This window comes from Malania oleifera, chromosome 2 (genome assembly GCF_029873635.1).
Source record: "Malania oleifera isolate guangnan ecotype guangnan chromosome 2, ASM2987363v1, whole genome shotgun sequence".
Lineage (NCBI taxonomy): Eukaryota > Viridiplantae > Streptophyta > Magnoliopsida > Santalales > Ximeniaceae > Malania > Malania oleifera.
Window position 1 is genome coordinate 30,145,866 of NC_080418.1, and position 144,179 is coordinate 30,290,044.

General features: G+C 36.4%; 1 protein-coding gene across 7 annotated transcripts; it reads right to left on the minus strand.

The window, feature by feature from the left end:
- Positions 1 to 20,503: 20,503 nt before the first annotated feature.
- On the minus strand, positions 20,504 to 88,556 carry LOC131149236 (uncharacterized). Of its 7 annotated transcripts, none has more exons than XM_058099504.1 (9): positions 88,358 to 88,556; positions 84,844 to 84,937; positions 82,926 to 83,121; positions 73,188 to 73,237; positions 24,377 to 24,464; positions 23,428 to 24,263; positions 22,168 to 22,446; positions 22,036 to 22,092; positions 20,504 to 20,870 (listed from the first exon to the last, which is right to left on the minus strand). In XM_058099504.1, the coding sequence occupies exons 2-9, from the start codon at positions 84,916 to 84,918 to the stop codon at positions 20,682 to 20,684; spliced, it is 1,770 nt and encodes a 589-aa protein (XP_057955487.1). In that variant the 5' UTR covers positions 84,919 to 84,937; positions 88,358 to 88,556; the 3' UTR covers positions 20,504 to 20,681. The 7 variants fall into 7 exon arrangements, with proteins under 7 accessions (XP_057955487.1, XP_057955486.1, XP_057955485.1 ...); XM_058099503.1 differs by having other exon boundaries at positions 84,844 to 84,949; positions 88,312 to 88,556; XM_058099502.1 differs by having other exon boundaries at positions 88,312 to 88,553.
- Between the last annotated feature and the right edge of the window lie 55,623 nt (positions 88,557 to 144,179).

Sequence of the window (144,179 nt, forward strand, 5' to 3'; positions counted from 1 at the left end):
CTATCCATATGTTATAACTATAAAAATCATAAATAGAGTGGTGGCAGTCATCTATCCCTTGATTGGCAGTCGTCTGTCACTAGAATAATGTTGTTATAATACAACTCAGTATGGTGGTAATCGTCTGTCCATATGATGACAGTCATCTTTCCATAAACAAATCAAAATTTTCAATATACACAGAGGGTGGACAATTGTCTAGCAGAACACTCACAAACTTCTCACTTGGCACTGGCAATCGTCTCTCAAAACTTTGACAGTCGTCTGTCAGGCTTCTTTCTTCAGTTAAACTACACTAAATTGGCCAGTCATCTGTCAACTAACATTTTTTTTCATTTCAAACATATTTTTAAATTCTCTCTTCTTTGCTCAATTAATCTTGGAATATGAACTTGTTTGACTTTGAAAATTTTGTTCCAAGTTTTTATATAAAGGTCTCTAAGTCTTTTTGCCTAATGAGCTTCAAAATGAAAACTTCATATTTGAATAAACTTAGAAGTACTTACAAAGACTTTTGACCTAAGGTCTTTTGACATTTTCTTGGCTTTGATTCCTTTCAATGCTGCTCTTCAATCTCTTAGACTTCTTTTTGAGCTTTCATTTATAAATCTTTGGTATTCTCATGAACCTCTCCTTGTTCCTTGATCCTTGTAAGCTTTTATGTCAGGGTATATGTATTTTGAGCAATTCATCTTTACCTGTAATCATATCACTTGAAAATATATTAAATAACTTTTACTTTGTTATCATCAAAACCAAGATTTTGTAAGCCTAACTAGGCCAACAATCTCCCCCTATTTGATGATGACAAAGAATGAGTAGAGATACAAAACTTAAACTTAATGCTCCCTTTGTCAATAAGCATAGGTTTAAAAATAATCTTATTAAGACACAATAAGGCATAAGTTCAGAAGATAAGTTCCAGGATTAAGACTATATATTTCCCTTCATAGATCTCGAAATACAAACACATGTTTAAATTTCAGAACAAAAAATACATAAGAACAATAGGAAATACATAAACAAATACATACATAAGTTCATAGACTTTGCTCACACATCATACTCCCCCTTTTGACATCAACAAAAAGGCAAGATACAACTAGAAACGAAATATGTGGAGCATACAAAAACAACATCAAAAGTCTATGTTTCAGAATCAGTGTCACTATTTGCAGCAATGCCTTTGCTTTTGGATTGCTGTGAGCCTTCTTCTTCTTCTTCTTCTTCTCCTTCTTTTTCTTCTTCTTCTTCTTCATCATCATTTTTCAGCTGCTTCTTCTTCTTCTTCTCGTCCTTCTTCATTTTCAGCTTCGCCCTCATCAGTATTTTCATTACCCTCGTTATCTGAGTCAATGTAATTTTTAGTGACATGATGCTCTATTTTAGCAATGCGATTATCTAACAAGGTGTATTTGTCATCAATGTTTGAGATCTTATTCTAAAGAGAAGCAAAATTTTCCCGCATTTCAGAACAAAAACTGGTATAATTCTGATAAAACGGAGCAAACCAAGGTGGCATATCAGCTTCTTCAGGAATTGGATCCCTTTCTTCTTAAGCAGGTCTTGCCGGTCTATTGCCCCTAAACATCCATCCCTCGGTATACTTTTTGTAAGCCATTCGTTTCAGTGTAGTAGAGGAGAAGACATGGTAATGGGTTCACTTCACTATTTTTGAAGATGGAGAGAGGACTTGAAAATGAGCGAAGATCAAGGAAAGAACGCCGCCATACGAAAGCCCAATTCTAGGAGATTCGAGCTTCATACCCATCTATTTCAGTATAATGTTGGCTAAGTCTAATTTCTTCCCATTTAGTAAGTACGAAATTATGAAACAATTGAAGAATGACACATGATCAAAGGATCCATACCTCGGAATTATATTGTATGCAATGATCTTATGCAGTATTTGTGCTTGAAGATTGAGCTGTTTATATGGTGGAGGATGTCCAAAATAAACAGGTGCATCGTTCATTACAAGAGGCAGAAATTCTTGTGGTGAAAAACCTTGTTCCATAGTCCATTGTTTTTCAAATGGAGTACACTCAAAATTTCCATGCTTGATGTGAAGAATTTTCCGTAAAGAGTGTGGGGTAAGAGTCATCTTCTGACCATAAATTTCAGTAGCCATTCCAACTTCTTTATTTACCAAGTTTGAATAAAAAATCTTAATCTGATTTGGGTAATACCCCTTAACTTGGTGAAGAATGAACTTATCCCATCCTATAGTTTTGAACATTTCGAGAATTTCAGGAAAATTTTCTTCAAAGAAAGTGACATCTAATACCTAGCAAAACATTGGATCGATTGCCAAGATATGATTTTGATATAATGTTTTCGCATGCAAAGAAACCAGCTAATTCTCTATGTCATCGTTGTTTGTAGGCTTTGAAGAAGACGAGGAAGCTTTGTCCTTTTTCCCCACTGTTTTGGTACGTGTTGGCTTTACCGTGAACCGAAGAGGGGGGGTGAATTGGTATTTTTAAATTTTATCTTCTAGGTATTCCTCCTAGCAGCAGTATGTTCACAAGCCTAGGGTCAATCTAGTAAAAATAAGGTAAATATACCAGAAATTAAATAAAGCAGTTTAAACACTCATTCAAGCACCAGAAAGCAGTAAAGAGAAGATGACACGCAGATATGTTATCGAGGTTCGGCCAACTGCCTACGTCCCCGCCTTGACTAACCAGCACAAGGATTATTACAATACCTTGCTCACTTAAACGGGTGGAGTAGCACCTATACAAACCAGGTCAAATTATCATAGGGCTGACCTCAACCTTTACACCAATCCTTACCAGGCTGGATTACCGCCCCCTCAGGCCACGCCTGGAATCACTCAGATATACAATCAAAGGTACAATACAAGAGTGCTTTCACGTAAAGCAGATATGTACCACAAATGCGCACACACACAAACACCACAGATGATTTAAATAATGTAAGCTCAGTGTGGTCTAGATGGTTCAACTCTCAAACAATTTTTCTATCAGTGAAGTACGCACGTGAGAGTGTCAATAATAATCTGTGTACTTCAAAATATTCAATTAAGCGTGTTCATACAGAGTATCAAACAATCCTCAACATAATCAATCAATAGAATATGTCAATCATACAAATGTGTATATGCTTGGATTGCAAAATATATATAATCTTTGTTTTCAGCAGATGATATATATATACTTATATAAATGATATCACAAAGATTAGTGTAACAAGCACAAATATCTTTTCACAAATAGTTCAATAAATTCCACAAGATATTTGAGTAAGCTTGAAATATGTTTTTGTAAATCAAAACAAATACACACTTCCAAAGATATTGCAATGATAATGCAATACTTGGGAAGTCACCACAAGTCTTTCTTAGGGTAGGCTTATTGGCAAGGCCTCCTAAGAACACTTAGGTTATGCTCTCAAAAATCGATTCAAATATGCAACAATATGGAGAGCTAACCTCTAAGCAATAATACTCAATACACTTACAAATGATTTAGATAGATGAAGAAGGTAAGCTTGAGTAAGTTTCAAAAGAAGTGTGAGTAATGAGAGGCAAAAATGAGTATTTTGGCTTGAGAGAAATTTTCTTAATCTTTTTGCTAATCCGTGCTTAAACCACCAAATGAAGGAGTATATATAGACATACTAAAAATTTTGACCATTGGGGACTTATTAGGGATTTTTGGAAAAGATTAATGACACTTAAGATAATTTAACCCCGTTAAAAAATTATTAACTGCGGTAAAAAATGGGAGCAACCCGAGAGGTCCGGTCGACCAGAAATGGTTCGGTCGACCAGGACTCAAGTAGCTCGGTCGACCAGGGCAATTTTGAACTGAGTGGCTCGGTCGACCGAAGAGGGTGATTTGCCAAATTTCCGAGGTTCGGTCGACCGGGGCCTTTTTGAACTACAGGGCTCAGTCGACCAGGCCGTTGGGAATTCTCCCAAGACCCCTTGGTCGACCAGGTCATTGGAGTACAAATCTGGTCGGTCGACCGGGAGGTCAAAAAGTTGACTCCTAGGAGGTTCGGTCGACCGAGGTCAAATGACCTATAAGGGCTCGGTCGACCGGGCCTGGGTCAAACAGTTAACCCAGACCGGTTCCGGTTGACCAGGCCAGATTGAACTGAGTTGGCCGGTCGATCGAAAGTGCACCAAGTGTGCATTTCGGTCCCGAATTGACCCAAATAAGTCTATTTCAAGTGCCTAATAAACATATGTATGTGTGTCCTAAGGTCACTTGGGGTCCAATTTGGAAACACCGAGAAAGTCCGATTCGATTTGAGCTTACAAATTAAATCATGCATGTGATGTGTGTGCTTATTACAAACCGAAAACCCTAATTACTATTACAGACAAATTTCATTTAACAACTATTACAATTAAGAGTATGAAATTGTCTTCAAGTCTTTGAGCTTTTCACATGCCACTGAAGATATGCTAATATGAACCTGCACATGAACTAGATATTTATTAAATACAATTGTATTTGTCATTATCAAAACCAGGGTGTGACCTATAAGGTCAACAGTACGAACCATTCTAATGAAGCTGAATGTTAGGAAACCCTAGGTGTGGATGGATTAGGGTTATGATGGATGGTTGTTGGGAGGAGTTTAGAAGAGAAGGAACTTTGAAGAGAATGAAGAGGAGTTGATTTGGAGACGGGTAGATGAATGGACAGATGTTTGGGGGGTTTTAAAATAATGTTTTTATGTGAAATAAACATGACCTGCCGCAAGACAGTCGTCTGCCACTAAGTTGACAGTCGTCTATCCACTGTCTTTTACACAGACAGTAACCTGCCAGTTGCCTGCCAGCTCTCTGGCAGTTGTCTACCCTGACCAACTGTTCTTCTTCTCTTTTAGTTAACTTCTCTTATATGTAACATACCTAATTCCCATCGGATAAATACAAATTGATCATCAGCTAATGGTTTAGTAAATATATCAGCTAATTGATCATGAGTATTAACAAATTCAAGTATCATTTCTTTCTTGTCTACATTATCTCTTAAGAAATGATGACGTATATCAATATGTTTAGTTCTTAAATGTGATACCGGATTCTTTGAAATATTTATCGCGCTTGTATTATCACACTTTATGGGGATTGTTTGGTATTGAATTTTGAACTCCCTTAATTGTTGTTTCATACATAAAGTTTGAGGACAACAGCTCCCAGCTGCTATGTATTCTGCTTCAGCTATAAATAATGCTATGGAATTTTGTTTCTTTGAAAGCCAAGAAACTAGTGAGTGTCCTAGGAACTGACAAGTCCCACTAGTGCTTTTTCTATCTATTTTGCATCCCATATAATTTGCATCTGAATAACTATTCATTTCAAAATCAGTTCCTTTTAGATACCATAATCCTAAATCTAGTGTGCCTAGCAAATATCTAAGGATTCGTTTCACTACTTTTTGATGTGATTCCTTAGGATCCGATTAGAACCTAGCACACATACACACACTGAACATGATATCTAGTCTACTTGCTGTTAAGTAAAGTAAGCTTCCTATCATGCCTTGGTAATGCTTGGTATCTACTTGTTTCCCTTTTTCATCTTTGTCTAGACTAGTTGAGGTGCTCATGGGAGTTCCTATAGGTTTACTTTCTTCCATATCAAACTTCTTTAACATGTCTTTAATATACTTAGTTTGATTTATGAAAGTTCCATTTTTAACTTGTTTGATTTGTAATCCTAGAAAGTAATTTAACTCTCCCATCATGCTTATTTCAAACTCTCTTTGCATAGTTGTAGCAAATTCATTACACAAGTCTTCATGAGTTGCTCCAAATATAATATCATCAACATAAATTTGTACTATAAGCATATCATTATCTTTGGTTTTTATAAATAAAGTGTTATCTATCTTTCCTCTAGAAAAATTATTTTGGAGTAGGAATTTGCTTAGTCTATCATACCAAGCTCTAGGAGCTTGTTTCAATCCATATAAGGCTTTAGTTAGCTTGAATACATGATTTGGATTTTTAGAGTCTTCAAAACTTGGAGGTTGTTTAATGAAAAATTATTCATTAGCTTGAATACATGATTTGGATTTTTAGAGTCTTCAAAACTTGGAGGTTGTTTAACGAAAACTTATTCATTAATATAGCCATTTAGGAATGTACTTTTTACATCCATTTGGTATAATTTGAAGTCTTTATAGGCTGCATAGGCAAGAAGCATCCTTATTGCTTCCATCCTCGCTACATGAGTAAAGGTTTCTTCATAATCAATGTCTTCTTCTTGATTGTAACCTTGTGCTACAAGCCTAACTTTATTTCTTACAACTACCCCAGTTTCATCCTTTTTATTTCTAAACACCCATTTAGTTCCTATGATTGACTTATTTTTGTATTTAGGTAGAAGTTCCCATACTTGACTTCTTTCAAATTGATTTAGTTCCTCCTGCATAGCTATAATCCAAGAATCATCTTTTAAGACTTCTTATATATTCTTGGGTTCATCTTGCGACAAGAAAGCATAATGGTTACAAATGTTTTTTAATAAGGCTCTAGTGGTTATTCCTTTTGATGGTTTTCCAAGAATTTGGTCTTTTGGGTGACTTTTAGCATATCTCCATTCTTTAGGAAGTTCTAGATTTTCAATGGTGTTTTCTTTTGAAGATTCATTATTATTTTCTTCTTTTATTTCAATATCTTCTTTTTTGTCAATCTTAATTTTGTTGACATGATCATTTGATTCATCAAACGTTATGTGTATTGATTCAATAATTGTAAGAGTTATTTTATTGTAAACCCTATAAGCTTTACTATTTGTTAAGTAACCTAAGAAAGTTCCTTCATCAGATTTTGCATCGAATTTTCCTAGATCATCTTTAGTATTAAGGATAAAGCATTTGCATCCGAATACATGAAAGTAGGAAATATTAGGTTTTCTTCCTTTCCATAATTCATATGGTGTTTTTTCTATACTCGATCTTATGGATACTCTATTTATGATGTAACAAGTTGTATTCACAACTTCTACCCAAAAATATTTAGCTAGACTATTTTCATTTAACATAGTTCTTGCCATTTCTTGTAAGGTTCTATTTTTTCTTTCTACTACTCCATTTTATTGTGGAGTTCTAGGTGCTGAAAAATTATGGTTTATTCCATGTTCATTACAGAATTTTTCAACATTTTTGTTTTTAAACTCCCTATCTTGATCACTTCCAAAGTTTGTTATATTATAGCCCTTTTCATTTTGTAATTTCTTACATAAAGTGATTAGCATGTCACGGGCTTCATTTTGTTTGCTAAAAATAATACCCAAGTGAATCTTGAATACTCATCCACTATTACAAAAGCATATTGTTTACCTCCTAGGCTTAAGGTTCCAGTTGGACCAAATAAGTCTAGGTGCAATAGTTCTAGGGGTCTTTTAGTAGATATGTATTTTTTCTTTTGGAAACTTGTTTTAATTTGCTTTCCCTTTTGGCATGCATCGCACATCTTGTCTTTTATGAATTTAGTATTTGGAAATCCTTTTGTAAGATTTTTCTTAGATAATTTGAATAAAAGGTCCATGCTAGCATGTCTTAATTTCCTATGCCATAGCCAACTTATTTCATTTATTGCTACCAAACAAGTTACGTTTTGATTCACTAGATTCTCAAGGTTTATACAATAAACATTGTTTATTCTATGAGCTATAAACAAGGTTTTATTTTTCTTTGGATTTTGGATAACACATTTTTCTTTCTTAAAAGTTATTTCGAACCCTTTGTCGCTTAATTGGCTTATGCTTAAAAGGTTGTGTTTTAATCCTTCTACTAATAACACATTATCAATGGTAAGAGAAGGTTTTTTACCTATTTTCCTGATGCCAATAATTTTACCTTTGGCATTGTCGCCAAAGGTGACATATCCCCCATCCTTATGTTTCAAAGTAGTGAACTTGGTCCTATCATCGGTCATGTGCCTTGAACACCCGCTGTCCAAGTACCATTTATCCGTTGACGGTGTAGTCCTAAAGCATACCTACAATAAGGGATTCATTGTGTTAGTCTTTGGAACCCAAATTCTTTTAACTTTCTTTGTTTTATTTTTAGTTCCATTATTGACTTTCCATTCTCCTTGAACTTTAACATACTTTCTTTTTAGAGGGCAGTTGAACATCACATGACCTTTAGCCTTGCACATGTAGCAAGTGGTGTGTTCATGTTTGTTGTTTGAAGAAGTACTAGCATAGTGTTTGGCTTCTTTGAAAAAGTTATCCCATGTATAATCTTTTACTCCTTTTGTTTGTTTTTTCATTATAACCTATCCCTTCTTTATTTCCATATAGTCTTTGTTGTCCAATCATTTTTTCAAAATTATCTTTTCCTTTGGTGAAGTTATATATGATTTTCTCCTTATCCTCTACTGATTTCTTAAGTTCATTTATCTCTAAATTCTTTTTATTCAAATCATCTACATGAATTTTGCCTAGCTCTTGAGTTATTTCTTTTACTTCCTCTTCTAACTTATTAATACAAGAGTCCTTTTCCTCTTCAATAGTTTTGAAGGATTCAAGTTTCTTCATTAATTCTTTGTTTTGGTCTTTTAGAGTTATATTTCTTTTAGAAATTTTTATGAATCTCTTATGTAAAGAAAACAACTCAGCTTGCAATTCCTTATAGGAAGGCATGCTATCACATGACTCATGGTAAGATTCTATAGAAGAATAGTAGGAATTTACCTCTTCGTCATTAGCCATGAAACATATGTTTGCCATCTCTTGTCCACTTGATTCATTTTCCATCTCACTGGAGCTTGAATCATCCCACGTAACTTTCATAGCTTCCTTCTTTTTCTTCTTGTCTTTCTTAGGCAACAGGCAGTCCGGCTTGATATGCCCTGGTTTCTTGTAGTGATAGCATATAGGAGGTTCATTCTTACCTTTATTTTCTTTTCTACTTATCTCTCTTTTTTCAGATTTCTTTTTGTTAAATTTTCTAGGAAACCTCTTATTTTTCTTATACAACTTGCCTAGTCACTTAGTGATGAATGATCTAAGTCGCTTGATTCGCTATCCTCTTCACTCGAGCTGTTACTAGAGGCTTTTAATGCAATGGAACTTTTATGTTTGGGTTCAGGATTCCTTTCCTTTAGAGCCATCTCATATGTGAGTAGTGAACCAATGAGTTCATCTAGAGAGGTGTTCTTGAGGTTTCTACCTTCTATGATAGTTGTAGCCTTTGGTTCCCATATGGAGGGAAGGCCTCTTAGAATTTTTCTAATCATTTCGTAGGTAGTATAAGTTTTTCCTAAGGCAATTAAGGAATTGATTATGTGGGTAAATCTAGTGTACATGCTTGATGTTGTTTCATCTGAATTCATCTTGAATGCTTCATATTCACTTGTCAACATATTTATCCTATTGTCCCTAACATCTATAGTTCCTTCATATGTCACTTCTAATTTGTCCCATATTTCTTTAGCCGTCTTGCATGCCATAACCCTATTAAATTTGTTAGCATCTAAGGCACAATATAAAGCATTTATAGCACTTGAATTGATTTGAAGCATTTTATAATCTGAATTGGTCATATCCTTTTTCTCTTTTAGAATCTATTTTCCATCTACTATTTTAGTAGGAATAAAGTCTCCATCCATAACTATTTCTCATGCTTTCCAATTCATGTGTTGGAGATAGATTTGCATTCTCTTTTTCCAAAATGTATAATAATATCCACAAAAAATTGGCGGACGAGTTGAGGATTAGCCTTCACCGAAGGGTGCTACTCCTATATTTATCATTTGATCTTTTTATAGTTTCTTGTTAGGAATTACTATAACTAGGCTCTGATACCAATTGAAATTGGAATAGCTCCCCAAGAGGGGGGGGGGGGGAATTGGGTTTTAAAAATTTTATTCCCTTTAGTCTTAGTTCTTTTGAGTTGTGATAACAATCAAAACTTAAATACAATTACAATCAACACAACAAGATCAATCACTCAATCTTTGTAACAATAACCTTGTATATATGTGAAAACTTGTTGAACTTGTTATAAGCCATGTATCACAATTATTCTTCTTCCTGATGTTCATCTTTTAAATAAACTTTCAGATTAATAGGTCAAGGATAATAGACCAAAGTAGTCTCTTTCGATTTCCTCAATCAATGCTGATCAATCCAAAACGAATTACCTTCCGGTCTATTGAACAACCAAACATTCCAAATTGAATTTTAAAGCAACCACACAAATTATATCTTTTACTAAAAATAAATAAAGAGTAGAGTAGAGAAAGAAGAACACAGGGTTTTTACGAGGTTCGGCTTCAACACAGCCTACGTCCTCGCCCTTGGCAAAACCACCAAAGGATTCACTATTACTGTTCCTTTACCAGGTGGAACAAGACCAGTTACAAACACTCCTTGGGTAAGGCTAGAGCCCGCCTTCTCCAAACAATATCCCCTTCTTTGGTTCAACGATTCAGCACTTGAACCGTCAATTAACCTGTTACAAAGATATAAAACAAGGCGTTCAAGAACTTGCTCCTTAAAAAGCTGATTAGTACAAATTGAAACACTATGTACTTCAGTAAATTCAGAACATGAATTTTCAGAATGAAACTCTTAGAAACTTGTCACCGTAGGTATCTTTCAATGGATGAAAGAATCAACAACTTGATGCACAAACTCAGTGAGAAACTCAGCAAAGCTTTCAGAGAATTTCGTGAGTGATGAGAACAATAGCATACTTTCAGAATTTCAATAGGCTATGAGAGAGAATGAGAGCTGAATTGATTTCTTGGTGCATAAAACAATGATCCTTTAGGGTATTTATAGAGATAGAAAACCTCCTTGCTTGTTCCCCAAGAATACTTAGAGTTGTTTCCAAATATTAAAATTATTTAAGCTTCCAATAATTTGAATTTCAAAAATTATATCTATTGGAAATTTTAAAAATGCTACGAGCCAGACAACTGTGAAGTCCTGGCAGTCGTCTGTCCATATGTTATAACTATAAAAATCATAGGCAGAGAGGTGGCAGTCGTCTGTACCTTGATTGGCAGTCATCTATCACCAGAATAATGTAGTTATAATACAACTTAGTAGGGTGGCAGTCGTCTGTCCATGAACAAATCAAATTTTTCAATATACATAGAGGGTGGACAGTCATCTGGAAAAAAACTCACAGACTTCTCACTTGGCACTGGCAGTCATCTGTCAAAACCTTGACAGTCATCTGTCAAGCTTTTGTCTTCAGTTAAACTACACTAAATTGGACAGTCGTCTATCCATAGACAAACAGTCGTCTATCAACTGACATTTTTTTCATTTCAAACATATTTTTAAATTCTCCCTTCTTTGCTCAATTAATCTTGGAATATGAACTTGTTTGACTTTGAAAATTTTGTTCCAAGTTTTTATATTAAGGTCTCTAAGTCTCTTTGTCTAATGAACTTCAAAATGAAAACTTCATATTTGAATTAACTTAGAAGTACTTACAAAGACTTTTGACCTAAGTTGTTTTGACATTTTCTTGGCTTTGAGTCCTTTCAATGCTGCTCTTTAATCTCTTAGACTTCTTTTTGAGCTTTCATTTATAGATCTTTGGCATTCTCATGAACCTCTCCTTGTTCCTTGATCCTTTTAAGCTTTCATGTCAGGGTATATGTATTTTGAGCAATTCATCTTTACCTATAATCATATCACTTGAAAATATATTAAATAACTTTTACTTTGTTATCATCAAAACCAAGAGTTTGTAAGCCTAACTAGGCCAATAGTTATGCTCCTTTTTGAGACTTTGATAAACTTATTATGAAGAGAGAATATTTCAACTTGAAGTTCCTTATAGGAGGGCATACTCTCACATGAATCATTACATGATTCATTACTAGAACCTTCCAAGGAGAAGTAGTAAGAGTTTACCTCTTCGTTGTGTGCTATGAAGCACAAGTTGGTCATTTCTTTTTCGCTGGATTCGCTTTCCAATTCACTTGAACTTGTGTCGTCCCATGTAGCTTTCATTGCTAACTTTTTCTTCTTCTTTTCCTTCTTGAGCTGAGGGCAGTCCAGCTTGATGTGTCTGACCTTTTTGTAGTGGTAGCAAGTGGGTGGATCATTCTTGTTCTTGTTTTCCTCTTTACTATTTTCACCTTTTTCAATTTTTGACCCTTTGAATTATCCAGTGAATTTATTATTAATTTTGAAGAATTTTCCAAGTCTTTTAGTTATGAAAGCTAATTCTTCATCATCTAATTCACTGGAGTCATTTTCTTCTTCACTTGAACATTCTTTTGAGGCTTCAAGAGTTATGGATTTTTTATTTTTATTTTCAATGTTTCTTTCTTTCATAGTCATTTGATAGGTTAGAAGTGATCCTATGAGTTCATCTAGTGAGGTTGTTTTAAGGGTTTCTACCTTCTATTATGGTTGTAGCTTTTGGTTCCCAAATGGGTGGAAGTCCTATAAGGATTTTGCGAATCATCTCATATGTGGAATATGTTTTCCCTAAAGCATTTAGTGAGTTTATAATATGTATGAACCTAGTGTACATGTTTGTGATGGTTTCATCAGAATTCATCCTAAAGGCTTCGTATTCACTAGTCAACATATCAATCCTATTATTTCTAACATTTACGGTACCTTCGTAGGTTACTTCTAGTTTATCCTAAATTTCCTTTGCTATTTTACATGGCATAACTCTATTGAATCCATTAATATCAAATGCACAATATAAAGCGTTTATTGCACTAGAGTTAACTTGGAGCATTTTATGATCTGAATCATTCATCTCTTTTTCATCTTTAGGGACTTATTTTCCATCCACAAGTTTGGTAGGGATTAGCTTACCACGTGTAACAACCTTCCAAGCCTTCCAATCCATTGTTTGAAGAGAGATTCTCATGCGTTGTTTCCAAAAGGTATAGTTGAGACCACAAAATATGGGTGGTCTAGTTGAGGATTGATCCTCACCAAAGGGAGCTACTCCTATTTGTGTCATCTAGATCTTTATATAGCTTCTAATTAAGATTTACTATAACGTGGCTCTAATACCAATTGAAAGTGAAGTAGTTATCCTAAGAGGGGGGTGAATTGGGTTATTAAAAATTTTAGTTCTATTTAAGGACTCTTAACTTACTTGTTCAATACACAGCAAAACTTTTAATAATCAATCAATTCTCAACCAACACTAAACACACCACAAGTTTTAAAAAAAAATACTTAACCAAACAAACAATCAATCAATCAATAACTCAAAATAACCAATCACAAATACCCAATCAACCACAATTTGCAGCACTTTGTGGAATTTCAGCTTTTGAATATATTTGCCTTAATAGCAACCCTGTGAGTAATTGCAAGCCCGGTATTTGGATGATATTATTTGCTTTCTCTTAGTTAATTTTTCCACAAATAATTAACCAACGTACTCCCTTGGGGGTTTCCGCAAAAGGTTAATTAAAACGTACTTTCTTTTTATTAAAAGTCTTCTTTTTAATTTAGTTTTGATCCCTATAGCCTGCACTTAGCATACACACAATAATATATAACGTGCTAAAATTTAAAAGAGTGAGAAAAGAAGAATATCAAGATTTTTATGAGGTTCAACTTATCCCCAGCCTATGTCCTCGCCTTTGGCCAATACCACCAAAGGATTCCACTATTTGCACTCCTTTCCGGGCAGAGTAAACATTTTACAAATCCTTCCTTTTTAGGTAGAGATACCTCTCCAAGCGATATCCCACGCTTGGTCTAACGATCAAAATCAACCTTGAACCGTCAAAGAACTACAAAATAAGAACAAGAATGGGTGTACAAAGACATTCTCACAACAGAGCAAATTAGTACAAATCAAAGCACTAATATACTTCAAATCAAATACTAAATAGGCAATATGAAACTCAAGATTAGATATCACCGGAGTTTCTTTCTTAGGATTTGAGAAAACTCAATAGCAAACTTAGAACTGTAGGCTTTTGATCAGCAGGAAATCAGTGGTATTCTTCCAGCAAGAATTTGAGTAAGAGTGAGCTTTAGAAGAGTTTGAAAGTAGTGTGCTTGAATGTTGATTGTTTGCTTGGTCCTCTAATTCATTGGGTTAAAGGAGTATTTATAGAGTTTTTAGAGTGAGTTTCCTTATTGCCCTATTTGCTTGGAGTGTCCCCCAACATTAAAATTTGAAAACCTATTTGTTCAAAATTTTCCCGTTGAAGTTCAAATTTTAAAATCTTCGTGGATCAGTCGGCTAAGTCACTTGACTGTACCTATTTTTGTATAGGTCAGTCGGCTGAGACCATTCTGTCTGTCCAAGAATTTTAGGAATTAATTGTTAGTCAGCTGAGTGGACAAAGTTCAAATTGGTCAGTCGGCTGAACAGTCCAATTTGTTAGTCGGCTGAGTGAACATAGTTCATTCAGGTCAGTTGACTGGACAATTTAATTAACAGTTTGAATTGTTAGTCAACTGAGCAAGTACAGTTCATTTAGGTCAATTGGCTGAACTGTTTCAACTTTTCAAAAACTTTCATTTTTAAGACTTTGATCCCTTGTTGTTTGAAAAATTCAAATGTGACTTTTAAAAGCATTTTTCAGGGTTTTCAGAAATTTGGCCTCTAAGTCTATATGGCATCCTAAAGAGTTTCATATATCTAAATAATATTGAATTGAAATACTTACATATGACTTTCTAATTATGAACACCTTAAGCACTAAGTCTTCAAGCTTTTTCCAACTCTTAAGGTCTAGCTTGACTTCAAATCCCAATGAGTTTTAAGCTTTTACTTGTCTTCTTCCATTCAATGCTTATATTCCGGTAAGCTTTCATTTGATTGGCTTTAATTGTAAACTTTCTCCCATAATAACCAAGTTAGCATTTTGATCCTGAAACATTATCACTTAACAACACATGTTAAGGTATCATTCATTTGTTATCATCAAAACAAGATTGAAAAGTCATGTTTGGCCAATACATACTAGTAATGGTTTCATCTAGGTTCATCTTAAATGCCTCATACTCGCTAGTAAGCATGTCAATTCTACTATCCCTTACATCAACCGTTCCTTTATAGGTTACTTCAAGTTTAACCCATATTTCTTTGGCTAATTTGCATCCCATAATTCTATTGAACTCATTCACATCCAGAGCACAATATAGTGCATTCATAACACTTGAATTTACTTGCAGCATCTTTAGATCGTTATCGATCATCTCTTTTTCTTCCTTAGGTATTTATTTATTATCCACGATTTTAATGGGGATGAGGTCACCATATCTGACTACTTTCCAAGCTTTCCAATCCATAGTTTGTAAGTATATTCTCATCCATTGTTTCCAAAAGGTGGAGTTAACACCGCAAAAGATAGGTTGTCTAGATGAGGATTGGCCCTCAACAAAGGGAGATACACCTAAGTGTGCCATAAGGATCTTTATGTAGCTTCTAGATTAGGATTTACTACAACTTAGGGCTCTAATACCAATTGAGAATTTAGGTATACTCCCAAGAGGGGGGGTGAATTGGGATTTAAAAAAAAATTCTTTGTTTGCTTTGTTTTACAAATTCCTTGATTGAATTTCAATTTCAGCAATATTTTCTTTCAGTAATCAATCAACCTTACGCTATTGATAACCAATTCAAATTTAATTCTTTAATGTTGAAACTTGGTTGGTAAATTCAAGAATCAAGTTAGAATAGTTTAGAAACAAATATCAGGTTTTAAACTCAAACTTAGAATTTTTTCCATCACTTTAATCAATGAAATATAATTTTTAGAGATTTGGTTTTGTAATACTTTCAATTCAAAATACCTCTCAGCTGTTGATATTTAAAAATCAGAACTTTATATAATATATCAAACCAATCAATAATTTATAGTATGCTGATTTTAAATATGGATCAAAAACCAAGAATCTAGCAATCCCCAAAATTTAGCAAGATGTAAAGATCATACATGCATATAATATTCTTGCAAAAAATTAAAGAGACTAGAGAGAAGAGCTAAGGACCGGATTTTTATAAGGTTCGGCTAGCAGTATACGTCCTTGCCCTAAGCAACCGTTGTGAGGATTTTCCTTTCCAGCCTTTTCATTAAGCAAAGTTACAACCTCTTGCCTTCTTAGGTGGAGATCTCTCTCTAACGAGAATACCCCTTCTTGCTAGGTAACGATCCAATACCCTTGAATAATCAAAAACAATAACAAAGAAACAAATTTTGTGTCATACAAGAAAAACTCTCTGTTAGAGCAGATTTGTACAAATAAAGAGCAATATACTTCATCAAAATAACAATATAACGATTGAAGCTCAAGTAAATATCACTGTGGTTCTATCTTAAGTTGAAAATCTTAGTGAAAGAGCAAGAACTGTGAGCTTTTATGCAGCAAAAACTTTTCAGCAAAAGTATCCAGCAAGATAGCTTTGAATGTATAAGAATTTGATTAATTGCTGATTATTGGTGTATTTAATTCTTGGATTTAACATGTATTTATAGATAGAAAAAGTAAATTTTCGTATTGCCCAAGTTACTTGGAGTATTTCCCAAGTTTTCTCAAAGATTGGGGACCAAGCAATCAAATTTTGAAACTTTCCCTCGTTGTTTTAAATTTGAAAATATGTTCTTTTGTCGAATGACATATCAAGGTTAGTCGTATGTGCCTTTTGAGTTCAGCGTATTATTCAAACACAGAATGGGGTCAGTCGCCTGTCTCTATTCTATCTGTTCATATTTTTAAATAATATAAAAGTATTCATCACCTGATGAGGTTTCCTCAGTCGCCTGATCTTGTTCTATGTGTTCAATTTATTTAGCATACATATGTCAGTCGCCTAATGGTAACACATCAATAGTCGCCTATCCTTACAAAACATATGCTTTCAAAAACTCTTTAGCTTTTATATTTGGCATATTGAATTGAGATTTTTGAAAATATTTTCTGAGATTTTCAAAAACAGCTCTCTAAGTCAATAATAATTCTTAAAAATTTCAAACATTTATATTGAAATTTGTGAAGTACTTACATGACACTTCTTAAGAACTATGACTTTTTAATCACTAAATCTTCATGCTTTGCTTCCATTCTTTATGTTTGATTTGACTTCCTGCTTCAATAGTATTTAAGTTCATTATGTCTTCTAGTTTTAAGTTCGAGCTTTCAAAGTCTTGTCAAGCACTTGATCTTGATCTAAAATACTTGAGTTCATTTGATTGGTTATCATCAAAACCAGATTCTAAACCTTATTAGGCCAACACTTGGCTCAGACAATGACACGTGTCAACGTACGGACGCGAAACGTGTCCCACTACCCTTATATTTTTTATATATATATATATATTTTTTTTTTCTTCCCTCTCTTATTTCCCCGCATTTTTTCTCTCTCCTCTCCTACTTTCCCTTGTTTTCTGTTCCTCTCTTTTCTCTTTCTACTTCTCGTAGCTCTCAATACTCTCTCCTTCTCTCACTTCTCTTCTCCTCATAGCCCTCTGTACTCTCACTTCTCTTTCCTTCACCTCTCCTATTTCCCCTTCTTCTCTCATGTTTTTCTCCTCTTACCCTCGTAGATTCTCTCTCAACCCTCTGCCTTCTCTTTCTTTCTCTCACCTATCTTCTTCTTCTCTCACCTCTCTTCTCCTTTATTTTGCTTAGAGTTTCATTTTCATTCCTATTTTTGTTTGGCAGGTCAAATGCACATACAGGAAACGAAAGGCACCTAATGTGACTACTTAGTCGTACCGCATGGTTGATCAGGGTCATGCTACTGTAGTTGAATCCAAACCTTGGAGACCTAGTCAAGTACTTAGTCGAGCCTTGTGCTTCCACATTATTGCATTGACTCCTTACACTGCTTAACTCCTTGATTTAAAATCTAATTTCCTGAAACATGAAACATACCATGTGTAACTCCGAACAATGATAAGAAGTGATAATCACAGAGTAAGTAAAGATATCACATAGGTAAATAGGGGTCTAAATAAGCATATTTTAGGAACACATCATGTACCAATTTTTTTTTTTTTAAATCCTGAATTTTCAATTATTCTAACTTTTTCTCCTACAAATTTCGACTCTTGCAAGCAGATTAAGTTAATTTTCCTCGCAAACATGATTTCCATGACTTTCTCTCATAATAGTGCCTATATTCCAACTTGCTAATGTAATCTTAGTTTCTTGTGCTAACTTATTTATCCTCTCCCTTTTATACTGACACGGTATATTCCCTTGACTTAGGTGAATTTGGTAATATTTCATGACAATAAAATCTGACAAAGTTTTAAGTTGGTTGTCAACTACTTAACACAACCCTGCTCCTTTATCTCAGATTGGGACCAATTATGTGTACAAAAAATTTGTGTTACGCAAGCGAAGTAAACGTTTGCATTTTTTTTAGTTTTTTTTCACATAGGCAAATTTCTAAATCACACTCTACAACTAATATAAACTATGCACACTGTTGTTTAATACATATGCATTAAAGAATTTTAAAGCAAGCAATTTTGAGTAATAGTACTTTTTGAAAAAAATTTGTATATTCCAAAAGTTGCAAATGAAAATTACAAAAAACACAAAAATACATATACTAAGCCTACAATCATAAACACAGAATCTCCATTACTAATCAACTATTAAAATTTTTTTAATAATAGTAATAAGAAAAGAAATAACAAGAAAGGAATATATCTCATCAGTGATTAAAACTATGAAGCTAAAAAAGAAATGACAACCACTTGAAAAATACTACAGTCTGTATTCTTTGCCACAAAAAATTTTGATACCATTAATGGAAATCAATCGAAAAATATTTAAGTAATGAAAGCTTGCAAGAATTCTTCAATCTAAATTCAAGATTCAAAACTCAAGAATATTGAAGAAACAAGATTTCTCAATCGATAAAATCATTATTGCTTCTTCATGACTTTAGGGCTAAAGAAAAAAGAATCCTTGAATTTGTTTTGGGTCTTTAGGAGAAAAGAAAGAAAACGAAGTTCAGTTAAGGGATCTGTTTGGTTGGTGAGAAACAAAACCAAAGAGGAAATAACAAAATAAAGAAAATGAAAGGAAAGGAGAAGATGGGAGGTTGGAAGAATTGCTGGATAGAAACTGCCAAAAGACAACAACAGAATTCAGAAATTATAAAAAGAGTTGAGAGAGTTATGCAAGAGAATTAAAGAGAAGAAGAAGAGGAGAAGAGAAACAGAAAAGACACAATAGGGCAGATGGCTGCTGGGCAGCAAAGGACTAGGGACAAAACAGGAGATTAGAACAGTGAAGAGACGAGAAGAAGAGAGAGGAATGAAATGAGAAGAAAAAACAGCAGGTGTCAACAATAATAAATGATTAATAATATTTATTACTAATGACAACAAAAATAATAATAATAAAAAACGCAAAAATAATAATAATAATAATAATAATTACTATTTTAAGGACAATAATTATTACAAAAATTATAAAAATAATAATAACTAATAATAAATACTATGGCAATAATAATAATAATAATAATAATAATAATAATAATAATAAACAATAAATTGGAAGCTAGTATAAAAATAAAAAAAATTATAATACTAACAAAAAAGTAATATTAAAACTAATATGAATCACTCTTATAAAAAATGTAATCATAAAAAATTAAATAATTATGTATTAAAAAATTTTAATAAAAAAATTACTTAGTTTTCATTCCATTATAAAAGTCACCAAAGAAAACCAAATGTTGGAAAGAAATTAAAATTGAATTCATTACTAACCAAAAACAATAATTGAATTTTGAAAGCAGTTCCATCCCTACCTTGATTCTCATTGCTCATTCGATATGCGTTCCTATTCCAATTTCATTCCACAAACCAATCAGAGATTTAATGTAATACTTAGTGCTGCTCCAAGCCTCCCAAAAAATTTATTATTAAAACTTGAAAAATAATTGTAGTTAAGTTTTACTTTTACGTCCTTTTGATTATTTAAAAAAATATGTACTTCAAGCATTCAAAAAGCCACTACAAATTTACTGTCAAATAGGGATGGCAGGCTTAATCATACCCTCACAATTTACGAAACAATTTTGCTCAGATCCAAACTCTGGTGTTCATAAAACATGATGCGCGTTTGCCTCAATTCAGTCGCACCATATTCCGTTTGACATTTCATTCTCATCCTCTTCAATTGCACTAAGCCAAACCAAGCACAACAATGCAACTTCCATAAATTCAAAGTTACAGATTCATATAAAAATGGAAATCCATGTGTGCCCCCACCCTGGCTACTGTACTGATTCTTAAACGCAAATTAAGGAAGCAACGTCCCAACCCTTCACCTGCAAGAATTATGCGACGCAAAATCGCTGATTTCTTTCTATTTAGGAAATTAGACGGACAAACTAAAACTAATTGCAAGACTGCAAGCGTTAGGGTCTTTCTTTTTTTTTTTTTTCCCCTTCCCCTGCCTGAGCCCTACCAAGAAAAGTGCTCGATATCCACCAAACAAAGGTAGAAATGCAAATTTCTAATTTGCAAAGCACGGGATAGGGGAGAAGAATGACATGCAAGATGGCACAATACATTACACTCAACCACTTACCGGACATTCAACCAACTGCAATTTAAAAGATTCAGGAATACCAATAATGTCTGTACACCAGCATTCTCTTTTCCCCTGGCACAAGAGGTAAAGCCAAACATTGAATTTAAAACTTGGGGAGGTCCATGTAGTACCTATGGCTACTAATTTATGCTGTATGCTACACTCTGACGGCAGCTGACAACGGCACCAAATTGGCAGTGGAGGGGGCAGCTGACGGAACAGGGGCAGTGCAAGACACCTTGGATCTCCGCTCTCTTGGGTATGGATAGATGACAGCCAGCTCCCTCACGCGGTGGAGAACAGGCTGTGGAATATGATGCGATGGATGCTTTCTTCCCTGCTCAACCTGCGGCAGCCATTCTCTCAGAATATTATCTTCTTGTTTATGGTATCAGCAAATTAACAGGCAATCAACTCTCCTAACAAGATTGGTAAAATGGCTTTTGAGTGCAGAATTGTAATGAACAGAACAATAGAAGTGGCACCCCTTCAAGTCATTTCAATTTTGATTGTTGTCGTTATTAGAAGACCAGTAGTCGACCACCCATTAAATGATAAAACACACTCAGGGTTTGTGGGACAAGTGAATGAAGGACACAGGAAAAATACTGGACATTCAACTTGTGTTTATATCCATGTTGGATTGATTCATGGTTGCACTGCTTTTATCATTACCAGTTCATGACTAGATTTAATTTTTTTGTCTACACCTCTTCGTTTTGCTTTAACAGAGATTACTTTCCATTAATAATTGCAACGATTTTACCAAAACTATCATTGTTTATCTTCACAGACTTGCGTTAAATTCCCAGGTAAAATTTGCTTTCATTTATGTCCTCAGAACAAAGACCAGCCAGGTACTGTTGAGAACTGACTTCAATGAGGTGCAGAACGCTACTTGGCGTGAAGGTTGGCAGATGAACATAAGATACAGTTAAAAAGATTAAATAAAATTTGACTCAGCAGAAAGAACAGCCAAGGCCTGAAGTCAGTAGAAAAAAACATCCATGTACCCAATATATAAATTGTTGGAATAAAACCTGAGCTGTTGCAGTACTAATTTTCCACTTAAAATAATCTACTTTATTTGCCTACTCAGAATATTTTGATACTTCCATCTTATGATACTTCTCTTTCTAGATTAACGTACTTAAAAAAAAATGAAAATACCAAACCAAACACACAATTTAGAAAAAAATAGAGGCCAGCTTTTGGTTAGGATGTGTTGGTCACTGATTCTTGATTTCTTCAATTCATATGCACACGAGCAAAGACAAACAACATGCCTTTATGCATAATTGAGCCTAATCTCAAGACATTCTCTTTTCCAAAAACCCATGCAGGTTTACATAAATTGCACACTAAATATACAGACATCAATGTTCCAGCGATTAAGCAAATCATATTTAACCAAGGTCAGCTCAAACTGAACACATGAATCCATAAACTGTTCAAGTTTCAGATTTCGGCATAAAAATTTGTTTATAGTTTCAATAGCAAAACAAGCTAACCTCTCTCTTGCTCTGCAACTTCGTACAACTAGCCCTTAGAAGATTTCGCCATTTGTCCTGAAAGCACGGGAAGGATAAAGAATTTCATGAACTAAAGAAGGAAAAGGTTCATATAATAAAACAGTGAACTACCTTAAGATCAACAGATGTGCGATGTGCAGATGAGGAGAACAGCAGCCTCTTTATTTCAGTCCATCTCCCAACTCCGTATTGAGAAACACCTTCAATCAATTTCATCACCTCAGAAAGTGTCCACAACCTATGGTGCTTTCTCCTTCGGCCATCCTTTTTAGTGTTAATCTTTGTGATACTTTCATCATCAGATCTCTCATCTTCTGACTCGGCACAAAAATTCTCCATATCAGAAATTTCATCTAAGATTCTGTCCTCACAATTCTCATGTTCATGACCCTGCAAATATTAAATGTTCCACATTGAGCAACGAAGCATAATGACTGGCAAATACATTGGATAGCTAAAAAACAAATTAAAAACCGTACCGTGAGACCACATTGGAAATCAAGAAGAGTGGTTAAGCAACTTTAATGACAAAGAAAACAGATGTTTTAAATTATGAAAATAACCAATCTGTACTCTAGACAACACCAAACTACAAGACATAATGCCAACAAGAGCATGAAAACAACACTGGCTGAAAAAGAATCTCTAGAAATCAGCATTGCCCAGCAAGAAACAGCTGTCTGCCTGCAAGTTCAACTTTTTTACTATTGAATACAAGCAGTTCTGTTCGACAATTTGGTAGTCATGCTTCCCAAGAAATGCCTTAGATTAAAAAGATATCATCATGTCCTAAATTTGATCTTCCTTTTCAATCTCCTTTTCTTAAACTTCATATACCTGCTTGCATTGGAACCAGACCATGGGTTCGGGAACATCTCTAGAGAATATTCACCATTGGAGGGAATCAAGCTTCTCTACCAGTATACTGACCCCCCATGCCACGCTAAAAAACAATAAAAATCTCCAGAAAGTATTTAAAATTTATCATAAGTTTCAACAATTTGATCAATTTTTCACCATCACTTGGAACAGAACCATCAATCGCCAAAAGGCCATTCAGAGTATTATGTCAGGCAACTCAAAACTACCAAGTGATCCAAAAAACTAGCTTGTGTTAGGGAGCACCACTTTTCAGACCTATATTTGGATTTGTGTGGATTGGGACAGTAATCAAGTATCTTTTTTTCTACATTTTGTCAAAACTCACAAAAATCCAAATCCAAAGTCCAAACTCAAAGCTCTCAGACATAGGGTAAGTGAATCCCACTGAACCATCTATATCAATGGACAGATATTGGATCTTCAGGCTCAAAGGAATAAAGCACATATGCATGCGTATGAAAAAAACATAATGCAATCCATTTTCCTTACCAGAAATGATGAATGTCGCTTTGGGCTCCCTTTCTCCACTGGTGGACCAAAAGGAACCTGAATGCAACCTCCTGTAAAAGATTCATTCTGACAGACCAATGGTGTTTCCCCAGATCCCTTTGGGCAATGCTGCTTACGAAATCTAACACGGAGAAACTTATCCCCTGAGCATTTATAAGACCTTCCACATTTTTTATATCTACCTTTCTGCTCCAAAGATTCTTCAATGTACCTCCGCGTAGGCTTACGCAATCTCTTTTGTGTAAGTACACCTTTTCCCCCTGAATCTAAGGCACCATATTCAACTTTTCTAACATCAGAAGATGAGTTTTTAAGAGAATCACAGCAAGCAAGTCTCTCCCTTTTCATATGTAGATCTATTGGCAAATCATTGCTACTAGACACACCTGTAAAGAGGCTGGATGGTCTTCTGGAGAACTCATTACTACATGAGAAGAATGTTTTTCCTTCATTTTCAGCAGAAGTTGAACCAGATTCCAAAAGGCTCATGCCATTGTCCAACTCACCAAGATTCCCTAATCCAAATGTTGAATGGTACTTCAGCCACTGTTTTTCTGTAACTGATGATTCCTGATCAAACTTGTTCCTAAAATTCTCATTAAGCTCATGAATTGCCTTCTTGTCAAGCAGAGGCAAATTCTGACTGCATGTGGATTCAAGCCAAGGAATATTACCCATAGACAATTCTGAAGCTTCAGCACCACATTCTCCCCTTTTGAAAGCTGGGAAGTGGCCTCTTGAACCCAAGTTTCCCAAGCAAGATTCTTCATATGGACTGTAATCTAAACTGTTGACCCTATCAGAAGTTTCAGCATCTAGATAATAAGAGGAAAATGCGAGGGAAAAGTGAGGGCGTAGAAAGAAAAGAATCAGCAATCTGATTGGTAAAAATGATCATAAAACTAGGCAAACTATCTTAAAAGCTTACCCAAAAGGAAATCTTCACAAGTATTTGAAAGACCATTTGTTCCTTGAAAAGCCCCATCACCAGTTCCTTGCAACACTCCATCAAGATACTACATAAACAGAAAAGTCTTTGATTATTTTTAAAAACATCAAATGTCAAGCTAAAACATGGTCAATGAAAATTATAAGATTTAAGGATGACAACTAAGAATGAAATGAGGATAAAAGGTAGCAGTTTAGTACTATGGGCAAAAATCAGGTATACAATATGGTAAAATATGAAGCATTTACCATTACCAAGACAACTTCTATGTTTTAGAGAACAACTCATGGACTTTGTCAACTAGTATGAGAAGAAGACTCTTAAAGGAAATGGACGTAGTGATACCCTAGTTCCCTGTCCCACGTTGGTTATTACCCAACAATGTGTCTTAAGCATCTTGGGCTAGCTTGTCAGGCCCAAAGGCTTTTGGGCCAGCAGCAGCCTGGACCTTGCATACAACTGCAACAACCTAAATGTTTATAGTAAAGATTTGTTTCAAGGATTTGGACTTGAAATGTCCTGTCATCCTATTGAGTTCAAATTTTGACAATTACGCCAATCAGCATCACACAAATCTCAGTCCAGCATGGTTGCACAGGCACATAGCATACCAACATTTCATCCAGGAGAAGCACAAGTCAAGACATAGCAGATAAGAACATTTATGCAACTTGTTAGATTCGATTGTTTATTCCTCAATGCATTGAATAAAGGATGAGTCGATAATAAATAGTGCAACAACCCAAGCCTTGTGAAAGACAGTTATCCAAATACGTCGCATGATTATGTTCAAACTTTTCCATTACCACCAAGACAAGGGGGAGTGGTGAAAGAAAGACTAATAAGGAGAAGTAAATCCTCTTTTACCCTTTTTTTGTGAACTAAATTCTGTTGCACCAAACCAGTCTTTGTATCAGTGGGATCCAGAGCACGTGGCACTTAAATGGGTTTCACCATACAAGCCAAGGGTGATTCAGTAAGGGAAGCAATAGACAACATGTTTGTTTGTGTGTGTTTGTAGAACATCGGATAACCAGGCCCAGAGGCAAATTAATGGAGTAGGTGTAGCCTACCAGATAATCAAGTTGTACCAAATCTGAACCAAAAATGCAGGACACCCCATGGAATGGGCAAACAACTAGGCTATGGTAGGCTTTTTTATTTCATGTAAAAAAAATAGGATTCAAAGAGTTAAGCTCTTAGGAAATAGACCAGCAATGTATGTCAAGCTAACACAACCCTCATCCCTAAGGAGAAAAGACAACTTGTTGCACAAGGAGAGGCAAACAATAGAAAATAATAAAATAATATTAGGGAAAAAGACAAACAGAGGCAGCAAGGTTTGGACCTAAGACCTATAGAAAACCAAAAGAATTTGATACTATGTTAGACAAGGATCCTTGTCCAGACCATGGATGCCTCAAATAGAATTTTACTCCTAGCATCAAATCTTAAATTTCAAGTAATTGTTGCGCAATCAACAACATAAGAATGAGAAAACAAGAAAATGTTTATAAATTCTACAAGAAAATAAATTTCAAGAATCAGTTTGAGCCTTGTGGAGTTCAAAGTTACATATAACATCATCACAAATTCCCACCGACAATCCACAACCATAACAAGATCACTTCAAGATCCAAAAGCCTAAAGTCATCTTTGGTTCATGAGAATGAGAATAGTGATACCCATTCCCATGTTTGGTTTGTACATTGGTATGGAATAACTCAATCCCACATTGGATGGGCAGGAGTATGTGGTGCAGTCTAATAACAAGTTTCCATGTTACAAGCTATTACAAGGTCTAAGTTCATATAGCATGTCTCCACCAAGTCTCACTTGGTTAAGCCAATGTCTCACAATCTGAACTAGTTGGTTAATCCTGCTAGTGTAAAGAAGTATGCTATTCACAAGCAACAAATGACATACAAAAGGCAACAATTTAAAACAGCAGCACCTCATAACCTTATTCTTATCCAAAGACAAGGATTACACACTCATTAGATGTGCGGGAAAACAATGCACGAATTCCCTCTAGTGTCCCATGCCACCCACATCTGTCTAGGGTTTGTAGTTGACAACTCCATTGCCTAGTTAGTGTTGGACACAACAAGAATTTGCCACCAAGGCATAACCAACTATGTCAACAATTTAGTGGCTAGAAACTATTAGATAGCACTTCACCTAAAAGCTTAAGCTATTAGGTTGAGGGCCAACAATGTATATCTATCTTTAACACTCCCCTGCACGTGCAGCCCAACAACACATGGAAAGATAAACAAACGAGAAATAACACCCATTATAGGGAATGCAGTAATTTTTAAACATCACACAATAAATGCACGCAACAAGACTAGAATCAAGGACCTCTTAGTAACCAACTCTGGTACCATGTTAGACTACCACTTTACCTAAAAGCTTAAGCTATTAGGCTGTGACAAACAGTGTATATCAAGCTTTAATAGAAACAATGCCATATGTCAACCCACAAGTTGTCCCTTTAAAGTTTAGACAGCTTGCATGTAAGCCCCTACAACAAAACCGTCAAGTAACCGCCCTGCCTGGTCAACATGTCAACACTGCAGCATTTGACACTGACATTGACATTGCACATAGCCTATGGGTCAGCACCTTGTGCCATGCATTTTTTCCTCTTAACCATGACTTATCCCACACACAAGCAAGCATCATATGTCAAAGAGGCACTTGAACTATACCCAAGTAAACTGTCCAGCCATGTCAGCCAAAACCACCCACAGTAGCAACCTTGTCAAAAACCATGGCCCTAACCATGTCCATCTTTGACCATCTCAACTTGTCGAGTAAGCAACTTAGCATCTATGTGCTGCCTCCTTAGAAACATAGATCATCAATTCAGCAAATGTAAAGATAACATATGGCAGGCCATCTAGTGCTATTGCCTTAGCACATGAGTTGACAACACCGTGTGCCTAAGCAATGTCAAGGTAATCAAGGGTTTGACAATAGTCATCATGCCTTTATCTTTCTATGTTCATGTCAACGGTGAATGAAAATGACGTCACCAATTACATGAAATGACATGGCAGAATTGGGCATATAGGGCAAGATAGGATGGTTAGTTTGGCAGGCAAATGCATCTTAAGGTCTCTCACTAGACAAAGCTTGCAAGTGAGTAGGCACCACATGGCAAGGAAAGCCATAAGAAAACCTTTTGGTAGGATCATTAGGGCACTAAGTCCCTAAGAGCTAGCCCATTCTAATAAATGCAGCCCATGAATAAGCAAACTTACCATGGTGCCACCAACCTTATATTTTTCTTACCTTTATAGATGATGTCTTCACATGGTTAGAAGCATTGAATTGCTTTACACATTTTTCAATAGAGATTGAAAATCAACAAGAGAGCCTAAAGGCTCTTGAGACTAACCATGGTAATAGTTGCCTATTGAACTAGCTTATTTAGATAATATGAAAAAGAGACACAAATTAATAATTCCAAGAATGCCACAGCATAATGGTGTTGCAAAGTGCAGGATTTGTGCTTTGTTCGACATCATTAGGTCCATGATTGGGCGCAAACCTTCAAATAACATTTTTCATGCAATTGCCGCAACCACCATTTAAAACTATGGTATGTAATAGTAAGGTAGGACAACTTTGTTTTTGTCAAGGACACTAAAATTTTCAATTCCTCATCCTTTCTTTTTATGTCAAAGACATTTAAATGGCAAAAACTGACATGGAGTTGACTAATTCCAACATTAGGAAGACCATATGATAGGACCTAGGAGTTAATATCTCGAGAAACCACCCCAATAGACCGCTAGGATTGTCTTATGAAACCCAAGGAAAGTCCTTGAAAGGCCTTAAATCACAAGTCAAAGCCCATCGATTCTCCATTGGAAAAGAAAAAAAGCCACTCCATCGGTCTTAGAACTCTTGACCAATGCCCAGAGTCTAATGAGGGAAAAGAAGATCCTAGAAAAGGTACACTATGCAACTACATTTGTAAGTCTTACATTTGCATTGACATCTACTCAAACACGTTTTGCATTGTAGTTATGTTAGTAAGCCAATACCAAAGCCCTTAAGAAGACTTTGCAATACCTCCATAAAAACAACTACTAATGCAAATGACACGGATGAGCAATATTTTGAAAAGAAAAGGCATAAGGCAAGGCATTTTTTTTTTTTTTTAATATCAAAAGAAGTGATTTTATTAGAAAGAGAAGAACTTACAAAGAGGAGAGCGAGACATCCCCTATCAAAATTTCAGAAAAGTCCAAAAAAAGGAAACTAAAACACAAAAAATACTTACAAGGTGAAGTGTAAGCCGCATTAAGGAATAGAACTTTTGGGAATTTTATAGATAAAATTAATCAATTAAAATTAAGAAAATGACAAATAAAATTTAAAATTCAAATTTAATTCCTAAACTACATTCTAAGAATACTAACTTGAATTCATTTAGTAATCAAGCCAAGGAATGGATAACATTACAAAGTTCAAATTATTTTCATGACCTCATTGAGGTTCAAGAGTTTTAGCGATCATCTCATATTAGGATATTACTTTAATATAAACATGTGATTATAATTCCCTAGCCAAGAGATAGTCATGACATTACATCATGATCTAAGGTGAAACTCTAAATTACTTTGAAAGGTTGAGGTTCAAGAGTTTCAATGATCAACTTGTATTCGGACATTACTTTCGCATAAGCGTGTGTTTAAAATTTTTAACCAAGTATAACTTGAAATTTTGATGGGGAAGTTCAAGAGACTATGTATGAGCAAGAGGCATTTGGAGATCTTTGCATTTACCATATGAGTTGGCATAATTTAGGATAATTGGACTTAAATCATATGATTATCAGCATTCAGGGTTTTGCAATTATATCTCATTTGGATCACTTTTCCTTATTTATTGTTAGGAGAAAACCATGATCATAAAATTCCATGAAATTCACAAAATTTCTATTAAAATTTCCACTTTCCATCACCATCAAAATCAAAATGGCACAGTGCGCCACTTCTGGTTAGAGGATAGCTTGTTGTTGGCACATGGTATTTGACTCTATTCCTTGAGTTGGAGACATGAGAAAGACACTATTGCAATCATGGCACTATGTGGGTAGACCACCTAGGATGACATCGGGCTTTGGCATTATTGAAATAGAGATATTACAAACCAAACATGCGAGATGAGATAGTTGAGTATATACTTTGTCCTATCTCCCCTGCTAACAAGACAAGGTGGAGCAAAAGAAAAATGTAGGACTCTTGGTACCTTTTCAAATGGGAGTCTCTTGACTTTATTACCAACCTAGCTAGAGGCCAGGACTTAAATTTCAATTTCAGTTTCAATTTCAATTTCGATTTAAAGAAACTATGGAAATTTATAGTAAATGATGTAAATTTAAAATAAAACTTTAGGAAATATTAAAATAGATGATTATGCTTAATATGGTATCAAAATACATTTGAAAAAATGCGTATATGACAATTTTTTAGTGTGTAAGGTATTAAACAACATATCGTGAAACAAGCTATGAAGTGAAGAACATTCAAATGATTATAAAGTTTTGAAGCTATTACTTTGATGATTTAAGCGAACAAATTTATTATTTTAAACTACATTTTCAATAAATATCATACATTTAATGATCTAATACCACATGGAATTTCTTAGTGGCTCAAAGTCATCTCTCCTATCCCTATCTTTAGGATTTCAAGATGGCAAATATTGTTTACAATAATCACTCCATGTCACTTAATTTCCAAAATATTGAGTAGAGGTGTGCATGTGTTGCTAATACTCCTCCATAGCCATCTTATTCATGGCAATTTCTACTCGGCAAGATGATCTTCTTGTATTAGGATGTCTTCTTGCAGCTTCTACTTGTTGTGTATGTCCATAGGATTATTTTGCATTTGTATACTAGTCATACCCATATTCTTGGCCTGTTTGTCCATACCCATAGGTATGTGGTTTCCAATTTTCATATTGTTGTGTCTACTCATGCATATAGAAATGGTTGGCCATATGTTGATTGTGAGAAACTGTTTTGCGTAAATTCATAATCACTATAACTATTAGAGTCATACTCTCATAAATTCCAAACTAAGGGAAAAGGTCTCCTCTTCTACTTGATGCATCTTCCCTTTTCCCTTTCTACGACTGTACTACCTATCAACTGGACTAGTTTCTCTCTATAGACCCTCATCTTCTAGTTGGGGAGGACGTGTATATTCCACTTTTGTTCTATAATCATGTCATCCCTCATTTCCTCCATAGTCCCCACCATCACCACCTTGCCCACTACTACTAGGGGTTAGATCCGTCACCACCAGAATCGTTGTCGTCATTATCATCATCACCATCAGAGGGCATAGCGGATGAAGTTCCATATTTAGACCCAATATTCATTAGTTAATCATCGCTGCTAGATATTACTTCTTCTATCATTACCTGATTAATATCAATGTCAAAATCATCTCGTGCATGCTTGGCCATTTGTGGATAGGGACTTCCGTCTCATTCATCAAGATGGGATGGTCTAATCCACTAGAAAAGTGGATACCCATCCTTGTCACCCAATTCAACTAATATGTCAAGAAGGTCCAAGGGATCTTGTTCAGCTACTTTGTCCATTTCGACTTCCATGTCTCTTATTGAAGCTTCATGTTCTAATAACAAAAACAAGTTGCTGAAGTCTGGTGTAGGCTAGTCTATTTCTTTGCTTCATGAATGAGTGCAAATGTGCTCCAATTTCGTTTACAAGCTCATGAAGATACAGTTTGTGACAAGATGCACAATGCTTACTTCCTTAGGATTGGAGCACTTAATCCATATATCATCCACCAATCAGCTCTGCAAGACATTTTAAGAACATAAGTTAGTAAACTTTGTATTGTACATTTATATATAAATACTTACCATGTGTCATGGTTGCCCTAGATGCTTTAGCAATTGCTTTTCTGAAGCTTCTTTTTGCACATCTAAATAAAAAAAAAAATCTAAAAACAAAAAAAACTTGTTATTAAATAATTAAACATGGATTAAGACTTCTTTCATATAATTTTTATTTTGAAAATATAGCAAATTTGCAATTTGATCCAAGCCAAAGGAATGTGGCTCAAGGGTGTTAAAAACTTTATGCACTGTATCAAACAAATAAGAATTTTCCCCAACACCTTTGTATTGACATTTTGGATTTAAAAAATAAGTTGTCAATCAATTAAAGTAAAATATAAATATGTAATAAGTAATTTGATATACGAATTTCTTGAAATTTATAAATATTTTATATCTGCTGCATGATAAGGATGTTCAAGGGTTCTCTCCCACTGGTCATTGATTACTTTGAGAACCCATCTTGCACCTCTCGCACCTACTTCAATGGCCTCTTTCATCACCCTTATTGCTTCAAACTTGATATATAAGCTCATAAATGTTACAAACTTTTGCCACTCTATCCCAAAATTGATGGTTAAGAATTGTGCTTTCAATTTCTCTACCCAATTTAGTTTGACTAAGAGCATGCTCAGCCCTTTTTTTTTTTATCAATGGCAACATAGTTTGTAGCAAATCGTGTGGCCCCTGAACACATAATATCCCCTTGACAATGCTCCCTCATTTTAGCAAGCAACCATTCATGGTTATATATTAAATTAGTGATCTATCTCCCTTGCAAGATCACTGTGCTTATTGCCTCTATTTTTCCGATTTTCTCAAAAATGAGCTCAATACAATGGGCAACGCAAAGAGTCCAATAAAAGTTGAATTTTTTCATTAATTTTACACTCGCTTTCTTGTAGAAGCTGCCACTATTGATCACCACCTGGACAACATGTTGCTTTCCTACCTCTTGCACAACATGTTTTAATAGGGAATATATGTGTTCATGGTCTTTTGTTTTGTCAGAAGAATCTACTGACATTAGAAAAATTAAGCTCCCTTTTAAGTAAACCATGAATTTTATGATGGATAATTTTGTAGGGCCTATCCATCCATCATACATTACAGTGCAGCCATACATGGCCTACTTTTTCTTCATTTCTTTTATGTCACCTTCCACTTCTTTTACCTCTAAATTAAGGTATTTTTTTCTAATTTCATAAGGTATCGGTGGATCAACTCCAGTTCCAGCTGCTTGGCAATCCAACACCATGTTTTTAAAATGAGGTGATTTTGCTTTCTCAAGGGGAACATTATCATATATAAAAAAAAGTTTGAAATCAACTTATTCATTATATTTTACCTCCTTCGAATAAATTTTTCAAGTTTTTTTGTTTTGCTATGTATGACTTGTAATATTGACAAGGCTTCGAAATATATGACTCTATTTCTGGTTCTCTCACACTTTGAGATCGCCTCATCGGAGGTCACCTTCCACTACTACCACCAGCCCTAGAACTACATCCTCGTTGGCTACAAGCAAACCTACAAGATTGGTCTCTTTCTCATTCCGTATGTTTTGAAGCATAGAATGTTCGACGATATGTAGACCTCTCATAGGGAGAAATGTCATACGGGTATGCAATATCATCAGCGTCATCCTCTTCATCAATTTCCTGTGGTTGCATTAAGTCCCCACGCAATTCATTTTTTATTTCCTCCATTCTTTCTACTTTCTTTGCCTTAGTTGTTGTTTTTCTTTCTAAAACAATTTTCATTTCCTGTTTAACTTCTAGAGGTACTCTGTCGCAGAATTTTATATTATGTTGAGGGTCCTAATTTGCTAAGTGCATTTTTAATCTTCATTTGTATTCCGCAGTATTTCCAAATAAATCCATTCTTTACATTGGGCATCGGGTACTCATGTTCCCATGTTGGATCTTGTTTTCTCCCTTCAGACATTTTTGCAAATAAATTTACTTTCCTACAAGGTTACAATGAATCCATAATTAGGTGTTAAATTAGTCAACAATTTTAAAAGAAAATATTTTAAGATGTTTCATCAATATAAAATTAATAAATAAGACAAACATTAAAATATTAAATTAAATTTACAAAATTTAATGATAACTTTTAAAATTACTAATAAATTATGGGAATTAAATTATTCAAATAAATGAAATAATTTAAACTATAATAAGCTTTTAATTTATTTAATTACTAGACTATAATGACTAGGTGTTCAATTACTCTAAAATTTTAAAATAAAATTATTTAGATGTTACTCTACAATTTTAAAAGAAAATTATTTAGATGCTAAATCAAGATAAATTAATAACTAAGAGAAATATTAAATTATTAAATTAAAATTACAAAATTAATTATAATTTACAAAATTACTATTAAGTAATAAATTTTGGAAATTAAATTATTCAAAAAAATGAAATAATTTATACTATAATAAGCTAATAAATAGTAAATTACTTTAATTTTTATTCAGTTACTAAACTTAATATATACTATTTCCTAGCAATCTAGGATTAAGGGAGTAAATGGGAGAGGTTAATAGAGAATAGGGATTTAAGGAGGGGCAATCTCGTAAATATATTGGGGAGGAGGAAGATTTTAAGTAAATAAAAAAAAATAACTTAAACGTGGACTTGACTGCTTGGTCGTGTTCACAGCTCTGCAAGAGGGAGATTGCAGCAATGGGAGGAGGCATTGCTGCTGGCTGCGACATGAGAGATGGAGGTGGAGGGTGAAGCCGAAGACTAGAAGGAGAGGGTCGAAGGGTTGGAGCACTAGAGGGGAGTCGAAGGCTAGGGTTTTTCGGAGTTTGAAGGTGGAGGTAGGAGGCACCTGAAACCTGGAAGATGGAAGAAGATGCCCTTTTTCCAAGGACCTTGAGGCAATATCCTAATGCATGCTTTTATAGAAAAAATTTTCCTTTTGTTTGCATTATTGTGTAGACATTTTCATTGGTAGCCAATAGCGTATTCAGCCTCTTAATGAATTTGTGGAATAGTTGGCTTGCATCTCCAGAGCATCTCTGCAAGATCTCTTTTTTCTTGGTCATGACTCATCTAGTATATGAATTACTGAACAGAGATTTGACTCAAATCTCTCCAGTCTCCACTGTATATTCACGAGTTGTACAAAAAGGACCAACAAATCATGTGGAAAAAACAAAACAAAGGCCGAGAGATGCACTAAAATCCCCCACCTCCAATTTTCTTTTCTTTCTTTTTTCCCAAGATTTCCAAAAAATTGTGGGAGAACAACTGAAATTTTCAAAATTTTTGAAATTTCGTTCAAAATTTACTGAAATCTCGAAATTTCAGTCAAATTTCTGCAAAATTAAATTTGTATCTCAATTTCGTTTCGAGACCCCTCGAATTTCAAAATTTTGACATTTTAACTGAAATTTAAGTCCTTGCCTAGATTCAGGGACATAAGATCTACATGTGGATACAGAATATTAACAGGTTTTTAAAGTACGATACTTTTATTCTAACACTAAAGAAAAGACACTATAGCTGTTTTTAAGCATATCGTGAAGTTTTAGGGTGTTTTCCAAGACTCCATTAGTAACTGGGACATGAAACTTATAGGAAACTTATGGTTGAAACTTTTTACAGTCCTCAGTTCGCAGCTTGACATCTCCTTGAGCTACCACCCAAAGATTGACATCTAGATGGAAAGAATCAATGAACAAGGAGTCTTACACATTTCGTCTCCACAAGGGAGAAGAACTGGGTGCAAGTGTGGCTCAATTTTTGTATCAACGCTTAAAAGAGTTTAGCAACCAACAAAAGTCCTTTTAAGTTTGTTACAAGCTAGTGGCTGCTATTACCTTGCACAGTGGATGAACTATGCAGAGGAAAGAGTCTGAGAGCATACATTTTTCCATCAAATAATGGGAACAAAAAGTGGATATTACCAAGCCAATTTGAAGAAAGTTAACAAGCAGATGAAGCAGTGGGCAATTAAAGGAGAAGATTGTTGTGCTTCAATGCGGGAGTCTTGATACTTCTTAAACACCATCTAAATAGTGCAGGTAGCTATGAGGTTGAGATAGGAGACTAATTCATGAATATAAAGGACTAGTCCCATCTTGGCCAAAGTTGGGAAGGCCTCGGTCAATCTTTTGGCTTTGAAGAAGGTGTATCTTGCGTTTTATGTTAGCTGTCTCAAGCCATTCAACATTGGTAGTGAAGGTACAACTTGAAATTTGTCAAATAAAGCATCACTGAAGACCTCGCAACCTGATAAACTAGAAATTGAAGAGATCTTTGCAAACAAAGAGACTTCAAATAATCGAGGCAACTACAACATGAGTTCTTAGTGAAGTGGAAGGACCTTTGAGATGAGGAAGTCGAGATTTTAGTGAAAGACATGCATCCATTCGTGGATAAAGTTTAAGTACTCTTCGCTGAAGTGTACGAAGACGTTGACTGGGCAAGTGAGGGAGAAAGTCATGAGTCATGCTTGTTCAACAGGCCTTACTCTTTCTTGCCGCTTGTATTGTGGACATTGGGTGGGTAACCATCACATAAAACTACTATAGGGTTTATTATTTGGGTAAATGAATGCCTTGGAAAAAGGGAAGTGCATTTGGTTGGCAGTTATTAACACAAAATTCTTTATGGGCTAGATTTTTTAAAGCTAAAAATGTTAAAGGATGACATATTGCTCTTTGCAAGCCACATGGATCGGATTCTACTTTTTGGAGGAAAATTCTGCAGTGTATGCCTGAGTTGTTAAGTAAATCTAAGTGGAAGGTTAGAAAATGAGATGTAAAATTGTGGTATGATAAGTTTCTGGATTCGGGACCTTTGTTTTCAGAATTTCCAAATGGTGCACATTCACATATCAGATTAAAAGATTTGGTTATTAATAATGTGTTAGATGTGGAAAATTTGCAAAGGATTCTGGGTTTTAATAAAGCGGAAGAAGTGATGGAAAGAGTTGGGAAACTTAGAAACTCTTCGCACATCCTGCAATAGCTCCCAAAAAAGAATGGTTGCTTTAATACAAAGTCGGCATGGGATGCTATCAAGCTTAGAGCTCCAAAGTTTGATTGGGCAAAATGGGTTTGGAACAAATGGTTATCGAAAAAAATTGTTATCTGTATGTGGAAGACTGCTTTTGAGTGCTTAAGCGTTGATGAAAAGGTGAGAAGGGTGGGGGTATCACTTGATTCGACATGTGATTGTTGTGAGATGAGGCAATCAGAGGATGAGGAGCATGTTGTGAATAAAGGAGATCTTGCAGCTGATGTATGGAGGAAGGTTTCGGTGGAGGTAGGTATACCGTTCCTTAGGCACCAAAGTTGGAAAGAAACGAGTCCAAATATAATTTAATAAGGCTTTCAGATACTCTCAATTGGGAACATTGATGGGTTTGATTCCTTATTTAGTAGTTTGGAGGTTGTGAAAAAGGAGATATGTGACTAGAATGGAAGGGAAATTGGAGAGTAGTACAAATGTGTGGCTTTCCATTAAGAATTGGGTGGGGGTTTTGAGTAAGAACATGACAGTTATGGCTCATTTAAATGATGCTGATGTTCGGATTTTGCAAAATCTGGAGGTGCAGATTGTGAATAAAAAGAATAAAGCTATACAAGTTGTGAGATGGCTAAAACCGAGGCAAGGCAGGGGGAGGTTGAAACTAAATTTGGATGGGAACATCTTGGGGAACCCAAGGCCGGAGGGTGGTGGTGGCATCCTTAGAGACTGTACAGGTTCTTTTATTTTTCGTTTTTCAAAATATTTTGATTCTTGTTCTAATAATGGAGCTGAATTAAGAGCAGTGATGGAAGGAATAAAGTTTTGCAAACAATTGGGCCATACCAGTATTGACATTGAATCTGATTCGAATATTGTAGTAAATTGGATAAGATCCAATAAATGCTCTGTATGGTATTTGTGGGATTTTTGGGAGCAGCTTATTAGTGTATTGGAGGGAGTAGATTTTTCTATAAATCATTTCTATAGAGAAGGGAATAAAGTGGCAGATGCGTTGGCTCGACAAGGTGTGATGGGGAGGAATAGTTTGTTTATAAATAGTAGTCAACTTCCTAGGGTTATCAAAGGTTTATATAGATTGGATAAGATAGGTACGGCTTATATGAGGTATGTTTAGTTGGTTTCCTTTCGGTATTGGTATAGGTTTGTTTTCTTCTTTTGTCTGGTTTGATGTTTGGGGTGTTTTTTATTTGGTTATTATGTAAGCTCCAAGTGTCCTTTTGTTCCCACGGTATTCCTCCGTCATAAGTGAGAGTTATTAATAAAACAAATAAAGGAGGTGCCGCCCTCTTTTACCAAAAAAAAAAAAACCCCTTAGTCATATAGATGTTTCCTAGTGTTAGCATGAGATTATAATGAAAGCTCTTTAGTAGAGGGTGAGTGTTCATCAATATAACTAACTTTTGTAAATGTGTTTAGCCTACTTGCATCCCTTGCCAGAAATATTGCCAACGGAGTTGTAATGAGATGAATTGAGTTCCTTTACTTATTACCACTTGACTCTCATGTTTACTTTCATGCTTGCTTACTGCATTTGTGTAATTTGTATTAGTTGTGATGCATTCATATCATGAGTCTCGGTAATTTAAGCTGACTTGTTAAGCTTGTGTGCTGCAATTAAATTGTAGGGCCCATCAGTGGCTGATGGGTTTAAATATAGGTCACAACCGTTATGTAACACCGTTACGTAACGGTCTTTTGGGTTACCGATACCGTTACACACCGTGAAACCAGTGCGAAAAAAAATCACAGCTGTAACTGCCGTTACGGACCGCTACAGGACTGTTACACCACAAAATTTATTTTAGTTTTTACTTTTTCTTCTCACTTTTTCCCTCTTTCATAAATCAGTCTCAACATACCATGTGGCGAGAGGGGGAAAGATCATAATGAGGATGACAATGATACAAAATTTACTATTTCTTTAAATACTCACAAGGGATGCATTAATTAACAATTTAAAAATATTAACTTGTTATGAAAATATTTTTATTTTGATGATATTAGTAATGTGATATTTATGTTCTATATTTTTCAACTTCAATTTTCTTTCTTTTCCAGCTTTTTTATATTTGTATTATTCGTATGTCTTCTATGTCTAATAGCTTAATGGAATGTACAATGTATTTTTTTTTTATTAATTAATTTAGCACACATAACAATTTATCACAAATAAGAACAATGAGAAGTATAAATACACACACACGTAATTTTTCTATCAATGGTGGTTTAAAAAAAATGTAAACATGTTGCCCTTACCAAATAACTTAGTTGAACTAAAGGATCCAAAACACACTAAAACTCTTCCTAAGAAGGGCTAAAAGCTTAAAACACGCAAGTACGCTAATACGCACAAAGTTTTACATGCTTCAAAAAAATTCACTGTCGCTACACCCGCTTCCTGTTATGTAACATCCACTACTCCTGCTTTCCGTTACACCTGTTACCATTACGTTACGCTAGCCTCTACCGTGATTTAAAACCATGCATCAGCCCATCACACGGCATGAAGTGTTTTGCCCATGACAATAGGATCATACATATTTTTTTTCCTTCTTATCATTCCAGGTAGTGGCTCTACCTTGAAGGAGAAGAGCGTTGCCTAAGGCAAACTCTTGCTTGTTGCCCATCTTTTAAAAGAATTCAATCAAAGCTCCCATTGAGACGAGGCAAGCCCAAAATGTATTGCCTTGAGACAAGGTGTTGTAATATGTCGCTTATATATTGAGTGGAACACATGTACAAAGAAAACATGGTGAGAAAACAGAGAAGCTAGTTTGCAGAGGAAACCGTCGACGGTTTTGTAGAGTTGCATTGACGGAGTCAGGCTCAAGAGAAAACCGTCGACGGTTTGGCAGAGACCTTCGATAGCAAAATCTATGGTTTGGTCTCAAGAGTAAACTGTCGACGATATGTCTGAAACCGTCGATGGTTTTGCTCGGTTACTCAACGTTGTTTTTCAAATTTTGAATTGAGAAGTTGCACAGGTTGGGATTTCGGGGGGAAAACCTTCGGGGGATTGAAGAGGGTTAATATTTATATATACAATGTTGTATATTGTAACAATATTCTTTGACACAAGATAGTAAAATTATAGTCATTTGTTCCCATGGACGTAGGCATTGTCGAACCACGTAAATCGTTTGTGTTATTGTTTTATTACTTTCATATATTATGTGTGATTGTGTTTCTGTATTATTCATTGTTGGTTGTTGCATTGTATGAGCTGAACGGTTTGTTTGTTTTCGCTGCGCATTGATTTGCACAACAAATTGGTATAGAGCAATGGGTTACAATGGCTTCTAGGAATTCTTCTGCAAAGTTTGATGTTGTCAAGTTTGACAAATTGGGAAATTTCAGACTATGATAGAGGAGGGTTAAGGATATGTTAGTGTAGCAGGGTATGGTGAAGGCATTATATGAAAGTCAACTGAAAGGCATGAACGAACCAAGTTAGAAGGAGTCGGAAGCAAAGGTGGTGGCGGCTATCAGGCTTTGTCTGGTTGATGACGTGTTGTATCACATCATGGATGAGGAATCTCCGGCGATTGTTTGGCAGAAACTGAAAAGCCAATATATGTCCAAATCTTTGACGAACAAATTGTATCTTAAGCAGAAATTGTATTGGCCTAAGATGGTAGAGGGTTCGGATTTAAACCAACACATCAATGTATTCAATCGGATTATCAGTGATTTGATGTGGGTTAATGTGAAGTTTGAGGAGGAAGACAAGGCGTTCATGCTACTGAATGCCCTACATGCGTCTTATACGTATGAAAATCAGGTTACAACTCTACCTTGGGGAAAAGAAACCCTGAATTTGGAGGAGGTCAGAAACGCTCTGTTAGGCTTTCATCAAAGGAAGAAAGCCAGCGATGAGATTTCACAAGGTGAAGGGCTTGTGGTGAAAGGTAACCAAAAACGTGGGAGAAGCAAGTTTCGGAGTGAATCGAATAATAATAAATCTCAATTCCAACCCAGGAATAAGGACATACGATGTTTTAAGTGCGGGAAAAAGGGGCACATAAAATCGGAGTGTCCAAAGAGAAAGAAAGGGAATGCATAAAATCAAGAGGGTTCATCAAAATCAGCGAATGTAGTGGAAGGAGACTCAGAGAGCGGTGATGGTGATATACTTTCCGTTTCATCGGGTTCAGATCGCCTCACGGATTCTTGGATCCTAGATTCAACGTGCTCTTATCATATGACACCAAATAAAGATTGGTTCAGCACTTATAGATCAGTAAATTTTGGTTCTGTTCTAATGGTAAATGATGCTTCATGCAAAATTGTTGGAATAGAAAACATCAGAATTAAAATGTTTAATGGTGTTGTGAGAATATTATGTGATGTTAGGCATATACCGGATCTACAGAAGAATTTGATTTCAATTGGTACTTTAGATTGTAACGGGTTTAGTTACAAGTCTGAAAGTGGGGTAATGAAGGTGTGTAAAGACGTCTTAACAGTGATGAAGGGACAAAAATTAGCAGGAAATATCTATGCACTGCTAGGTACCCCAGTTGTAAGTGAAGTTGCAGCTGCAGAGTCCGAGTCAGATAATACTATCTTGTGGCATATGTGGTTAGGGCACACAGGTGAGCATGGGATGATGGAACTTCATAAGAGAAATCTTTTAAAGGGTGTCAAAATGTGCAGGCTAAATTTCTACAGGTATTATGTTCTTGAAAAACAGAATAGGGTGCAGTTCAAAACAGCCACTCACAAAATGGAGGGGATTCTCAACGATATTCATTCAGATGTTTGGAGGCCACTGCGGGTAGCATCACGGGGTGGACATATGTACTTTGTGAGTTTTATCGATGATTATTCACCAAAGGTTTGAGTGTACTTCATGCGGCACAAGTCAGAAACATTTGCCAAGTTTAAATTGTGGAAAGTTGAGGTGGAAAACCAGACCAAGAGGAAGATTAAATGTCTCAGATCAAAAAATGGAACTGAGTACGCTGGTTCAAGATTCATGGAATTGTGCCAGCAGCATGACATAAGGAGACATTTCACAGTATGCAAGGCACCACAACAGAATGGCGTGGCAGAAAGGATGAATCGAACTATAGCTGAAAGAGCTCGATGTCTCAGGTTAAATGCAGGACTTGCAAAGAACTTCTATGTAGAGGCAGTGAGTATGGCATCTTTCTTGATTAACCGATCACCAAGGGCATCACTAGATGGGAAAGTTACAAAGGTGCGGACAGGCAGTGCGGTAGACTACTCTGGCTTGAGAGTGTTTGGATGTCCAGCTTATGTGCACATTTCTAGTGAGGAAAGATCAAAGCTTGATGCAAATTTTAGACTGCATTTTTCTAGGGTATCAAAAAGGTGTGAAAGGGTTCAAGTTGTGAGATCCAAAGGCAAACAAGGTGATGATTAGTAGAGACGTGATTTTTGATGAAAAAGTCATGGTGCAATGTACTTAAGAGGAAGAAGAAGATATACAGGTGCCAAAAAATTTGCAACAGCAATGAGCATGTGGTGCAGGTGGAGTTAGAGACTCAGGGCAGAGATGACATTATTTAGAATGTAAGGAGTTCTAACTCGTGAGACCAGCAGGATCACAGCATAGCTCCCAGACGCACTACAAGGCCACCGCCCAGGTATGATTTTGATAATCTAGTGTCTTTTGCACTTATCACTAGTAGCAAGGATCCTGCTACTTTTCAAGAGGCGATGCACAGCCAATAGAAAAGTAGATGGATGAGTGTTATGGTGAAAGAGATGGAGTCTTTTCATAAGAACCAGACGAGGGAGTCGATGGAGCTTCCAGAAGGGAAGAGAACAATAGGATGCAAAAGGGTGTATAGAAAAAAAGAAGCGATATCAGAAAAAGAAGAAGAGAAGTTTAAGGCTTGGTTAGTAGCAAAGGATTACTCACAAAAAAAAGGAAGTGATTATGATGAGATCATCTCCCCTGTGGTCAGACACACTTCCATCAGGATAGTGTTGGGATTGGTGGCGCATTTCGATATGCATTTAGAGCAGATGTTAAGACAGCGCTTCTCCACGGTGATTTGGAGGAGCTGATTTACATAATACAACCAGAAGGGTTTAGTCAACCTGGATAGGAGCACTTGGTTTGTAAACTAAGGAAGTCACTTTACGGGCTGAAACAGTCTCCGAGGCAGTAGTACAAACATTTTGACTCCTACATAATTCGGATTGGCTAGAAGAGGTGTGAGTATAATTGTTGTGTGTATGTAAAGAGTCTTGATGATGATTCACTTATTTTTATGTTACTTTATGTTGATGACATGTTAATTGCTGTGAAAAGTATAATGAGGTTAATCAATTGAAAACTCTGTTGAGCAAAGAGTTTGACATGAAGGATTTGGGTGTGGCTAAGAAGATTCTTAGGATGGAGATTCGCAGGGACAGAGATGCAGGGAGATTGTGTTTATCTCAGGGTAGCTATGTTAAGAGGGTGTTGGAGAGGTTTAACATGGGTAATGCAAAACCGATGTATACACTGATGTAGGATAGTTCTAAGTAGCCCTAGTCCTATGGTTGACCCTTTTTGTAGCACACACAATATCACAATCTATGAGAAGAATTGAATTAACTAAGCATGAACATCACAAACATATTTTAAGGATCGCAAGTTGTTGAAATTTTGAAAACGTATATGATTTCGTTCAAAGCCCTTAGTTGATCATTTCATTCAAGTAATCAAGTTCACTTTAAAATCACAAGTCCTAGCGTATAGATCAAATATCCCTAAGCATGGTACTAGCAAGCATGTTCATGTTGAAAATCTAGGAGGATTCAAAGAGAATGAACAAGGTTTTCAATCAAGGCTTCGAGTAGAGTTTCCAGGATTACAAGGTACTTTTAGGGACTGCTTGAGATGGTCACAAACAAAGAATTGAAATAAGCTTACCAAAAGGTTTAGAATGTCAAACACCAAGACACACGAGTACTTGATTGCACCACAAACAAGCTTGTTGATCCTTAGGAATCTTGAAACAAGAATGAAGTTTGAGGTGGTTGTGGCTGTGAGCTATGAAAGAGGTGTGGGTGTGTAATGTTGATGATGACATTGATGTTGTCGTGGTCTCTCACCCCCCCCCCCCCTTCTCCCCCAATCTTTAGGGAGACGGAACGTAGCCTAACACTACTCACTCACAATGAGAGTAACAAGATTCACAAGTTCAAGCAAAAGCTTCTTTTTTAATTGATAATGCAAGATGCCTTTTACAATACAAGTGATGGCATATTTATAGTCTTACATGCACATGACTTGCACATGGCTTCTTAAAAGATTAAAGAAAATACAAAAGTAAAATAAAACATTTAAAACATAGGTAATGAGGTTCCTAGGAAATAGTTTGTCAAAGGAAATAGGTGCCTAGGAACTAATAATTATGATAGCGGAGTCTTGTAACTTAAAATGAAATAAATGCTTCTTGAAACCCCAAGACTCTTTGACTTGCAAGTTGTCACCCTCTTTCCAAGCTAGCTTCTAAGAGAAGCTTCAATTGTTGCAAATAAAGTTCACATCAATGGTGGACTTCGGGTGGTCGTCCACGTGTCATAATATCTACGAAAGATACTCAACCGAAAAAGAATTCTCCTCCGGAGAATTATGTCAAAAATACTCTGGTATACAGCTCTAGGTTGAGACGAAGGACATCATCTTAAAGAATCCAACTGCTTTCAAATAGCGGCTTCCCTTTCCATTTGACCAGAATTTTGTGGTACGTTCCAACTCGTGTGTTTGTTGTTTTAACATCCAGAATGTCTTCAATTTGCTCAAGTTTCTTTGGTGGGACTAATGGTGGTAGCAAAGGTAAATTTGGCTTTTCTGGTGCAATTGGAGTTATGAATGGAGTAGGTTCATCTGCAGAGTTAGTAGGGCTAGGTTCTGCAAAAGAATTAGCTTCCCGAAAAGGCATAAGATTTTCAACATTAATTACATTGCTTATACCAAAATCATCAGGATTATCTAACATGTAAGCATTAGAACTTATTTTCATGAGAACTTTGACTGGTCCCATCTCTTTGGCATGAAACTTTCTTACCTTTCCTAAAGGAATCCCTTCAAGGCGAATTCGAACCATAACCATATCACCTTTTGAAAATTCCTGCAACCTACTATGTACATCAACAATATATTTATAATGCTCATTGCTTAAATTAATTTTCATTCTTATCTGAGAATGTAAATCATCTATGTGTTTTGCAAATGCATTAGTCTTCTCACTCTAGACTCAGGTGGTAATGGAATGAGATCTACAGGCTTCCTAGGATTATATCCTGTAACAACCTGAAATGGGCTAAGTCATATGGTCCTATTCACTGAACTATTGAATGCAAACTCGGTCATAGGAAGGCATAAATCCCAAGCTATGATGTTCTCACCTACCAAACTTCTCAATATGTCCCCAAGACTCCTGTTTACCACTTCAATCTACCCATCAGTCTGTGGGTGATATGCTCTAGAAAATTTGAGCTCAGTACCAAGTAATGCCCATAAGGTTTTCCAGAAGTGGCTCACAAACTTTACATCCCTATCATAAACAATGGTTTTGAGAAGACCATGAAGTCTCACTACTTCCCTAAAAAATATAGTGGCAATCCTGTAGGCATCATGTGTTTTATTGCATGGAATAAAATGTGATATTTTCAAAAATCTATCCACAACAACAAACATTGAATCATTTCCCCTGGTAGTCTTAGGGATACCTAACACAAAGTCCATACTGATATCCTGCCATGGAATGTGTGGCACGGGTAAAGGGGTATACAACCCTAAGTTCTGTTTCCTACCCTTCGCTGTCTGACAAGTACGACATTGTGAAACAATCCTAGCAACATCTCTCTTCAGACTAGGCCAGTAGAACCTAACCTAAATCACAGCTATGGCCTTATCTCTATCGAAGTGACCCGCAACACCTCCAGCATGTAATTCCCAAATTAGCTAGTAACGTAGAGATGTGGATGGGATACACAGTCTAGCCCCTCTAAAAATAAACCAATCATGAATCATAAAGTCTGGGTAAGATCTAGGAACTTCATGCAGCAAATTAGAAAAGATATCACAGAAGTTTTTACACTGAGAGTACTGTTGCTGGAAGCTATTGAAGCCAACAACTTTCACCTAAAGAGTTTGTATGGTGGCTACAACTCAGCTCAAAGCATTAGCAGCCTTGTTCTCAACACCAGCTCGGTGTTAGAGTACAAAGGTGTACTGCAATAGGTAGTCAATCCATTTCATATGTCTATGCCCTAACTTCTTCCGAATATGTAAATACCTAAGGGCCTAGTGGTCCGAGTACAAGACAAACTCCTGAGGAAGGAGGTAGTGTCTCCAGTGTCGTAGTGACTGTACTACAGCATAAAATTTCCCGCCATAGGTGGAATACCATTGTTTTGCCTCATTCAACTTCACACTAAAGAAGGCTATGGGGTGTCCCTCCTGACTAAGTACTCCTCCAATGCTTACACCTGAGGCGTCACATGCAACCTCAAATAATTTCTGGAAATCTGGGAGGTGTAGCAATGGTGCCTTAGTCATCAAATCTTTTATATCCAAAAAGGCTTTTGTTGCAGATTTCAACATGGCTTCTTAAAAGATTAAAGAAAATACAAAAGTAAAATAAAACATTTAAAACATAGGTAATGAGGTTCCTAGAAAATCGTTTGTCATAGGAAATAGGTGCCTCGAAACTAGAATAATTATGATAGTGGAGTCTAGGAACTTAAAATGAAATAAATGCTTCTTGAAAACCCAAGACACTTTGACTTGCAAGCTGTCATCCTCTTTCCAAGCTAGCTTCTAAGAGAAGCTTAAATTGTTGCAAATAAAGTTCACATCAATGGTGGACTTTGGGTGGTCGTCCACGTGCGACAATATCCACAAAAGATACTTGAGGTGCATGTTGATCCTCATCATACACCGTTGGGAAATCATTTTAGATTGCCCACAGCTCAGTGCCCAAATATGGATAATGATGTTCGTGACATGTCAAAGGTCTCATATGCTAGTGCAATGGGGTGTTTAATGTATGTTATGGTATGTACAAGACATGATCTGGCACAAGCTGTCAGTGTGGTGAGCAAGTTTCTTTCAAATCCGGGTCGACAACACTGGGATGCAGTCAAGTGAATGAAAGAAGAAAACATTGGAAAAAATATTTCTTTCATAATTTTGTTCTTACGTACAATCCAATATATAATACAATAACCTATTCTAATCAAGGAAATAATTTCCTATTAAATGAAATCAAATCCCCCATAATTACTCACTAATTACTCACTTTCCTAATTTGTTTTTTATTTACAAAGATATTCTAGGTTGACATTTTAACACTCCCCCTCAAGTTGGATCATAAATATTAATCATCTCCAACTTGTTAATAAGATCATCAAAACTCTGTCGTCCCAAGCCTTTAGTGAGAATATCTGCAGTTTGTTCCTTGGTTGGTACATAAGTCATACATATAATACCTTCTTCAATTTTTTCTTTGATGAAGTGTCTGTCTACCTCCACATGTTTAGTCCTGTCATGTTGGATTGGATTAAGAGAGATGCTAATAGCTGTCTTATTGTCACTATAGAGTTTGATAGGAAGGTTCACCGGTACCCGTAATTCCTCCAATAATTTTCGTAACCACAATCCTTCACAAATCCCTTGAGCGATTGCCCTGAATTCAGCTTCAGCACTACTACGAGCCACCACATTCTGTTTTTTGCTTCTCCAAGTCACGAGAATTCCCCAGACGAATGTACAATATCCTATGGTGGACCTTCTATCTTCCACTGATCCTGCCCAATCTGCATCTGTAAAGATCTCTATTTCCTTGCTCTCACATTTCTTGAAGAAAAGTCCTCTTCCTAGGGATCCCTTGAGGTATCTAAGGATCTTGTATACGGCATCGAAGTGAACTTCCTTTGGTGAGTGCATGTGTTGACTTACTACACTAACTGCAAATGCAATATCTGGTCTAGTATGTGATAGGTAGATCAGTTTGCCAACCAATCTCTGATACCTCTCCTTTTCTACTGGTTTTCCACAATCTTCAACCCTCTTTACTGCTTCTATCGGGGTTTCACTGGGTTTGCACCCTAACATGCCAGTTTCAATTAGGAGGTCAGTAACATACTTTCGCTGAGAAACACTAATCCCCTTTTTTGTTCTTGCCACTTCCATGCCCAAGAAATACCGCATCTGTCTCAAGTTTTTAACTTCAAATTCAGTAGCCAGAACCTTCTTCAATCTCTCCATTTCTACAATATCATCACCAGTAAGAATTATATCATCAACATACACTATTAGAATTGTTTTCTTACCTCCTTCAGACTGTTGGAAGAATAGTGTATGGTCTGATTGCCCTTGTCGATACCCTTGATTCTTTAGTACCTTTGCGAATCTGTCGAACCACGCTCTTGGAGATTGTTTGAGGCCATATAACAATTTCTTTAGTTTACACACTTTGTCTTCTTCACCTGTTCTACTGAATCCTGGTGGTATAGTCATGTAAACTTCCTCTTCTAATTCTCCATTTAAGAAAGCATTTTTGATATCAAGCTATTGTAGTGGCCAATCTAAATTGGCTGCCAAGGACAAGAGAACCCGAACTGTATTTAAGTTTGCCACTGGTGCAAATGTCTCAGTATAGTCAATGTCGTAGGTCTGTGTAAAGCCTTTTGCAACAAGTCTGGCTTTATATCTTTCAACTGTTCCATCAGATTTACATTTCACTGTGAAAACCCATTTACAACCTACTAGCTTCTTCCCTTTCGGTAGATCTGTCAACTTCCAAGTTCCATTTTTTTCTAGGGCTCGCATTTCTTCCAAGACTGCCTCTCTCCATTCTGGTATTTCTAGAGCTTCCTGAATGTTTTTTGGTACTTTCGTCCTGTCCAGATTAGAGACAAATGCACGATATCCTGTAGACAAGCTTTTATAAGACATGTATTTCGACCAAGGATATTGAGTACATGACCTGATTTGTTCTCTGATTGCAATAGGCAGATTGATATCATCAGGTGCAGAATTGTCAGAAGAAAACTCAATTACCAGATCATGATTATTCGCAGCCATCACCGGGTCCAACGCTATTGGTGCTTCAGATATGAGGTTCTCCTTCTCCTTTGTTTTCGGCTTTCTTGAGTAAACCAGTATGTCTGCGTTGTTTTGTTCTCCTGCATCTCCCCCTGAAGGTAAGTGTTCAGTTGTGTTTGGCAGATCAGGAAGTACTGTAATGGAAGACTCAATAGACGGGTCAGGGAATGAAGTAACTGGAGTAACCGCAGATTCAATAGTAAAAGGATCAAAGAACTGATCCTCACTCCTCCATTTCTCCCCCTAAAGAGAGGGCTTTGAGAAATAAGGAGTGGTTTCAAAAAAGGTGACATCAAGCCTAATGAACAGTCGTTTTGAGACCGGGTCATAGCATTTGTAGCCTTTTTGGATAGGTGAATAACCAATGAAAACACATTTAATGGCATGAGGATCCAATTTATCGCGGTGGTGTGCATGGACATGAACAAACACAGTACAACCAAAAATTTTCAGTGGGAGACTGGAAGGGAGTCAAGAGTTAGGAAAGTTTTCCTGAAATTTCTGTAGAGGAGTGACAAATAAGAGTACTCGACTTGGCATTCGATTAATGAGATGTGTGGCTATTAAGATGGCATCGCCCCAAAAAAAATGTTTCATGTGAGTAGTAAACATTAAAGCCCGGGTGACTTCAAGTATATGTCTATTTTTTCGTTCAGCAACCCCATTTTGTTGAGGGGTATCCACACAAGAACTTTGATGAACAATCCCATGATCTTGAAGATAAGTTCCCAGGATGGTATTGAAATATTCCGTACCATTATCAGTACGTAGGATCTGAATATGAGTCTGGAACTGTATATGAATCATGGTATGAAAATTGATAAAAATGGAACGAACTTCAGTTTTGTCTTTCAGTAAGTAGACCCAACAAAGACGAGTATGGTCATCGATAAAGGTCACAAACCATTTTGTATTGGTGCGATTTAGGGAACGTGAGGGACCCCATACATCACTGTGAAACATAGCAAATGGGCGAGATGGTTTGTATATGGATGATGGAAACGAAGTACGACGATGTTTAGCAAGCTCACATACTTCACATTGAAACTCAGAAACCATTTTATTTTAACAAAGAGAAGGAAACAAACGTTTTAAATATTGAAAATTGGGATGACCCATCCGTGAATGCCATAACAAAAGTTCACTATTTTTAGAAGTAGATGCAGAATCACAAATTGCAGTATTACATAATTCACTCAAACTTGCCTCCTCAAAGTAGTAGAGTCCCTCATACGCTTTAGCAGTGCCCAATCGTCTTCCCCGATGATAGGTCCTGAAAAACACAATGGGAGGAAACAAATTTAGCGGAACAATTTGAGTCTTTTGTTAACTGACTGATAGATAACAGTTTGCAGGATAACTTGGGGGCATGTAAGACTGATTGTAAAGTTAAGGAATCAGATATGCGAATACTTCCTTTTCCAGCAACTGGTGAGAGAGATCCATCTGCAATTTTTACCTTCAAATTCCCGGCATATGGGGAGTAGGATGAAAAATACTAATATGACCCAGTCATATGATCGGACGCACCCGAATCAATTATCCAAGGGCATTTGTAACAAGATGTGGTTTTTAAAGCTATTAGATGATTACCTCGATGAGCCAGAGAACCAGAGGAAGACTGACCCGATGTTTGCATTGATGAAAACATCTTATATAACTGATCCAACTGTTTAGAACTGAATACACTGCCGGATGGGGTATCATTGTTCTCTCCTTGTGATCTTTCATTTGACCCGCCAGTGTTGGCCTAGTACCCACGATTTTTGTGGTATTGTCTCGGTTTCCAGTCTGCCGGTTTTCCATGAATCTCCCAGCAGGTATTTTTTGAATGACCAGTTTTTCGACAATGTTCACACCACATTTTACCTCTTTGTGGCCGTTGACTATGTCCTCCTGGGCCTTTTAATGTAAGGGCTGAAGCGTCCAGCCCGGTGTGCGGCAAATCTAATTTTTGGGCAGATCCACGTGCAGCCGGGTCCAGCCCAGCAGAATCATTTTGGGGTCGCAACATTACCCGTCTCCTATTCTCCTCACGCCTGACCTCTGCGAAAACTTCTCGAGTTGAAGGGAGAGGGCGCCGGCCAAGGATCCGTCCCCTCACGTCGTCGAGCTCTCGATTCAAGCCGGCAAGAAACTCGAAGACCCTCTCGTTTTCGAGCCTCCTTCGGTATCGCGTGCTATCGCCGGAGCACTCCCACTCTTCGTCGATGCTCAAATCGAGCTCCTGCCAGAGATGACTCATCTCCATGAAATACTCGGTAACCCCTCCCCTCTCTCGCCTTGCCTCATCTGCCACAATCGGGTCTTGATGTCAAAGATTTGAGAGTAACTTTCGCCATTGGAGTACGTCTCACGTACGGCTTCCCAAACCTCCTTCTTCGTCGGCAAAAACAAATAAATTTTTCCGATTGATGGTTGCATTGAATTGACAAGCCAAGCCGTGACCATGAAATTTTCGGACCTCCATCTTTGCAAGGCGACGGCATCGGATGGATCTGGTTTCCTTCGCTCACCGGTAAGGTAACCAAGCTTTCCTTTTCCCTCAATTACTAGTTTAATGGACTGAGCCCATTCACGGAAATTTTTTCCGTTTAATTTTTCCAGTGAGAATGGAAAAACTGTGTTATCATTCGTACTCCCACCGGACGTAACCTCTGAATCACCAGTGATGTTTGCAGAGGAGATAGAGTCTTTGCTGTCAGCCATTGTTTTAGCTAGGTTTAAGAAACCCTAGCTCTGATACCATGAAAGAAGAAAAGATTGGAAAAAATATTTCTTTCATAATTTTGTTCTTACGTACAATCCAATATATAATACAATAACCTATTCTAATCAAGGAAATAATTTCCTATTAAATGAAATCAAATCCCCCATAATTACTCACTAATTACTCACTTTCCTAATTTGTTTTTTATTTACAAAGATATTCTAGGCTGACATTTTAACAGAATTTTCATATACTTGAGGGGTATTACAGACTATGGCATCATGTTCCTCAAGCAACAGAGTGATCTGTTAGTTGTGGGATATGCAGATGCAGACTATGCAAGGAACTTGGATGATAGGAGGTCTACAACAGGGTATGTGTTCACCCTTTTGGGATGACCTATTTGTTGGAGGTCCATGCTACAATCTCTAATTGCATTATCTACAACTGAGTCGGAGTATATGGCAGTGGCCCAAGCTACCAAGGAAGCATTGTGGCTTACAGGATTGGTGAAAGAGTTGGATATTCAGCAAGGTGGAGTTTAGATGCATTGTGATAGAGTGCCATTTATTTGGCGAAGAACCAGGTGTATCATGTGAGGACCAAGCACATATATGTGAGGTTTCACAGGATTCGAAAATTGGTTTCTTTTGGTGAACTCTTGTTTGAGAAAGTTCACACTTCTGAGAAAGCAGCAGACGTGTTGACAAAGCCTGTTACCATGGATAAGTTCAAGCATTTCTTGGACTTGCTTAACATCTCCAGATGCTAGATGGGAGACGTCCCAACCTATTGTCCCAGGTGGAGCTATGGGTTATGTTTTTGATTTTCTCGTAAAGGGTGTATATTCGCCATGGTGGAGATTATTGTAATGACAACTCATATATTCAGTGGAACACATGTACAAAGAAAACATGGTGAGAAAACAGAGAAGTTGGTTTGCAAAGGGAACCGTCAACGGTTTTGAGAGCAGCATCAACGGAGTCAGGCTCAGGAGAAAACTATTGACGGTTTGGCAGAGACCTTCGACGATAACATCAATGGTTTGGTCTCAGGAGTAAACCGTCAATGGTATGTCTGAAACTGTGGACAGTTTTGCTTAGTTACTCAGCGCTGTTTTTCGAATTTTGAATTGGAAAATTGTATAGGTTGAGATTTCAGGGGGAAAACCTACAAGGGGTTGAAGAGAGTTAATATATATACAATGTTGCATGTTGTAACAATATTCTTTGACACGAGATAGTAAAATTACAGTGGTTTGCTCCTGCGGACGTAGGCATTGCCGAACCACGTAAATCCTGTGTCATGTTTTATTGCTTTCATATAATCTGTGCGATTGTGTTTCTGTATTATTCATTGTTGGTTGTTGCATTGTACGATTCGAAGGTTTGTTTGTTTCTACTGCACATTGATTTGCACAACAAAAAGCCTACAACACTAAACCCCAAAGAGGCAAGGAGGTTTACGTAGTCATACCTACAACTAGGGTTGTGTTCAACCATAACATCAACATACCAAACTCCTTTTTTCCCCAAAAATCAAGCATGAAGTGAACTGACTAAACTTTTCGTGCATGCTCAAAATTGAACTAATTAAGTTGAACCGGCCAAATTCATTGTGTTAGCTTCTTTGTCCAAATGTGCATGTCTCCTCTTTGTTTCTCCTAACCCTCACCCTCATTTGTCTCTATTATAAATTAGCTTGTGCTGATGGGTCAATACAGCTTGCATCTCCCACAATAGCCCTCTTCTATTTTTTTATTTATTTATTTTTGTAAAAAATCTAGTTCTAAACTGAAATTTTAGAACTAGATTTGTTGTTGTTGTTAAACCACATGATAGAGGGAAAAAACAACTTATAGCGGTTCTTGACCTGTATACACTCCTCAAGCAACCATCTGAGATTTCACTATTGATGAATATTACAATTTCTTCATGCTAAGCACTTCAAACAACTTGTCCTCAACTCAGATACACAACCCTTTTGCCTTGAAAACCACCTACACGTTCTAGAAAGCACTAAAGGGCTACCTGTCCTAATTCGATTAGAAATCTAGATAAATCACTCCTTTCAATTGAAAGTTTTAAAAAAACAAATCATAAAGCACAACTCTCAGGCTATTTTCTTGTTCATTTCAATAACAATCCTCAGTGACTCCGTGAACTAAGAGAAAGCTAAAAGCTTTCAGCATATGTGAGAGCAAAGGGAAATAACACTTTGAGGCACAACATTCTCAATGACAAACAACCAGAAATACAACATATAGAAAAAATTAAAGAGCAAAAGTTTCTTGGTTCTTGTGTGAACTTAGAACAACTCTAATGAAGAGGAGCTCTTGAGATTTTTATTTCAAATGAAATAAATAAGCTCAGTGTTAGGGTGTGACAATGTAATGGGGAAAATGGGGGAGTGAGATACTCTGCTATAATTGTATTCTTCAGGGATTTAGAATGAATATATGAATATCTGTGTTATCGCTTGTATGGTGATTCTCTTGTAGATGAATAATACAAGTAGTTCTTTTCATTGTGGTGTTCTGTTGCCTTGGATTATGATGTCTCTGATTGTTATAGTCTTATTTGGTGTATAAGAATATATTGCTCATGTGAAATCCTATTGTTCCTTGTTTTCCTTGAGTATTGAGACTCACCTGGTGCTCATGCTTGCAGGCTTGAACGTGTGAGAGTTGGCTGACTTGTCGAGGGAGAGCTCTCAACGAGTGCCACACGGCCCTTACTTGAGTCCCATTTTGGGGGTCCGTGACAGTTGGTATCAGAGCACAGTGTGTGCGAGCACCATGCGTGGGATTATGAGAAATAAGTCAAGAAGAGTGAAGCGCATTGAGGCGCTTGAGGCAAAACTTGCAACCCTGGAGACAACGTGCGGTGACCTCCAAGGGTTGGTGGCAACATTGATAAAAGAGAAAGGCGTGTCAACAGAGCTTGAGGCCGCCGAAGAAAACCCTAGAGAAAATCTCTATGGGGTATCAAAAGTCGTAGAGAGACTTGAGGAACTTGAAAAATTCATTCCAAGTGTGAAATCCCTGAAGAAACGGCCAAGAGAGCTTGAGGCCTTCCAGAAGAGTATTGAGCAGTTGAAAGCCTTTGAGAGCAGGCTACAACATATTGAGGGCATATTGCCATCTCTTTCATCCCAACGGGGAGAGCCAATAGAGCTTGAGGCCTCCTTACGGGAGCTAACGAATAATCTTGATTTCCTTACAGAAGATGTTAAAGTGTCCATTACTGCTTTGAAGGAAGATTTGAAGGAGTTGGGCAACGTCCAAAGTGCGGTGGTCCAAGTCCAAAGGGATTTACAAGAGATCACTGCGAAAGTGAATGCAGTGGCACAGTTGGCCCGATGGCCAGTTGCACATCCAAATGAGAGTTCTCGATGGAAGATACCGGAACCTAAAAGTTTTGGGGGTACACGAGATGCAAAGGAGCTGGACAATTTCTTCTTTGATATGGAACACTACTTCACGTGCTCCCGAGTGGATTTAGAAGTGGACCGGGTCAATATGGCAACGGTATACCTGGTTGGGGATGCAAAATTGTGGTGGAGAACTAAATGGAATGATATTCAGCACAATAGATGTGTCATTAACACATGGGAGGGGTTGAAACAAGTGTTGAAGGCCCAATTCTATCCAGAAAATGTGGAGTATATAGCAAAGTGCAAAGTAATGGAATTGCAACAGACGGGCTCATTAAGGAGTTATGTAAGGGAATACCAAGCCTTGATGTTGGACATTGTAGACATGACTGAATCGGATAAACTGATTCATTTTCTTCGGGGTTTGAAGACATGGCCAAGAAATGAAATACGTCGGCAAGGTGCTGGTGATTTCTCTTCTGCCCTCGCTGCTGCTGAACGGTTGGATGATTTTTCAGATAATTCTGGGAAGCGAAATTTCCCTACATCCGCCAATAATGATTCCAGTCCCAACAAAGTGTATAAGCCCACAAATGGGGGAAGGGATAAGGAGACAAATAGTTCTTGGAAAGATAAAAGAGCGCCCATGAATAGGGAGTGGAGGGGCGGACGAACGGGGGGTGGAGAGCGTCGACCGATCTCTTGTTTTCTTTGCATGGGACCACATCGAGTGGCGGAGTGCCCCGATCGTAAGGCTTTGAATGCTATGAAGGCCCTTCGAGGGGAAACCGAAACCTCGACAGCAATTCCAGAAGAACACCCGAATATGGTGGGAGCCTTGAGATTTTTGGGGGCATTAGAGCGTCAAGTAATTAACAACAAGTCTCAGGAGAAGGGACTAATGTATGTAGATCTACTTTTGAATGGAAAGAAAATCAGGGCCATGATTGATACAGGGGCCACCCATAATTTCATTGCTGATTCTGAAGCTCAACGGTTAGAATTGCAAGTAGATAAAGATGTGGGCAAGATAAGAGCAGTGAATTCTCCAGCATTAATCACGGTGGGGGTGGTACCTAAAGTGGCATGCCAAATGGGATCATGGTCTGGAGCAGTTGATTTCACTATGGCACCCCTTGACGACTTTGATGTGGTATTGGGGATGAATTTTCTTAAAGTGACAAACTCAATGCCGATCCCAGCTACGGATTGTCTTGTGATAATGGGAAGTGCACCTTGTGCGGTCCCCGCAGTCTACAACAATTTCGATGAGAGGAAGTTGCTTTCAGCCCTCCAATTCAAAAAGGGAGTAAAAAGGGGAGAATTTTCTTTCGTGGTTCTACCAATAGTCTCAGAAGATGCATAAGTAGGGAAATATCCACTTGAGATTAAGGAAGTTTTAGAAGAGTTCAAGGAGGTGATCCCGGAACAGCTACCGAGGGTTTTACCACCTCGACAACAGATTGACCACGAAATTGAACTTTTGCCAGGAGTAAAGCCGCCAGCACATGCCCCTTATCGAATGGCGCCGCCTGAGTTAGCTGAACTTAGAAGGCAACTGAATGATCTTATTGCAGCAGGGTTCATCCGGCCTTCAAAAGCACCTTTTGGGGCCCCAGTGTTATTTCAGAAGAAACAAGATGGTAGTTTGCGCTTGTGTATAGATTATCGAGCTCTTAATAAGGTGACCGTGCGCAACAAGTATCCTATTCCACTGATTGCTGATATTTTTGACCAGTTAAGTACAGCTAGATATTTCACGAAACTGGACTTGAGGTCGGGATATCATCAAGTGCGCATTGTTGAGGGAGATGAACCGAAGACCACTTGTGTCACACGGTATGGAGCATTTGAATTCCTTGTCATGCCTTTTGGGCTAACAAATGCACCCGCTACCTTTTGTTCTCTAATGAATCAGGTTTTTCGGGACTACCTTGATCAGTTTGTTGTTGTTTACCTTGATGACATACTGGTTTTCAGCGCATCCTTAGAAGAACATAAAGATCATCTTCGAAAGGTTTTTCAAAAACTCAAAGAAAATCATTTATATGTAAAAGGGGAGAAGTGTGCTTTCGCTCAAAAGCGTATTAAATTCTTGGGGCATATCATTGAGGAAGGCCAGATTCGGATGGATTCAGCTAAAGTAAAAACTATCAAGGAGTGGCGAGCACCTACATCCGTTAGAGAACTGCGATCTTTCTTGCGTCTAGCCAACTACTACCGAAAGTTTATAGAGGGGTACTCTAGAAGAGTTGTATTGTTAACGAATTTACTGAGGAAGGGGGTACCATGGGGGTGGTCAGAAGAGTGCCAATTAGCATTCGTTGAATTAAAAGAAAAGATTGTAGGAGATCCTGTGCTAATCTTTCGTGATGTGACAAAACCGTTTGAAGTGCAAGTAGATGCCTCAGACTTTGCATTAGGGGGAGTTCTCTTGCAGGAAGGGCATCCAGTTGCTTTTGAAAGTAGAAAATTGTCGGGTGCCGAACGAAACTATACAGCACAAGAAAAGGAGCTTCTCGCAGTGGTACACTGTCTTCGGGTGTGGAGGCACTATCTCTTGGGGTCCAAATTTGTGGTAAAAACCGATAATGTAGCAGTTACTCATTTTTTGTCACATCCTGGACTAACGTCAAAACAAGCCCGTTGGCAGGAGAAGCTAGCTGAATTTGATTTTGCTTTTGAATATAAAGTGGGGAAGACGAATGAAGTGGTCGACGCTTTAAGTAGAAAAACTGAATTGGCAGCATTGAAAATCATCAGTCATCTATCAACTAGCAAGGTGGCGCTACCTTTGAAAAATCTTATCAAGGAACATTTAAGTACAGACCAGCAGGCGCAGTCACTAAGCAAACTAATAGACGAAGGGAAGACACGACAATTCTGGGTAGACGATGGACTGATAATGACTAAAGGCAGGAGAGTCTATGTGCCTAAAGCTGGAAACTTGAGGAAAACCTTACTGGAAGAGTGTCATGATACGTTGTGGGCTGGTCATCCGGGATGGTGAAGAACTCATGCTTTGATTACACAGGGGTACTATTGGCCAAATATGCAAGATGATGTGATGAGTTATACTAAAACGTGCTTGATCTGTCAACAAGACAAGGTAGAAAGAAAGAAGACCTCAGGTTTATTGGAGCCATTGCTAGTTCCTGCTAGGCCATGGGAGAGTGTCTCTTTGGATTTCATTTCCTCGTTGCCAAAAGTAGAGGAGTTTGACACAATTTTGGTGGTGATTGACCGGTTCTCAAAGTATGCAACTTTCGTACCGGTCTCGAAGCCGTGTTCAGCAGAGAAGACAGCTCAGTTATTCTTCAAGCATGTGGTGAAGTATTGGGGTGTTCCAGAAAGCTTAATTAGTGATAGGGATGTTAGATTCACGGGGGTATTTTGGGGTGAACTCTTTCGCTTGATGGGTTCAAACCTTAATCTTTCCACGAGCTATCACCCACAGACAGATGGTCAAACTGAACGTTTTAATGGGATGCTGGAAGAATACTTGCGACATTTTGTTCACTCCAATCAGAAGAATTGGGTTACTTTACTGGACACGGCACAATTCTGTTTTAACTCTATGAAATCTTCTGCAACTAATAAAAGCCCTTTTGAGATTGTGACAGGTCAACAACCGACCCTTCCACACACTCTAGATGGTCCATACAAAGGAAATTGCCCAAAAGCCTACCAATTCACGAAAAATTGGTTGCAAAACATCGAAGTCACCCGAACTCAGTTAGAAAAAGCATCCAAGCGCATGCAGAAATGGGCTGACAAAGGGAGACGACCACAACAATTTGAAGCTGGAGATCTGGTTCTTGTAAAAGTGCCGCCGGAGACATTTCGCTTTCTTCGTGGCAAGGATAAAAGGCTGTTACGTCGTTACGAAGGTCCAATCAGAGTAATCGAAAAGGTGGGACATGCATCTTATCGGCTTGAGCAACCCGAGTGGATGAAAAGCCACAGACGTCCAGTCCATCCCGTTTTTCATGTAAGCAATTTAAAGCCATTCCACACAGATGAAGCAGATCCGCACCGACAAAAATTAAGGAGATCAACAATTTCCAGAAGGCATCCTGTCACCAAAGAAGTCCAGGAGATCATTGCAGACAGAGTCATCAATCTAGAAGGTCGTCAACAACAACAATTTCTGGTTCAGTGGTTAGGACTGGGGGAAGAAGAGAATAGTTGGGAAACAGCAGACAACCTTCAACATGCCATACAGAAGATTGAAGATTTCAGAAATTCGTAGTCAACGACATCTACATCAACATCAGAAGAGTGAGAAGACCGTCTACAACACATCGACGAGGACGTCGATAAATTGAGTGGGGGAGGATGTTAGGGTGTGACAATGTAATGGGGAAAATGGGGGAGTGAGATACTCTGCTATAATTGTATTCTTCAGGGATTTAGAATGAATATATGAATATCTGTGTTATCGCTTGTATGGTGATTCTCTTGTAGATGAATAATACAAGTAGTTCTTTTCATTGTGGTGTTCTGTTGCCTTGGATTATGATGTCTCTGATTGTTATAGTCTTATTCGGTGTATAAGAATATATTGCTCATGTGAAATCCTATTGTTCCTTGTTTTCCTTGAGTATTGAGACTCACCTGGTGCTCGTGCTTGCAGGCTTGAATGTGTGAAAGTTGGCTAACTTGTCGAGGGAGAGCTCTCAACGAGTGCCACACGGCCCTTACTTGAGTCCCATTTTGGGGGTCCGTGACACTCAGCTTTAGCTTTGGGGATGATCATAATAACAATTCTTAGTTCACTTTGATATTGTTTTTCATTCTCTTTCTTAAAATCAATGTATTTTTGAAAATTTCTTATAAGAATATGTAGAAGAGCGCTTGCAAGAACATTAGAGCTGCTAATTACCTAATTAAGCCTCTGTTTGTGAGCACTTTTAATAATATTAAAAAACAAATGGTGCTTATAGCACTTACCACTTAAATAAGTACTTTTTACAAAAAATAAAAAATAAAAAAGGTGGTGCTTATCTAGTATTGAAACAAGTGTTTATAAAAGTGCTTTCCCAAAACCAATTTCTTTGAGAACTTTTAAAGTGAATTTTTTGAAGCAATGGAAGATTGCTTTTTGGCCACTTATATGTGGCAAAAACAAAAATGTAGGACTCTTCATAGGCATTAAATATAATAATTTTTAGTAGTAATTTTGTAATTTAAAAAAAAAATAGAAAATAGTCATATATTATTTTATTGTGTACTATAACATGTTACTTATTGATGAAACATAATTCAATTTTGGAGTGAAGAAGAAGAACCATCTATTAATTTAAATTAATACTAAATAAATTTTAAAAATATTATTTTAAAATAAATTAATATGATAATCATACGTTGTAAATACACAAGAACAAGATTATTGTTGACTACAAATAATAATATTAATTATTTCTAGTTAATAAAAATATTTAAATATTAATTGAAAATAATAGTTAACATAATTATTAATTAAACTGTTAATTACAAAATATTGCTGTTTTTAATTTAAAATGTATTGTAAAATAATCATATATTATTTTACTATGTATTATAACATGTTGATTATTGATGAAATATAATTTAATTCTTGAATGAACAAAATAACTGTCCATTAATTTAAATTAAAATTAAATAATTTCAATTTGTAATTTAATTATTACTACTACTTTTAAGATAAATTAATGTGATAATCATATGTTATAAAAATAAATAAATAACAAGATTATTGTTAATTAAAAAATAATATTATTGTATTATTTTACCAACTAGAAAATATTTAAAATTTTTTAATTAAAATTAATTAACATAATATCAGTTAAATTTTTAATTAAAAAAATTAATATTTTTATTTAAAATATTTTTAAAATAATATATCATTTTATTATGTATTATGACATATTAGTTATTAATGGAATATAATTCAATCACGGAACGAAGAATTATTCATTAATTTAAATTAATATTAAATAAATTAAATTTTTCAACTTAATTAATAACATAATTTTAACATAAATCAATATAATAATCACATGTTATAAATGTACATTAAATGCGAGATTATTGTTAATTAAAAATAATAATCTTATATCATTTTATTATAAAAAAAATCTTATATTATTTTAGTTAATAAAAAAATATTTAAATTTTAATTAAAAATGATTAACAAAATTATTAATTACACTGTTAGTTTGAAAATATTCATATTTTAAATTTAAAATATATTTAAAATTAAGAACATATTATTTTATCATATACTATAACATATTAACTATTGATGAAATATGACAATATAAATTCATATAGCAGCAACCTATAAAGGTGAATATCCAAATAATTCTCCTCATTTTAAACACAACGAAACATCACTTTTGACTTTCAGTGCATTTCCAGTTCAACACTTATTAAATTCAACACTTTTTCTCAAAACACTTCTCAGTGAGTGGTTACGATCCCTAATGCTTCAAGAGGATTTCAATTTAAATTTTAGACATGGAAGCTCAAAAGGGAACACCAGGAGCACAAATAGCCAGACAATTTCCATCACAAGATAAAAAATTTTCATTTCTAAGAAACTTTAGAGCACAAGGTCAACTAATGTTTGGAACTATTATAGAGAAATTCAACAAAGATATTTCAGCTTCTAGAACATATAAATAAATATCCAAGTGAAAATCAATTGTTACTTGCAAAATTAAATTAATCATCTTCAAGTTTAGATTCTAGACCTCATACCATAATTGGATAATCATAATTAATCAAAAGATGCAATAGATTCAGTCACATAGTTCGTAGAAAGCATGACACATCTATAGGGGAGTATGTGTCTATAGGAAGGTATGACACATAAATTGATGGGATTGCGTCTATAGGAATGCATTATTCATCCATTATAGAGACTGAATCTATAAAAAGGCATTACATGTCTATTGGAGAGATTGTGTTCATAGGTAAATATTATGTGTCTAAAAAGAAGTTCGCGTCTATAGCATGATAACATGAATGATACGTCCGTCGCAATGTATCAGAGGGACACCGCTTGCCAGGGTGAATTCATGAACCACCTTGGCTTGAATGGCGAACTTGGGATGAGAGATATCGATGGGGTTGAGATATGGATCTAAAACAAATACAATTTCCAAGTTTGAAGGACCGACGGAGCTCATAGCTAAGAATACTAATAGTCAGTCTTGCTGTGTAGCTGTCTACAGGGCTAGCGGAGCTATGAAGGTTTGACCGATTCCTGCGTACTATTGATTGAATCAGCACTTCACCCCTTTCTCCTTCCCTTCAGTCTAAACGGCCTAATTGTCTTTTTCATGGGCATGCTGAACTATATTCTCTTATTATAGTTCTATTGAATCTATCTTCTTCTTTGAACTCACTCTTGGAATCAATAGTAAGTCAGCACGCACACAACACTCTTTGATCAAAGATTATTCTTTATTTGAACCTCAACATACAGTTAATAACTAGAAAAACTGGTTCAGATTTCACTTCAACTCCAACTGAAAGGCGATCTGCAAACATTGACTGTAGAGGGGCAGGAAATCATAGTTATGCTGATCCGTTTCTGGCTCTTGAAAACTAAACTTTGTATTGTAATGATGTTTGCTTACTTCCTAAAAAAGATAGGTAAGAAGTCGATTGATTAGGGTTCTTTTAGTTTAATTGGGACGCATTCACACAAGAGATAGTCAAAAGAGGCAACAAGATTCATCATACCAAAGAAAATAATATCCCAATTAGAGTAAGAATGGCAAAAAATTATAATATCTAAAAAGGAATTTGACTCATGAAGGCAAGGCAATATAAACTAAAATCAAGAACAATATTATCCCTACATGACAGCTAGCAAATAGGTTCAAAATGGGCCTTTCCTAAGTTAAAAGATTCAATCTTCTCTAAAATAAGAAAGTAAAAAAACAAAATCAGGTCTATAAAACATGGGAGATTCTTCCTTTTGATTATTTCAATTTGTGTTTGTGTGTGTGTGTGTGTGTGTTTTTTCTTGACTAACTTGGAAACCCTAAACTATGAAAATGCAGCAGTCTTAGAAAAGCATTAAAACATTATTTTTTGTAATTTTTCTACACTTTCTATTTTTTTATTTTAAATTACTGAAAAGCAATTAAGATGGAAGAATAATAGTAACAATAATGAAAATAATAATAATAACAACAATGTCAATAAATTATAATATTAATAATAATAATAACCTAATGCTAAGAATGAAAATAAAAGCAAAACATTCTTATCATTTTAAATGTATTTTCTTTATAAAAAAATTGGACAAAAAAATAGTGAGATAGTAATACTAATAAAAATAGTGATAATTAAAATAATTTCCAAAAATTATTGATTACATGCTCAAAAATAAAATGGTATATTTCCTTATTTTCAAGGATTTTTTTTAATTTGTATGAATTTCTACTAATTTTGACTAATTAACAAAAAAAATAAAAAATAAAATGAAAGAAAAGGAGAATTTTTTTTAAATAAATAAACAAATAAATAAGAGTGCACACACGCGGGAGTAGCCCAGCACTGTTCACTGCCATCTTCACAGCAAGGGATTTCATCCCCAGCCGCCATTGTGTTGCATCCACCTCATGTTGCGGCTTCACCCTGCTAGCCACTGGATGCTGCCTACTTTTTATTCTTCTTCCAGAAGATACAACCATCTCTAGCGCAAGCGCCAGTGCTTACTGCCTTCAATGCCATCGCCAAGACCAAGCTCACCAAAGTCACTACCTTTTTCTGATTGCCATCCTCCTCACCGCCACTTCCTCTTGCAACCTGCCATCTCCCCCACAAAACTATGTTTTGTGTGTTAGCCTCCTCTTATTCTACAAAAATGGCTGCAACAGCAGCCATGACTGCTGCTCACAAGGTTGGGGGCCAACAATAATTGCATGGCCAACGGTCCCTCCTTTGAAAACCTCCTCTGATGAGTGGTTTCATAATACAAAATCATAATCCAATCTAGTACCAAGATCCCACGGAAAAAAACAAAAAAAAAAAAAGGACAAAGAAGAAGAGGGAGGAGAAAAGAGAAGAAGAAGAAGAAGAAAATAATGTGTTCATGGTTTTGCACACATGAGGATATGGTTGTATTGATATCATTCATGTAATTTAGACCAGCACAATTTCTCAAAAGTAGAATGAAAGCATGAAAAACCATTTATTGAGAACGAAATCAATGAATGGAGAATCTAGCTACTAGAAATTAACAAGAATAGACAGAAAAGTCCTACCTTGAATTTTGCCTCCCTTGTTTTCTTCTTTACATATGATTCCTAGACTCCAAGATGTTGAAAACGTTGATCTTTCTTCAGGTCTTCAACGAAGAATTCCTTAGAACTTTGGAACTTGTTTATATGCTAGCTTCAAGGTTGTTCCATTCCTCCTACCTTAAGGTTGTCTCTCTCAAGGTTATGTCTCTCTAGGGTTTTCCTCCCTTGAACGAGTAATTCCCAACAGAGTGAACGTATCCCCCCACCTAGAGAGCCCAAGTTTTCCTTTATATAGAGTTGAGGAGCTAGGGCTTTGCCTTGAAGTACCCTCTTTTACAAGAATAACCTTAAAGTTCAAAGTGTTTCCTTTCCTTGAACTACAAGGGTGTTCAGGCATACTTTTCACCTTGTTTTGAATGTGAAACCCCTAACTAGGTAAGGGGTATCCTCCTATTACAATAAAAAAGATTATTTAAAATACAAAAATGAACCACTAGCTTATCTTGAACCTTGAACATGCTAGCAAGGGTCTAGAAAGATATAGAGTGCGCTCAATTAATTGTTTCTAGTCATTTATTGTCCATTATTGTCCAATTAATTGAGAAATTTTCAAAGTTACTAAAATTGGCCCTAGACAAAATTGGATGTCAACGGTGTCTATTGGAACATATCTTACAACATCTATTGAGAGTTCAAATCTATAGAAAGTATAAAGGCACACAAACATTATACAACAATTATTGTATAATGTTGTTGTTGTTGTTGTTGTAACTATTTATTTGAAAAGCATGCAAATATTATACAACAATTACAATTGTTGTTGTTGTTGTCACTTTACCTAAAAGCTTAAGTTGTTAGACTATAGGGCCTATATTATGCTTTAACACTCCCCCGCATGTGCAGCTCGATAGCACGTGGAGAGACAAATACACTATAATAACACTCATTACAGGAAATACAATAGTTTTTTAAATACCACTCAATAAACACAAGCAACAAAACTAGAACCAAAGACCACCTCGCAACCATAGCTTCAATACCATGCAATCTTTGTTTCTAAAAAAACAACTAACTGAAACAACAAACTTTAGTGTTTTGTAAATCATCAAAGCTATTTATTTGAAAAGCGTGCAAACATTATAAAACAATTATTAATTATTATTATTATTGTTCTTGTTGTAAAGTTAGAGATAAAGGTGAGAAGACGAAAAGAAAAGAAGAAGTGAAGGAAAGAAGAAGAAAGTAAGAAAAAGGAGGAGGCGGCAATATCCGAGAGAGTTACATACAACTCCTGGACTGTCCTCTTATATATTAATAATAACAAAATTCTTAAGTACAAAATTACCCACACTCACACAACCTAATTGTTGAAATAACCTATTCTCTTCTAACACTCCCCCTTAAGCTAGAGGTGAATAAATACCACCCAACCCCAACTTGTTACAACCATTAGACAATGAGGACTTAAAAAAAGGCTTTGTCGAAACATTGCCTAACTGATCCAAAATTTTCACAAAAGAAGTCCTTACAAGTCACGACCTTTTTCAATAACAGCATCCACACAAAATGAAAATCAACTTCAATGTGCTTTGTCCTCTCATGGAATACTAGATTACTAACAATATAAATGGCAGCTTGTTTATCACAAAACATATCCATTGGCTTCATTACCAAAAATTGCATCTCTGGCATAAAAGATTTTAGCCACATAAGCTCACTCATAGTATGAGCCATAGCTCAATATTATGCTTCATCGCTAGATCTAGCTACAGTAGTTTCTTTCTTGCTATGCCGAGTAACAAGAGTACCTTCCACAAATATACAATATCTAGTAGTAGACCTTCGATCGTCAATAGAACCAGCCCAATCTATTTCATAGTATCCCTTGATCTCACAATTTTTATTACATTTTTATATCAACCCTTTGCCGGGAGAGCCTTTGAGATACTGCAAAATCCTACAAACAGCATCACAATAGGGTTGTTTGGGATTTTCCATAAACTAACTCACCACCCATGTTGCAAAAGATATGTCGAGTCTAATGACACACTGACAGTCAAATTAAAGTACATCAACTTGCCAACCACCTACATATATCAACGCTTGTCCTCAAATTCTGGTCCAACATCCCTAGACAACTTCACGTCAGGAACATAGGAGTATCAGTTGGTTTAGCTCCTAACAAACTAGTCTCACTTAGCAAGTCCAGGGTATATTTTCGCTGAGATAGACTCAACCCTTTCCTACCCCATACAATCTCAACCCTCATTAATTGCCAATGAGATCAACACATGAACAGAATTTAGTCAAGCAATAGGAGAGAAGGTCTCAAAATAATCAATACCATATGTTCCGGGGTACCCCTTGGCAACCAATCGAGCCTTAACTCGTTTAATAGAATTGTTAGGAAGATATTTAACAGTGTAGACCCAACGACACCTTCCACTCCATACAAGGAGGAAGATCCACCAAGTCACATGTCCCTCAAGTGCTCAAAGCATCCATTTCTACATCCGTTGCATGTTTCTTTCCAACGTTGGCAAGCACTTCAACATGCGAGGAAGGAACAAAAAAGAGAAGGAACACAAAGCAAAAGAATACATAGGACTAGGAAGGTGAAGAACTGAAACATAATGAGCAATAAGATAAGTAACTAAGGACTATCTATATGTTCAAGTAACTTTCTGGTGAGCAATGGATAAATCCTAGTCACACTGGAATAGATCTCCAGACTCAAAAGTCAAAACAGCAATAGGCATAAGAGGCGGCTGCATGGTGGTAGTCATGACTGTGCTTGTTTTCCGTTGTTCATAAACCCTACATTGTTTATCTTTGTCTATATCTGATCGATTTGGAAGAGGAATTGAATTTTTTTTGAGAGGGATAACAAAAGGAACTGAAGGACCAGCACACAAGAGGGAATCAAAAATCATTAATGGACTCAAAATAGATTCAATTGAGGAGGACTCTGCACTAAATAAATAAGCTGTCCCTTCAAAAAAAGTGACATCTACAGTAACATATTTCTTGCGAGTATAAGGATCATAACATTTATTACCTTTCTAAGCTCTCGAGTACCCGACAAAGAAACACTTAACAGCACGAGGAGAGAACTTGTACAGTCCAATATTTGGAACATGAACAAAACATGTGCAACCAAAGACACAAGACATGAAAGAGAATAAGGATGTTTCTAGATACACATTGGAGAAGGGTACTTGTCCCCCCAGAACACTGGAGGGCATCCCATTGAGCAAAAAAACAAGTTTTAAGAAGAGCATCAATCCAAAAAGTTTTAGGAACATGCATATGAAGGAGGAGAGACCATGCTATGTCAAGTAAATGTCTATCCATTCAGATTCGGAACGTATTGGTGGTCATATGAGGCCGTTATCGACTATGGAGGAATTTAACAATTGCTTGGACAACTATGGTCTTATGGATTTGGTTCATACTGGCAACAACATGCATGGTGTAATGGTCACAGTGGTAATTCTTGGTGTAATGGTCACAGTGGCAATCTGTCTGCTATATATCTCGACAACTGAGCAAGTAGCAGACATACTAACAAAGGGACTTCCAAAGAAATAGTTTGAAAACTTCATTAGCAAGTTGGCCATGGAAGATATCTTCAAGCCAGCTTGAGGGGGGGTGTTGGAAAGTTTCAAATCTATTTAGTCAACTTTCCTATTTTTCTAAGAGAATCTCGGCTATAAATGTGTGAATATCCTAGAATATTTAGTTTCCTTAGAAGTTAGCATCTTTGGTTCTTTCCTTCTTGGTTCTTTCCTTCTATTCTTCTGTTGTACATCTATTTATACAGACCTGTATCTATGTTACGATTAATGAGAATTATTTCCACAAGAAGCTATCTCATTCTAGAAACATAAACCAAGAGAAGGACTATACCTGCCCCAAACTTGTGGAAGAAAAGAGAAGAACCATACTAACTTTGTATAAAGCTGAAGGTAAGAAGTGTACTACAAAACTTCTCAAACCAAGCCCGGGAAGCCTGCTTAAGCCCATACAAAGAATGCCTTAGCTTATAGACATCATGTGGAGAGGAAGTCGTCATACCAGAGGGAAGCTTCATGTAGATCTCTTCTTGGAGATCACCATGAAGAAAGGCGTTCTTCACATCCATCTGATGCAGTTGCCACAACAGTGAAGCAACAATGGCTAAGATGGTTCGAATCATGGTCATTTTGGCAACACGATCAAATGTTTCCTCATAATCAACCCCATATTCCTATTTGTTACCCAGAGCGACAAGGTGAGCTTTGTACCGATCCAAAGAGCCATCAGAACGAAGCTTTAAAGAGAAAACCCATTTGCTCCCAATAGGTTTGACAGTAGGAGGACAAGGAATAATATCCCAAGTATGATTTTCCTCAAGTGCTTGAAGTTCTGTTTACATTGCATTTTGCCAACACTCATGTTCCATGGCCTATTTGTAGCAAGAGGGAATGAAAATAGAGGATAAAGTAGTGACAAAACAAACAGGAGAGAAGAAACCATACCAATTAGGGGGTCGAGAAGGACAAGTAAACCGGCGAAGAGTGGTTGAAGCCGAAGCAAGATCAGGCGCCAAGTCAAGATCTTGAGGTGGCACAGAGGAAGTGGAATCGGACTCATGTCGACTGCATCTTTCATATATGAAACTAGGTTTGAACCTTTCCATAATTGTCGGGGACTCAGAAAAGCTAGGCAGAAGAGATAAAGATGCAGATGGAAGCTCAACATGAGATGGAAAGAAATATTGTTTTTCAAAGAAAACAACATTCCTAGAAACTCGCAAACGACGAGCATGAGGATCATCACGGACATAACCCTTTTGAGGGATAATCAAGAAAGGCACACTTAACAGACTAAGCAGTAAGTTTATGTCGTTCATGAGCAGGGAGATGTACAAAACAAACACAATCAAATGTACGAAGATCAAAATATGAAGGAGAATGACCAAACAACTTAAAGAAAGGAGAAACATGATTTAACGTAGGAGAGGGTAAGCAATTGATCAAATGAACTAAAGTAGAAAGCGCTTCACACCAAAAACGAGGAACAGATGATTCAAGTAAAAGGGTTCTTACCACATCAAGAAGGTGACGATTTTTCCTCTCAGCAACACCGTTTCGTTGCAGTATCGAAGGGCAAGAGCGCTGAGAGATGATCCCTTTGCTTTGAAGGAAAACCTGAAACTCATTAGATATGTATTCTCCTCAAGAATTAGATCGCAAGATCTTGATGCTGGCAGAGATTTGAGTCTCAAGAAGTGCAAGGAAGCGCTTAAAGACTAAAAAAATTTCTGCCTTAGCCCGTAGGAAGTAAACCCAAGTAAAACAACTAAAGTCATCAATGAAAGTAACATAGTACATATAATGTGCATGAGAAACAACAGGTGCAATTCCCCAAACATCACTATGAATAATATCAAAACATTGTGAGGCACGAGATGCAAGATGAGTTGGGTGGCCTAGACGTCTATGCCACATCTTATTTCCAAGACTAGCAACATTACATGCAAAAGAAAGTAGAAGATAACTAGGAATAATTGTGGAAGGAGAAGGGTGCAAAGGAAAGAGTCGTCCCACTTTAGGCCCCTTCGCAATCATCTTCCCGGACACTTGATCCTGCACAACACAACCAGAACAAAAGAAATGAACATTACAATTGTTATCTACCAATTGACCAATAGAAAGAAGATTTGTGGAGAGGTCAAGCGACACAAAAACATTAGTTAAGGAAGATGAAAGATCACCAACAGCATGAATAGGCAGAGAACTGCCATTAGCAGTGTTAATTTTCATATTTCCATCATAATTTAGGACATTGGAAAGAGGAACAACAGAATTGGTCATATGGTTAGAGGCTCCGGAATTAAAATACCATGGTTTAGAAGAAACATTAGGATAACTTGAGAGTCCAAAAGCAGAAAAAGCAGAGAGGGTCATCTGTTGTACCATTTCAGGAGTGAGTGCATTCGGGTTTGCTAAGGCTATAGGAGTAGGAACAACCTGCAAGGCAGCAGGAAATGCAGCAGAACTAGAGGCATCAGCAGAGGCATGATAAGCAGTACCCTGCTTCCTTTCAGGGCGAATGGGACAAGCAGAGATGATATGGCCTTGTTTCTTGCAGTAGTTACAAAACTTCTGGGAACATTCCCGAGCAATATGACCAAAGGCTTTACAGCTATAGCACTAGACAGCACGCATGTCTCAACCCTTATTCCTCCTGTGTGCTGCATAAACCACAGTAACAGAGGCACTGACAGTAGCTCGACATTCCGTGGCAGCCTGAGTTACGATACGCCGCTCCTCATGAGGAAGTTCACTCAAACAAGCATCCAGAGAAGGTACCGGATGATGATTCATGATATTAGAACGTGCAATGTCAAAGTCGGAACGTAGCTTCATCAAGAATTGATCTCTCTTGCTTGTTTCATGCACTGCTTGAACAGTAGAGAGAGCTGCAGCGGGAACATTTGCATAAACAATGTCTGAATAGGCAGCCCAAAGATTTTGAAAACCAGAAAAATATTCTTCAATAGAGAGACTTCCCTATGTGAAATTAGCCATCTCATACTCCAATTGAAAACGCCGAGCCGTGTTGTCTTGATTAGAACCTTATGTAGATAATTCCACATGTCAGCGGTAGTTTTATAAGGCCTCAGATTGAGAACAAGGTGAGGCGCAACCGAGCTAAGAATCCAGATCATAATCAGAGCATCCTTAATTACCCATTTAGACAGAGCCTCGCCATCTCAAGGTGCGGGCTCACTCACATCAATATGACCCCACAAGTCTTTCCCTTTGACAAACAATTGAAACTTAAACTCCCAAGCAGAATAATTTTTGCCAGTAAAACGGACCCTGGAAGACTCGCTAGAAGACATGATTTAACCAAGAGAAATACCAGAAATCACAAAAAAAAAATCCACCACAACAAAAACACCGATCTCCTAGAAATTCCACAAAAATGCAACACCTAGAACCCACAAAGAAGTTGCCGAAGATGCCAACAAACAAGAAATCCCAGCACCCATGAAGAGATAAAAAATCCCAGCACCGAAAAAGACGGAGGACCGAAAACCCACAAACTAAAAAATATTCCACAAAAGTTCAACACATAGAACCCACAAACTCACCACAGCAAGCACCAACAACCAAAATAAATACCACAAACTCACCAACCAAGTGCCAAAATCCACAAGAGCAGCAACAGACAGCGCCAAAACCACCAACAGAAATCACCGAAATCCCAAAACACAGACCCCAAGAAAAAAAAATCCGAGAAACAGGTAAGAAACTAGAAACTTGCTCTGATACCATGTCCAAGTCAAGAAATCTTTTGGAAAAACTGACCATTCTTGGTTTAGCCCTTTCTCATTATAAAGGCAAATAGCCAATCTTTACAAGGAAAGTAGTAATAGCCAATCTTTACAAGGAAAGTAGATATTATGTTACACGAAGGAAAGTCTAACATATTCCTAATATTCAACATCTATACATGGTAAATATATTGTGTACATCTAATATTAATAGCTAAACTATATACGATACAATTTCCACCTCCTCAAATCTTCCCTCATCGACTACACACGAGAGATGGTTGCACGAGGAAAGCAGGTTTCAGAACATATCTCTACTAGCAAAACAGTGGCTAATCGTAAACAAACCTAATGATTTCATATGCTTTCTTGATTTCATGGACCATTTGGTATTAATGAAGGACCTAAAAATATTCACGAGCCTACATTTTTCATTGAGGTCCATATGTTATGATATGGTTGTTTTTTAAATAATCACAATGCTTAGACCAGTCTATTGATCTACTGAATCATCAACACAATCACCTTGCGTCAAAGAGACGAGACGAGACCAAGAGGATACACAAGAGAAAATGATTTGTGAATGGTGCCCCTTTGTCCTTGATAAGGTCTCCTCAAATGAGCCAAAATAGGACTCATTGACACAAATGAGAATTGAATACATAAATTTTAAAATAAAAAATAATAATTTATGAAAAAAAAAATACTACAAGCCCATAGTTAGCCAAATGGAGCATTCAAGTAAGTATTGAATACATACATACATACATACATACATACATATATATATATATATATATATATATATGCTAAGACTAGCCATTTGAGGATTTGACTAAACCAAAACTCATGTGATGCTAGGGAATACATAAAGGGTCACATCCGGAGTAAAGTGGGTCCTCTACCGTGGTCTGCAAATTATATTGCATGTGCTTTTGTTGACCATATGTAGCAGAGTGATTAAACGAATCCATCCTTCATCATTGTATGAGCTCTACGGAACTTTTTAGTCCTTTGCCTACCCTTCTATTTAAAAATGTGGTATGAAGTCGAGGCTTGATTGTGCTACCTCAGCATCTTTTTCTTAGGGTCATCTTTAACGCAATATGATGGGGCATATATGAGAAAGTTGTCATGTTGAGATGAATTACCATTAGATTCTAGAGGAAAACAAGTCAAAAGTTACATGCAACTTGAATTACACACACACACATACAGGTACATATATAATGCTTTGGTTTTTCAAAGCAAAGAATAAAGATGGTAGGAAGTTAGGAACTCCCATGAGCAGGTCCCAAGAGGGATTTGAGAATGCATAAACTCATGTGACTTAACTGTTCGGAGTGTATATATGCACTATAACGTTCATTTGATGATGACTTCACTCAATGTTCTTTCCCTTGGTTGTTTTTCAATTCATCTTGATATACATGCACTATGCCATAATGACAAGAAATTGTCGTCAAAATCGTTGCCATAACATAAGGATTGTGGATATGGAATGACCACTATGGACGGTTGTAAGATGTTGGAATTTGGGTCAAGTTGACCCAAACCAAATGCATTGAAGCATCCACATGGGGCACTTTTGAATGTGTTGTAATAAAAACACTCTTCATTTCTCCCATACAATTGGGATAGGTTATTTTGTATAAAAGACACTTTTATGGGGATTCATGGGATTTTCAATTTCTCCATTATAAGGAATCATAGGGTATTGTTTATTTCCCTCTCTCATTATTCTGCTCGCCATTCAGAACATGTTTCGCTAGAGCTGTCGCCCATGACTCTTTGTTTTAGTACGTGCACAATGGTCGGTGACTTTGACAGCTGCTCCTGTCAACAAGAAGAAGATGTTGAGTTCTTTGGTGACTTGTAAGACAAGCTTCAAAGTCCTTTGGTTTCAAGTTTTTTGCTGGGCATTTTCTAACAATAATTAATATACGCCATGTACAAAAGTTTTTGAAAAAAAATGATTAAGGAAAAATTTTAATCAGCATCAAAACATCTTCTGTATAGATATTCTGGCAATAAAAGAACAACGAAATAGAGTGATTAATACTTTTAAAAAGCCACAAAATCAATAATTGCAAGTAGTTAATACTTAAAAAGCCACAAAAATAAATATTTGCAAAAGAGGCATACTTCTAGTCTTGTTTTCTCCAGTTCTTCAGTGAAATTACAATTCAGTGTACCTAAGTCAGAAATAACAAATGAAAACATTCATTTCAGAATAAAAACTACAAAAATTGAAACACCAAACCAACTAGACAGAAAAAGCAGCAACAAATTGTTCTACACAAGAATCCAGTTTCCATCAGATGAAACAGTACCAACATACTATTTCTTTTTTGAATTACTAGATAATGGAACTAGTAAAAGGAATAGGGTTGGGAGAAACTATTAGAAACTCTTAAGTTACATATACAGACTAAAGAGTGCATATCTGGGATTAACCTCTCAATTCACATAGATAGATTCTTAAGGATTATTATACTGACAACCTCTAATTCAGTGACTCTTGTTTCTTCAAAGGTTCAGCTGCATCCAGAGAGGGTTAATAATGTCCACAGAGATGCTACAGCAACTCAAGATGCAATATATAAGCTGCAGCCATGGAGGAAAATCACCCTACTGACATAGAGTGTCAAACAGAATAGTTCCATAAACAAACTGCGAGTACATGTTAATGCGCAAATCTATTAAGTATTGAGAATTAAGATTATATTACAAGGAAATGAGAACCAATAAGTAAGGTTATGTTTAAGAGTATAGAGTATCATGGTTTTAAATCGCAGTCGCGGGTAACATCACGCAACAGTCACGGTTGCCGCAGGATGCGGGAGATGTGGGTGTTACATAACAGGAAGCGGGCGTAATGGTTGTGAATTTTTTTCAACATGCACAGCCATGCCAAAATTCAAAAATAAGCATGAAATCCATTAATACATGAATTTAATGAATTTTGACTGCTTTTATTCAACCAGCAAATGCTTTTTAATAGGCAATATGAATTTTATATTACTTTTAGGGTGCTGTTTACAAAAAAAAAAAGTCATATTTTTTTTTATGTTTTGCACTACTTTAATGGGTATAAAAATGTACAAATGTAATTAAATTGAAGAATCAATTAATTAGAGACGTAAAATTAATAAAAATGAGTTAATACTCAATATACACATACATGAATTTGAAAAATGATTGGTATCAATAATAGAATGATGTGGAGGGTCTTCATAATCTGCATCCCTATTTTTTCTTATTTTATGACGCTAATTTTATTAATAGTCCTTCTAATTTTAAAATTAAAATATAACCTTTGGTAAATAGTATTTATTTCAAATCTTTAAATAATTAAAATTTTAAAATATTGGATATTTCATCTATTAATAAAATAAGAGTCATAAAATAATAAAATATATTAATTATTTACATATAATGCATTTATTTTAAGACCATTAAATTTATTTCTCAAATCTTAGCAATCAGGAATTTAAGGTTTTAGGTATTCATTCAACCTAATTTAATTATTAAACTGCCTAAGTCTCAAATCCTATCCCTAAACCTAATATAATATATAAATAATTACTTAAAATAACTAAAGCTAAACCTAATATAATATATAAATAAATACTAGTATAAGAGTTTCAGTAAACAAAAAACAAGATAAAAAAAAAAAAAACACAAAAATGAACCTGAAGAATCAAGAATCAAGAGAGACAGAGAGTGCACTGGAGGAGTCTCAAAGAGTCCATTCCAAGACCAGAACTCTCAAAGATCATAAGGGAAATGGGGCTGCAGGGCTGGCCTGCGACTGCCGAACAGGCTAGGACAGGGTTTCGAGCCTTAACTGCTTGGGGGGGGGGGGGATCTAAGCCTTCGACAGTTCGACTGCTGGAGGGGGGAGATCTTTGCCTTCGAACACAAAGAAATTGAAGAAATGGAGGAGGGGGATGTTAGGAATATACGAACAAATGCCCGAAACCTGTGAGAAACAAATAGAAAAAGAATAACGCCAAATGAAAAATTCAATCACGCGCACAAGACAATATTTACGTGGTTCGGCAATTTTGCCTACGTCCACGGAGTTACAAGGATTTCAATATTATCAGGAAGAAAGCACAGAGAGTGCGGCGATACAATTCTCTCGCTCTCTCTCTCTCTCGTGGATACAACCACACGAACCCTAATCACCCGAAAGCACCCTTTTTATATGTTGCGCCTAGGGTTCCGTTCCGAATGGGCTCCAAAAATTTTCCCCGGGGGCATTGCCCCCGGACCCCCACGAGTACGACTTGTACCACTTAGTCCATGGACTAAGCCTTAGGATAAAAATCTCTAATTAAACAGAGGTTGGGTCGTCATCCAAATTAAGACACAACTAGGCTCCACAAAAGCCCAACAAATCTCCCACTTGAAGACTAGTTCAATCACCAATATCAACTGCAATCCTCCTAAAAAGCAATCTCTCATCCTTGCAACTCAACCTCCTCTCCTAAAGCTAGAAGACCAACTGAAGCTGCACACAGCTTCAGTTTCTCAATAGTAACACCTTTAGTCAACATGTCTGCTGGGTTTTTAGATCCACATATCTTTTCAAGTATTACCAGCTTATCTTCAACAAGGTAATGGATAAAGTGGTATTTTGTTTGTATGTGTTTCGACTTTGAATGAAAAGCCAAATTTTTGGCAAGAAAAATTGCACTCTGACTGTCACTGTGTAGAATGCCCATCTTCTGCTTCTTACCCAGTTCCTCTAAGAAACCATGTAGCCAAATCATCTCCTTTCCAGCTTCAGTTGCTGCAACATACTCAGCTTCTGTAGTAGACAAAGTAACAATCTTTTGCAAATTAGAAGCCCAAGATATAGTTGTACCACCCAAAGTAAATACAAATCCAGTAATACTCTTTCTACTATCATTATCACCAGCAAAATCAGCGTCTATATAACCCTGCAGTTTCAAACTTGCACCAGTGAAGTAAAGACATGTATCTGATGAACTCCTCAAATATCTCAGAATCCACTTTACTGCCTCCCAATGCTGCTTTCCTGGCCTACTCATGAATCTGCTCACGACTCCACTGCATGTGCAATGTCTGGCCTTGTACACACCATAGCATACATCAAGCTGCCAATAGCTGAAGCATAGGGCACCTTGCTCATATGGTCCCTTTCTTCTTCTGTCTTCGGTGACTGTTCCTTGCTTAGTTTGAAATGACTCCCCAAGGGTGTGCTCACTGGTTTAGATTCATTCATGTTGAATCTGCTGAGAATTTTCTTCACATACTCTGACTGTGAAAGCTTCAATGTACCAGTAGCCTTGTCTCTAATAATTCTCATTCCAGGATTTGCTTTGCAGCTCCCAAATCCTTCATTGCAAACTGTTCTGACAATTGCTTCTTCAGATTATTAATCTCCTCAATGCTAGACCCTGCAATAAGCATATCATCTACATATAGCAGTAAAATGATATAAGAATTGTCAAAGAACTTAACATAACAACAGTGATCAGCTTCACATCTCTTGAACTCAATTTTATGCATAAAGCTATCAAACTTCTTATACCACTGTCTTAGAGCTTGTTTTAGACCATACAAGCTCTTTTTCAGTTTGCAGACTAAATTCTCTTGTCCCTGGACAATGAACCCTTCTGGCTGAATCATGTAGATGTCTTCCTCCAAGTCACCGTGAAGGAATGCCGTTTTCACATCTAACTGCTCAAGATGTAGATTTTCTGCAGCCACCATTCCCAGTACCAGTCTAATTGTTGATATCTTCACAACTGGAGAAAATATTTCTATAAAGTCAATGTCTTCCTTTTGCTGAAACCCTTTGACAACTAATCTGGCTTTGTAGCGCTTGCTACCATCATGTTCGTTCTTTATTCTGTATACCCACTTGTTGTGCAGAGCCTTCTTCCCTACTGGCAATTCAGTTAGTTCCCATGTCTGATTCCCCAACAAGGAGTCCATCTCATCCTTCATGGCTAACTCCCACTTGCTTGAACTCTTGTCCTGCAAGGCTTCATCATAACACTCTGGCTCACCACCATCAGTTAGCAAAAGATAATTTAAAGCAGGTGAATAACGCTGTGGAGGTCTAGTGGCCCTGGAAGATCTACGGACCGCAGCTACAGGTGTAATTTGAATTTCCTGCGATTCTACATTCTCCCTATTATCTTTACCCCTTTCCTGGACAGTATTTTCAGTCAACTCATCTAAATTAATAAACTCAGAATTTTTCTGATCTATCGCTGTGACATCTGACACTACAGTTGACCTGTCCTTGTACATAACCTGTTCGTTAAATTTCACATTTCTACTTCTGATGATTTTCCTGTTTTGTTCATCCCAAAACCGATAGCCAAATTTCTCATCACCATAGCCAATGAAATAGCATATTTTGGACTTTGCATCAAGTTTACTACGAGCATCAGAATCAACATAAACATAAGAAACACAACCAAAAACTTTTAAGTAAGAAAAATTTACCTCTTTATCGCTCCAAACCTCTTCAGGAAGTCTAAACTCCATGGGAACTGAAGGTCCTCGGTTTATCAGATAAGCTGCAGCACTGACAGCATCAGCCCAAAAAATTTTTGGTAATCCAGCATGTAGCCTCATACTCCTGGCACGCTCGTTGAGAGTTCTGTTCATGCGCTCAGCCACACCATTCTGCTGTGGTGTCCCAGGAATGGTCTTTTCCATTTTGATTCCATGTGCAGCACAATACTCTCTGAACCCTCCATCTATGTACTCTCCTCCGTTGTCCGACCTCAAACACTTTACTTTCAAACCTGTCTCAATCTCAACCATAGCCTTCCACTTCTTAAAAGTTTCAAATACATCATATTTATTTCTCAGAAAATAAACCCATACCTTTCTGGTTGAGTCATCAATGAAAGTAACGTAGTATCTTGTACCCCCAAGGGATGCAACAGGAGAAGGACCCCATAAATCTGTGTGCACTAACTCCAATTTTTCAGCCTTCGGTGTTCTACCATTTTTCAAGAAACTCACCCTTTTCTGCTTTCCTAAGATGCAGCTTTCACACAATTCAAAATCAACAGACTTCAATTCCGGCAGTTTCCTTCTTGACAGCAGCATCTTCATCCCCTTCTCACTCATGTGACCAAGTCTGCGGTGCCATAAGCTTGTATCAGTATTTGCTTCAGCAACTGCAATTGTATCTCTTGGACTTGACGTCATGTATAAAGTACCAGATTTCTTTCCACGAGCCAATACTCTGGCTCCCTTTGTAACCTTCCAAGTGCCACCAGCAAACAACATCGCATGCCCTTCATCATCAAGCTGTCCGACAGAAATCAAATTCCTTCTCAGGTCAGGAATATGTCATACCTTCTCTAGTAACCAAACAGACCCATTTGGCAGTGACATCCGGACGTTTCCCATACCCACAACATCCAAGGCTGTACCATCAGCCAAATATACCTTACCAAAATCTCCTGCTACATAATTCTGTATGATTTCATGGTGTGAAGTAGTATGAAATAAAGCTCCTGAGTCCAAAACCCAATCATCAAGTGGACTGTCTACTGCAAGAAGTAGTGCATCCTGTACCTCTTCTGTTACAGCATTAGCGGAATCATCCTCACTCTTCTTCTTAAGACTTTTGCATTGTCTCCTAAAGTGACCTGTTTTCCCGCAGTTCCAACATTGTCCCTTTTGGCCAGGTCTGGACTTACTTCTGTTTCGATTATAGTTTCTGGATTTTGATCTACCCCAATCTGAATTTCGGTCATTACCTCTGCCTCTGGTCTCAAGATTTAGGGCAAAGCCGGATCTTGAGGTTTCACCTGCATCTCTTCTGCGAATCTCCTCAGCCAGAATTAAATTCCGTATATCATTATACTTCAGTTTTTCCTTTCCAGTAGAATTGCTTACTGCCATCCTCATTGCCTCCCAATTGTTTGGCAACGAAGCCAAAACGATCAGTGCACGAATCTCATCATCAAAATCAATTTCTACCAACGATAATTGATTTGTGATAGTATTGAACTCATTCAGATGTTGTGCTACAGATGCGTTTTCTGTCATCTTTAAATTAAATAATTTCTTCATCAGATGTACCTTGTTATTTGCTAATGGTTTTTCATACATACCAGATAGAGCCTTCATCAAATCTGCTGTAGTTTTCTCCTTCACGACGTTGTGTGCAACAGACGTGGACAGAGTTAATCTTATAACTCCCAGTACCTGTCTGTCAAGGAGATTCCATTCCTCGTCCTTCATAGTAGCAGGTTTTTCTCCTAGAAGCGGTAGATGTAACTTCTTCCCATAGAGATAATCCTCGATCTGCATCCTCCAGAATCCAAAGTCTGTGCCATCAAACTTTTCTATTCCAGACGCCCTTCCTACTTCCTCTGCCATTGCTCCCACTCGAACTTAACCCTAGGCTCTGATACCAGTTGTTAGGAATATACGAACAAATTCCCGAAACCTGTGAGAAACAAATAGAAAAAGAATAACGCCAAAGGAAAAATTCAATCACACGCACAAGACAATATTTACGTGGTTCGGCAATTTTGCCTACGTCCACGGAGTTGCAGGGATTTCAATATTATCAGGAAGAAAGCACAGAGAGTGCGGCGATACAATTCTCTCGCTCTCTCTCTCTCTCGCGGATACAACCACACGAACCCTAATCACCCAAAAGCACCCTTTTTATATGTTGCGCCTAGGGTTCCGTTCCGAATGGGCTCCAAAAATTTTCCCCAGGGGCATTGCCCCCGGACCCCCACGAGTACAGCTTGTACCGCTTAGTCCATGGAGCGAAGGCTTGGGCTCCTTCGCTCCATGGACTAAGCCTTAGGATAGAAATCTCTAATTAAACAGAAGTCGGGTCGTCATCCAAATTAAGACACAACTAGGCTCCACAAAAGCCCAACAGGGGAGTATTGGCCAACTGCAAATGAAGGGTTCCTTCTTATTCTTCAGCTTCAAACAACAAATCAAAGGTACGATTTCTTTATTTCAGTCTCTGGAACGTTAGATCTTGTTGGGAATTAAAATCAAATTCTGAAACCTATGAGAAACAAAATAGAGAAAGAATACACGCCAAAGAAAAATGAATTACACGCACAAGACAGTATTTACGTAGTTCGGCAATTTTGCCTACGTCCACGGAGTTGCAGGGATTTCACTATTATCAGGGAGAAATATTACAGAGAGTGCAGCGGTACAATACTCTCTCTCTCGCGAAATTTGATCACAAACCCTAATCACCCAAAAGCAATCATTTTATATGTTGCGCATAGGGTTCCGTTCCGAATGGGCCCAAAAAAATTTTCTTGAGGGCGTTGCCCCCGGACCCCCACAAGTACGGCTTGTGCCGCTTAGTCCATGAGCACTGCGGCTTGGGCCGTAAAGCCTTAGGATGGAAATCTCTCATTAAATAAAGGTCGGGTCATCATCCAAATTTAACACAACTAGGCTCCACAAAAGCCCAACAAATCTGTCAAGGACGAGTGGTTGGGAGAGGGGGAAAGAAGGGAATCGTGAGAAAGTTGGGTGGAATTGAAGGAGAAAATTTGAATCGAAGTGTTGGCTACCACAACAGTCCATAACGGATTGTAATGGTGCGTAACGGATCGTAATGGCCATTACGGACCATTATGGCAGCGTAACAGCCATTACGGCCATGAATTTTTCTCCCCCCACAATATCAGTCCACAATGGTTTCGGCATCTCAATTTTCCGTTACGTAATGGCCGTTACGTAGCGTAACAGACGTTATTTAAAACCATGGTATAGATTCAAGCCTTGGATTTGGATTTATGTAGATCTGAATAAAACCTCTATGATTTTGCGCTGCATTTTGCCCAAATCCACATAAATCCAAGTCCAAGGCTGAAACCAAGTTCCCATGCACATAGTAAAAGTTGTTTACTCCATTGAGAAAAAAAGAAATTTTTTTCTTGGTAAGACTTGAAATCTGGGCTTTTTTCAGCCCACCCCAATCCTTTACAGCTTGAGCCAGAGGGCTACCATGGAACATAATTAAGAGTTTGAGATGCATATAAAGGTTTGTGTGTGTGAGAGAGAGAAAAAGAGACAGAAAGTATCCATACATATCATATTTTTGAAAGTTCTAAGAAAGAATGCAACAATAAATGTGCATATTCATTAGTACACATTGTAAATTAAGTAGATATTATTTGAATAATTCAAAGGCTATACAGATATAACAATAAAATTGACGACTATACTAAGAACATAACAGCACTCCGCCCAAATTGGAGCTTAATGATAATTGAAAAGCAAATTCATGGACATATACCGAAGTAGTTTGGTCAAATGTTTGCAAGCCCATTCATGAATCTCAATGTGCAGAAAGGGAAATCCACCATAATCAGCTGTGCTTAGCACTTTTGCAAAATGCAAACATACATGTTACAAGACAGTGTAATGAAGTTAAACTTAGTGAATATTTATATTTTTGAAAAACAAACTAGAAAACAGCATAACTCTAGCATGGTTTTCAATCGCGGTAGTGGGTAGCGTAACGTAACGGTAACAGGTGTAACGGGAAGCAAGAGTAGCGGATGTTACATAACGAGAAGCGGGTGTAACGGCCGTGAATTTTTTTGAAGCATGCACAACCTTGTGCATATTAGCGTACTTGCATGTTTTAAGCTTCTGGCCATTCTTAGAAAGGGTTTTAGTGTATTTTGGACCCTTTAGTTCAAGTAACTAAGTTATTTGGTAAGCGCAACAAGTTTACATTTGTTTTAAACCATCATTGATAGAAAATTACGTGTGTGCGCGTATTTATACTTCTCATTGTTCTTATCTGTGATAAATTCTTATGTGTGCTAAATGAATTAATAAAATAAAATACATTATACACTCCATTAGTCTATTAGACACATAAGACATACGAATAATATAAATATAAAATAGCTAGAAAAGAAAGAAGGTTGAAGTTGAAAAATAAAGAACATAAATATCACATTACTAATATTATTAAAAAAAAATTCCTAACAAGTTAGTATTTTGAAATTGTTAATTAATGCATCTATTGTGAGTATTTAAAGAAAAAGTAAATTTTGTATCATTGTCATCCTCATTATAATCTTTTCCCCCTCTTGCCACTTGGTATATTGAGAATGATATATGAAAGAGAGAGAAAAAGTGAGAAGAAAAAGTAAAAAATAAAATATTTTTTTGGTGTAACAGTCCTATAGCAGTTACGTAACAGCCGTAGTGGCCTTTACGCAACGGTCGCGGTCTGCAACGGCCGCTATGGCCGTGATTTTTCTTCCCACCGATTTCGCGGTGTGTAACGGTATCGGTAACCCAAAAAACCTTTACGTAACGGCGTTACAAAACGGTCGCGACCTTTATTTAAAACCATGAACTCTAGTTAAAAGAAACCTCCATATGGGTGGTTTAGTTGGATAAATGGTTTTCTAGAATCCCTATTACGGGTGGTAATAGAAAATTCGTTAAGAATGAAAGGCATTTCTCTCCATTCCAAATAGACAGCCTGCAAATGTTTTCAAATTAAAAGAAAAATATAGAGCAGCCACAATCAACCCACGAAATACTGAGAAAATTCCAACTCTGCAACAACAAAGAAGCTGCAGAAACTATGAGATTCAAAAACCAGCAGAGGCTTAACAATGTTATGACTGCATCAGGGGCCTTTTTTGAGACCCAACAACATTTTCTAACACTATTTGTAGTAGAGAATATCATTATTGTCCCTTATTGCCCAATAAGATATCTAATTTACAGCAAAAGCACATCTTTCTACTGATGTTCTTGATACACAATAATATTGAGAGAGAGAGAGAGAGTTATTAAAAAAAAAAGAGTAAAATAAGCACATAAGAAATTAGAAGTTGATGTGATTATTACCACTAACAATTTTTAGTTGATCATACTTGGCATCGCTTGAAAGATCTTCAATATTGAAGCATTTTTGTGGATTATGCGTATTGCAACCTAGAACGCTGTCAATTAAGTCTTTGCTACATTTAGGTTCAGCTAATAGATGTTCCATTCCTATTATTTCATCTTCTGAGGCTGGAAAAAAAGATTCATCATCGTCAACCTAGCCAAAAACAGGAAAAAAAAAAGGTCACAAAGATGCACCATAATGGGCAAGTTCCAAAAAATACAAAAGATGATTAAAAATTACCATTTTTAAAATCTCTATTGGAATCATGATTTGAATGAATTACTAGAAATGAACATTAAAACAATCAGAACAGCGCCCTTGCATCATTCATCAGAATAATTGTATTGCTAGGTAAATGCTCCCATGCATGGTAATATTCTAAACCATTATTTCGGAATGACGGTATCATCTAGCATATAATGTATTACTGTATTATACCAACATCTAATGTTTTTACATATTATTTTTTTAGGAGTAAATACAGGATTATTCATAAGTCATCACCGAAGCATGAAATTTCAGTACTGAACCGAACCGAACCGTGTGTGTGTGTGTGTACACTCACATGGTCACAATTTCAAATCTAGCTTAATGGTTTATAAATATTCTAAATGTTTAGAGATGCAGGTTCAAGCATACACCTCCCCATTAGCTGGCATCCTTCTTCTTCTTCTTCTTCTTATTTTTTTTTTTTTTTTTTTTTGCTGTCTTGGCTTAATGCCAATTCACTGCTCTCTATTTCACTCCTACTCTCTGGATCATGAATTCACACTTCCCATCTCCTCCATCTCTGCTGTTTCTATTTATGGTACCGAATTATAGGAAAGGAATAAGAGCATAGCTCAAAAGTACAATTAAATCAATTATTAAAAAAAATCAACAAGATTTCAAAAAAATTGAAGAAAAATAATGAGACATGTCAAGTTCAACTGATGAAGGCCACAAATTAAACATTATTACATTTGGTGGCATAGTTTTCAGTGGCAAATTGAAACTTTTGACATCAAATGAGATCTCAAAAGATAAATGCAAAGAAACTTGTACAAAAAAAAATACACATGCAAAAGCTAATCTACAAATTTGTCGCCATTAATAAAACCTTTACACAATTCTTATCCTCATATCTCCACAACTCAAGCCTTTACGTGTCAACAACTCCACAGAAGTCATCACAACCTCAGTGTGACGATTGTTGAGATATCCCTAATTATTGAGATAGAAATATATATATATATATATATATATATATATACACACACACGCATTTAAAGAGCAAAATCATTGGACAAACAAAAGCAAGATTAAATAAACTACAATTTTTGGAGAGAATTTGAACTGATGTCGGATTCTTCATCCAATGAAACAGATCAGTATGCAGCGAAGTAAAGAAAGGTCACTACATGATTTTTTTTTTTTTTTTTTTTGGGGGGGGGGGGGGGCCCAGGAAGTAGTGCTCACAACAAAACCAAAAAAAAAATATTTAAAAAAAAAAAAAAAAACAGAGCAGAGACCATTACACATGGGAGGCTATTGGAGAAGCTCAAAAGAGCTTACATAATTAATTGTGTAGCCTTATATATTGCTAAAGCTTGATATATAGTGTTGGCCCACAACCTAAGAGCTTAAGCTTTTAGGTAAAGTGGTAATCTAACAGATAAATCACCATGTTCCAATTACAATGAACTGTTCAGTATTACCAGAACATTGACTAGGGGAAAAAATCATCTTACTAAAGATTAACAAAACAGAAGCAGTAGCTGTTACACTGTAGGCCACTAGTTACCTTGCTAGTTACAAATTTTCCTACTAATGACATCTAAAAGGGAAAATATAGATAATTTATTTTGAACAAATTAAAACAACCAATAACCATACCTCAAGAAGCTTATGCGCCAAGATATTTGCTCTATCATTCAAAGTTATTAAAAGATCTTTTGAAGCATCCATCATGGTCTTGCACTTTCCTCACCTATTTCCAAATCTTCATTAGGGAATGACAAGCAAGAAAAAACAAGAACATATGTATTACCATCTCACTCCATACTCAGTGAAGTTTAAAAAATGATTAAAACACATATTGTCGTTGCTTTAAACAATTTTTAACATAGGCTAAAATTAGTTCCCAATTATATATCGTAAATAGCTGGCAATGAGGTAATTAACACATGTTATCCAACATAAATTGCAATGTTCCAGACCTAAATAAAAGAAAGTAAGACACTTTTGTACCTGCAAGCAAAAAAGGAAAGCCTTAACATCCAACCTAAATTAATTTCCTCATGAATACTTATTAGGGATAGAAAAGAACTTAATAACTTGAATATGTTTAGGATAGAAAGTACTTCATCATCAATGACAACAAATTTGCATTGTGTTTATTGCATACATAGGAAGAAAATTCAAACAAACTTTTACAAAGAAAGGTTTCTACTTCTTGGTAAAAACCTAAAACCTAGGTCTACAGAATCTTATTGTCCAAAAAATATATAGTTAGATATGCAATTTCCTTTAAGTCATGCTAGAATGCAATCAAATTAGGAAGAGCACAGCAAGTATTCCAGCAACTACGAGAAGAAAACCCTTCAAATGTTCATACACTGAAAAACAAAAACAATATTTCAGGACTGACAGCCCAACCTCATACATATATTCCATCCCATACAAGGCTACTATCACCTAAAAAGAAAATCTAGCCCTCAGTCGTGCGCATAGAAGCATAAACCCAACAAAAACACATAAATTATTGGGCAAAAGATACTCATCTCCCATGAGGTTCGGCAAAAATAGACTTCCCTTGAAGTTTCAAATATACCACAAGCCTCCCCTGAGGTTTCAAAAATGTCACAGACCTCCCCATAAGATTTGCCAAAAAGACATAGATTTCCCCTAAAAATACTTGTCTTTTTGCAAAATACAATGGGAGGTTTGTGTCTTTTTGGCAAACCTCAGGAAAGGTCTCTAGAATTTTTGAAACTTCAAGGGAGGTCCCCGTAATTTTGAAACCTCAGGGAAAGTCATTGTTTTTTGGTCAAGAGGTCAATGTCTATTGCCCAAAATAATAACCAAGTTTTCTATCACACTTGGGGCTAACTTGTTGCCACATTAGGGCTTAATCAAATTTCAACTATCATCAATTATAGATTGACTAGTAATGCAGTAAAGGTTAAGGAGTAGCAAATGGGACCAAACTTCCAACTACAAGTCCATCCATCATGGTTCTAAATGGTGAATGTGACCTCATTACGCAACAGATTTTTTTAGGTCCCAATGCCATTATGCACCTCTAAAGTGGTGGGCATAAAAATCACATCCATAGCAGCCATTGCACACTGCTATTATTGTATAATGGTTGTAGGGATTGCCACAGCTGCTACATAACTACTATTACAACCCAAAAAAAATTATTTCTGTACTTTTTCTTCACATTTTCTCTCTTTTTTCCTTCTGTAAATCAATCCCAATCAGCAATATGAAGAGAGGGAGAAGATGAGCAAAATAATGGTACAGAACTATTTAGTTTTTGTGATATTTACACAAGATACATAATTACAATTTAACAACGGCAGCAGCAGCAGCAGCAGCCACAGCAAGGCTTAAGTCCCACTAGGTGGGGTCAGTTACATGAATCCTTTTCCGCAAATAAATAATTTAACAATGTTTTTTTTCAAAAAAAAAATACATATATTGATAAAATTAGTAATTTGATATTTCTTTTCTTCATTGTTCAACTTCAACCTTCTTCTCCTTTCCAGTTTTTGTCTTGTTCAAGTTTTTAATACTTCAATTTTTAATGATAAGTGTTATGATTATAATATTGTATTTTGAAGCTTAGGTTAAACAATAGAACTTGTTGTTTACTATTTATTTTTTTACTTCAACTAATAAAACAACAGTACTTGTTTAATCTATTCTATGCTTTTAAGGCCCAAATAGATTGGTGGAGTATTATCACTTTACAAGCTAATATATTTTGGTTCATTACTCTATCACACATATGATTAATGAAAAGTGAAAAAAAATACACTTTTCTGTCCATTGCAGTTTAAAACCAACGAAAATTTTACTGCCCTTGCTAAACAAAGTTGATACATTGAACCAAAATACATTAAAAATCTTTTTAAGAAGGTGTAATAGCCTAAAACATAAAGATATTGCTATATGATCTGGTCATGTACACGTATGCTTGAAAAGAATTCAAGTTGTTTCGCCTGCTTCCCTTTATGTAGCATTACCAGCTCCCGCCTTCTGCTACCCATTTCTGCTACTTCCAATCACACCATCCATTCCATAAGGGTGCAATACTTTTTCCTTCTCTCACCCCTATGTTCCTTCACTCACATTCACATTCACATTCAATACTCTAGTTCAATTAATCATATGCCAGCATTAGGTCAACTTGAGGTAGATACCTTTAATATAAGGTATTTCATATAGTAGCTCTCCCAAGAGAAAACTAGCATCATTGCATTTGATATTGTAGCTCCCCCAAGAGAAAACTGGCATCACTGTTACGAGGAGCCAATTTAGGTTCACCAATCATCTTTTTTCAGCAGCAAAAAGCCACGGCTCACTCATTTACTTCTTCGAATAAATTAGCAATGTGGTTAAATTTGGTCCATCCTTTTACAGGCCTCCCATTAGTTTAATTTCCCAAAGATAATCAAAATTAGGTAGTCAACTATTCTTACGGTAACAGACTAATACTGCAGCTTTCTCCATCATTACAAGAAATACAAATTCCACTGGTCAATTCAGTTCAAAAGACACCCAGTTGCTACCAATGTTTCCTCAACTTGAAACGCTTTCAAGTACCTTTGAATAACCAAATTAATTAAGCTTCTCCATTGTGGGTAATCTATCACATATTTTGCCATGTTTTTTTATATACCCCACCTCTTCTTTATAACCATAGCACTCATGATAATGAACTTCGACCCCAGAATGTAAAATAGCTATTCGGTTTCCACGGGAAAACCAAAAAGGCCCTAATAGAGTTCTCTATGTTTCTGCATGTTCATACTATACCAGCAAGAAAATTCCATAGTGTACCTCAAGCACCATCATGCAAAATACACCTCGCATTTCCATGTGCAACCAACTAAACCAGAGAGAGAGAGAGAGAGAGAGAGAGAGAGAGAGAGAGAGATTTAAATTGCTTTGAAAAAGGAACAGAAGAACAGAACTATAACCAAACACAGGAACAACATAACAAACGTCACTACTAAAGCACAAAAAATGAGCTACGGAGAAACATATACATATGCCAAAAAATTTATAAAGAGAACCAAGAAATGCATGTTTTAACATTTAGAAATGAACAAGAAAGGTTCAGATAAGAGGTACCTCACTAAAAGATGAACTGAAACATAGACTAATCCTCGGTACGAACCTTTAAGAACTATTAGCAAAGCAAATGTTATCACATTGTAATGCCAGAGAGACTAGAGACAAAAATTTGAGCTGCAGAGAAAGCAGAGACGAAGAAGAAGAAAATGAAGCAGGAAGGGAGGAAAACTGTGAGTGATGACGCTTTACAGAGGCATCGTGCGACGGATGCGAAGTGGGTTTACAAAGTTGGATTGGAACGGCTGGTTTGAAGTCCGATGCGCAGACAACGACGTGCCGCTCTGCGCATCTGATTAACATTAGCCGTCCTCCACGTAAATGACGGCGTTAGGTTCTCAGTCGCACTCAAGACGGCGTCACCTTGGGTTATGCGGAAGTATCTTCCACGCGCTTTCTTCCCACGCACCAAGGAGCACTAGACAAGTATTAAGTATAAAGTGAAGTGTTGGAAATGATTTTAATATCTTACCGGACGTACTTTATTGAGCAAAAAGAGAATATTAAAATAAAAAATAGAATATTTACATTATCTTATAATACCTTTAAAATAAAATAAAAAATTATAAGACAATAATAAGATTAAGTATACTTTATAATTCAAAAAATGTTTGACAACTAATAAACAATATATACAAAAAATAAAAGTTGTCAAAATGCAATGTTAAGGTGGATTAGTAATATAATATTAAAATATAAGTTAAGAGGCAAATATACATGCAATAATTTAAGCATAATATCGGTGAAAGACAAGATAAGGGAGTAGTAGTTTAGATAATTTAAACATTTGAAATGCAGAATTCATAAAGTATCTTTTAAAGAGGTGTGAATTAGTTATTGTATTCTAACATGAAAAGAGATAGGAATGATAGGAGTAAGTTTAAAATAATTTGGAATGAGATCGTAATTAAGGATTTAATAGTTTTTAATCTAGTAGAAAAAAATGTTTTTGATCAAATAAATTGACGAAAAATGATTCATATAACCGACAACACCTAGTAAGACTACAGACTTTTTGTTGTTATTGTTGTTGTTGTTGCACTAGACATATTTTTTTGGTTAAAATAGTATTTACTCAAAACCATTGCTTATAATACAAATGTTAAGACATTAAATAACCATTGTATTATTATTTCTATCAAAATATTTTATGATGAAAAAAATAATTAAAATTAGATCTAATTACAAAAGTTCTTGAATTCAAAATTTAAAAATGGATTTTACAATTTGTAATTAGTATCTTTCTCTCGTAAATTGTTTCCCTCGTACTCTTTCTAAACTAGCTTTTCCTTATATATTTTTGTGATTGATCTTCTGGTGGAGACCATGTCTCTACCTCGTTTTAATTATATAACGCTCTAACTTTATATTTATTTATTTTTTTCATTTATTTACTAACTTGTTGTGCTTTATTATTGTTTTGGTTAACTTTTTATAATTTCACTTTTTAAAGCTTAAAGAATGTACACAAAATGAGGCGAATAAAATGTATGATTTCATATACTTTGGAACTTTCTACAAAAAAAAATTTCTTATAATGATATATTTCGCATGCCCAATTTACTTTCTTTTCTTGTTTTTTTTTAGCTCTCAAGCATGGTGACTAAGAATTATGCTACATTAATCAATTTGCATTCATGTCAAGGCAGGTCGTATTAAATAGTGTCACGTTTGGAAGTTTTAAGACTGTGTAAATAGAAACTTGTTAAATATGAAGAAAATTCTATTTAAGAAATTAAAAACTATATCATGAATTCAAGAGTTAATGCAATAAATTGTTGTGAAAATAAGGGCCTCTTCCAACAATGTACAGTAGAACAATAACAATTTTGTTGTAAAAGATCAAACATGCACTTGCAACAATCTCAATGGTGAAACATAGAATATATCCACAATCATAACAATATAAAGAGAGTAAAGATAAGAGCAACGATACTAGAAATTACGTGATTCAACAAAGCCTACATCCACAGAAGCAATCGACAAGAGATTCACTATGAAAATCAAAGATACACACTCAATAATCTTCTCTCATTCTCTCACCCCTCTCTTACTCTCTTGCATGTCAAAATATGCCCTGAAGAGCATATATAACATGTAGAGATCCGAACCCGTAAATAAGCAAAATAAATAAGAAAAGAGTAAAAAGGGGTGTTTCAGCAGGGTTTGTCGATGAAGGCAGTATGCTCGTCGACGAAATCCCTTTAGTATTTCGTCGCCAAAATTCAGAGTCTCATCGACGAAGAAATACCGAGCCATCCAAAGAAAATATTCGAATGGGGTTCATTGACAAAGGTAGGGCTTCATTCACGAACTGAGTGCCCGGCACTATTATGTACGTTATGACTATTCGTTTGCAAAATTCTACCAAGTAAAAGTATCGGTTTAATTATTTTTTACGATTTTGGTAAATTTAGGGATTTTTGCATATGATCTCCAAACGTTTTAAAAACTTACCTAATTACTTTAAACTACTAGTAGGAGACCCTTATTTTTCATTTAAATGACTTTTTGAACCGATTACTCCTTAAAGCGGTTTTTGATGAAACGAACATGATATATGTTGTTAAATAGACTTATAATGCATTGGTATATATAGTTATGAACTATAGGAACTAAGGTTCCATTATAATATCTGAAACTATGGAAAACAGGTGCCAGTTAAATACTGAACTTTATATGTGAAAAGGAGTAAACTGAGAGTACGTGTGTTAGTTGATACCTTAGTTTGAAAGAAAGAACGAATGTTTGTTTAGTTCATTAATGAGATTGTGAAAATACTGGAAATGCACAAATTATTATGTTTTCATTGTAAATTGTATATATGATAAATGTGACCACAACTTGTTATTAAAGGAGTTGAAAGATACTTCAGATTAAAGGAGTTGAAAGATACTACAGTTTCTAAAGGTGTGGTTCTGTTGCTAGTAAAGTACAGTGTAACCACACATGTGAATCAGTGTGGGTACAGAGATAGTCGGCTTGCAGGAGTATTGGGACCACTGGTGAAATAATGGACCAAGTGGGATAGTCAAACTATATAATAGATGCTTGACAGTGCCTGCACGAACAGGGCATGTCAGAGTTATCAATGCACAACCCGTGCCACGGGGTAAATAAGCATATTATGACATTTCAAAGCTAGTCATTGTTATAAATATTCATATACATGATTTAAAAAGCTAAAATGGGCAAGGTCATAGGGTTGAGTACCGTATGGAAGGATCATACAGTGTATGGGCATATACCCTACTTGGGAACTCTCGCTTGTAACGATGCTGAATTATATTTATATATCTCTTATAATGCAGTAATATGAATGTGGAGTTGTGCAACTATTTTAACTGGAATAAACTTATGTAATCACGTTTTGTTGTAATATCTTCCACCTTACTGAGAAGTGTCTCACCCCAATCTTACAACCTTTGTTTCAGGTCCTTCGAGGCATCAATCCTAGTCTTCTAATAAGACTTTGGAGCTTAGAATTTGATTGATAGGAGTAAGTTTTTGTACTAGTATTGGGTTGTTAGCCTGGTTAGTTTCTTTTGGGGACGTAATACAGTTTATGTCTTAAATATGGATCCCATGTATTAAAGATACAGTTAGAACTTTGGTATATGTCTAATAGAATCCCTATGGATGTTTATGTTTTTTCGCAACATTTGAATTACAGTTATGTATGAGATACACATGTATGTCCATATTTAGGTCGGGTTGTTTATGTATGTTTATTAGGTATAGGTATTATGTATGTGTGGTAGCAATCTGGGTCCGTATAAAGGGCTGGGCCGTTATATAACAAGCTCTCGGAGGTTTCCCTCCGAATCCCCAATTGTCACAACATTCAAATTCAAAATTCAAATAACTTCTTGTAGCCCTGGCGCACTCATCGACGAGAACAGGGGATTCATCGACGAGTCTTCTACTCTGAAATTTTCTAGCTCTCGATATCTACTCATCGACGAGCACAGGACACTCGTCGATAAGTCATTGTTGTTGGACCAACATATTTTTTTCTCCCTTGTTTATAAGCCCCAACGAAGTATAAGAGTCACACCATAAACAACAATCTCCACCTTGGCGATTATACACCCCTTAGGAGAACCCGAAAAATATATCTGACTGCTCCACCATGAACTTAGAACGTTCGATTGGTACCGTCTCCCTTCTAACACTTGGAGACATATAACAAGTCTAAGAAACATTGCTTGAACTTACCGATGGCAACTTCAGCTTCTACCATCAACCTTGATACAGTTGTAGATGCAATACTCGAAGACTTCACCCTAGGCTTCCAATAAGATCATCCCACAACAGTATACACAAAAGCTACTACACGTCTTATATCACCAAAGACCCCTATATAGTCTTCAACAAAACTAACAACTGACAATCCACTCTGTTGCCTGCTGAAACACCCCATTGTATAATCATGGGGGACCTTTGACATATCTCAGACATCACAGCCTGTCCTTGGGTACCATACGGTATACATTCTATATATATTCTCCATAGAATCCTCTTGAGACAATAAACAAAGTCTCCCTGTGGTTCCATCCATAAAGTCACCTTGAAATAACACCAATCTCCCTGCAGCTTTGTCCATGCAAATCAGCAAACCAAGACTTGTCTTGGTCGTACCCAACACATTCATGTCAAAACCTTTCAACAGAGCATCCAACTGATTAGCCTTAGTCAAAGCCTTTCCAGCCAATAACATGTTATTCACACACAACATATACATCACTCCACATATCCTATCACCTTCTTCCAAATTGGAAGCCTCACCAACTCACACACCTGAGTAGTGGTCTGATAGTACACATGGACCTACCGTGATTCTGCTGGTCTCCCGAGCTGAAACTCCTTGCAATATGAACTATGTCATCTTTGCCCTAAGTCTGTTGCTCCACTTGCATCATATGCCCATTCATACCGTAATACTGTTGACCCAAGATTGAACTCCCCGCATTTCTACCTTGAGTCCATAACTCCACCTGAATAACATGATTGTTGTTGTCGCAGTTTTCTGGCATTTGTTTCTCTTCCTTTACCTGAGTACGCTACCCCATGACTTTATCACCAAAAGTCACGTCCTTGATCACCCCTTTGTTTGCTTTAGGAACACCCAGCTTGCACCCACCTTTCTTATACCCTAGAAAAGTGTACTATCTAGAGACATAACATCAAGCATGGATCCTTCATCACTAAAATATTACATCAGTGGACATCCACTCACAACTGAGTAGTCTACAACAAAACATGCCCACAATTTACCTACAACTTTCCCATCTAGCGATACCTTTGGCGATTAGTCACACGAGAAACACAACATACTCACTAACTCCACCAAGAAGTACCCTGCAAGCCCTGCATATAACCTGTCATGCTCAACAACTTCTTGAACAAAACCAGCGTACTCAGCCCCAATGTTTGACTTGAGAATCTCTCTCCTGATCTGGTTCTCCACCTCAGCCACAACATGAAGTACAACAAGACCCTTCGTGATAAACACACGAAATACATATGTCTATCCCCTGATGCTATCATCATTTGTTCCCAAATATTTGAATATATGTAGTCACTCATATGCTTTAACCACATATGCCACAGGATACCTGACTCAGATTCAACAGTTGCAACTCCACCTACAATCGTAACACCCTGTAGTGCATAAATATTTCCCACTACTTTTTCCCTTTCATCACTATCAATTTACCTTCACACGCTTTCATTTTTTCACATTCAGACTCATAACAATATCCATTACGGTCTAAAGTTCACAATGAAACACCATTCTTCCTTAGACCCAATTCATGCTTACATCACTTATGGTTCTTACAACACCATTATACATTTTGATTTTGACATTTCCAATAACAAATAATATGCATGAAATATCATTTTCCATCAAAATACAACTAGCATAAACTGACCTGTAAGTATCAAACCATTTTCTAGGATAAAAGCATCTGATATCCAAGAATCACCCGTGAGGCATTCCAAACCCAATGAAAACACGTAGCATATCTCTATCACTACATTCTGAGTCTTCCTCCATTACACTTGCAGATTTTGACGAACCCTTAGACATATATTGGCATTCCCGTTTTTACCAAACTAATGCTAGAGAATTCTCATCCACAACGTGATATAACACGTCTTTAGCCAAACAAAGATGAATAATTGCTCCCAATTCATTCCAAGTTGTTGCATCCATGCTATCTGGTTGAAATTCTGCATAAACCTGTCACCAAAACCTTGTTACACTAAGAGATCCTTCAATTTAGAGGCTATACAACATATGCTCTGATACCAAATGTTGTGAAAATAAGGGTCTCTTCCAACAATGCACGATAGAATGATAACAATATTATTGTAAAGGATCAAACATGCACTTGCAACAATCTCAATGGTGAAATACAAAATATATCCACAACCATAGCAATATAAAAGAGAGTAAAGATAAGGGCAATGACACCAGGAATTACGTGGTTCGGCAAAGCCTACATCCACAGAGTAATCGACAATAGATTCACTATGAAAATCAAATATACACACTCAATGATCTTCTCTCCTTCTCTCACCCCTCTCTTACTCTCTTACACGTCAAAATATGCTCAGAATAGCATATATAACAAGCCCTCGGAGGTTTCCCTCTGAATCCCCAACTATTACAATGTTCTAATTCAAAATTCAAATAACTTCTTGCTACCCAGGCGTACTCTTCGACGAGAACAAGGGATTCATCAACGAGTCTAAGAAGCCCATTCGTCGGCTAGTCTATCATCTCATCGACGAGTCTTCTGCTTTGATATTTTCTAACTCTCGGTATCTACTCGTCGATGAGCACATGACCCTCGTCGACGAGTTATTGCTACTGCACTAACATATGTTTTTCTCTCTTTTGTTTATAAGCCCCTACGAAGTATAAGAGTCACACCATAAACATTAATAAAAAAATAAATTATATTATAAAATAAGAAGATGTAATGCATGTTAAACATCATTTTGGCTGTCATAATATTTAATTATAATATTTAACTGTTCCTCTTTTGGTTTTCATGCATCGTACTTGTGATATTACCAATTTAACAATAATATATCTCATTTTATTTGACAATTTTTACAAGATAAGTGGATTCTCAATCATATAGTCATAATCATCATAATTGTACATGTAATTGTAACATTTTTTTTAGGTGATAAGCTCTACAAAATGCATGAATTATTGTCCTCATAGCCATAAAAGTCATTCTCACCCATGCCTATTTGCATGAGTTGGCTTTTAGTGAATGGACCGCTACCATTTTCTTTGTATCTAAAATGAGTTAATTAATTAGTCTAGTTAGCCTTTGAGCTAGTAGAAAAAGAATGACTCCTAGAAAACATCTAAATGATTGAAGTTTAAAACTTTTATATTAGTTGTATCAAGTTTGAATCCAAAAAAAAAAAAACGAGTACAGGATAGAAGATAGAATATTTTATGTTATGTGGGGAAAGCCTAGAGCCTCTAATCAATCAAATGAGAAAAGTAAAAAAGTCCAAATAACTCTATGGATATGGTTCAATGAATTTAGTGTAGTTTAAGACAAAGTGAAAAATTATTGATGCCAGGTTCCAACATGCAATAAAAAAAATATTAATTAATTTATAAGGGGAAAAAATGCTAAAAATATTATTACAGAATCAAATTTGACTCCAAAGAAAATGCCTGTATATTATTTGACGATATCTCCATTTCCTACTTAAAAGACTTCAATCATATAGCACACTTCAGGATCATTTGATATAATTATGAAAAAAATATGAAAAAAAATTAAAAATAACAAAACTAAAAGTTGAAAGCCAACAACCTATTTGTTTAATAGTTTTAAAATAAAAATAAATTAAAATTGTGGCTTAAAAAACTATTTTTTATTCTTCAATCAAATAACAATTAAAACTTTAAATTAAAATAATAAAAATATAAAAAAATCACATGGATATTTTATTTTATATTTAATGAAAAATTTAATTATTGATATTAAAAGCATTATGGCAATAGATTTTCAAAACAACTAGAAACCATAAATTGGTTTTCAATTTTTTTTTTTTTTTAAAATAGATGTAAATCGTTGGCAAAAATAATAAATTAGCAAGGTGAACAAATGCATTATCATATCTATTTCTCCACTATACAACAATGAAAAATAAAAAGTGATAAGAAACAAAAATATTAGTCCAATAATAAACTTATTGTACGAGGTCAATGTGTATTAAGAGCGTAGTTAAGGACAATTAAAGAAGTACCAAAACATATCTAACCCTCCACTAAAGGTCCATAAATCCAATAAAGGCACATAACTCCTCAATAGCTCCTCCTTAATGGGTGAATTAAAGAGAGGAGGGCTTAGATAATTATAAAAGTAACACTTAGGGGAAGAGGTAAGGCATCTTATGATAACCAATTTTCATATTTTGTTATCATTTCATATCCTTCCAATTTTCCAAACTTGAACATTAGAGAGATCTTTCGGAAGTGTCCCTCAGGTCCTCTAAGCCTTTCTTGCTTTCTTTTTTCCAGTTGGTCAAGATCATGATCAAGTCAACAAATCTTAATCTAAAGTTTAACGACATCATTTTGGTGCCTTTTATAGGAAGATTTGAAGGGTTAAACTTATAACAATTATGGCCACCTCTCATAGTTCCAATTCTAATCACCGTTCGAGAGACTACTTACCTTTATTAATTCAATCACTACAACCTAATGTAACGACCTGCTATTTAAATGGGTTTTTTTTTACCATAATATTTAAAATGCTCTAATATCATACTAGATTAAACCCATCCAACAACCTAAGCAGCAAGAAGTAGAAATCAAATAAACATAACCATATATAATTATATACAATACCAGAGTGCTAACAGGTTTCCTAAAATATACATATATAACTGTTTCCCCAACATACCCTCAACTAGCTAGGGCTATACAAAAATACTCCCACAATACTCACTTCACTGTTAGGGCAGTACTGAAGCCCCTTTATTTGTGAACCTGGTCTGCTCGCCTACCCGGATCACCTGAAAAATGATTCAACATTGAGATGAGCCAATGCTCAGTAAGACGAAATATACTATTACTAGTGTGTGGCAAATGAGCTACAATATTATGAAAATTCGTTTCCATATAAACATGTATAACTGGATATGATAAATACAATATAAGTAATAAAATTCACCCCCTTTCCATGTTGCTTAACATAATAGTATTGTAGGTTATTATTCAAAATACTTCTAGTGTACATAAGTATGTTCCCTGTTTCTGTAAATCTATATATACGTAATAGTAACTGAAAATTTTCCCTTTGGATAACTGTGTGTCATGATTTAACCCCTTATAACAGGGTTGTATGGCCCGTAGGCGGGATCTACACTGACTGACCAACTAGGGTAAATCACTATACTCCATCGGTCTGATCTGCCCACCTCAACCCATATATGATAGGGAGGCTGTCCACGTTAAGGGCCTAAGTGATCGACCTACTACCACGTATTATTTAAATAGGTGGTTGCACTCATAACATAAATATCTGTAGCAACGGTATTGTGCTTTGTAACTATATAGTCCAACAGGGTCTGATACTATATAATATATCTATATATACAACTATCTGATTTACCATGATTCTGAAATAACTGTAATAACCATGATACTGAATAAATTGTAACTGTAATTCATACATCATGATACTAAGAACTGTATAATCATAACACTGAAAACTGCATAATCATAGTACTGAAATTCGTATAATCATGGTACTGAGATTCGTATAATCATGGTACTAAAATTCGTATAATCATGATACTAAAATTCGTATAATCATGGTACTAAAAACTATAAAACATATTTCCGTACTATTTTCATATTCTCAAGCCACACAGAGATTTTTAAACATATTACATATAAATGATAAACTGTATAACTTCCATCGTGAATAATCATCTATTAAATACATATAGTTTATACTGAATATAGTGAAATTGCCTAGCATAGCATATTTCCCTTACCTGACCACTGAAAAGCCCCTATGATATACTAGCCTAACACCCGCAGAGCCTCTTATATAACACACTGAAAACAACGTTTGTCAGAACAAAATATCAGTATTTCTTCACCTACATCATTTCCTATAACTGTCAAAAGGCCAAAAATTGACTAAAAGACCTTACCCTGAATTTGGGATGAATTCCAACTTTGTTTCACCAACGATCTGCTTCTGCAGACTTGAAGAGAACTTCGCTAGGAGTATCGTGGTGGCTTCAGATCGTCGATTCGGCGACTGACCGGGCTAGAATTGAAGAGAGAAGGGAGAGAGACCGTAGGAGAGAGAGAGAGGCATTGAAATTGGATAAAAATCCGATTTTTCACTATTTATAGGGACAGATTCGTCAATGAGACACGTTACCTCGTCGACGAGACACGTTACCTGGTCGACGAGTCCTTCAGTAATTTTGTCAACAAACTCCCTCCCTCGTCGACGAATTTCCTTATGCACTCGTCGACGAACCCCTGTTTTCGTCGAGAAGTCCTGACAATTCCTTGAAATTATTATTATTATTATTATCTCCAAAATGCAATGTCGTCGACGAAATCTACTGCCTCCTTTTGTTCCTATTTCTATTTTCCTCCCTCTTTATTATTAAAATATTATTATTCTTCGGGTCACTATATTCTCCCCTCCTTATAAAATTTCATCCTCAAAATTTACTATCTATATTTCCTTCTATCATCCCATAAAAGAAAATGGTCTACTTATTTTATTATCCGCCCTCACTTATGGCGGAGGAATACTGTGGTTACATGGGTAGTTTTGGGAGATTACAATCATAAAAGAAAATTTCTCCTAAAACTAAAATACTACCTAACTTATGCTCTACATTACAATTACACCGGACTCAACAAAATAAAATTACCATTTTTAGCATATACATCAGTACTATAATTCATTGATCAAATGAAGATATTTCCATTTGATTTCATCTTCAAGCTCCCATGAGGCTTCTTCAATTGCGTGGTTTCTCCATAGAACTTTTACTAGTGGTATCTTCTTGTTGCGCAATTCTTGTTCTTTTCTATCTAAAATCTGCACTGGAGCTTCTTTATATGCTAAAGCCTCATTGACTTCCAGTTTTGCATGGCTGATAATTTGGGTAGGATCTGGGACATATTTTCTTAGTATAGAAATATGAAATACGTCATGAACTTGAAATAGAGATGGTGGTAAAGCTAGCTGATAGGCTACTGACCCAATCTTCTCAAGTATCTCAAATGGGCCAATAAACCTAGGGCTCAACTTACCCTTCTTCTCAAATCTCAAGATTCCCTTCAGTGGAGTTATTCTCAAAAATACGATTACCCACTTCAAATTTCAGTTCTCGGCGGTGAGTATCCGTGTAACTTTTCTGCTGACTCTGTGCTGCACTGATCCTATCTCGAATAAGTCAGACTTTATCATACGCTTGCTGAATTATATTTGGTCCCAAAACTCACCTTTCACCTACTTCATCCCAGAAAAGAGGAGATCGGCATCTCCTACCATATAATGCCTCATAGGGTGTCATGCCAATGCTAGTCTGGTAACTATTATTATAAGCAAATTCAACTAGAGGCAAGAACTGAATCAAGCTATCCCCAAAATCCAAAACACACGCTCATAACATATCCTCGAGTACCTGAATGGTCCTTTTTGTCTGACCTTCAGTCTGAGAATGGAAAGCGATGCTGAATGTTAACTGTGTCCCTAATGCCTCCTATAAACTCCTCTAGAACCATGATGTAAAACGTGGATCACAGTTCGAGACTATGGATACCGGCACTCCATAGGGTCAAACAATCTCCTGTATATATATATATCTGCTAACCGGTTCATAGGGTAGCTGACTTTTATGAGTAGAAAGTGCACTGTCTTCGTCAACCTATCAACCATCACCCAAATGACATTCTAACCATGCAGCGCTGGCGACAGCCTAGTAACAAATTCCATGGATACGTGGTCCCACTTCCACTCAGGAATGAAAAGTGGCTGCAACTGACTAGCCGGTCTCTAGTGCTCAGCCTTAAACTACTGGCACGTCAAACACTACTGCACAAACTCTACTATCTCCCTCTTCATGCCACTCCACCAGAAATGCTCTCGCAGATCCCTATATATTTTCGTACTTCCAGGATGAACAGTGTATGGAGATCTGTATGCCTCCTCTAGAATCATCTTCCTGATGCTGTCATCTACAGGCATACACAATTTGGTGCGAAATCTCAGAGCCCCATCATCAAAAATACTGAATTTCTCTCCCCGACTATCCTGTATTTTGGAAAACACCTCCACTAACTCCGGATCATCTTTCTAAGTAGCTTTAATCTTTTCATATAATGTGGGCTGTACAACCAAACTAACAATAAGCGCCTGAGGATCATCTTCCACTAATTCCACATTGAGTCTTTCTAAGTCCGTCTAAATCGGATGCTGAACTACCACTGCTAGCTATACTGTGTCTCATGATTTACGGCTCAAAGCATCAGCCACCACATTTTCTTTACCTGGGTGGTAACTGATGGTGCAGTCGTAATCCTTGGTAAGTTCCAACCACCTCCTCTGTCGCATATTCAACTCTTTCTGTGTAAAGAAGTACTTTAGGCTCTTATGATTCGAAAATATCTCACACCTCTCACCATAAAGGTAATGCCTCCCGATCTTCAGTGCGTGTATAACTGCAGCCAATTCTAGATCGTGAGTAGGGTAGTTCTTTTCATATTCTTTCAACTGCCTGGACGCATATGCCACCACCCTACCATGCTGCATCAGCACACAACCAGGCCCTTTCAAAGGCGCGTTACTATAAATAACATAGCCATCACCTCCCAATGGAATCGTTAGTACTGGTGCAGTGACGAGCCGCTGCTTTAATTCCTGAAAACTCTACTCGCATACGTCATCCCACACGAATTTGACATTTTTCCTAGTCAAATATGTGAGAGGTCTTGATGAAGCTGAAAACCCCTCAACAAAAGGACGGTAATACCCTTCCAGTCATAAGAAACTCCTAACTTCCTGCACATTTCTCGGTCTGGCTCAATTTACTACCGCGTCAATCTTGCTGAGATCCATTGAAATACCGTCCCCTGAAATCACGTGGCCTAAAAATGCAACTTTCTCAAGCCATAACTCACATTTACTAAACTTAGCGTAAAACTTCTCCTCTCTGAGTGTCTACAGCACCTGTCTCAAATGTACCTCATGATCCTCAAAATTCCTCGAGTATACTAGTATATCGTTAATGAAAACTATTACAAACTGATCTAGATACTGGTGGAAAACTCTATTCATCAAGTCCATGAACACGATTGGGGCATTCGTCAAATCAAACGGCATAACAAGGAACTCGTAGTGCCCATACCTAGTCCTGAAGGCTGTCTTCGCGACGTCCTCTGCTTTTACTCTCACTTGATGATACTCGGATCTGAGGTCTACCTTGGAATATACCCGTGTACCCTGGAGCTGATCGAACAAATCGTCTGTATGGGGTAGAAGATATTTATTCTTAATGGTAACTTTTTTTATCTCCCTGTAATCAATACACATCCTCATGGACCCGTCTTTCTTCTTTACGAACAACACTAAAGCTCCCTACGATGATACACTGGGTCGTATAAACCTTTTATTCAACAAATCCTGCAACTGCTCCTTCAATTCTCCTAATTTAGTTGGAGCCATACGATAGGGAACCTTAAAGATTGGCGCAGTCCCTAGAGGTAAATCTATAGGAAAATCTACTTCGCGCAAAGGAGGCAACCCTGGTAACTCCTCTAAAAAAACATCTAGAAATTCTCGTACTACTAGGGTATTGTCAATTTTCAATTCATTTTCAGATACTTCTTTTACAAATTCTATAAACCCCTAACCTCCGTCTAGAAGTAATCTGCTCGCCTGCACGGTTGACACCAGCTGCAATGGAGCATGCACCTACGAACCAATGAATCTAAATTCCTGCTCTCCAAGGGGTCTGAAAATTACTTCTTTCTGGTGACAATCAATACTGGCATGATTGGCAGCCAACCAGTCCATACCCAATATTATATCAAACCCAAACATATCAAATACAATCAAGTCAGCTGGTAACACCTTCCCCTAAATTTCTATTGGATAGCCCTTAAGTACCTTCTGACATCTTATCACTGACCTTGATAGTGTAGCTACTGACAACGCTATATCTAATGACTGGGTCTTACTCTCAAATAATTTAGCATAGGATGCAGAAATGAAAGAATGAGTAGCACATGAGTCAAAAAGAACAATAACCGGCTATGATAAAATAGTAAATGTACTTGTCACCACATCCGTGGCAGCCTCTGCATCACTCGGCATCAGAGCATATACTCGCACTGGCATTCCTCTACTGGTCACCACGAGGCGCCTGTTATCCTCCCCGAGCTGCCTGATGTCCTCCTTAATAGGGCCTAGGAGCTGGAACCTGGTATAGCTGACCTTGGCATTCACGTACCATATGGACGGGTCTCCCACAATGATAATATACACCTTTGCCTACCCGACACTCCCCCAAATGATGTCTCCCACACGTCTGACATACCGGGTAAATCGGCGTACCCTGATTCCCATGAGGTCCTATCAACTGCCTCTGATCTCCCCTATCACGACCTCCTCTCTATGGACCCTTACTGGAGCCAGTTTGGAAACCTTGAGGCGCAGGCCTTTTCCTCTGACTCTGAGCTGCTACACCCCTCTGAGTACCACTCTTAATAATTGCAGCTCTGTCTACAACCTCTGTGAATGTTTGAGCCCTAAAACCAATCACCTGCTTAAACAAATTCTGCCTTAGTCCTTCTTCAAACTTCCTTGCCTTTTTCTCCTCATTAGGTGCTAAGTGTGGAGCAAAACGCGACAACTCGACAAATTGAGCCGCGTACTGGGATAAAATCATCTGCCCCTGTACCAAATGTAGAAACTCTGCTGCCTTCACACTTCGAACGATAGTAGGGAAATATTGCTTGAAGAATAGCTCCTTGAATCGGTCCCATGTCACTAGCACTGGAACCGGCCTCTGCTCCTCAATCAGGCATGCTGATCTCTACCAGCGCTTCGCCTCCCTTATCAGTTTGAACATCGCAAACCCCACCTTCTGCTCATCTGTGCAAGGAAGCACAGCCAACGTCTCTTCAATGTCCTGGACCCATTTCTTAACTACAATCGGGTCATCTCCTCCAGCAAAGGATGGGTGCTTCATTCGCGTAAACTGCTCAATCGAACAGCCACGCTCCCTAGAGCTCCTGGCCATCTCAGCCATCACCTGTTGAGTGATGCTACGTAGTACAACATTTGTATCTCCTCCACCTATGCTGGAAGGTCCTGGCCTATCTTCCCCAGCATTCGTGCCACTGCTTTCTAGGTCCATCCTGAAAACAAGAACACACTTAAGTACCTCATCTCTTACACTGACCTATCCTATACCAATTCAAAATTAATAGCCTTCCCTGACCTTAACTCAATATCCAGTTCTGTCACTTAAACACATAACCCGACAATAGTTTGCTATGGTTTTCCTAAAATCATCACCCCAGGAAAAACACAGAAACCAACATGGAAATCCTATATCCAGACAATCGAACAAACCTCAAATCCTTTTCCTATACTCTAGTGTTGCTTCTACTGCACTCTAAAGTCTACAGAACCTAACAACCTAGGCTCTGATACCAAATTGTAACGACCTGCTATTTAAATTGGTTTTTTTTATACCATAATATTTAAAATGCTCTAATACTATACTAGATTAAACCCATCCAACAACCTAAGAAACAAGAAGCAGAATCAAATAAACATAACCATATATAATTATATACAATACCAGAGTGCTAACAGGTTTCCTAAAATATTCGTATATAACTGTTTCCTCAACATACCCTCAATTGGCTAGGGCTATACAAAAATACTCCCATAATACTCACTTCACTAACAGGGCAGTACTGAAGCCCTTCTATCTACGAGCCTGGTCTGCTCACCTACCCAGATCACCTAAAAAATGATTCAACACTGAGATGAGCCAACGCTCAGTAAGACGAAATATGCTATTATTAGTGTGTGGCAAATGAACTACAATATTATGAAAATTCGTTTCCATATAAACATGTATAACTGGATATGATAAATACAGTATAAGTAATAAAATTCACCCCTTTTCCATGTTGCTTAACATAACAGTATTGTAGGTTACTATTCAAAATACTCCTAGTGTACATAAGTATGTTCCCTGTTTCTGTAAATCTGTATATACGTAATAGTAACTGAAAACTTTCCTTGTGGATAACTATGTGTCATGATTTAACCCCTCATAACAGGGTTGTGCGGCCCGTAGGCGGAATCTACACTGGCTGGTCGATCAGGGTAAATCACTATACTCCATCGGTATGATCTGCCCACCTCAACCCATATCTAATGGGGAGGCTGTCCACGTCAAGGGCCTAAGTGATCAACCTACTACCACGTATTATCTAAATAGGTGGTTGCACTCATAACATAAATATCTGTAGCAACGGTACTGTGCTCTGTAACTGTATAGTCTAACAAGGTCTGATAATGTATAATATATCTCTATATACAACTATCTGATTTACCATGATTCTGAAATAACTGTAATAACGATGATACTGAATAAACTGTAACTATAATTCATACATCATGATACTAAGAACTGTATAATTATAACACTGAAAACTGTATAATCATAGTACTGAAATTCATATAATCATGGTACTGAGATTCGTATAATCATGGTACTGAAAACTATAAAACATATTTTCATACTATTTTTATATTCTCAAGTTTCATAGAGATTTTTAAACATATTACATATAAATGATAAACTGTATAACTTCCATCGTGAATAATCATCTTTTAAATACATATAGTTTATATTGAACATAGTGAAATTGCCTAACATAGCATATTCCTCTTACCTGACTACTGGAAAGCCCCTATGGTATATTGGCCTAACACCCATAGGGCCTCCTACATAACACCTTGAAAACAAAATTTGTTAGAACAAAATATCAGTATTTCTTTGCCTATATCATTTCCTATAACTGTCAAAAGGCCAAAAATTGATTAAAAGGTCTTACCCTGAATTTGGGATGAATTCCAACTTCGTTTCATCAACGATCTATTCGGGCAGACTTGAAGAGAACTTCTCTAAGAGCGTCGTGGTGGCTTCAAATCGTCGATTTGGCGACTGACGAGGCTAGAATCGAAGAGAGAAGGAAGAGAGACCATAAGAGAGAGAGAGAGAGAGAGAGAGAGAGAGAGAGAGAGAGAGAGGCACTGGAATTGGATAAAAATATGATTTTTCACTATTTATAGGGTCAGATTCGTCGACGAGACACGTCACCTCGTCGACGAGTCCTGTCAATTCCTTGAAATTATTATTATTATTATTACCTCCAAAATGCGATGTCGTCGATGAAGTTTACTACCTCCTTCTACTCCTGTTTCCATTTTCCTCCCTCTTTATTATTAAAATAATATTATTCTTTAGGTCACTACACCTAATGTCTTGCCACGAGAACCAATAGCGCCTTTAGAACAATTCCTAGACTTCCAAAAAAGGATGGAAGAAATTTTTGGTGTCTTTCTATAATAAAAAAACAAAAAGGTATAATCCAATATAGAATCTAAGAATGTTTCCTTTGAATACGTCACCGAAAGGTAAAACACTAATCCATTAAGTATTGACATGAAGATTTCAGAACCATGGTCTTGAGGATGTCAATAGCATTGACATTGATGAACAATGCTCATTGAAATTTGAGAAGAAATTCAAAAACATCGATCAACTTGAAAAAATTATAGAGGTTTGCAATTTACATTAGGTGAACTTAATGTAACTTAATTATAATATTATGAACTATTCTCTTTTTAGTAATATTTGAATGTTGGGAAGTGTACTTCAAAAAATAGCTTATGAAGGCTGCATGACTTATTCAATGGGCCAAATAGGCCCACTTGCTTGAAGGTTGAAAATACAAGCTCTGCTTATGAGGCATGAACAAATTAGCTCTGTTCATAAAAGCCCAAAGAAGAAGTTCTACTCATGAGGCACGAACAAGTGATCTTTACTCATAAAAGCCCAAATGATGAGCTCTGCTCATGAGGCGTAAATAGATGAGTTCTACTCATAAAAAGTCCAAACAGTGAGCTTTGCTCATGAGACACAAATGGATGAGAACTACTCACAAACAATGAGCTTTGATCATAATAGCCTAAACAATGAACTCTGCTAATGAGACATAAACAAATGAGCTATGTTTATAAAATCCTACATGATGAGCTCTTCTTATAAGGCATGAACATACGAGCTATGTTCATAAGAGCGCAAAATATTATATTTTCTCAAGAAGCACACAAAAACCCAAAATATGAGTTTTACGTATAAAACATGAACAAATGAGCTCTGCTCACAAGACAAGTAAAAGCCTAAAGGGATGAGTTCTACTTATAAGGCATGATGAGCTCTGCTCATAAAAAGCTTAAAAGTCGATCTTTACTCATGACACGCGTAAAATCCCAAAAGATGAGTTTTGCTTGTGAGGCATGAATAAAACAATAGCCTCGTTGACCAAAAAAAGGAGGCAAGGTCTGCTCAGCCTAAAGCTTGCTTAGGCAAAAAGAAGGAGGCAAGATTTGCTCAACTAAACTAAAGCCTACTTGGCCCAAAAAAAAAGAAAAGAAAAAAAAAACAAGCTTGCATTTACTCCTTAGTCAAGAAAAGTAATTTCTAGGCTTAAGAGTGGAGGCAACACAAAATGCTAGCCCAATAATAAAATTACTATAGAAGGTCAATGGGTATTAAGAGCTTAATTAAGGATAAATAAAGGGGTACTAAAACATGTGTAACCCCTTCATAAAGACTTATAAACCCATTAAAGGCCTATAATTCCTCAATACTACTTAAAGGGAGAATTAATGAGAGGAAGGACCGAACGATTATAAAAGGGACACTCTGGAAGAGGTAAGACATATTATAACAACCTAATTTCATATTTTGTCACCATTTTATACATTTCCATTTTCCTAATTTAGGTATTGAAATGACCCTTTAAAGTATACCCTAAATCCTTACTATTTCTTGTTTTCTCTTTTTCAACTGGTCAAGGTCATGATTGGGCTAACACATCCTGATCCATATTTTAGCATAAAAAAAAAAAAAAATGATATTAACAGCCACTCAATTTTCATGTTATTTCACCAATCATTGCTTTACTTGTTGTTAATCTTCTTAGTGTGATATTTTTTTTTTCATTGTGATGGAAATGCAAGGAGTGTTGTGTTTGCTTCAACAATGGAACAATGTAAAGACAAGTATTTTTTTCTTGAGAGTAGATACGGATGACGTTGTTTAGAGTGCAGGGAAATCTGGCTCGAGAGACTAGCAGCATCGCAGTATAGCCATAAATAGACCGAGATGCACTATCAAGCTACCACCCAAGTATGGATTTGATGATCTGGTGTCTTATGTACTTATCACTAGTAGCAGGGATCCTACTACCTTTCAGAAGGTGGTACACAACCAGGAGAAAAGTAGATGGATGGGCGCTATGGTGGAGGAGATGGAGTCATTGCATAAGAACGAGATGTGGGAGTTGGTGGCGCTTCCAGTAGGGAAGAGGGCGACAAGATGAAAGTGAGTTTATAAAAAGAAAGAAGTGGTTTCAGAAAAGGAAAGAGAGAAGTTCAAGGCTCGGTTAGTAGCAAAGGGTCACTCACAGAGGAAATGAGTTGATTACGATGAGATCTTCTCATCTATGGTCTGACACACTTCCATCAGGGTAGTGTTAGGATTAGTGGCTCATTATGACATGCACTTAGAGCATATGGATGTAAAGACAATGTTCCTCTATGGTGATTTGGAGGAGCTGAGTTATATGGTATAGCCAGAAGGATTCAGTCAACCTGTACAGGAGCACTTGATTTGTAGACTGAAGAAATCACTTTACGGGTTGAAGTAGTCTCCGAGGCAGTGGTACAAATGCTTCGACTCCTATGTGATCTAGATTGGCTATAGGACGTTTGAGTACGATTAATGTGTCTATGTAAGGAGTCTTGAGGATGGTTCACTTATATTTATGTTGCTTTATATTGATGACATGTTGATTATTGCAAGGAATATGACTAAGGTAAATTAGTTGAAGACTTTGTTGAATAAAGAGTTTGACATAAAGACTTGGGTGCGGCCAAGAAGATTCTTAGGATGGAGATTTGTAGGGATAGAGTTGCAGAGAGATTGTGATTATCTCATGGCAGTTATATGGAAAAGGTGTTAGAGAGGTTTAGCATGGTTAATGCTAAATTGGTGAGTACACTGTTATTGAACTATTTAGGTTGTCTACCCCCTAGTGCCTAACGATGGATGATGACATTTGTGACATGTCGAAGGTACCTTATGTCAATGCAGTGGGGTGTCTGATATATGCCATGGTATGTATAAGGTTGGACCTAGCACAAGATGTTAACGTGGTGATCAAGTTCATTTTGAATTCGGCTTGACATCATTGGGATGCAGTTAAGTGGATTCTTAGATACTTGAGGAGTACAATAGGCTATGGCATAATATTCAGCATTCAATAGAGTGATCCTTTAGTGGTAGGATATGTGGATGCAGACTATGTAGGGGACTTAGATGATAGAAGTTATACCACAGGGTATGTGTTCACCCTTGTAAGAGGGCCTATTTGTTGGAGGTCCATAGCGTAGTCACTTGTTGCTTCATTTACTACTGAATCGGAGTACATAATAGTGGTTGAGGTTGCCTAGGAAGTGTTGTGGCTTACATGATTGGTCAAGGAGTTGGGTATTTAGTAAGGTGGAGTTAAGCTACAATGCGATAGTCAGAGTACCATTTATTTGGCGAAGAAGCGAGGACAAAGCACATAGATGTGCAGTTTCACAAAATCAAGGTACTAGTTGCTTTTGGTGAACTACTATTTAAGAAAGTTCACATGTCTGAGAATGCAACTGATATGTTGACAAAGCCTGTCACAACGGAAAATTTCAAGCACTGCTTGGACTTGATTAACGTCTCTAGGTGCTAGATGGGAGGTGTCCCAATCTACTGTCTCAAGTGGAGTTGCATGTTATGCTTATGTGTTTCTACTAAGGGGTGAATATTCACCAAGATGGAGATTTTTAGAGTGTGTTTGGCTCATGTTGAGTGGAATACATGCATAGGAAAAGCATGGTGAAGCAAGAATCATCGACAGTTTGGCCTCGGGAGATAACTGTCGATAGTTTGCTTGAAATCGTTGACAGTTTCTGTCTACATACTTCATTCTTAACATTAAATTGTCGATAGTTTGTTGAAACGATTGACTGTCTTGTTCGGTGCTGATTACGAAATTTAAATTGGAAAGATCAATAGGTTGGGGATTTCAAAGTATTTTCCTCCTGGGATTGTTACAAAGGTACTTTAAGAACTTTCTAAGCCTTCTGTACGCATAGGGTTAGCATATAAAAAATATTGTAACCCTTCATTGATTGAGAAAAGATAGTGAAAATTAGTCATTTGCAAGCGTGGACGTAGGCACATTTTCGATCACATAATCTCTTGTGTTATTGATTATTTGCTTTCTTTAATTATCTTTGTAATTGATTGCTTTCATTTTAATCATCGTTAATTGCTACATTACACAATCCGACTTTGTAGAGACACGAAGAATTATAGTATTAAATAATAAAAGAAGAGAGGAAAAGGAAATTTAAAAAAGGGGAAAAAGTAGGGTTCGTCGACGAACCCACCAGCTTCGTCGACGAAATCCCTATTGGATTCATCGCAAGTCACGTGTCTCGTAGACGAAAGATTATGGAGAGGGGTAATTTTAGATCCTAAAATTCGTCGACGAAGGTTATGAGTTCGTCGACGAACTTCCTTCTTGGCTTCGTCGACAAAGTGACATTTCTCATCGACGAAGGAAAGTGTATGAGTATGCCAAACTTGGATTTTCAGCACAAAAAATTGCATGCAGCCCTCTCTCTCTCTCTCTCTCTCTCTCTCTCTCTCTCTCTCTAACTTCATCCTCTCTACCTTCTCTCTAGCTTTCTGGCCTGGGTCTTCATCGGTTCGACGATCAGAAGTCGCCACGTTACTCCTGAGAAGATTCTCTTCAAATCTGTTGGAGTAATTGGTTGGTTAGGCCAACTTGGGCACCATCCCAATTTCAGGGTAAGTAGATTATTTGAATATTTTCAGTATTAGCAGACTTATTTGAGTTGAGATTTTGTATTATATGAAAGTATACTGGAGTTTTGTGAAGTAAAATCATGGTATTATATTTTCAGGAATAGGGTGTTTTGGGGACCCTGCAGGAGTGAGTTGAGGACCCCAGTGGATATCTTTTTAAGAAGCCCAGGTAAATAATGAATAGTTTATAATTCCGAAGATGGAAAAATGAAGAAAATTCTGGACATTTAATTGATTGATAGGATATATATATATATATATATATATATATATATATATATATAATATTTTTAGGGTTATGGAATTATAAATGTCAGAGGTGTAATTTAGAACGTTAGTAGGCGAGCTTAATTACGATGTAAGGGAAATATGCTATGCTAAGAATTTTAGTATGGTTATTAGCAAAAATTACATATTTTACCAGATTATTATTATTCAGACCATAAAATATTTGTATAACAGAAAACACAAATTTTAAAGCATGTGAATTTAATTATCTAAATTGTGTGGCATGAGCTCATAACAGTTTAGCACAGTATTTATGTAGCTAAAAATACCGTGTTTTACAGTATATTAGTAGAAAATATCATGAGATATATATATTTTATAGAATGGCGAATTTTCAGTATACATACAGATAAAAATTATATAGTATATTCAAAAACATGATTTACAGTATATGTATAGAAACATGTATTTTCAGCAATTTCGGAACACTATGATTTCAGAACCATAACACCCAAATACTCAGATATTCAGACTATTGGCCTTACAAGGCTTAAAATCTTGTTATCTTATTTTGATGCTAACAAACAAGTGAAATTTAATGTATTTGTGTGAGTAATGATATTTCAAGGTTCATATATGTGAAAGTAAGGTTAAAGTGCCCACAAGGATCAAATATGATGGAAGCAAGGTCAAAGTGCTCACAAGGATCAAATGAAACTTAAATGAGCCAAGACATGAATTACTTGTTGAAGAACATGAGGACATGAATAAGTTGTTGAAAGTCAAGACATATGAAAATCAAAAGATCCAAAGAAAGGCAAAGTAAGAAAGCTTAAAGAATATGCAAGTTTGAAGAAAAGATGGATTCAATCTAAGGACAAAGCATGAAGACTCAAGAACTTAGAATGTTAATATTTAGAAGTCTCATGTAAGTGCTTTAATGTTTAAAATATCGTTTGAAATATTTTGAAGTTCTTAGGTTAACTTCTTAGACCTAGATACTTTTTAAAATACCTAAATAATATTTTTATAGGATTAAAAATTATTTTAAAAAGGTTAGAATTATTTTTGAAATAAAGAGCACCAGAAATAATTTTTCCTAAATGCTATCAGTTTTTATATAGCCGCATTGAGGTGCATTTTTTCTATCAAAAACTTATTATTTTAAAGAGTGGTAAAAATGAAAGTTTTAGGATTTTCTCTTAGCTTTCTTTTGACACTAAGAACACCTAATTTGGAATTATACAGAAAAAATTATGGTCAAAACACTGAAACGGGGTCACTGCTGTCACACATTTAAAAACTGTTCAACGGGCAAATTTTTAAAATTCTAATGTTTTAAATTATAGCCGTTTGAACCTTAAATATTCTAATAAATAGGGAAATTCTTTAAGGAAAGTTTTGCAAGTTTGAAAGCCTATAAATACATGGTTTTGCAAAACAATAAAAAATGCTAAGAATTGAAAAATCTGTTTTGAGGAGCTAAAAGTACTCTTGTTCTTCCTAAGTTCTCTTGCATACTCATTGAAAAATTCTTTTGCTAAGAATTCTGAAGTGCTGATCCTTCTTCCTTTGAATTCCTACTGCTAATCCTCTTCTAAGAAGGATTTTGGTGAATTCTACACTTGAATTTCATTCTATTTCCTATTGATATTTTACATTTAAGTATATAGTGCTAAAATTGTACTAACTTGCTCTTTGAGAGAGTATACTTGTACGCAGATTTTATTTTATGTTTCTTGTAGTTCATTGACATTCCAAGGTGTTTGGATCGTTGGCTAAGCAAATGGATATTGCTTAGAGATACGGAATCTAGCCTATGTAAGGAGTGACCGAATGAGGAAATATCGTTTGGAGAAGGCAGACTCTAGCCTTAACCAAGGAATGTTGTATACAGTTTTGTTCCACCCGTCAACGGAACAGGTTTAGTGAATCCTTTGGTGGTTTGCCAAAGGCGAGGACGTAGGATGGGTATAAGCCAAACCTCGTAAAAATTTTCGTCTCATTCTCTCTTTCCCTATTCTTTATTTTCAGTATATATTTAAATTGCGTGGATGATTTAAATTGAAAATCAAATATACTACGCATATTTGGAAATCAAGTAAACTTAAAGATTAATTTTGATTTGGGTTGCGGAAACCGAAAGGGAGTACGTTGGTGAAACCATATCTTGCGGAAACCATACGGGAGTACGTTTCTTGGTTAAACACTCAAAGATAAATTAACTGAAAGTTTATTTGAGTTTTGAATATTTGGAAAGAGTGATTGAATGTTGTATTGAACATCATATTAAGAAAATCCATATATACAGGGCTTGATTAAAATTTATATTTAGGGCTGACTACAAAAGCTATATTGTGTTTGTGAAAGGATTGTTGAATATTAAATTACATTCTTCACAAGGTTTTCAAATTCATAATCACGGGGCTTATATAAACAAACAAACAATCTCAAGATCTTATATTACCAAAGTGCTGAATACCTTCTATCTTGGTTTGGTTGTTTGATGTTTAACTTGTACTTGGCAAATAAATTGATTGTTTGGTTTGAAGATTGTGTTTAATTGATTGGTTGTTTAATTGTGTTATTGATTGGATAAAAAAACTAAGTTCTTGTGTGATTGGTGAAATTAAACAAACAAGTTAAAGAATTGGTTAAGTGTTTAAAGAAGTTAAAGATTCTTAAAAGAAGTCAAAAGAAATTTTTAAAAGCCAATTCACCCCCCCTCTTGGGAAGTTATTCCTAATTTTACAGACAAATGTTCAATTATACATATATTAAATATTTAGTCAGTTATTCAGATTTTCAGATCAGTTTTACAGTGTTATGGTTATTTCAAAATCATGGTAAAACAGTAATATAGATATATTAGTTACATATATAGTATTAGATTTTTGTGATGGTTTTTGTGTCTTTCCTGTGGTGACGATTTTAGGAAAACCATAGTAAACTATTGTCGGGTCGTGTGTCTAGGTTACAAGACTTGATTTTGAATTAAGATCAGGGAGGATAGTTAATAGTAAATATGCTATTTCAGTTGAATGAAATAAATTAGATTTGTACGGGAGATAGGGCCCTTAAATTGTGTTCTTTGACTTTTCAGGATGGACCCAAGGAGCAGTGGTACAAATGCTGGGGGTGATAGAACAAGACCTTTTAGTATGGAAGGTGGAGATACTGAGGCGGTATAGCGCAGTGTCACCTAGTAGGTGATGGTTGAGATGGCCAAGAGCTCAGGGGAGTGTAGTTGCACGATCGAGAAGTTTACGCAGATGAAGCCCCCATCATTTGCTGGAAGAGCTGACCCGATTGTGGCTGAAAATTGGGTCTAGGACATTGAGGAGACGTTGGCAGTGCTTCTATGCACAAATGAACAGAAGGTAGTATTTGCAACGTTCAAATTGATAGGAGAGGAAAAACGCTGGTGGAGATCAGCGAGGTTGATTGAGGAGCAGAGGCCGGATTTAGTGCCAGTGACGTGGAGTGGGTTTAAGAAACTATTCTTAGCGATATTTCCTTACTATTGTTTGGAGTGCAAAGGCAGTAAAGTTCATGCACTTAGCTCAGAGGCAGATGATAGTATCACAATATGCAGCTCGATTTATTGAGTTGTCTCGGTTTGCCTCACATTTGGCACCGGACAAGGAGAAGAAGGCGAGAAAGTTTGAAGAATGCTTAAGGTAGAACTTGTTTAAGCTAGTTATTGATTTTCGAGCTCAGACATTCACGGAGGTCGTGGATAGGGTTGCAGTTATTGAGAGTGGCATGCAGGGAGGCATCGCAGCTTAGAGTCAAAGAAAGAGGCCCATGCCTCAGGGTTTTCAGGCAAGTTCCAGTCGAGGCCCATGGAGAGGAGACCGTTATAGGGGAGGTCAGAGGCAGATGATGGGACCTCGTGAGAATCAGGGTGTGTAGACCTACCCTGTGTGTCACTGGTCTGGGAGAGACGTTTGTTATCATTGTGGGAGACCCAGCCATATAGGACGAGCATACCCAAGACCACTGATCTAGGTCCCAGCTCCCAGACCCTACCGGGGAGGTTATCAAGCGCCTCGTGGAGGCTAGCAAAGGAATGTAGCCCTGCGAGGGTTTATGTGTTAATGCCAGGAGATGCTGAGGTAGCTAGAGATGTTGTTTTAGGTATCTTTACTGCTTTTCCATATCAATTTTTGTTTTATTTAACATAGGTGCAACCCATTCTTTTGACTCATCGGGGTATGCTAAGTTAGTTGGGATTGAAGTACAATTGTTAGATGTTGAGTTGGGTGTAGCCATGCCGACTGGATCTACTGTGAGATGTAGGAAGGTACTTAGGAATTTTCCAGTAGCCATTCAAGGGAAAGTATTACTAGCTGATATTGTGATATTAAACATGCAGGGGTTTGATGTAATACTGCGTATGGATTGGCTGACAGCTAATCACGCCAGTATTGATTGCCATCATAAAGAAGTAATTTTTAAACCCCCTGGTGAGCAAGAATACAGATTTGTTGGTTCACGTGTGCGTGCCTTGCCATAGTTAGTATCAGTTATGCAAGCAAGCAGACTACTCCTGGATGGAAGTCAAGGGTTCATGGCTATTATAAAGGAGGTGTCAGAAAATGAATCGAAGCTTGATAGTACACTAGTGGTAAGGGAATTTCCATATGTTTTTTCAGAAGAGCTACTTTGGTTGCCTCCCAATCGTGAGGTAGATTTTGCTATAGATTTACCTCCAGCGACAACGCCAATCTTTAAGGCTCATTATCATATGACTCTAGCTAAATTGGGAGAATTAAAGGACCAGTTGTAGGATCTATTGAATAAAAGGTTTATCAGACCCAACGTTTTGCCCTGGGGAGCATCAGTGTTATTTGTAAAGAAGAAAGACGGGTCTATGAGGATGTGCATAGATTATAGGGAAATAAACAAGGTGACCATTAAAAACAAATATCCTCTACCTTGTATAGATGATTTATTTTATCAGCTTCAAGGTACGCTAGTCTATTCTAAGATTGACCTCAGATCAGGTTATCACCAGGTGAAGGTTAAGACAGAGGATATATCAAAGACAGCTTTCAAAAATAGATACAGGCACAACGAGTTTTTGGTAATGCTGTTCAAGTTGACCAATACACTAGCACTATTTATGGATTTAATGAATCAGGTGTTTCATCAATATCTAGACCAGTTTGTTGTGGTTTTCATTGATGATATACTGGTCGACTCGAGGAGTTTTTAGGAGCATGAGGCACACTTACGGCTGGTACTTCAGACACTCAGGGAAAATAAATTGTATGTCAAGTTTAGTAAATGTAAATTCTGGTTAGAGGAAGTTGCATTTATGGGACATGTTTTATCAGGGGATGGAATTTTAGTGGATTTTAGTAAGATAGAGGCAGTGGTAAATTGGTAAAGGCCGAGGAATGTTCAAGAGAGTAGGAGTTTCTTGGGATTGGTGGGATATTACCATCGGTTTGTAGAGAGATTCTCAAGACTATCAGGGCCTTTGGCGCGACTGACCAAGAGGAATGCCAAATTCGCATGGGATGATGAATGCGAGTAGAAATTTTAGGAATTAAAACAACGGTTCGTCATTATATCAGTACTGACGATTCCATCTGGAGGTGATGGCTATGTAATTTACAGTGACATGTCTTTGAAAGGGCTCGGCTGTGTGTTGATGCAGCATGGTCGGGTCGTAGCTTATGCCTCTCGACAATTGAAAGAGTACAAAAAGAACTACCTTACCCACGATCTAGAATTGGAGGCATTACTTGTACGATGAGAGAGATGAGATATTCTCTAATCACAAAAGTTTGAAGTACTTTTTCACTCAAAAGGAGCTGAACATGAGACAAAAGAGATAATTGGAACTCATTAAAGATTATAACCGCACCATCAGCTGCCACCCAGGAAAGCAAATGTGGTGGCTAATGCACTGAGTCATAAATCAGAGGGTATAGTGCAGTTAACAACAGTAATTTAGCACCCAATTCAGATGGACTTGGAAAGGCTCGGCGTGGAGTTAGTGGAGGATGGTCACAATTTATTGCCAGCCTAGTTATGCATCCTACGCTATATGAAAGGATTAAAGCCACTCAGGGTGATGACCCAGAATTAGCAAAGGTAATAGTTAGAGTACAGGATGGTCAAGGAGAGGAGTTTAGTATTTCAAATAACGGAGCTCTGAGGTTTCACACCAGATTGTGTGTTCCTATAGATGATGATATTTGGAAAATGATTTTAGAGGAGGCTCACAGATCTCTATAGATGGTTCATCCTGGCAGTACTAAAATATATAGGGATCTGTGAGAGTATTTCTGGTGGAGTGGCATGAAGAGGAAGATTACCGAATTTGCATAGCAGTGCTTGACATGCCAGCAGGTTAAGGCTGAGCACCAAAGGCCGGTAGGGTAGTTACAGCCACTTTACATCCCTGAGTGGAAGTGGGACCACATATCCATGGATTTCGTTACTGGGCAACCACTGGTGCCGCATGGTCAGAATGCCATCTGGATAGTTGTTGATCGGCTGAAAAAAACAACCCACTTTCTACCTATTAAAGTTAGCTACCCTATGAATAGATTGGTAGAGATCTACATTCAGGAGATTGTTCGACCCCATGGAGTGCCAGTATATATAGTCTCAAACCATAACCTATGCTTTACATCACAATTTTGGAAGAGCTTGCAAGATGCTTTGGGGTCTCAGTTAGCATTCAGCACCGTTTTCCATCCTTAGACAGATGATCAGACAGAGAGAACAATCTAGGTACTTGAGGATATGTTACGAGCGTGTGTATTGGATTTTGGGGTTAGATGGACCTAGTATTTGCCGCTGGTTGAATTTTCCTACAATAACAGCTATTAGGATAGGATCGGCATGGCAACGTACGAGGCACTTTATGGTAGGATGTGTCGTTTTCCTTCATACCGAGACGAGTTAGGTGAGAGGCGAGTTTTGGGGTTAGAAATAGTGCAGCAGGCGTACTATAAAGTTCGGCTTATTCAAGAAAAAATCAGTGCACCTTAAAGTCGGCAGAAAAACTACGTAGATACTCACCACCGGGAATTGGAATTTGAAGTAGGTGACCATGTGTTCTTGAAAATAGTGCCACTGAAGGGAGTCATGAGGTTTGGGAGGAAGGGTAAGTTGAGTCCTAGGTTTATTAGTCCATTTGAGATTCTTGAAAAGTTTGGGTCAGTTGCCTATTGGCTAACTTTACCACCAATTTTTTTCAGAATACATGACGTATTTCACTTTTCTATATTAAAGAAATATGTCCTAGATCTCTCCCATGTCATCAGTTATGCAGAATTGGAACTTAGTGATGCCCTAGCATATGAGGAAGCTCCAATACAGATCTTAGACAGGAAGGAACAGGACTTGCGCAGTAAGAAAATACCACTAGTAAAAGTCCTGTGAAGGAATCATGCGGTGGAAGAAGCTTCTTGGGAGCTTGAAAAGGAAATTAGGCAGAAATACCCACACCTATTTAGTGGGGTACAATAGTGATTTATAACTTTAAATAATGACAGTTTTATTTTGTTTAGTGCAGAATGACGAATGTGTAATTGTAATTTAGACTATAGGATAGGTAATGTTTTTGTTTTGGGAGAAATTTTTTTATGAGTATATTTGTAATCTCCTAGAACTGCTTATATAATCACGGTATTCCTCCGCCATAAGTGAGGGTTAGTAATAAAACAAGTAACCCATTTTATACTAAGAATGGTGTTCAATATAGATAGTAAATTTCAAAGACGAATTTTTATAAGGAGGGGAGAATGTAGAGACCCGAAGAATTATAGTATTAACTAATAAAAGAAGAGAGAAAAAGGAAATTTAAAAAGGGGGAAAGAGCAGGGTTCATTGACGAACCCACCAACTTCATAAATGAAATCCCTATTGGATTCATTACACGCCACGTGTCTTATCGACAGAAGATTACTGAGAGGGGTAATTTTAGGGGTTGAAATTTGTCGATGAAGGTTATAAGTTCGTCGAAGAACTTCCTTATTGACTTTGTCGATGAAGGTAAGTGTATAAGTATGCCAAACTTGGATTTTCAACACAAAAAATTTCATGCAGCCTTCTCTCTCTCTCTCTCTCTCTCTCTCTAACTTTGTCCTCTCTACCTTCTCTCTAGCTTTCTAGCCTGGGTCTTCGCTGGTTCGACGATTGGAAGCCGCCACGTTACTTTTAGGAAGATTCTCTTCAAATCTGTTGGAGTAATTGGTTGGTTAGGCCAACTTGGGCACCATCCCAATTTCAGGGTAAGTAGATTATTTGGGTATTTTTAGTATTAGCAGGCTTATTTGAGTTGAGATTTTGTATTATATGAGAGTATATTGGAGTTTTGTGAAGTAAAATCAAGGTATTATATTTTTAGGAATAGGGTGTTTTGGGGACCCTACATGAGTGGGTTGAGGACCCAGTGGATATCTTTTTAAGAAGCTCAGGTAAATAATGAATAGTTTATAATTTCGAAGATGGAAAAATGAAGAAAATTCTAGATATTTAGTTGATTGACATGATATATATAATATTTTCAGGGTTATGGAATTATAAATGTCAGAGGTGTAATTTAGAACGGTAGTAGGCGAGCTTAATTACGAGATAAAGGAAATATGCTATGCTAGGAATTTTAGTATGGTTATTAACAAAAATTGCATATTTTACCAGATTATTATTATTATTATTATTCTGAACATAAAATATTTGTATAATAGAAAACACAGATTTTAGAGCATGTGAATTTAATTATTTAAATTGTGTGGCATAAGCTCATAACAATTTTAGTATTTATGAAGCTAAAAATACCATGTTTTACAGTATATTAGCAGAAAATATCATGAGATATATATATTTTATAGAATGATGAATTTTCAGTATACATACAGATAGAAATTATACAGTATATTTAGAAACATGATTTACAATATATGTATAGAAACATGTATTTTCAACAATTTCAAAACACCATGATTTCAGAACCATAACACTCAAATACTCAGATATTCAGACAGATGTTCAGTTATACATATATTAAATATTCAGTCAGTTATTTAGATTTTCAGATCAGTTTTACAGTTTTATGGTTATTTTAAAATCATGATAAAACAGTAATATAGAAATATCAGTTATATATATAGTATCAGACCTTGATGGACCAGATTCAGTCAGTAGAGCACGGTATTGTAGCTATTTTCAATTCAAAGTGCAACCAGATAACTCAGATAGTATGTGTATTTTCAGTAGTTGATCGTGCCTATGTGGACAGGCTCCCCATCAGTTAGGGTCAAGGAGGCCGATTTGACTTTCAGAGTTCAGTTGACTTATCCTGGTCGGCCAGCCAGTGATAGGTCCTGCCTTCGAGCCGTACAACCCTATCATGAGGGGTTAAATCATGACTTTCAGTTATCCATCCAGGGAAATTTTCTTAGTTGTTATTATTATTATTATTATTATTATTATTATTATTATTATTATTATTATATATTCAGATTTACAAAAACCGTAGACATACCTATAAATACTAGAAGTATTATGAATAGAATGTTTAGAAAATTAGTTTATGTTAAGCAACATAGTCATGAGCTAAATTGTAATACTTATATGTGTTTTCTCAGACTTATTTATTCATGGTATTTCTAAATCAGATTTTACAAATATGTAAACTCACCTGTCACACACTAGTAGTAGCATATTTCGCCTTACGGTGCGTTGTCTCATCCCAGTGATTTAACATTTTTCAGGTGATTCAGTTAGGTGAGTAAATCAGGCTCGCAGATAGAGGGAACTACAGTATTGCCCTATTTATAGGGTGAGTATTTTTGGGAAGTTTCTTTTTGGATAGTCCCTAGGTCCAGGTAAGGGCATTCTGGGAATGGTTATGTATGCATACTCTGGAAATTTTGACACTCTGGTATTGTGTGTTTTGACATGGTTGTATGTATTGTGTTTCTCGCTGCATAGGTAGTTTATTGAGTTCCAGATTCCACAGTCCCTATCTGGACCGTGATGATGGTTTGCTTTTTATTAGAAGGTATTAAAGTAGTGAAATTTTATATATAATGACATGAAAAATCAGGTTGTTACAAATTTAATTTGTATTTCTGCTGCACATTGGTAATCTTTGCACTACAAGGTTCATGGAGTTGTGCGAGCAACATGGTATACGGAGAACACTTTACAGTACGCAAGACAGCACTACAGAATGGTGTGGTGGAAAGGATGAATCGAACTTTAGCTGAAAGAGCTTGGTGTCTGAGGTTGAATGCAGGACTCGTAAAGAAATTCTGGGCCAAGGCAGTGAGTATGGCGTGTTTCTTGGTTAATCGATCACCAAGGGCATCACTAAAGTGGAAAGTTACAGAGGAGGTGTGGATGAGTAATGTAGTAGACTACTCTGGTTTGAGAGTATTTGGTTGTCCAGCTTATGCGCATATTTCTAGTGAGGAAAAACCAAAGCTTGATTCAAAGTCTATATGGTGCATTTTTCTGGGGTATTAGAAAGGTGTGAAAGGATTCAAGTTATGGGATCCAATGGTAAACAAGGTGGCAATCAGTAGAGACGTTGTTTTTTTATGAGAAAGTGTTGTGATATGTGGTTCATATATTGAGTGGAAGGCATGCATAAAGAGAAAACATGGTGAAAACAGAAGGTTGGAGTTTGCTGAGGAAACCATTGACAGTTTTCCCTATATCCGTCGATGGTTTGGTATGGAATTCAAAGAAGTTTTACTTTCGGTATTAAACCGCAAAACGTCGATGGTTTGACTCAGGAACCCAGCGCCTATTTTAAAATTTGAATTATGACATTATGTTGGTTGGGGTTTGGAGGGAAAACCTCCAGGAAAACTCTATATATACGTTGTATATGTTGTATGTTGTATGACTCACTCAAAAAATGAGTAGCTCGAAAGCTATCCCAAGTATAGGAGTTACGTCGTGTAATACTCAGCCTAAGGACTAGATCATTTCCTCAGGGAATGCGTTTTAATATCAAAATTTACGTTCGTCCAATCGAAAATAAAAACTATTGAACTCAGTTCAGATTTGGGTTTTTCAAGATTCTTCAATTCCACTTTTGACAAATTAAATGACACGCAATTTAAAGTCCTAAAACTAACATGCTTCGAATTAAAGAGTAAGAATGGAAACTCTAATCTACCTAAGGAACATCAAAACACGCACTAATTAAAAATGACAACTTTGAACTGAGAATTAAAAATATGTAATGGAAACTCAACCAAATACACACGCACGCAATAAAAACCAAATCTTTAATATGGGACAAAAAAAACGAACCAACATCACAATTTAAGATACGCAAACAGTAACGGAACACAATAAAAATGAAAACTTTGGTAAGACTAACCCTAAACTAATCGAGCTTCAATCAAAAATTAAACTTTAAAAGGGTAACTAATTTAATTTCTAAGACAATGCCAAATAGATAAATTAATAAACATTGCAGCAAAAATAAAGAACCTAACTAAACATTCTCATAAAAATTCTTACTTTAATAAAGATCCCAAAAGTAATCAAGTCTAAAAGAAACTTTAACAATTTAAAATACTATTCATGCAAATAACAATAATAATAATAAAATAAAAGAAAAACTGAAAGAAAGGAAAAGAGAAGGAAAGAAATTAAATAAAAAGATAGAAAGAGAGAGAGAGAGAGAGAGAGAGAGAGAGAGAGAGAGAGAGAGAGAGAGAGAGAGAGATAGATAGAAAAATAGAGCAGCAGTAGCAGATGACTTGGGGCATGGTTGGTGGTGACTCGGGCTGTGCTGGATCTGCTAGAGTCTCGAGTCCACTCGGAGAATTATAGAGGCTGAGGTGGAGCTTGTGTTTTGCTATTGGTGAAGCTGTTATGGGCTGGCCTACTCGGGGGCTGGTGGTTCAGGGTAGAGGAAGAGTTAGATATGGCTGCCAGCAGGTTGGAGAGTAAAGAAGCTATGGAGAAAGACAGAGGATAGGCAAAAAAAATATAAAATAAAATAGAAGAGAGACAGAGAGGGATAGAGAGCTGAGAAGAAAGGGAGATACATAAGATTAAAGAAGAAGGAGAGAAGAGAAACTCAGAGAAAGAGAGAACCAAGAAGTAGGGGAAGAGATAGAGGTTAGAAGAAAGAAGGGTTTGAGAAGCTAAAAGGGAAAGGGTGCATAGGGAAACCCCCGGGGGCTGTGGCCAAGAAAAGAAGGAGAAGTAGAAGAGGATTTTAAAGGGGGTTGTGTGACTGCCCTAAGAACTCGGATGAAGTCCAACCTGACCCGACCATGCATGGCCGAGTCACATCACAACTTGATTATTATATTTTTTTTCTTTTCTTTTCATTTTCTTTTGTTCTCTGTTCACTTCCAAATTTGACCATACTGGAGCCCATTTTGCTCAAAACTCAAAACATGGAAGTTGTAGAAAATTCTTTTCTCTTTCTCCAAAAATTTTAGGTGTCTCAATCGAAACTCGGATGGAAACGTTATACGCGATTTACGAATACGTACTAGTTTTGGTTCCTGGGAATTTTCCTGCAATAAAAAAATTACCAAAAATTCATAAATTATGCAATAAAACTCAAAGATGATAATTACGGCACTATGTTAAAATATTGGACATAATTGGACATTTAATTAAAAATATAAGCCATAAAGCCCGGGTTAAGATGTCCAATTACGCAGTTTTGACGCGTAATCATTGTATGATGTTTATGTTTTTGGACACAAGACAGTAAGAAAATGTTGTCGATTGCTCATGTGGATGTAGGTATTGTCAAACCATGTAATTTCTTGTGTTTTTGTTATTAATTTCATATAATCTAAGTGATTGTGTTGTTTCTGTATTATTCACCGTTGAGTGTTGCATTGTAAGATCATGTTATTCCGTTGTGCATTCGTTTTCCACAAAAAAAAATTAGTATCAGAGCATTATTGTAATGGCCTATGGAACTTCATCTACAAAATTTGCCATTGTCAAGTTTGATGGGACCGGAAACTTCGGTTTATAACAGAGAATGGTAAAGGATCTATTAGTGCAGCAAGGTATGGTGAAAGCCTTATACGGAGTTCAATCGGAAGGCATGGATGACACAAGTTGAAAGGAATTGGAAGCAAAGGTTGTGGTAACTATCATACTATGTTTGGCCGATGACGTACTATATCACGTCATGGAAGAGGATTCTCTTACGGGTGTTTGGAAGAAACTCGAAAGCCGGTATATGTCTAAGTCTTTTACGAATAAATTATTTCTTAAGAAAAATTTATATTGGCTTAAGATGGTGGAAGGTTTGGATTTGAACCAACACATCAATGCATTCAATCAAATCATAAGTGATTTAATGCGGGTTGATGTGAAATTCGAGGAAGATGACAAGACATGATGCTATTGAATTCCCTACTAGCGTATCAAACATATGAAAACTTGGTTACGACTCTAACATGGGGTAAAGAAACCCTGAATTTGGAAAAGGTAACAAGCGCATTGCTTGGTTTTCATCAAAGAAAAACGGCCAGCGATGAAATTTCACTTGGTGAAGGGCTTGTGTTGAAGGGTAACCATGAAAGTGAGAATGGAAAATTCAGGATTGGATCGAGTAGTAATAAGTTTCAGTTGTAGTCTGAGAAGAAGAATGTATTAAAGTGTTTTAAGTGTGGGAAAATTGGGCACATAAGACCAGAGTGTCTAGAGTGGAAGAAGGGGAATGCTTAAAATCAAGAGGATTCGTCAAAATCTGTAAATGTAGTGGAAGGAGACTCAGAAAGTAGTGATATTGATATGCTATATGTTTCATCGGGTTTAGAATGCCTCACGAATTCTTGGATCCTAGACTCCAGATGCTCTTATCACATAACACCAAATCGAAATTTGTTCAACACCTACAGGTCAGTTAGTTCTGGTTATGTTCTAATGGGAAATGATGTTGTTTGCAAAATAATTGGAATAGGAAATATCATAATTAAGATGTATGATGGGGTTGTAAGAACTGTTGGCCTAATAAGGCTTACAATTCTTATTTTGATGATAACAAATCAAATGATATATTTAATATGTTTCAAGTAAAAGTGTTCAGGAAAATAACAGTGCTCAAGTGTATAAGAAAGTTCATGGATTACAAAGTGCATGAAGAATGAAGTCATATTGTGAAAAGCTCAAAGGAAAGAATGCAACTACAAAGATGGTGGAAGAACAAGTTTTGAAGACTAGATTATACTTTTAAGGATATTCTCAAATGTAAGTACTTCAAAGTAAATCTTAAGTATAAAGAAATTTGAAACTCATAAAAATTCAAAAATATGTTTTTATATATATACTCTAAAGAATATTTCTTAAATCCATAAAAAGAAAGGGTTTAAGAGAAGAAAATTTTTTGAAATAATGAAGTTTTTAAACATATTTATTTCAATATATTTGGAAAATCAAAAATATTTTTTTTTAAACATATATACTCTAAAAAGTTTTTTTTATAAATAAAAAGGGCTTAAAAAGAGAAGATTTTTTAAACCATGTTTTTAAACATATTTATTTCAATTTTTTAAACCATGTTTTTAAACATATTTATTTCAAAATATTTGGAAATGAATTTTAGGAATCTTTGAGAGTAATGGATGATTTCAAAAAAAAAAATTCTATAAATAGTTCTAATCTCAAACATTTTAAATTAGAGAAAAGAAAGTACAAAGAAAGAGAGAAAGAACTTTGATGAAATATTCAAAAGGATTTTGAAATTGAGAAATCCTCTAAAGTTTCTAGATCAAGAGTTTTTCAACAATTTTTCTGATCTAGAGATATTCAAAGGCTTTTAGATCAAAGTAAGTTTTTTTTAAAGGTTTTAGATCAACTAATCTTCAAGTATTCAAAATTTTGTTTTCAAAGGATCTGAAATTCTTTTAAGATAAACTCTCTGATTTGAAATCGATTTATATTCTGAAATTAAGTTTTCCAACGATCAAAATTTTTATCTTCTTTGGAAAATTATTTGATAATCTATACCAAGTAATTGAGCTTGAAATTTCTTATATTTAAATTACTTTGAGGTATAAATGAGCTGATTGGTGTATTAATTCACTCTACTGTGAGAGTTCTCTTTTGTACACATATTCTTTCGTTATCTTTCTTAAACGATTCTGAGTTGTTGAATCGTTGAACCAAATAAGGGGTTGTTATTTGGAGAGGCGGGCTCTAGCCTAATTGAAGGAATGCATTGTAAGTTGGTATTGTTCCACCAGGTAAAGGAACTGAGATAGTGAAATCCTTTGGTATTTTTGCCAAAGGTGAGGACGTAGGCTGTGTTGAAGCCGAACCTTGTAAAAACTCTTGTCTCCTTCTCTCTACTTTAATTTACATACTTTATTCGCTTTTGTTATAAAATTTATGAGTGCAGGTTGCAGGATTTAAATTAAGTTCTTGATCAATAGAAAGTACGTTTTGATTAATCTTTTGCGGAAACCCAAAAAGGGAGTACGTTGATTAATTTGTGGAAATCTTAATCAAGTAAAGTGAATAATAAAAGGTTACAAAGAAAGCAACGGTAGCCTAAATGTTATTGATTGATTGATTACATTGATTGAATTATTATTTTAAATTCTAGTTTTCTTAAGTGTTGTTATATATTGTATTTTGCTAGGTTATTAAAATTAGAAAACTTAAAAATCAAATAAAATTAAAAGATTTCCAATTCACCCCCCCTCTTGGGAAGCTATTCTTCATTTCAAGAACTTTATGTGATGTAAGACATGTACTGGATCTATAGAAGAATGTGATTTCATTAGGCACTTTAGATTGTAACGGGTATAGTTACAAGTCTGAAAGTGGGATAATGAAAGTGTGTAAAGGCGACTTGATGGTGATGAAAGGGCAAAAGTTAGTCGGAAATATCTAAGCACTGCAAGGTATAATAGTTTTAGGTGGAGCTGCAACTGTAGAATTTGAGTCAAATGCTCTGTGGCATATGCGATTAGGGCATATGGATGACTACATATATTCATATGTTTAAGGATTAGTGATGGTAGCATAAGGGGTTAGATGTATGTATTTCATGGGTTTGTCATGAAAGGCCTTGGTATATCTCATGTGACACAAGTTAGATATATTTGCCAACTTGTGAATGAGATGGAAAACCAGACTGGGAGAGAGATCCTCAGGCTAGACATTGGGACTGAGTACGCTGGTTCTGTTCAAGGAGTTTTGTGAGTAGCATATCGGGTTGTATATAGGGCTTGCAAGAAACTTCTTGGTGAATTCAGTGAGTATGATGCATTTCTCATTTAACCGATTGCCAAAGGTATCACTAGATGGGAGAGTTAGAGGAGAGGTTTAGATAGGTTATGTGGTAGACCACTTCGGTATGAGAGTGTTTGGATGTTCAGTTGTGCACGTTTATAGTGAGATGAGATCTAGGTTTGGTGTAATGTATTTCTGGGGTATAAGAAAGGTGTGTTCAAGCTAAGTGATCCAATGGAAAATTGGGTGGTGAATAGTGGAGACATGGTTTTTTGGTGAGAAAACCATGGTGCAACATACTAAGTAAATGACGAGAAATGGATGCCAGAAAACTACAGTAGCAATAAACATATGATATAGGTGGAGTTGTAGAGTCAGAGTAGAGATGACACTGTTCATAATATAAGGAGTTATAACTTAGGATACCAGCAAGTTTACATGTTATTCGTTGAGAAGGCTTTGACTGAGGCTAATTAGTTAGGAACTCTATTGAGAAAAGGTTTTTACATGAGGGGTTTGGGTACGACCAAGAAGAGTCTTGATTTGAAGATTCGCAAGGATAGAACTACTAGAAGATTGGTGTTATCTCATAGTGGCTTTGTGGACAGAGCTACAGGGGGATCAGTGTTATCTTAGGGTGGCTTTGTGGACAAAACTGTAGGGAGATGAAATTAGGAATAGCTTCCCAAAAGGGGGGGGGGGTGAATTGGATTCTAAAAATTTCTTTTAATTCCTTTTGGAATACCTTTAACTTCCTTTTTTTCTTTTAACCAATTCTTGACTTGTTTGTTTAATTCTTTAATCAATTGAGAACTTAGTTCTTTTATCCAATCAATAACACAATTAAACAACCAATCAATTAAACAATATCTTCAAACCAAACAATCAATTTATTTGCCAAGTACAAGTTAAACAACAAACAACCAAACCAAGATATAAAGTATTCAGCACTTTGGTAATATAACAACTCAAGATGGTTGTTTGTTTATATTTTCCAAATTTGAACCAAGCCCTGTAATGAATGAGAATTTATGCTTGCTGATGTAAAACCCTGTATAGATGAATCAAATCACTCTTTCCAAATATTTAGAACTCAAATAAACTCTTGGTAAATTTATCTATGGGATGTTAACCAAGTAACGTACTCCCGTAAGGTTTCCGCAAGATATGGTGTAACCAACGTACTCCCTTTCGATTTTCGCAACCCAAATCAAAATTAAACCTTAAGTTTCTTTGATTTCCAAATATATGTAGTTTATATGATTTTCAAATTTTAAACCATCCACGCAACTTAAATATGCTAAAAATAAAAAGTAAGGGAAAGAGAGAATGAAACAGAGATTTTTATGAGGTTCGGCTTATACCTAGCCTACGTCCTCGCCTTTGGCAAACTACCAAAGGATTCACTAGTTCAGTTTCGTTGATGGGTGGAACAATACCGATTACAACACTCCTTGGTTAAGGCTAGAGCCCGCCTTCTCCAAACGATATCCCCTCATTCGGTCACTCCTTACATAGGCTAGAGCCCGCCTCTCTAAGCAATATTTCCTTGCTTAGCCAACGATCCAAACAACCCTTGGAATCGTCAAAGAACTACAAGAAACAAGATATAATCTGCATATAAGTATATTCCCTCAAAGAGCAAGTTAGTACAATTTCAGCACTATATACTTTGAATGTAAAATATCAATATGAAATACAATGAAGCTCAAGTGTAGAATTCACCAATATCCTTCTTAGAAGAGGATTAGCAGTAGGAACTTAAAGGAAGAAGGATCAGCACTTCAAAATTCTCAGTAAAAGAATTTTTTAATGAGTGAACAAGAAAGCTTTGGAAGAACAAGAGTACTTTTAGCTTCACAAGCAGATTTTTCAATTCTTGGACGAATTTTAATTTGCAAAACCATGTATTTATAGGCTTTCAAACTTGTTTCCATGTTGCAAAAGTTTCCTTAGAGAGTTTCCCAAGTTTTTAGAAAATTTGAAGCTCAAACGGCTATATTTTAAAATATTAGAATTTTAAAACATTTTCCCGTTGAACAGTATTCAGATGACTGAAGGTTCGAGTTCAGTCATCTGAAGTTCCTTAAACCCCTTTAAAATGAAACTAGATACAGGGTTAGATGTCTGAAGTCAGGGTTTAGACGTCTGATGTCGTAGGTTTAGTCGTCTGAAGTCACAAGTTCAGTCATTTGAACTTGCTGTTGCAACTCTTTGCTTGTTCTGTCTTGTTCTTTGTCAACAGTGACTCTGGTTCAGTGTTTTGGCCATAAATTTTTATGTATAGCTCCAAAGTAGGTGTTTTTTATGTCAAATGAAAGCTAAGAGAAAATACTACAACTGTTATGTTTATCACTTTTTAAAATAATGAGTTTTTGATAGGAAAAAAATTCACCTCAATGCAGCTATATAAAAACTGACAGCAAATGGAAAAACTCTTTTTGATGCTTTTCATTCCAAAAATGATTCTAACCTTTTTAAAATAATTTTTGACCTTATAAATATATTTTCCAAGTATTTTAAAAAGTGTCTAGGTCTAAGTTAACCTAAGAGCTGCAAAATATTTCAAACGATATTTTAAACATTTAAAGTACTTACATGAAAACTACTAAAACTTTTCTCATTCTAGGTTCTTCAGTCTTCATGTTTTATATCTTCAAGCTTCCATCTTTTCTTCAAGATTTCATATTCTTTGAGCTTTCTCACTTTGCTTTTCTTTGGTTCTTTGGACTTTAATATGCCTTGGCTTTCAACAACTTATTCATGTCCTTATATTCTTCAAGGTTTCATATATCATCTTTAAATCCATGCTTTGACTCTTTTAAGCTTCATTTAATCCTTGTGAGCACTTTGACCTTGCTTTCTCATATATGGGCCCTGAAACAACATTACTCATACAAATATGTTAAATTCCACTTATTTTTTAGGATCAAAACAAGATAAGAAGATTTTAAGCCTTGTAAGGCCAACATGAGACTTTGTGTGTCATCTGAGGGTGGTTTTGTGGAGAATCAATGTTAATTGTCTGCCGCTCAGTACTTAAGAATGGACGGTAATGTCCAGAATATGTCAAAGGTCCCCTATGCTGGTGTAATAGTGTGTTTCAGCAGGCAATAGAGTAGTTCGTTAGTTCTGAGGTTTATTAATGCAGACTATGTAGGGGACTTTGATAATAAAAGGTTTACAATAGGGTTTGTGTTTACTGTTGTAGGAAGGCCTTGTTGGAAGTCTAGAGTGCAGTCTTAGGTCGTTATATCTACAACTGAGTCAAGGTTTTTGGCATAAGCCGAAGTTGCCACAAGCAAGTTCAAGCATTGCTTGGACATGGTTTTTGCCTTCAATTTTTTGATGGGAGGTGGTCCTAACCTAGTGTCCCAATATCAAAATGGAGTAGCAGGGTTTATGTTTTCAATTTCTACTAAGGGGTGTATATTCGCGAAGGTAGAGATTGTTGTGATATGTGGCTTATATACTGAGTGGAAGGCATGGACAAAGAGAAAACATGGTGAAAACAGAAGGCTGGAGTTTGCTGAGGAAACTATTGATGGTTTGCCCTGTATCTGTTGACGGTTTGGTTCATAATTTAGAGAGGTTTTGCTCTCGATATTAAACCGTCGATGGTTTGTCTACAAATCGTCGGTGGTTTGACTCGGGAACCTAGCGTAGATTTTCAAATTTGAATTGGGACGTTATGTTGGTTAGGGTTTGGAGGGAAAGCCTCCATTAAAACTCTATATATATGTTATATATGTTGTATCTTGTATGATGTTCATGTTTTTGGACACAAGATATTAAGAAAATGCTACTGATTGCTTCAGTAGATGTAGGCATTGCCAAATCACGTAATTTCTTGTGCCTTTGTTATTGCTTTCATATACTTTGTGTGTTTATGTTGTTTCTATATTATTCATCGTTGAGTGTTGTGTTGTAAGATCGTGTTATTTCCTTGTGCATTTGTTGTTCATAATAAAAAAAGTCACGTTGCAACGTACTCATGAGGAAAATGTAGAGAAACAGGTGTTAGAAACTGTAGCAAAAATGAGCATGTGGTGCAGGTGGAGTTAAAGAATCTAGGCAAAGATGACGTTATTTAGAAAGCCGTGAGTTCTAGTTTTGAAGACCAGCAGGATCACAATATAGTTATACACTGACCTAGACGCACTATCAAGCCACCACCTAGGTAAGGATTTCATGATCTGGTGTCTTTGCACTTATCCCTAGTAACAAGGATCCTACTACTTTTCAAGAGGCGGGGCACAGTCAAGAGAAAGGTAGATGGATGGGTGCTATAGTGGAGGAGATGGAGTCATTGCATAAGAATCAAACGTGGAAGTTGGTGGAGCTTCCAGAAGGTAAGAGGATGATATGATGCAAGTAGGTGTATAGGAAGAAAGAAGAAGTGTCAGAAAAAGAAGGAGAGAAGTTCAAGACTCGATTAGTAGGAAAGGGATAATCAAAAAGAAAGGAGTTGATTATAATGAGATCTTCTCCTCTATGATTAGACACACTATCAACAGGGTAGTGTTAGGATTGGTGGCACATTTCGATATGCATTTGGAGCAAATGGACATAAAGACAGTGTTTCTCTATGATGATTTGGAGGAGTTAATTTACGTGGTACAACTAGAAGAGTTTAGTCAACCTGGATAGGAGAACTTGGTTTGTAAATTAAGGAAATCACTTTATGGGTTGAAGTAGTCTTCGAGGCAGTGATACAAACGTTTTGACTCCTACATGATTCGGATTAGCTACAGGACGTGTGAGTATGATTGCTGTGTGTATGTGAAGAGTCTTGATGATGGTTCACTCATTTTTCTGTTGCATTATGTTGATGACATGCTAATTATTGCAAAGGATATGAATGAGGTAAATCAGTTTAAAACTTTGTTGAGTAAAGAGTTTAACATGAAGGATTTGGGTGCGACCAAGAAGATTCTTAGGATGAAGATTTGCAGAGATAAGGCTACAGGGAGATTATGGTTATCTAAGTGTAGCTATGTTAAGAGGGTGTTGGAAAGGTTTAACATGGATAATGTAAAATCGGTGTGTACACTGTTGTTGAATCATTTTAAATTGTCTACCGCCTAGAGCCCAAAGATGAATGATGATATTCGTAACATGTCAAAGGTCCTCTATACTAGTGCAGTGGGGTGTTTGATGTATGTTATGACATGTACAATGTAAAGACCCGAACTCGGGAATTAAATAAGAAATAAAGAAAGGAAAATTTCAACATGGAACAGCAGACTTTATCGACGAAGCCAATGTTCTCATCGACGAAGGCCCTTCTGTGCTTTGTCGCCAAAGTTCAGTGCCTCGTTAATGAAGAGATCTAGAACGTCTGAAAATATCAAGTTTAGGGTTTGTCAATGAAGCCCTTCTTTAGTCGATGAGGAGCCTTCTGTGATTCGTCGACGAAGGCGCCATTTCATCCATGAAGTTGACTGGGTCAAGGATTTTTGTTTGCTTCTTCATTAAGAAATCTAAAAATCTCTCTCCCGCTCTAGACCCCATGCCTACACTCTCTCTCTCTCTCTCTCTCTCTCTCTCTCTCTCTCTCTCTCTCTCTCTCTCTTTGATTTTTCGTCGTTCGCCATTTCGACAATTGGAAGATACCACGAGGATTTGGGGAAAAATCTTTACGAATCTAGCGAAGTAGATTCTAAAACTCAGGGAAAAGTTTAGGTTTGGTTTCGAGCATCTCAGGTCGTTTATAGGAATCAGGTAAGGGGATTATATTATATCAGCTATATTTAAGAGTTTTAATCGAATGGAATGTTAACATGATTTATATATATATAGTTACGACTTTTCTAAGGTTTCTGGGTCTAGGGTTTAGTTAACCGACTTTATTTTCGAAACCAACCATTGAAATTTAAGTATGATATTTTTAAAGTGTAGTATTGGTCTTTGTGAACATTTTCACCGGTTGGGAAATCATTATTTCAAACCATAAGCTTATTTTAAAATTAACGAAAGACAGTAGGGTTGATTTTATCAATTTTTCTCGGATTTAGCTATATATCTAAAGTTGATAAAGTAACAACTTGGAGATATTCATACCTTAGTTTTAGCAGCAAAAAATTACTTTATCAAGAAGATAATTTATTTATGAATTAACTGATGAAAAATATTGTGTGGCATGAGTATAGTTTTTAATTGGCATTAAATGAGCAAGTTTTGTGAAATATTGAAATGTAACGACTATATGTCAAGATACGAGATATGAGATTTGAGATATGAGATATGATATGCTATGATATATCGATTTTTATTGAGTCATTATCCAGCAGATATGTAGCGGAGATATGTACAGTTTTATGAAATGAATTATAATTATAGTTTTATACAATGTAAATTGCCATATATGATAATAGAGCCTAGTTATTATGTTCTCATGTTGAAGCTCGATACCGTAGCTAAATGTATGTAGATGTGCAATCCACACACCGAGAGTGTGGAAAGGAAAGGCGATTGGTGACCTGGGTAAAGTACTTCCCAAAGGTTTTCTGAGGCTCCATTTGATGTAATAATTCTGGATGACTCAGCCTTCGGACAGCCTTCGGGTACACATTGAGTAGGCACCATCATACTACTTTATGTTTAACTTAGCACAACCCGTCATGGGGGGAAGCATGTTGCACGTGTATGTGATGGCGTGACGATGCTAATCTTACAGACCAGGCTATATCTTTTGGGCTTGCATGGGCACATTTACTATAGAAAGAGCTATATTGAGCCAGTAGTATGTTATTATGAAAGCATGTATTTTCAGATATACATTTGAGTACAGTTTTGAATGCTTGTTAAATGATTAATGTTAGTAGTATTATGTAAACACAAAATCTCATGTTAATCACACACTATAATATAATCCATCTTACTGAGAGGTGTCTTACCCTAGTATACAAATGTGTTTCAGGTCCTCCAAGGGATCGAGCCTAGCGTTCTTCTGGGTTGAGTTAGATAGCAGACAGTCCTTGTCAGAGCTAGTGAGATGTTAGTCAGTGTTTGTCTTCTGGGGATTATAGTAACAAATTATGTTTTAATTATGTATGGATATATATGACAAACAGTTAGAAACTCTAGTAAGTATTATATGATGTTGTATTTCCACTATGTATGTTTATATAGATTAGTATGAAACACCCATGTTTCCCTTGTTTGGGCGGGTTGTATATGTAAGGTATCGGAAAGTATGTATGTTATGTGTGTTTAGTAGCACTCCGGGGCCACCTAGAGGGCTGGGGCGTTACAGATGGTATCAGAGCCATTACCTAGCCGGAAATGTGATGAGATTCACATCGCTTGGGTTTGGTAATGTTTAGAACACTAGGTTTACTAGGTTCTACAGAGTAAATCAGAGAGTCTTACAAAAGTTTAGGTGTCAGAGCAAGACAAGGATAGGAATGGGTATGATAGGACTTTCGAGTTTGGCTTCATAAGCCTGGAGACAGAAATACATTGGCAGACTTCTATGTTTTTCTAGATCAGTCAATAGGTTTAGAAAATCACAGCAATCCATTGACCATTTTGTTCCCAAGTGGAAGGGCGGAACTTGAGCTAGAATGAGAGTATCACATTAGCAGAGTATGTTGTCATTAGGGACGTTAATTCATTAAGATAAATTTCATAAGTATTGTAGTGATAACAGATGTGTAAGGTACCAAGATTCAAAAAAATTTTCTTGATTGTCTTTTTAGGATGGAATCTAGGGATAATAATGCTAACGCTGGAGGCAGTAGTAGTGAGGGAGCCGGCCATGAGACTGGCAGTGACTCCACAGTGGTACTGCGGGACTTCACCCAATAGCTTATGACTGAGGTGGTGCGAACATCTAGAGGGCAGGATCGACCCACGACTGAGTTGGGTGATTCAATTGAGAGGTTTACTTGACTGAAGCTCCCTTACTTTGTAGGGAGTATCATCAGCTCAAGGTGAGATTGGAGGATGTACCGAAGATTGCATTTCAGACTAGGTATGACCATTATGAATTTCTAGTTATGCCTTTCATATTGACCAATTCTTTTGCAGCATTTATGGACTTGATGAATAGGGTGTTCTATGAGTATCTAGATCAATTCGTGGTCATTTTCATTGACGGCATCCTGGTGTATTCAAGGAGTCCTAAGGAGCATGCATGATTACGCACTTAAACTGCGTAATTAGGTGCTTTAATTCATGCATTGGGGCTTATATTTTTAATTAAATACCTAATTACTCTTAATATTTTAACATGGTGTCCTATTCGTAATATTTGGATTTTATTGAGTTATTTATGAATTTTTGGCATTTTTTTATCATAGGAAAATTATGGGGAGCTAAAACCGGTACCAATTCGTAATTTGCATATAATCTTCTCATCCAAGCTTTGATCGAGACAATTCGAAATCTTGGAGAAAGATGAGAAGATTATTTACAACTTCCATGTTTTGAGTTTCGAAAGAAATGGGCTCTAGGATGGTTAAATTTGGACTTGTTCACGGGAAAGTAAGAAGAAGGAAACAAGAAGCAAAGAAAAGAAAAAAATAAAGAAATTAAAACTCACCCTGATGTGACCCTGCCATGCAGCCGAATCGGGTCTCTTTTGGTTTGGCGCTGGGTTGGCGTAGGGCACCAGCCCCCCCTCTTCCTTTAAATTCCTCTCTTTCTCACACATCCCGGAGGCACCTTCTTCCTTCTCTTTCCCTTTTTCCTTTCCTCTCTCTCTCTCTCTTTCTCTCTCTCTCTCTCCCTCTCTCGCTGTTGCTTCTAGCCGACCCAGCCACCGCGAACTCTCCCTTTCTTCCTCATGCTTTTCTCTCTTGGTTCTCCTTTTGTTCTCCTTCTCTTTCCCTTCTCACCCAAATCCCTCTCTTCCTTTCTATATTCTTCTCTTCTCCCTCTTCCTCTAGCTCTCTCTCTCTCGGCTGCTGGTGAACCAGCTAAACCTGTTGAACCTTCTCTTCCCCTACTTCTTGCTTCCATTGCTGCAACCCATCTCTGCTCAGGCCTGCCTCCAGTCCTTGCTGCTCTTCCAAGCAACCTGAGAGGTCCCTGCTACTATATTGAAGGAAGACCCCAAGAGGCCTCCTCCAATTTGTTGAACTCGAGCACCCTTCGACCAGCTGCTACCCATGACTACTGCTCCTCTACTGCAACCAGTCTCCCCTGCGGCCAGTTGCTGCCGCAACAACACTGCCATAGCCCACGAGCTACTCTCTCTTTCTCTCTCCCCCCTCTTTTCCTTTATTTATATATAAATGAATCTTGTTAGTTTTTTTATTAAGAATTATTTAAAGTTGTAAACCTTGAATCTTGTTTAGGGTATTATTATTATTCAAGCAAGTTTATTTATTTTTTTCCTCAATTAAAGTTATCATTAGATTTAATTATTGTTTGAGTTATTTAGCTAATTAATAAAAGTCCGGTTTGGTTTTAAAAAAAGAAGAATAAATTACAAAAAAGGAAAAAAAATATTTTTCTTAGAAGTTAAATTAGTAGTTTTCCTTAAATTTTAATCTTGTTTGTCGAAGTTTGATTTAGTTTAGGTTTAATCTTATTGAAGTTCCCATTTTTATCGTATTCAGTTATCGTTTAAGTTGTTCAAGCGTTAATTTTTGTTTGAGTTCATGTTTGCGTTTAAGTTTTGATTTTGATTCAAGTTCTTACTTTTGTTAAAAGTTTGGTTTTTATCATTCGTGTTTGAGTTTGATTGAGTTTTTATTATTGCGTGTTTTAATTATATGTTAAAGTTATCGTCTTTAGTTTTTATTTCGAAGTTTAAATGCATGTTTCAATTCTGGCTCAATTATGCGTAGGATTTTTTTTTCTCATTATTTAATTCAGTGTGTGTTAGGTTTTAGAGCTTAAATTGCATGTTTGTTTAATTTGTCAAAAGAAATTTCGACCAATCCAGAAAACCTGAATCTGAACTGAATTCTGTAACTTTTTATTTTCGATTGGAAATACATAAAATTTGAGATTAAACTACATTCCTTGAGGAGACAATCTGACCTTTGGGCTGAATATTACACGACAGAACTCCTATACTTGGGATAACTTTTGAGATGCTCATTTTTTGAGTGAGTTAAATTTTTTCCGCCGTTGGCAGGGAGTGCCAGTTTTAATTTCAAATTTTGTATTTTTTTCAATTATTTCTAATTTTTCATTAATTCAAAAAAATTGAAAAAATAAAATAAGAAAAAATTGAAAATATGAAAAAAATTGATCATGTTTGTTTGCTGCTGTGTTGGTGAATTTCTGTTGTTTGCATTGATGTTTGATGCCTTGAGTTTGAGATAATTCGAATAGACTGTCTAAAATTTCACCTAGCACCAGTAGGGACACACAAAACACAGAATTTGACTGTTCACTTGTTAATTTTACGAGTGATTTTGAAACTAATTTGAGTAATCTATTTGAACAATTCTTTGAGAAAGTCATGGCTGCACTTGCACCATGTACACTTCAGGATTTCCTACATCTTATTCGCACATCTACACCTTCCTGTATTGTGTTACCACAAGATGCATCGAACTTTAATATTAAGCATGGCACGTTATCTGTGATACCCCAGTTTCACTGGATGGATTCTGAGGGTCTATACCAACACTTGACAGATTTTGAGTTGGTCTGCACCACTTTCATTAATAGGACTAGAACTGATGAATATATCAAACTTCGCTTGTTTCCTTTTTTCTGAAAGATAAGGCAAAAATATGGTTTAATTCTCTACAACGTCCTAACCCTATTACTAGTTGGGCTAAAACGTAGTGTGAGTTCTTACATAAGTTCTTTCTTATTCAGAGAACTCAGTACCTATAAGAGCAGATCAGTCAGTTCATACAGAGAGATGACGAGACATTCCAAGCTTGCTGGGAGAGATTCAAGGACCTGATGAACATATATCCACATCACGGATTCGAATCTTGGAGGTTAGTGAATTATTTTTATACTGCTCTAACCCCTGCATGTAAACAGTTTGTCCAGACTATGTGCAACGGGGAGTTCTTTAGCAATGAACTAGATAAGGCTCTATTATTCTTTGATTATTTAGCTGAGAGTGCCAAACAATGGAATACATGTCATGAACGGGCACCAATAGCAACACAACTTCTCAGAGTGGTTAGTGGTGGTGGTAGATACGAGGTCAAAGAGGAAACTAGCCTACAAGCTCTTATTGCTGTGTTGTCTTAGAAACTGGAGGTTATGGAATCAGAAAAAGTGAAAGCTAAGGGTTGCTCTATCTGTGAGAACTCAGACCACAGAATTCAAGGTTGTCGTTTACTACCAGTTTGGCAAGAGAGTAGATCTGATCGGGTACAATCAGCGAATTGGGTCAACAAATCTCAGAATCAGTTGTTCTCGAACACTTATAATTCTGGATGGAGGAATCACCCAAACCTCTCATGGAGGAATAATCAGTTCGGTCCATCATCCTCACAATATCAGCAAGTTCCTCAATCTTATGCACCACCTCCGCAACCGATATATCACCCAGTTGCAACTCCTCAACAATAGTATCAGCCGCAACAGATTTCTCAGAGCTATGCACCACCGGGATTCCAACCAACTCTAGCTCCTATTCCAGCAAAGAAATCTCCTAATGATAGCATGACGTAGATGGAAAACATGTTCCAGCAATTCACGCAACTTCATGCCATGATCATCGAAGAATTGAGAGATGCCATGAATAAGATAAGTACACAGCTGAATACCCTAGAAAAAGGGAAATTTCCTACACAGCCTTAGCCTAATCCCCAGGTATATAGACAACAACAACAACCAGTGCACAATGTTTTAGGGGATGCTTTTGAGTTAGCTAAGGCAGTTATTACCTTAAGAAGCGGAAAGGAAGTTTCTTATCTTGAAATGCCTGTTGATCAACAAACAATTGCTCCAACACCTGAAGTTATAGCTGAGATAGATGAAGGAAAGGAAAAATCAAATGAAGCAAGCTCAAGTTCAAAAAGGTAAAATAATAAAGAGGATGAACCGGTTAAGGAGTATCAACCTATGGTACCCTATCCTCAGTGGTTGACATATGGTCAGAAAAATAAGTATCACACTAAGATCCACTAAATATTCAAACAGGTTTAGATCAACATTCCACTTTTAGAGGCCATACAGTAAATCCCTACATATGAAAATTTTTTGAAAGATCTATGCACAGTAAAAAGGAAACTGAATGTGATGAAAAATGCTTTCTTGACTGAGCAAGTTAGCGCATTGTTATTGAGTCAGACTCTGCAGAAACTTAGAGACCTTGATTCTCCTAGTATTTCGATCATGATTGGTGAATCTCGTATCGAGAGAGCTCTACTTGATTTGGGGAGTAGTGTGAACTTGCTCCCGTTTTCGATATATGAACAGTTGGGTTTGGGTGAGCTGAAGAAAACTACTATGATGTTACAATTGGCATCTAGATCTGTAAAAGCTCCACAAGGGGTTGTTGAGGATGTATTGGTTTAGGTTGAAAAATTTTACTACCCCATGGACTTTGTTGTTCTGGACATGTTGCAGTATGTCTCCACCATATATTAGGCCCCAGTTATTCTTGGGCGACCATTCTTTGCCACTTCTAATGCCTTGATTAATTGTTGAAGCGGAGTACTCAAGCTCACTTTTGGGAACATGACATTGGAAATGAACGTGTTCAATGCTCACAAGATGTCAAGTGAGTGCGATGATGCAGAAACATATGCAGTTGATGTAATAGATAATTTAGATATTTCAGAGCTACTATCAATACTTGATGTTGATGGCGCGTTTGAAAATGACTCTTCTGAACAACTTGAGGTATTTGATGAAAAGTTGCCAGGATCGGAGGGGCAGTTTCTAGAGATAGATAGCTCCCCTCACGTGTTGGATGCAAGTTACACAAGTAGTTGGCGTAAGCCAACATTTGAGGCTATTGACCTGCCTGAAATTATGAAGTCATTAGAAGAAGAAATTCCAACACTTGAGCTGAAACCATTGCCTAAAGAGCTGAAATATAATTTCCTGGGTCTAGTAGACGACACATTCCCTATGGTAATTGTCGCGACGTCCCGGAGCACGTGTGCCTCGGGGTTGGCGAAATAAAAAAAGCGGTTTAATATTTTCAAGAAAAATAGGAATATTAGAGTTGCCACTAACATTTTTTTTGAATCAGGTGTAATCCCAAGAGGGGGGTGAATTGGGTATTTAAAAAATTCTAAGGCACTTAGTTACCTTTTAAACTCTTCTTATAAATTTACCCACAACTTCTTGTTACTCAATTATGTATGTGTAGGACTATTCAATCTATGCATGCAATATACACAATTTAAATACAATGTTGAAAATAAAGAGTGAAGGGAAGAGAGAGGATAAACGCAGTTTTACGAGGTTCAGCCGACTTGGCCTACGTCCTCGCCTTGAGCAACCACTCAAGGATTCACTAAAACGCTGCTCCTTAAAGTGGGATGAAGCTTCCCTTACAATCCGCTGCTTACAAGAGACACAACTTCCTCCTACTCCGTTGCTTACAAGAGATACAACTCTCTCTTCACACACCGCTTCACACACCGAACCGTGTATATAATAGAATCTGGAAAACAACACTCAAAACAATGCTTCTAACAAAAGCTTGTGAGTACAATTCAATTTCCTAGCACATTAACATATGATATAACTTGAAGCTCATGATTGTATGAAAAAACGATACAATCGTTTTATGTATGATATACTTCAACACACAAATCCCTATTTAACCACAACTTCCAAGTAAAGAGATATTTGAAATGCCTTGGAGTCAACTAGGGTTCTTGATTCACTTTGTAAAGATGCACAGGTATGTTTGATGTGAGCTAGTTAACAAAAAAAAAAACTTTGTCTTGAATACAAACTCAATCAAAATCACAAAGTTTTAGTTGATGTATTCAATCACAATTTGAGTATATTAATTTTCAGAAAATATCCTTCAATTTATTGTATGGTTATAAGTACCAAGGATATTTAGTCAAGCTTTAATATATATAAAATATGAATCTTTTAGAAAACACAAACTTAAATCAAATAATGATCTTGTTTAAAATAGCTATGTATATGTATAGATACTCTCAAGATCACCTTCTTAATCAAACTAGGTTTTCCAATAATAAGCTCTTTGAAAAATATATGTATATTTATATGCTCTTGAATCAAAATTCAATCAACCAAGTTAAATAACCTTTCTCAAGTAATGATCTCTTCAAAAATTAATTCTTATACGAATAAGCACACTCAAGATCAAAACTTTTCCAATGCTAGTCAAGAACAAGCAATGAGATGAGATGAAAAGTTTGTAAGACTAGTAACTTGAAAAATCAAACCTCAATACTAGATTGAAGTACAGTAGAGTAAACAAGTTCCCTTTGAGAATCTGAGTTGATTTGCCCAAACTTGAAGAATAGAGATTGAAGTGTAGGCAATCGTATAATACTAGAAGTAGATTTTCAACGTTTTTGCAACAAGGTGTGTTCTTCTCTTTCTTGTGTGTCTCTCCTCTCTAGGGTTTAGATATTCAAAATATATAGTATACTACCCTTAGGATTGATCTCAGCCGTTGGATCAATAAAATAGCTCGAGAGTCTTTTTAATAAAAATCTGAATTTTAAGTTTCTCGTAGGTTCAAGCAACCGAAGTGGGGTTTAGGCTCTTGAAGTGACAACTTCAGGCGCCTGAGGTTCTAGGGTCAGGCGACCGAAGTACCTCTGTCAGGTTCTATCTTTCCCATTTAATTATTCAAGCTACCGAACTTAATCTTCAGGCTACTGAAGAAGTTCTTCAGGCGCTCGAGGTTGAGTTTAGGCTACCGAAATCCCTTTTTTCTCAAATTTTCTTTTCTAATTTAAAATTCTGTTTTGTTCCTTTTTTTGGGTCTTTTATAAAACATATTTTTCATGATTTTAAGACCATTTCTAAGTCCATGAGAGTTTCCTAATAATGTACATGAAATGCATGAATCCTAAAATCATTCTAAGTTATATTGAGCCTCAAATTAGATCATACGAAAATGTAAGTACATGAGTTCTAAATACCCATTCCCAAAATATTCTTGAACGTTGCCGCTTGCATCTTGATTCTCGTACTCTTTGAGTTCCATGGTGCTTTCTAAAATGTATTAACTTTACTTTATGGCTTCCATGACTCGTTATCTTTTCGTGCATGTTTAGTGTAAGTCCTATTCACAAACTCAATGCACAGATCAAATATCAAGTGATTTGTCATTATTAAAACAGGATTGGACTCGTAGAGTCAACACTTTTAGTGTGGTTAGAACACATGATTACTACTCCGTTAAGGGTAGAATGAGTCTACGTTTCCAGATCTGGGGTTGGGAGTTCGGTTACACGAGCGGAAGGTACGAGCACCCCCTACGCGCCTGTTCTTACGAACGGTACCTAATTAACTTGAAATCCCTAAGTTAATCTAATAAGTCTTTCAAATTACTTCTCTATTAGTGGATTTACAAATATACATGCAATATAAATAAATAAATAAATAATACAAGAATATACGTAATATATAAATATATACATATTCCCTTAGAACTAAGGGTACGTAAAGTCCAAAAGCTTATACCCTTGCATTAAAATCATAGGGATAAAAATGAAGAAAATATTTAAGAAAATACACTCCCGAATTTTGAAATTGTATAGAAAATTTTTATAGGAAAATACTAGTATGGGAGGTTTTAACATATATTAATAGGATAATAAGTGAAGATATTACACCATCCCTAATACATATAATATTAATAATAACGCATATCTACTAAAATATTACGAAAACCAAAATAAGTAATAAAATACCATATACCATATATATTAAGATACTAAAGATATCATAATAATAAATACATAGTATTACTTAAAATGTTATATTACTAAATATATATAGTGTTACATAAAATACTTAAATTACTAAATATATAATTACCTAAGGCCCTAAGTTACTAAATATATATCATTATTTAAAATATTACATTACTACTAAATATGTAATTATCTAAAACCTTAAGTTACTAAATATGTATCATTACTTAAAATATTACATTACTACTAAATATGTAATTACCTAAACCCCAAGATACTAAATATGTATCATTACTTAAAATCTTACATTACTACTAAATATGTAATTAGCTAAAACCCTAAGTTATTAAATACGTATCATTACTTAAAATATTAAATCACCACTAAATATTTAATTACCTAAAACCCTAGGTTAGTAAATACAAACTTACCAAAATATTTACGTGATTGATATTGACGAGCTACAGAATAATGTTAAAAAAAAGACAAACCACAATAATACGAATTCAATTGCCATTTTCGCTAAATATAGGTATCACTTATTAAAAATCCTACGGTAACAATTATGAACATTCACAATAAAAGATATACACCTAGATAATAATCCAATTAATGTTTATCATTATGTGCAGGGATGAAAGCGAAGGTGACAACTCCTAATTCATGCTAAAGATACAACAAAACACAAACTCGAACAATGAATAATTGAACCAATGATGAGAATAATCATAAACTAATCACATATCAAATTAAATGTAACCATACTATAAACATTAAATATGACCATCGTGTACATAATAATAATTAAAATTTTATATAATGAATAAATAACAATATGAGTTATATAAATATATGTAACAATATCAAAAATTCTATCATGGACAAAAAATATAAGGAAAACTCTCATAATATACTCTAATGAAATTCCCTATGATAAGTACAAAGTGTACCGGACCATAAAACCCTACGTAAAAATATGAACATAAATATTAATAAAAATGCCCCAAACAATATTATATATCTAAAAAAGAAAAATTTAAATTTCGAATATTGAGACAAGGTTCCACAATAAAACTTCTGCAATGATAATAAAATAAAGTACAAATATTAACATGAAGATTAACTGTAAAACAGACATTATAAAAAGAAAAAAATCAATTTTACAGCAATACTAAATATTTGTTTGATATGCACAGTGAACTGAAGAAAGGAACAAAGGAATAGAAGAAAAACTTGGAATTTAAGTAATAAAACAGAGCATGGCAGAGCAAATTGATACGTGCATGCGTGTGAGTGTGTTCGCATACGAGAGAAGTTCACCAGAAGACATACCGCAGGGTGCTGCCGGAG

Bases quoted from the DNA above. Each gene is read 5' to 3' on its own strand.
- LOC131149236 (XM_058099504.1), bottom strand. From the start codon at position 84,918: ATGATGGATGCTTCAAAAGATCTTTTAATAACTTTGAATGATAGAGCA. The intron at 24,264-24,376 runs GTAAGCTTTTAA...CTTATTATCTAG, and splicing joins TTGTGAAGATTTCCTTTTGG to ATGCTGAAACTTCTGATAGG. The intron at 22,447-23,427 runs GTAAGGAAAATG...TAATATTTGCAG, and splicing joins AGCGACATTCATCATTTCTG to GGTCATGAACATGAGAATTG.